Source organism: Salarias fasciatus, chromosome 16 (genome assembly GCF_902148845.1).
Source record: "Salarias fasciatus chromosome 16, fSalaFa1.1, whole genome shotgun sequence".
NCBI lineage: Eukaryota > Metazoa > Chordata > Actinopteri > Blenniiformes > Blenniidae > Salarias > Salarias fasciatus.
In genome coordinates, this window is record NC_043760.1 from 25,114,035 (window position 1) to 25,247,528 (window position 133,494).

The window sequence follows — 133,494 nt, forward strand, 5'->3', positions numbered from 1 at the left end:
TGTCAGCGGACTCAATATGAGCCAACTCTTTTTGTGGAATTGCAAATTGTCCTGCTTTAAAAGCCTCATATTGGGAATTAGAGTTGTGTTTGTTAGAGCTGGAAAATCATTGTATCCTGTTTTTATTTACATTTTTCACCAACCTTTTGAGAATTGAGGTTGCGGAGCTATCGTCTGGCGGCTATAGAGTGTTTTCCAGGACATTACTTCTTCAATGGCTCCGGCCCTCCCGGCACTTCTCTGAGTCTGGGTGGAGCTGATGGAGCTGAACGGAGGCGAGCTGTTCTGGACGGTCATGGAGGCGAAATGTCAAACCGCTTTTATGTACAGATTTTTGAAAACGTTTCTTAAAAATGGATCCTGTTTGCCATGTGAGACAGTTACATGTTGATTTGAGAGGAAATGTCAGTGTTGATGGACTCTTTCCTCTGGAGTGACTTACAGTTTCAAACCCACCTCCTTGAATTTGGCTCATCCTGAAGTGAAGCTTCACTCCTGAAGTGAGACTTCATGAAGTGTCCTGATCTTTGCCGGTTTGGGTCAGAAGAGGTTCATTGTGTTTGTGTTTACACAGAAAACGCCACCAGAAAAACCATTATCTCAGATCCCCTCTTCCCAAAGCAAACATCCTCCTCCGCAGGCGAGCAAAGTGAAGAGATCAGGCGGCGGCGCTCCATCCAGCTGGGTAATAGCTGCATATAATCCCCCCCTGATTAGTGTTAATCCCCTTAATGCTCCTTCCTGAGAATAAACACATGTTGACCCGACTGACCCACTTCTAATTAATAAAGTTAGGAGGTTTGTTGTGCCATCGCCTTTTGTTAAGTGGACTTTTTTTTCTTATAATGAGAGATGATAACATACAGCAGCAGCTTCTGGGACGGCGGGCTGCTGTCGGCTTGTCACGATACGACGCGGCCCCAGGCGACGACTTGAGGAGCTTTCCGTCTTGTGTTCTTCTCCCCCTGTGAAGTCTTTGAGGGGGTCGGTAGCCGGGGCAGAGTTCACAGGTCAGCTGTACCCGGGAGGACGGACGGCGGCGCGAGGCTCGGGGACAAGGAGCGGGGTCAGGGGTGGAGTTCAGAGGGAATCCACTCGCAGGATGTTGAAACAGACACTGTCGGGGGAGAGCGGGGCTTCCTCCGCCGGGCCTGCAGCCACTGGAGCAAGAGGCCGACACGCTGCAAACGCTGCCTCCAAGCACCGGCTCGCACGTGTTAATGAGAATGATCTGTTATGCTTAAAGAAGACACGATGACAGGATGAATCTGACGTGCAAACGAGACGCGTCGGCACATCTGCATCTTCGCTGCGAATAAGCCTGTGTGACCTGAATAGAGCAGGAAATCAAGTGCAGTTAAACCTAAATACACACCTGCAGCTCACTCCAGCTCAAACATGTTTGTTTTCCAAGGAAAACCAGCTTTTTGATCGTGACAAATCATCATCCGTACGGCCAACCCGTCTGCGTTTCCTCTCCTGGGCTGGACTGAACCCGTACATCCTTCTCAGCTCAAACAAGAAATGTGTGTTTGTTTACACATATGAATTAAAAAAATAAAATTAAAAACCCCCATCAGAGGTCATTTCTGCTGACAAATAAACACTGGGATATATTTTCTCTGAATTTCTGGTAAATCGGTTGGATGTGCTGAGAAACCTCTGAAATGAGGCATGCGCTGAGGAGCGAGCATGAAATCGATTTCTTTGTAAAAGAGCGGCTTATATTCGCAATCACTGGACTTGGGAGGAAGAAAACGCTTTTCAGAGCGTCTGAAAACACAAAGCGGCAGCCGACACTTCACATGCATTAGCGCCGGGATAAAAGGATTATTTACTTATTTATTTAGCTTGTATGAAGATGTTGATCCAAATACCGTTTAAAAAAAACAAAAAAGAACCTGGCACAAAGCTCGGTAAACCCGTGTTTACATACTGAATGTGCTCCGTGTGTGTGTGTGTGTGTGTGTGTGTGTGTGTGTGTGTGTGTGTGTGTGTGTGTGTGTGTGCTCCAAGGCTAAGAGCTCATTTCCACCCCTGATGATCACAGACACCATTGATTGTGACGCTGACGAGCGGCCTGGTTCTGCCCGTGGCGTTCGCCGGGGTCTGGACATGTTTAGAGCTCCAACTTTCATGTTTTTTTCATGGCGGTATGAAGCCGAACGCCGACGCTGAGGGCAGCTGGCTCTCATTAAGAAAACATGATGTCAAGCAGAGAGGGCTGGCTGGTGAGAGTAAACTGCTCCGCCGCCGCCGCCGCCGCCGCCGCCGCTCTCTGGTCATCGGTGTCGTTCAGTAAATGGCAGCCACACTGGGAGTCGTTTCACCGGCTGGACTTCATGTGAAAGTTTTACAAAAAGAAGAAATATATTGATGAAAATGGTGTGAGAAGTGATAAAGGCACATCAGAAATATAAAACTTGGCAACAGTTCATGGTTGCTTTGGTGAAAGTTGTGAATTTACTTCATCAATTACTAATTAAATGAAGTTTTAAGGCTTTTTAAACAAGCAAAGCTTTGATTTTGTTGTCTTTTATTGAGAATATATCATTGATAATTGATCAAAAATGGAACGTTTGATCTGTCTTCAATAAACTGAAATGATCTTTGAAGTTCATTCAAAGCTACTTCATCGATATGAATATAAAATTCAGTTGTTACCAAAATAATATCTTTCCAGACCGAGCACACACACTGAGAAATGCTCTGAATACCTATTACTTTTTAACACAGTCAGCTTCAACAAATGTGGGGTTTTCAATGAAATAATAAATAATGCAACAAATGAAAATTTCGTCTTGCGAAGACAACAGCTCGTCAGACTAGTTTTTATTCTGTGGGCGGATCGTTTTGGATTCAGTGGAGCTGCTCACCAGGTCTCAGGCGCCGGAGCATTTCATTTAAATGTCTGCTGAATGGTGACTGGAATACAATGAAGCCTGGACATTTACGCATATTTTTTGGAGGATCTGGACATTACCAGTTTTTCAGAGAAGGAAGAGTCAGGTCACAGAGACAGCAGCTCTGCAGCTCTACAACCATCTCACTGTGTCTCAGTTTTCACTGCATGCTGATTACAACAAAAACCCCATAAATGTCACAGTTTAATGGACCACGTCATTTAAATTCTTCAAACCTGAGCGTTAGTAAAATAAGCAGAGCAGCATATTTAATGAGACTGTAGTAAAGTTTTAGTATTAAGTTCATAAACACTGAATATTTTATTCTTTATGAATCAGTAATAAATGGCTTTACAGTGAAATTCAGAGAGTTGGGGCAGTAAACGCTCCTTCAGCGTAACATCAGCTCTGTCTAAAGGAAACTTTCACTGTAACTCGAATTGACTTTTATCTTTGTTCCAATGAACTCATATCAATGATTCACTTTGATCCAGAGACTCTACTGTAAGAACCGTTAAACAATTTATTGATTTAAAGAAAATGAAGTTTTTAATAAACCTTTATTTCTGTACAATCTCTCCATTAATGTCAATCATAAAAGACAGAATAAAACAGTTTGCTCCAACTTGTGAACTCTTTATCATCTTAACCTTATTAACAAAGCGTAAAGCGGCTTCCAAACACTTTCCGTGGCCTCAGCGATGTCTGACGGTTTCCGGAGCCTTTGGATGTTGGAAGCACGGCCTCGTTTGTCTCAGACCGTGAGGACAGCGGCGAGCAGCTCTGGAGTATTTCACCGTCTCAACACTGGAGGCCCTCGCCGGCGACTGGCCACCCCAAGGTGGGCACGAAGACACGCCGCATGCCTGAAAGGTCAGGGCGGACGGGGCCTCGACCTGCGCTGCGAGGCCGGAGATTATAAACTGGAGCCGCGACATCCTGGCCATAAATCCCCTGTCTAAATGCGCCGTTGCAAGTCGGCTTTTTCAAGCCTGTTTTGCAACATAAACAGTTCCGTTTGCGTTGAGGCGCTGAGTGGAGCTGAGATTTAGGCGAGCGGAGGGAGTGCTGTGATTCAGTGTCGGGACGGGTTACGCTGCGCCCGTGCAGCCTGTAACACGTTTAAGACACTCCGGAGGAGCAGGGCAGCAGATGGCGGACGCGTTAGGAAGGTTTCACAGCGCAGCCTAACAAGGGACGCTCTCTGTTTTTCCAGGCTTTGAAGCCGAGCGGCTGTTAACCGCGTCCCACCTCTGGGATCAATGACATTATCAGCTACTTATCTGATACTTTGTTTTGGGGACAATCTGCTTTTCATCGAACGTGACAGATCACTGGAACATATTCCTCCGCTCTGTTTTACTCTTATTCTTTTATATCAGCACTCACAGAAATACAGGTGTTGACTTTATTCAAGTGAAATAAAGAGTAAATACCTTAAAATGAAGGACTGATGGTGACAAAAGTCCATTCATCCTCTATATGGCTTTATCCCACTTACAGTTGGCTCAATTAAAGACAGATATAATGTACAGTACACCCTACAGAAAAAAACACGCTGGAGTTTGCATGTTCTCTCTGTACGTACGAGAGCTTCCTCTGGTTACTCCAGGTTCATTATATCTTATATCTAGTATCTTGAAAATGATTTCTTCTGTACTTGACTACATTACACAGCCTGGACTTTTTTTTGCTTTTACTTTAATGACTTGAATCTGTCTTTATACTCAAGGCTTTTTTTCTTCTTCTTTTTCTCGTTACAGAAGTATCTGCTCTTCAAATCAAGTGAAGAATGTGAGCACGGACACAGCAGGGCACGAAAACAGCCGGCGAGTTTGACACATGAACTGCAGAGTGGCTGATTTAAAAGATCTTCAAACCATCAAATGTACGGAAGAAAACAAACCCTTTTTTTTTTTTTCCTTCTCCCTGTTCTAAAATAATTTACGGCCTCATACTTTTTGCACCGCGTTTACTATGACGTCCTGCTGGCACGTCTGTGAACATATGATCATCTCACTGTACTCGATTCATCTCCGGGCTCATTTCTCCACGAACATGCGGCCCTTTAAAGCGAAGCTCCGAAGACAATGAAATATTGTGCAGATCTGATTGGAAACAGCCTTCATAACGCGGGACCGGCCATCCCTCAGACTTATGTCATTCCGCTTTTTTTAAAATAGAGCGTTTGAAACATCACGGTAATTTGATTAAAATGGATTGACAGCACGGTGAGTTACTGTCGGCGCGCCGGTGGGAGACGAGTGTTTCTGATTTCTCCCGAGGAGGATCCTTCACCTCCCCAGCAGTGCTTTTAATATGAGGGCAGCGCCTTTCATCTGCTCCTCCGAGCGAGGAGGCGCTTAATGCGTCGCAGACTCTCTCCAGCTCAGACTATCTCCCACCATCATCTCTTTAGAGGCTTTCTGCTTTGCGTCGCAATTAATCTTAAATAAAAGCGAGTGGATCAGACATTATGTGGGAAAATAGGCCAGCTATTTAGTGTGTAGCGTGATACCTTTTCAAAATAAGTGTTCATCATCGGTTTATTTGTATGTTTTTAAACCATGAATATGTCTCCCGCCCCTGTTTATTTTGCTGTCCAACTGTAAAGCGAATAAACTTCAGCAAAGACGTGTTCGCTTTCAAAAACCTGATGCTGTTTTCAAGGTTGTGACGGTCTCATCTGTCTCTTAGCGAGACGTTTCTTCAGTCGGTTCACCGCGTGACGCAGAAGTCCTGCTGATAATGGTCCCTCTCCTGCTTGTTTGCCGCCCCTCTCAAGGTTTTTTCTTGTGCTCATCAGACTAAATCAATCATTTGCAGGAGGCTCCGACTCTCTGAAACACCGTTAGCTCAATTAGCTCGACTCGGTCAGGAAACAGGAAGCCATAATATGTAAAGATAATTTTTAAAAAATCAAACATCATACTGAAGCGGTGGCTAAGAAAGTCCCTTCAGCAGTCCTGTGGTCCCCTCCCTCCCCCCGTCTGATCTGTCTTTTATAGACGACCAACACAAACGGCCAAGAATAGCGCTTCGGCTGACGTGTCTGGCTCTCGTTAGCGTTAGCGGTCTGTGTCTCCGCAGGCCGAGCGGGTTGTTGTCGTGGTTAAAGAAGATCGCCGCACCGTCGTGCAATCGCTCACTGACAGAGGTGTCGGGGCTGCTGCAAACGACACACCTCCAATTAACTGATCGGGCGCCAGCGTGAGTCACGGCGTTCTGATGGCGCCGGCCTGATAGAAACCTCTTTGAACAGGTGTCCAGCGCTGCTGTTTGTCTGCCTCATTACTCTTTTCTCATCATTTTCTTTTCTTTTCTTTTTCTTTTCAGTGCTGTTTGTGTATCTGATTTCATTTCGGTCCACCCCTCCACACACACACACACACACACACACACACACACACACACACACACATACACCACGCACCCACACACTCCACTTTCTCTTGGTCTTTTCAAATAAAAAAGAAATACTGTTGGCCTCTGGCATTTATCATGGATGAAATGTGTTCAGAGAGTGAAAGTGCCTTTGAATTTGGTCCTATTGAACATGCTTTATGAGAAAATATTGAATTGAGATAAAATTTCAAACTGGGTACATTTTTTCTTTGGTGGGGGTGGAGGCGGGTGGAGGCGGGCGGGGGCGGGCGGGGGCTGGTTGTATTTCTTTAACGAAAATACTCTTTTGTATTCTGATCTCCTTTCAACAGCATAAAACTTTGTTCCAAGTGCAGAGTGTGTCAGCGAATAAATATCCAGCGACTCCTCTCTCTTGAAGCTCGGCCGACCATTGAGAAGCTGCTTCTAATTGACCGATCATCCACATGGTTGGAATATACTCGGGCGTTGTATCGGGGCAGAATTTCCTCCAATCATGAGCCGCCGTCGGTCCGACATCTCAGATCTGAGGCCACTAATTGAATAGATAGAGTTTTGATTGATGTTTAGAGGAAGTCCCTTTCCTATTTAAATATTCATGGGTCTGTAGCCTGCAGGGCCGAGGGAGGAATCCAAAGCAAACCTGTGCACAACAATAGCGGCTCAGAGTTCGTTCCTGTCTGCTTCTCATTACAGTAAATACACTCCGCGAGCTGCCATCCACATTCCTGCTCCGTAGGCTCCGCTCGCCCGCCGAAAACAAGCCTAAATGCTTGGAATGAAAATACAAATTTAGCAAATCCTGCCCTTATTTTGATACATAAATATCAGCGGGGACGTGCACGGCATCGGAGTTCTGAAGGACTCCGGCGTCACCGTCATGCTACATTGTTTGAAACATGGCGAAAGTGTTGTGTTTGGCGCACCGTCCACCCCTCCTAATGCACTCTTGGTTTTGGATTCCCAGTAAGTCGCTCACAACATGCCTCTTCTACAACACAAATTACCGTGGACTTCCCAGTCCGCGGTGCCAAAAATATCCCCCGACCATAAAACACATCGAAGAAAGTTCTCACTATCATAACACCGGAGGAATGTCGGCTTGTTTTAGCACTTATAATAGCATTTGATCCCATCCACCACTTTTCAGACGGCTAGATGCGAGTTACAGATGTAGGCCGATAGGATGACGGGATAAATTAAAGTGAAGTATGATCTGAAAAGAGATCATATGCTGCAGATGAATCATTAATGAAGAGCAGAGGTGGGAATCCACACGAACCGAGGCCAAAACTGGCCCGGGGAGGGGAGGAAAAGATGATTTAACCTACAATTTATTTGATTGTGTTCTAATTTTCCCACTCTTGGACACATTGTTTTAGAAAGATTAGCAGGTATAATAAACACTCCTGAAAGTGATAAAAATGAAGGCTGTCTTTATTATTTAGACTGCTAAGTGGCGACGAGCTTAATAATAACTCAGTTATTGTATTTATTTCTTCACTTTGCTTTCATTGGCTCGGTTAATTATTCTCTGTGAAGACTTCTTCATTTCTACTGTCAACATTAATACTCGGTGGGACTCGTCCTCTCGGTTACCTCCTCCTCTTCCACATCCGGCTCTTCACTGGACTTCATAGGCGATTAAAAAATATGACATTCATTTCTGCTTTTTCAGCAGAAAACAAGCTAAAATATCCTCAAAGTGAAATTGTAATAAGTATAGCCTAGGTTTAAGTTTTATTTCCTTTTATTGGTGTCATAAAGAGTACCAAGTCGATCACAGTGAGACATTAACACCAGATTTGAAGGCTGTTTCTCATACATTTTGTGAAAAGTACATTAAATGTGAACATTTTCAAAGTTCTTCTTCCTTAAACTTCAACAAAGGCAAAAGTTTGGAGTTTTTGGTACAACTAATATCAAACTGGGCTGTGATACTATGAATAAATTTGATAAATTACTGCTTTATAGCTCTTACAAACGGCCATTTTTGAGCAGTAAACATTCCCATCGAGTTTTTCTCACAGAAACTCGTCGTGACCTGAGGAGCAAAGGCTCCTCATCGCGTCACAAACAGGGTCCAGCGGCGCTTTGTGTGGTTTAATCACTGGAATGACCCAGGACTCCGGCTGTCAGCTTGGAAAAACAGTGAGTCACATCATCGCAACACGATGAAAAGAATAATAAAAAAAAAAAGTAAAATCTTGCTGAAAATTAATCTATCTAACTTTTACGCCAACGAATAGCTACAGACAGGATCTGGTAAAGGGTGAGAGGAGTCCTCTCTGGGAGAACAAAAGGCTGCAGAAGTCTCTTCTATCTGGAATATCTCCTTTCCCCTGACAAACTCTTCTTTTCTTTTTTGTTTGAGGACTTTAATTAAGCAAGTGTGAGACAGTTTGTTTGAGGAGTATTGGGAAGCAGCAGAATAACAAAAGCTCGATACTCAAACGTTGTGCTGCTGAATTAACAGCTCAGATTTCTGTCGTGTCGACTCAGTTTATTTGATGGGAGTTGTAGGTGCTAAGATATTGTATTTTTAACTAATATTGTGACAACAGGCCAAAAGCACGATCATGGGAAATAAAGACGCCAAAAAAACTACAGCTTGTGTGAATTCGTTCATTTACCTAAAGAAATTAAAAAATCAAAGTAATTCCCCCAAAAACTATTTACACAATATTTCCCTTCCTGTACTTCATATCGCATTCGTTCGCGGAGGCCCGGCGAAACACGCCAGTTGATTCCCAGCTGCACCTTTGAAGTCAGAGAAAGAAGTGGTATAACATAATATCCCCGAGGTCCCATTTAGGAGCTGGGAAAACAAACATTTGCCAAGCTCAATCTTGCGTGACTGATTCCGCACACAAAGGTCTGGCAAAAGCAGTAGGTAGAGTTTCTACCGTGCAATTAAAACGATGGATATTCGGGAGATGAGTTGGTGTTTCAGGGGAGAGTAATGCCTTCATTATTCACTCTCGTCGACTTCACACAACACAAATCTAGACGCACACACACCGTAGAGACGCAACGGTACCAAGACTGGGACACTTCAGAGCAGATGTACTCATTTGATGGATTCTTGTTTGCTACCTTGCTCCACTGTTAATTTTCTTTCGTTGTTGTACTTCTTAAAAAGTAGAATCACAAGAAGGTGACAGTTCATCTTCTGTACCCAGACAGGAGCCAATCCTGAATGATATGAGGTGAAGGTCAACGTCTCAGCTGGACAGGTCACCAGGTCACCGTCCATTACAGGGCAAACGCCTACAGACTGCTTAACATTCTTCAACAGTCAATAACAGACCTTCCAAGCACATTTCTTCATAAAGGAAAACAACTCGTGAAAAAGTGATAGAAAACAGAGTTAAGTTCAACACTATTATAATCACTTTTTCTAATTTGAGAGCTGCGAATTCCAGCATGGAGTCCCAGTAATGTGAGTATTCATAATTCATTACTCCCAGGCCCGGTCTCTGAACTGAGTGAGGATGCAGGAGAACTTTGAGAACACACACAAAGGCAGAGAAAAGCCTGGAGCTCAGGATCAAACCTCCATCTCTGAGCTGTGACGCAAGACAGGAAAACACTGCAGCACCGCGCCATCCCTTCTTCTTCTTCTCCTTCTTCTTGATGAAGAATTTTGAGAGAATCCCCCCAACAGAGACCACATACTAACTTAATACCGTTTGTATATACAGCTGCTAAAGTATCCAAAAAAATACAACTTTTTTAGGAGTTTGGTCAAGAGGATTTTTAGTTTCTACGAATAAAAAAAAAAAGAAAGAAATGACTCATCAAAGTGAATCTTTGATTTTCTAATGACAAAGTTGCATCTTGGCATCGCTTCAGAGATCCCGTCCAAGAGAGAGGAAAATAAAAATCTTTCTTATGACAACACATTTTTTTCATTTGTTTCCAAAGCCCACACTTCAGCTGCTCATTATATTCCTCCTAAATGTCCTGATTTATTACATCTTCCAATTTCACAATCCGGGGACAAATTGGTCTCCTCAAAAATGTACGAACATGGCTGTGAAGCCTCGTATTAGATGGAAATGCATTCCCGATGTTGCAGCGTTGAGCGGGCGTGAGCGGGATGGTGTCACTGCGGATTAGAGGAGATGCCATGCTTTACGACCTGCAACACTGTTACTAATTTGCGGACACTCGATACGGTGCATTTCATTAGCGGGCGACACAAACACTGAAAGCCACAGTGTTGTTTCTCTCGGCACGGGCCCGGAGCGCGGGCTCCAACAGCAGGGACAAATGCGAGGCGGAACAGGCCGACATGGCGAAACACTCAGAAGCATGAACTGGCGAGTCTTCAATCTCCACATCTTGAGAAATAATCACTCCCTTCTGGTTATGTTTATGAGGGCAGGGGGGCCCGGTGCTATGACGCCTGTACAATATAGTGAGTAAGAAGCAGCTGAAACGAGCCTTGGACTCTGCGGAAAGGGCATGCCTGGAGTGACACTGTGCTTTCGTCATTGGACGACATGTTTTATGGGTTGAATCCTTCACGGAGACCAGTGGGGAAAAAGAAAAAGGCATTTCAGCATGCGACGAAAGTACTGTAACTGATTTAAATACTGAAGTTTCTGTGACTGTTGCTGACTATTTTGGCGAGAATGAAGAGCACTTTTTGCCTTTTCCCTGAAATGAAATGTAGCATTAGCTTTTAGCAGGTGATCCTGCATCATCTTACATTTCTTTATCTTTTCTGTCATCTGACATGTTTTTTTTTTTTTTTTTTTAAATCTCAGCTGTTTTGTTGCCGCTTTCCTGAGGTCATTATTGTGTTCCTTTCCCGAGCCGGTGTTGTGTGGAGTTCTGCATGGCTGCTCACAAATTCTCTCACTGCCACAGGAGAGCTTTCAGCTGACTGATTAACTCAGACAGACCAGAATAATGTGTGAGCGCCACCATTTGACTTCCAGCTCACCGCCGTAACTTCAGCTGAACTCCAGGACTGAATCAATCATACTGCTAACACACACGAACGTGTCACGGTGCTGATAAAAACAGTAACTGTGGCGTGGAGGTTTAGGGAAGTACCAGCAGTCCCTGAACACCGACTGTGTCAGGAAGTCCGTCCGGCTCGTGATCTCCTCTGACGACGACCCAACTGAGCAGCTGAAGGCAAACAACAACAACAAAAACAACCAGTAAAATAACTCCACTTCCAAAAGAAGTATCTGAAGTGTTGTGTCTCGTCCATCACTGGTGACAGTTTAGAAACATAATGCACGGTTTCACTTCACAGTTATGTGGCTTTCATGTTTTCTCCACATGAGACTCGGGACAGAAATCAAAATGTTTTGCGAAGTCAGGCCATATGTGAACTTTTAACAACAGACCAGCTTCGTGTTTTTACAGGCTGTACGGGGATTTGCTGCTCGGCAGAGTTCAGGTAAGTCCAACAAAAGAAAGAAGAACACGGAGACCTATTTTTTTTTTTTTTTTCTTTCTGTGACTACAGCAGATTTCCCTGAAAAGCTCTTCTTGATTGGAATGAATGGAGCGGCGGTCTGGGCCAAGGCGTCTGGACCTCAAACAGCATGCAGTCACCTCTCCAAAGACCGCTGAACACATGTTTCTGTGAGAAACCAGGGGTGTGTTTGCAGCCTTATTAATCTGCAGAGTGCTATATTTGAGAAATTATTAAAAATGTGTCAAGACTGAATTTTAAAGCATTGAGACAATGCTTCACTCAGCTCCCCATTATATTATTAGTCGTCATTTGGTATTTTTAGTTGTTCACTAAAAACTTTTGCCATTTTCTGTCCATTTATTTTCCTTCTGTTCATTCCCATGTGTTTTTGTTCACTGCCATCATACATCCTGCCAGAGAGGCACTTAAATCACACCTCAGATAGTTTTTTAAAATGTTTTATATACACAGTTTTACATATTCACCTTATTTTACCTTTATAAAAGGCCCTCTTGTCTCATGAGGTGTCATTTTATTTTATTTGTGGAATTGTTTTGCTCCTGCAGTGCAATAACCTTTCCAGTGTTTAATCAGAGTCAGTTGGGATTGGTTCTGCATCCACAAGTTGATAAATGGTTAAAGAAAATGAATGAATGAATGAATGAATGAATGAATTTATTTGTTTCAAACATGCAAACCATAATTCAAAATTGAAAAGTCATCTAAATAGCGACTTTGTAAAGCAGACAAAATGGTTGAACAACAGGGTTGTCTTTGTTGGTTTTTCCATCCCAACTGTTTGGTTACTGCTCCTTTCTGTTGTCATTCCTTCATTTCCCTCTGGAGCAGGTGTTCTGCTGAGACCTGGAGACCTTGAATATTGTGCTTCGTCTTTTTGGAGCACTTGAAGTTGCTCCACCCCGTTTTACTTTTTATACCTCTATAAATCCAAATAAAGCCTAATTCAGCTCTAAAATGACCATGTAAACGCCTGAAACCTTATTCAGAATTAAGTTTAAAGCTGAACAGACCAGAGGGTTTATTCTCCTTTGGAAGTGGAATTATGTGCTAATTGGGTGCAACTTCATTCTGGTCATTCTGCGCATGCTCCGTCGTGATGACGCAATATTCCAAGATGGCGGCCCGCAGTCGATGTTTCGACTCGTATGGAGACGAGGGTTAGGGTCATTTAAGGGCAGTCTTAGAAGAATTTGATATAATGAGTGGATTGACGGGCGCTTAACAACACGGACATTTTCAAAGCTGTAGCGCCAAAGTTAATCGAGAAAGACAGACGAGAAAAACACTGTTTACTTCCTGGAGACGTCAGTACGTCACGGCCGCCTCCTGTCCAATCAGAACGTTTTGTAGACCCCGGCGTGAGAAAAGATTAAGCCTTCAATTTTCCCATGTAAATACGATGCCCATGAATATAATTCTGAATTACTTCATCGAGAATAAACCAATTCCAAATTAAGAACACCATGTCACCAAATTCACTATCACTAAAGAAGCAACTAAACTTCCCCAACTGTGGATAATACAACCCTTTGAATGGGGGCAGCAGGGGAACCCGACCAATTTCCCCTGGGGGGGGCGGCGGGTTGGATCCGCCACCTCCTCTGGCTTCACTCAAGTGAGAGACTGCACGACAACTGCGAGGAATGCTGGGAATAAAAACACAATCTACTGCCTTTAGGTTGGCACGGCGTGGGGGGAAGATCCTCAAAGCAAAACATGTTGTGAGTCAAGAACAATAGTTCAAAACACTCTTGTGAATATGAGGTTTGTCATGTGAGCAGCGGACTGTTTACAGCTCGCCACAGGATTAGGACGGGGTGGATTTATCATGCCCCGGCGAAGGTTCAAATAATTCCTCATCAAATCCAGGGATATATAGATATATATTTTGTCCACCCTTTCCAGAGCGGCGCTCTCGGGCTGATGGATATGGTGAGAGCACATGACATGCAGCGGATTTTCTCTTCCCTTTTATGATGGCCGTGGCATTGTTCCTGCCTAAGCTTGCCGAGTCTCCGAGGACGCGGAGGGGAAGCCAGGCATGTGTTTATTTGTCAGAAGCCCATTTGTAATGGATCCATATTTCAAAACAAAAGCAAACCATCAAAGTGTTTATCGTAATCGCTACAACCCAGTCAGGACAAGCATTTATGAATTTTGTTACAACTAGGAAATGAACTTCAAAACATGAAAGAACAAAAGCAACTCCAGGATTTAGTGACACTTGATCCTCCAGACTTTGAATTAGCATCCGTTTAGCGGATAGTCGGTTCGTATAAAAACAAGCTGGCCGGCTCCGCCCGTGCTCACACTGTTTTGTGGGATTTTAAACCACTTTACATGATATTATATTTACTTTTTCATTTGTTTTTTCTTCAAGTGAGATTTGCATTTGGAGGAGGAGAACTCCTCAGAGAATCAGATCAGAGGAGTTGCGTCAACCTCGCTGGAGATGGAGAGGGGCTTTATGTGTCTCTGCAAGCTTGTTAAAAAGCAAAGGAGAATGTCAAGGAAGGGAATACGTGGATATACTATTCCCTGCAGAACACACCAGACGTAAAGAGATGAATGTGCTTCCTCATTTATTCTTTTTCCTAAGTAGGCTTTGGAAATCATTATCTGTTCTTAAAATGAAGAAGTCCACTAATAAAATGTGCCTAAATGCAATAAGATTTTCCTGGATTCCAGCTCGGAAGTGAAATAAAAGTGTCTGTTGTTGCAGGTTATTGTGTTTTTGCTCGAAGGAGGCTTTGCTGTTTTTGTCCTATTTTCAACTAAATGCTAAGATCATAATTTATTTCCTGCAAATGAGCTTTATGTAATAAATCCACAGCCTTTTGCAACAGATCTTCCAAACGAGCCGAAGCAGAAACAAATCAGAAACAGATCGCCTTCTGATTAGAAACCGAAGCAGGAGGCCACACTCGTCTCCTGTAATGGAATCCAGGTTATGACCCCCTTTTCTTTTTGTGTGTGTTTGGATTCACCTTTGTTTGCGTGCTACATCTGCAGCGGTTCCCGTGCTGACATCCACCGGGCCTGTGATGAATGTGAAGAGCCTCTGAGGTTCCTCCGTCCACAGGAAGCCGAGTCGGACCTGATTCGAGTCGGTCCATCCAGCTTCTGCACCGAACAGCCGAGCGTGACGTGACATCCGGACCCCAAACCCCGGCCGCCGTGTCGAAACCACAGGACCACTTCCTCTGATCAGCTTCCTCATTCATCAATCGGATTCCTTCGGTGTTCTAAAGTCCTTTCCTTTGATATGAAACCAACACAGTTCATCACCTTCTCCACTTCCCATCGCTCAAGGCAGCTCAAACCAGAAAAATGACACTGATTGTAATTGTTTGACATGTGAAGGTGTTTCTATGAGTTACTTCTGACGTGACTTTAATCTGAATCTGAAGGTGTGATCACAAGCAGGCCGAGAATCGGTGACGTCGCGCGCGAATATCTCTGGAAGTCATTTATCCCCCCGTGTCTGGTCCGCGCCGCGACGTGTGGATGGGAAACGAGAGACAACGTTTAGCGGCTGCAGCCGAGAGCAGATCTTTCACTCTATCCCTCCTCGGGCTCGGATAAGAGCTTTAACCTTGAGGGCAAGGCAGTGCTGAACATATGCGAGTAATTTGTATAGAATAAATAACAGGATGATCTTATGACAGTCGGAGCAGCCGCTCTGGGCTTTATTATGGCTTGGAAGAGACAGCTCTCCGGAGACCGCAGTGCCAACCTTCAAGCTGTCACTGAGGAGATCTGGAGAGGCCTGCACCAGCTTTCCAACCTCATTATAACTTGAGAGCTTAGTGAGTAAAGTTTTAGATGAGTTAAAACAGGTTAGACTATGTAAAACACATTACACCGGTTAATGCAAGCTGCGCAGCAAAGTCACCAAAGAGGACATGTTTGCTGCTATGAACTGTGGAAAAAATGTGATCCAGAAGTCAAAAGTGTGAAAATATTCTCACAGTTAAAGATGATTTTAAATTCACACACCATTACATGTGAGAGGAGGGAAGGTATTTGGGAAATGTCTAATAGCGTGAGAGTAACGGATCAGTGGTAATAAAAAGAAAAAAAAACCAGCTTCATGCCTTTATTTTGTGTCATCCAGTTGTTCCACTTGGATATTTGAGCCAAACAAAAATCTCCTGGAAAAGATGAGCCTTAACAGCCGATCGATCACGTTTGTCACCGTGTCAGATCACCTTGCCCGAGCAGGTACAGATTATGGATCGGCTCATTTCCTGGATGTGAGGCGGGGAACAGATGGATTGCACATTAAAAGTCTTCAGACCTGCCAGTGGCCGTTTATGAAAGCTGAAAAAGTGGGACGGAGGCGACATTCTTTGAGGAGAGAGAAAGATTTAAAATGACATGATTTCCCAGAGGCGTCGGTAACCAAATCATACTTGGAGAGAGAAGTTCCAGTGAAATACAGCCATCTTGAGTCTGAAAGATTTGTCCTGTGCGAGAAGTCAGTGAAATAAAAACTCATCAGGTCGCACTGATGAATAGAAAAATTACATATTTGGCAATTTGCAACATGCATCATAATAAATAAATGCATGTGTGTTCATGAATAAATGTTGAGTTTAGCTCGCATGCTGAATACTGATGGAGTCCTGATTCTGGCTCGGCTGTTGGAAGAAAAACTCTGCCCGGTGCTTTACAGAGACAAATAACAACCTTAGTCACCAAGCGCATTTACATGAGATCGATGAGAGCACAACATTCTACCAGACATCTGTTCAGCCCCGCTAATCTCAGACGGTTGGAACCGGCCTCGCTGCGAGAACCAAATAAAGCCGTGAACTGTTGCTAACACTCCACAGTGACTCGCAGCGGACTGTCATCCAAGAATACCACATAAAACCAAATCAGTCTAATAAAGCTCTGCCGTCCCCGCGGCTTTGAGCCGGGCCTTCGGAGCTTATAAAGGGGATACTGGACTCCTTTAAGAGATTTGTGGCCTGCGGGGTTACGGTAACAGCTAATTGTTTCACTTGTGTTCTGAAGAAAACCCGAAGTGAGCTCATGAATTAAGCACGCAACTTACGCAGCGAGCCACGTCGCCTCGTTCTCCTCGTGCGGCGTGCGGCTCGTGATTTATGGCTGGACAGTGGCCTGCAGAGGTGTTGGATTCAATGAGAATGCAGGGAAGGACATCTGGAAAGCTGATTAGCTCCAAATCACGGCCCGGGCCACTTTGATAGGGGGTTTGCTTGATGAGAGGTTGGAACCGACGAGGAATCGGACGGACGGCGTGTCTTTCCCATCACACAGACATGTGTGAAGTGACGCTGCTCATATTTGAAGTAGCTCGATATTAATGGTCCCACTTAAAGCGCCAGGTGAGCTAACAAGAGCCTTAAATGAGCCTCTTCCATGTGTCCCTAATGTCTCCCAGATGTGGAAGCGCTTCGGCCCCGCTGGCGTCCTTGGCTGGAAGCGAGAGCCACCCCCTAATCTGAAAAATGAAAAGGCCTTGATAGGATAAAGCATCGACTCCAAAGCTGCGTGACAGAGCCGGTGTTACACAAGTCATTCTAGTCAAGGATAATTGGGTAAGAAAGAGCATCGGCGGGGAGTGTCTGAACCAGGTACCCCTGCCTCCACTCGTCCCGGCGCCGTAATAAGAGCACGGGGAGGTGTGCTGAAATACAACCCTGTCACTATTCATCCTCACCCCCTTGACGCAACAATGACTAGCATGCAGTCTGCTTTTCATTTAAGGGAATTACCTTTGGGAGGCCGGCAGACGTCTCCCGAGCCGCTCCGTGTGTGTTCCTCTCATCCCCGCAGAGCTGTCTCATTAACACGGCCTCGGTTTAGCGTAGCCCCGTCTCTGTCCCGCTGAATCCTGCATGGAAGCTGAAAATAATGACTCACGCACATTATGGAGTCCCCCCGTACAACGTCCCCAGTTAAAACGCCGCCGCCGCCGCCGCCGAGGTGGCTGCAGTTTAGAGCGCCGGGCTCTCTAACGAGTTGACTGTGATGTTGAGGCCACTTAAGACCGAGAGCAGGAGGGAGGACTGGGTGTTATGTGAAGTGAAAAGAGTAGCGCTAACTCGGTCTAATTTATGACTTTCATGAGAGATGTTGTTACAGAGTGTGTGGCTCACCTAATGAGCTTTCTGACATGCTACATAACTTCTTATTGCCCTTCTTTCTGAGTCATGACCTGTTGTCTTACTTCGGTTCGGAGCGGAGCAGCTATTATTCTTTTCCTCTATTAAACATGCTTTTACAGCCATTGAAAGGACCTAATTATTCAATCATCACGAGGGTGGCTACTTCCTTCTGAGCACTTATGAGTTCAGGCGTCTTCCCACCGGGGTGTGGCTCATATCATTTACATTTCATTAAGGCGTGCTGCGAGACATCATTGATTTTTCTGCTGGAGCCAGAGTTTCCATGATGCAAGCTCATGGGTGGGGGGAGCGGTAGACGTGTCGCCCATCAGGAGCTGTCAGGAGCTGTCAGTGGACGGGATCCAGACCCTCGGCCAAGAGAGGCCGGGCCAGCCAGCTGTCACCTCGCTGACACCGGCTGAGACCATCCATCTGGCGGGGAGAGGCCCACCATGGGTGGAGGGAAACACGCCAGATCCCAGGCTACACGTACAACGGAGGCAGGAATGCGCGTGCGCACGGAGACGTGCACGCAGACGCAGGAGTGCCCTGACAGTGACGTGCGGTTCATCCCCTCCTATATTGCAATGCATGCAGCTCTGAACCTGCACGGCGCGGCGCGGCGTGCCAGAGCTATTCTGGAGCAATCGCCGGCGCGATCTGCGGCGCTGTCCGCATGAATCACCCCCTTGCAGACAGATCCAGGAAACACAAGTGACACGCCGCCATCAAGCTCGACACACACAAATAAACAATTATAACATTTGGCTGCGATGCTTGTTTTAGCGTGTAGTGACATTCTGTCTCCCCGAGTGAGCTTTAACAGCAGGGCTGCTTTTTTCCCCTCTAATCTATTTATATTGAATGAGGAGCCGATACTTTGACGTGCCACAGAGTGCGTATATCTGTCCTTGTTAGGGTTTTGCTGGAATTTTTTTATTGCTGTGATATTCATGCAAAGTAAAACAACACTGCTGCACATCGGCCTGCGCATGGAACACATCTACCCTGGCACGTTGGGATTGGAGGGGTCACTGGAGCTGCCAGACATATGGGGAGCATTTGGAGATATTCAGACTCCACGCCGACCACAACAGAGACACGCAGTGTCGGACATCTTGCTTTAGTAACATCTCATTTTTACAAAAATCCTAAAGAGCCGCAATTGTCCCCGAAATCCTTTTTTTTTTTTGCTAAAATGAGCATATTATTCATTTAGAGCTTTCAGTATTATTTCACAGAAGACTGAAATTCATTATGACTCCATGTTCTTATTATGACTGAGAGGCATATCATTGACGATTGCCCTTATAATGAGAGTCTTTCTGCAGGCAACTGTTGTTTGAGTTGGACTTTATTCAGCCCGTCTTGTATGGGGGACCCACAAACAAAAGCAATCGACTAAAAACTAAAACTGAATGTCAGGAACTTTTATGTCAATTCATAAATTTGTGCGTGCTTGGTTATTTTCTAAAAGTCTTTCAGATGTTCAGGTTGTCATGCATAATGGAGACTTCACACAGAATCACCCTATTGAGGGCCTTTCCATGCAGAGTTTCCATGTTCTCCCTGAGCATGTTTGGGTTTTATTGTTCAAAAAATAGCCATATGAGGTGAATTAGTAACTCAAAACAAAGGTGTGAATGTGAGCCCAGAGCGTCTCCTACCTTCGGCCCTTACTGGCTCCAGCGCCTGGCTTCCTTCAGTTAGATAAAGAAGATGATCTATAGAAGATCGATGGACTGGGGGGTTCTCATGCTTCACTTCTGCTCAGTCCCAGAGTGTCTTATTTCCGGGGCCTGTGCGTGCATGCAGGTATTTCAGGTTTCTACCCACAGACTAAAAACATGTTGTCGTGACTGTGACCATATTTGTTTGAGTGTTGGAGAATTCTGTTGTTCTGCCTTCATGAGACGGTGACTTAAACAGATTGATGCACCTGAGGATCGGCCATGGTGGCTTTATAAACCGGTGCTAACACTGAAGCACTGCAATGAGAATTTTTGGTCCAGGCTAATCATTAATACACCACCCTCCACTAGAGTACTTGTAATGCTAACAAAGATACATGGAATAACATAAAGATTGGGAATAAGAATACATATTCACATCTTTATATCATCTTCAAAACATAGTGTAGTGTGAAATCTACAAGGGCTATGTGAATCATGTTAGTATTAAAGGGAAGCCAGTTCATGAGAGATAACCACAAATATGTCATTATATAAATATCGGTTACAGTGTGTGAATAAATTAATCTGGATCATCATTTTTACCCACAAGTTATAAAATATGAGCATAAAGCAGTGTTACGTGGGTCATTTTGAGTCATTTGGTGAATATGCTATATGACCTTTGTCAGACTGTAACACTCCCGTTATGTTATTTATAAATCACTGCGGTTATCAGTTGTATCAAGATATACAACTGTTAATGTTTTTGACTCTGTTTTGGAATTTCACTCATTTTTCTTTCACATACTGTTTATCAGATTGGGTGTAACGGTGTAACCTATCGATTCTCACATGACACTTTCTGATGAAACAGTGTGTGTTTTAAAGTTTGCTCAAGCATAAAAAGAAACATGCTTATATTTCTTTACTAATATTTTAGTCGAAACATAAAATTTTTTCAACTCTGACTTGTGGTAAGTTTACAAATGTTTATGAACCACTTTATGTTTAACACTGTTTCAGTGCTTCTTACTGTGTATTTATTATACTGTACATAAATAACTTGACCCTTGCAAAGGGAGCTGGAGGGGATATGGTCTGACCAAAACATATGCTGAAGGTCTGCCAGCTCCTCTATTCGTTTGAGCCTCCATTATTTTTCTCTCTATATTCATTTGCATTTATATAAACAAATGACAGGAGGCCAAAAGGGGGAGAAAGACTGATCCTGGTCGGCGATCGGGCCGACCCGGGGTCGACCACGAGGAACAAACCATTCTGACCGCAAAACCAAAACGATTTTCAGCCCAATGAACCAAAAACAAAACTAACTTGAGAAATGTGGAGACAGACTCACCTGTTTTCTTCCCCTTCGGCCAGTCGCTCAACAGTTTCTTTCCTTATTTGGGGTGAAAGTAAGGATGAACCGAAACCTTTTTTTAACTTTTCTTGGAAGTTAATTGTAAATATTCTCAATAATTTTTATACATAAAAATATATGTTTACTGCTGGTTTTTTAAGACCTGATCTGCTCGAGATTTTATGAGAACAACTTGCCTCTCAGGTACGGTGAACAACTGTGAGCAAGGACGTCTGGAAAAGTAACTCGGATGAACTGTGATGTGCTTCAGCAACTCCTTCACCTCATGGAAAATATAAAGAACCAATAAATCAGAGAGTGTTTACAGCGTTAAGTTCCTGCCTTCACTCTGAATGCATAAACTTTTTTCCTGCATTGCTCTCAAAGCAGCAGTTATGTTTAAAGTCTTTATCTTCAAATTTAATATCTGTTGTGAACATTCAGTGCATCCACAGAGGACTCCGTGACTGTGGCACAAAGCCGACTACCACCTTTATTGTTTGAAGGAATAACATTAACAACGCACCAGCAGATTGGCAACAAGAGCCTAAAGCGCGTTATTTCATCCCACCGTTAACAGAAGTTAAGCATCAGTGTCAGGTAAAGGTGAAACATCATTTTAATAAAAACACAAGCGCCGTGCCCGTACATTTAGATGTTATTCTGGAGGATTCATCACAAATTCTGATCACATTTAGGAGATGAGAGGCAGCGGGGCGCTGTGGGAAACGCGTCTGAAAACACAGGGCTGAACTGAAAGACAAAGCAGAGGACGAGAGCAGGAGGCCGAGATCAATGACGGCGTGATCTGGTGCCACGGCCGAGCTGCTCCCCTCCGGTGGTCTCACCGGCGACCAGCTCCGAGCCCGAGACGGTGAATTTAGCTCGGCTTGGCTTTAATCTTCCCATCAGGCAACACGGAGCAGGCGGTGTGTGCTGCCAGTGTTTTCCATTTCACCACAAGAGGATTGTGTCAGGTTTTTTTTTTTTTTTTTTGTTGCAGGAGTGCAGAGACGTCAGAGTGGCGCATTGACAGGCAGCTTGTTTGAATAAAGGAGTGACAAAACCTCGGAGCTGCGCAACTTTTCCCAGAAACACATGAGCATGACAACAGAAAACACAAACAATGTGATTCCCTCCGCTGGGTCTCTGGAACAGCCTGTCCGTGGTGCTGAAAGCAGATTTTTTGCAGTTGTTAAGTGTGCGTATTGTCCTTCATGTGTGAGGTAATTAGAGAGGAGACTGTCTTTAACAAACGGCATCCTGTGCATGAAAGAAGTGTGTCAAACTGAAATGACGATGAGTGACGCTCATTACAGAGAATATAGTATGTAAATCAAACGTCTCATCTGTCAGTTTTCATATAAAGCAACGCAGTGCTCTGCAAAAGTTTGAATTATTCACAAGCCGTTGTTTGTTTGCATGCTATGCATCACAATTTAGCACATGAGAGAAAGATAAATGCATAAAGAAATCTTTAAAAAATAGAATTTTCAATAGAAAAACTAAGTCCAACAGATAAAGTCATTAGAATGGTCAGGGAAGATGAATATCTGTGCACGAATCAATCAAGCTGGGATGTTATTATGCTGCTAGAGTGAAGCTCTGCTTTCTAATGACTGACTGAAGAGACTGTTTCGCTGGACTCTGCTGAGGCTTAGCTGTGCACACATATTGTTTAGATAAAGCACACAAATCAGGAACGGCTCCGAGTCCCCATCTCCAAGAAGAAAGCTGCCTGCAAACCAAAATGCTCGAGGGAACCCATAAAGAAAACACGTAAACACTCCAAGGTTCTCCCTAACCATGAAGAAGAAAATATTTACCCGTTGACTTCTATTGATGTTTCCAGGAGGAATTATTCCCAAGATGTTTGACGAAGACAATTGTTCGAGCGCAAATATGTGACCCTACCAAGAGAGACTGGGAGACTCCCTAATTGGCTTTAAGCCGCCTTGATGTGAAGGAATCCGCCATCGGACTCACGCAAACATGGCCGCCACCGACTGGATACAAACACTGCTGTTCAGACACATCCGATCAGCAGACGACATCCTCAAATTAAACTCCTTGTTAGTGCAGCGGTGACAGCGTTATAACCCAATAAATTTCTATGATCTAATCAGGTTTTTTTGAAATCCCAAGAATTACGAGTCAGATTTACAGCTGTTCCGGTTTTAGCTACTTACATCATCTGTGGTTCACGGAGGACAGTCGAACAGACTTCCAAACATCTACCTTGCGCTCACTTTATCTCTCCCATTTGTAGCACTTACAGGTATATAAGCAGCGTATTAATGAGTGTTTCCACCGTATTGCTTACTGCCCCGGGGGCAATAATGTTTTCACATCGGGCTCGCTTGAATTTTACATGATGACCAAATGTTAGCAGAAGAATAAAAGCACAGAGGTTGAGTTGAATCCAAGTACAGCCATAAACATCAGCACCCAGGAGGGGAGCCTTGTTTAGGAAAGTAGAACAATTACAATAACCAGCAATGCTCTGCTATTAATCCATGTGAGCTGAAAACAGGGTCCAGAACCAAATCCGGCCTGAACAGAGGTCTTTTTATAGAGATAAGTAAAAATAAAAAAACGAGGGGGGTGGAGGGGGGGAATATTATTTCGTTATAATGTTTCAGCTGTGCTTAACAATTTAGCCGCACATCATTACGGCGGCGCCCGGGTTACGCTGTCACAGTGAAGCATGGCCCAGAAAGAGCCAGGAACTTTTTATTGAGCTGGTATTAATTGATTTGTCCTGACCTACCTAGACCCGGCCTCCCCGGGCTCGGCTTCCTCGGTGGAGCGGAGCCAAGACTCTGTCCTAACTCTGCATAAAAATAAATGAGAAGCTATGGGGCAAGTCTCTAAAGCCAGAGGATATTGTTCGATTTCACGTCAGCCCTCCAGGAGGCAATTTAAACAACCCAGCATGCTAATCAACCTGGTATAAAAGGGAGTTCTGGAGGGCGGCCCATTCCTCTTCTCCCCCCTCCTCCTGTTGCGGCGCAGCCAAAAGGACGTAAACAATACGGAGGGAAAGTGCAACTGGGCCTGCATCTGAGAGAATATTACACCCCAGCGTGGTGGGACTGCAAGACATGGCGAAGAGAAGCGGCGGATCTCATCTCACAGGCATGCTTTGGCCTGTTCAGCCGCTACATCTGGCATGTCGCTGTCACGATTTTCAAAATACTGAAAAAAAACCAACTAAAAAATCTCTTCTGCTGCAACAAACATCCCAAAGAAACGAGGTGTGACTCTCTTCGCGTGTGATTGACAGCAGACCCAAATGAAGACTCTGACACACCTCTGGCTTCGGCTGTTCGGCCACAGAAATCTGATAGCGCTCGCTCGCGGCCCGTGCACGCTCGTGCACTGAGCCGGCGGGTCAGCTGGTAGCAGATCACAGACGCCTCGGTGACTCGGAGGTTAAACTAATCATGAATGGCTTCTCTCGCACGGCCTGACCAGCGCCCCCGAAGAAATCCACACCAGCAGTGTGTGAACCTGCCTCTGGTGCCGTCGAACGGCTTCACGGCTTAGTTGGCTTGATTGCGACTCCCTCTCTCTCTCTCTCTCTCGCTCTCGTAGCGCCGGTTTGCTGCAGTTAACCTCTCGGCTCTGCATCCCATAAAGAAAAGTGACTGATTGGGTCGAAGTTGTATTTCTGTTAGACTTCAGTTGATGTTGCATTTGCACGCCCCCTCATCACCAGCGTGCGCTGAACTCAAGGCACCGCCACGTCTGAACAGCCTTGCTCAGCAATATAATCTTGTCAGCCGAACCTTTCAATGCTGTACTTTTATGCTGTTTGTTAAAGCTCTGCTTTTATTAAAAAAAAAGAAAAAAAAAAAAGAAAAAAAGTGAAAGTCCTTCAACCATCCTAGTGCTAAACTCTCTAAAAGAAATGATTTTTCACATTACAGCTGGAAAAAAAGCAGGCCACTTGTGGAAGGTAAAGTCTGATAAACACTGCCCCCTACTGGCAATTAATCACCATTACAGTTTCTGTTTTCAATAAACTGATTTATTTAATTCCAACATGAGCAAAAGCTTTTTTTTTTCTTTAATAAAAAGAATCCCCACGATTGAGCATCAGGCTTTGATAAACTGTTATAGTATCAAAAAGTGAAAAAAAGAAGAAGTCAGAACCATCTAAAAAAAACAAAAACACAAGGTCAACAAATTGCACTTGCTTGGTTTTTCTTTACAGATCAGTGCAAATGAATCTAAAACAAACTAAACAATATTCAGTTAGTTCAATAATAATTGTCTATATTAAAATGTTTTGGTTACAAATGCCGGCATATGAAATGACATATTTGATTCAAACAAGAAATGAAGTTAGTAAAACAGCTTTTTTCTAAACATTTATATCAACAACAGCTAAATCACATATGAAGCAACATAAAATGCTCTGATTTCATTTTATTTTTGTTTTAAATTCAGAGGAATCAATGCTCTATCATTTTTATATTAATCTAAATAACAAAACTAGATGGATAAATCTTTCATTTTTGAGATACATTAATAATGCAAACTTGTTACAGGCTCACGGAACGTTAGTAGTTATCTATACTGCAGTGCATTTTCCATAGCTTAAGGTTAAAAAGAAAAACTTTAAATTTAAAGATTTTCATCATCAATTACACAGTGTCGTATCAGTAATACGAAATATATATTAGCTAATAAAACACATTAAAAGAAGAATGAAAAGAGTAAAAATTAAACCGAAAATACAGAAGGCTCTCCTCTGTTCTCTGGAAGAAAACCCTGTGAGGCTGAGGAGGTTTCTTTTCTCCTTTGTCCTTTTGAAGCTTTAATGTCTGTCCCTCCTTCAGGACTGCAGTGCACTTCAGTTTTTACTTTTTACCAGCTGTGGCTGGAAGTGACGCTTTGGTAATCTTGTCCTTTGTTTCTGATCTGAGGCTCCATGTTAGACATCAGGGCATTGTGGGAGATGTCAGTGTCTCGGTTCTCTTGATTTGATCTCATGGGACTCTCCGACTCTGGACTCTTTGGTGCTTTTTTTGATTTTCAAACCTTCACACCTTGTCTTTCACACTCATTCACTTGGTTTCTCCCTCATGCTGATTGAATTGTTGTCCTTCTGCTGGATCTTCAGCTGTGTGTTGAGGAGTGTGTGACTCTTTAGTTGAATCGGGTGACTCCATTGTTTTGTCTGTGTATAAGTCAGATGTTTCTGCGTTCTAATCTGAGTTTGCACTATCCTCATGTTCACTGGCATCAACGTCTCTGTTGATTTTGTCTTTCATCTTCATCTCCTCCAGTCTCTTCAGAGTTAATCTTGGACTGACTGTTACTCCTGGAACTGACTTTGTCTTGTTCGTCAGCTTCATCAGTAGAGGAACCAGCTGATTTTAAAGAGTCGTGGCTTCCTTGTCTTGAGCTTCGTTGACTCCCAGGCAGCTGATTTTCTTCTTGATCGTCTTCAGTGCTTTTTTTTCTCTTCTTGTTTGCTGTTCTCTGGGTCGGGTTCATCTTCTATCTGTCCTGAAGTTTGCGTCTCTGTTGGAGATTCTCCGACTCCATCAGCAGCCAGACTCATCTCTGAGTCTTTGGTGTCTCCAGGTGTTGGATTTACAGGGACCTGGTCCTCTTGTTGACCAGCAGGTTCCTCTTTTGTGTCACTTGCCTCGCTGTCGCTGGTTGACTGACTGTTAGACACAGTGTTGTCCTTTTCTGCCTGATTAGCAGCTGCTGCATCTGGAACATTGGGGAACTGAAACATATGAGGGATTTCAGGTTTTGACCCTTGGAGAACCTCCGTCTGATGTTTTCCTTCCTCCAAGCTCGACTCTCCAGCAGTGCTTCGTGGAAGTTCTGCACTGACTTGATCCAAGTTGTTGTCTTCCTTGTGTTTATTGATGCCATCCTCATCAGGTGTGTTTGAAGGGTCTGTTGGTGGTGGAGACGGCGGTTTAGGAGTACGAGGTGGTTTAGCAGGAGGTGAACTGATATCTTTATCTGAAACAGTGGTGGGAAAAATAGAAGCATATTAGCATAAACATTGCTTATTACTATAAGCTTCTTATAACTGGTTAGCAGAAATAACTCTTCATGACGGTCCACGCTACTCTGAGCTTCACTGTTCCCCCGTTCCCTTACCCATAATGTCACAAGTTTTCACAATTCACGGTCTTATTCCAAAATGGATCATTTTACGTCCTCAAAACTGTGTATGCTATTAGACTAATAGACTATTTAGATTAAAAGTGCACTTTTTTGTCTTTCTCTGTTTTTGAGAATGGTTGCTAATTTAGTGAGAAAAATAACAGTGAATAACAAACTCTGAAGGTAAATGATGACCTTGAGACGAGGAAAAGGGACACAGAGCATCACTAAAGTCTTCACAGTTCACAGCCTTATTCCAAAATGGATAATGTTATGTCATAAAACTTCTGCATGCAAAATCTCACAATGACAACGTGGATAAATTTTCTCAAAATAGTGACAAATTCATAAAAAAATAAAAACCTAAGAACTCCTTTGTCTTCATGACTGCTTCGTGCTCTGGCTGCACTGTCAGCAGAGGGACCTTATAGAGACGCTGTGAGTCTTTCCAAATCAAGTCCAACCAGCTGAATTCTCCACAGCTGGACTCCAGTGAAGCTGGAGAAACTTCTCAAGGATCACAGGATGTCTCCTTCAAACACAGAGGATGAGGCAGAATCCCCTCTGGACCGCTTCAGACCACAATCCAGAGTTGATATGGATGAAAGTCCATTACTCTGTACAGTGTAAATATCAGAGTCAGCGGCTCCACCACTGGACTGTTTCCACTGTGTTTCCTCATCATTCAGAAAAAGAGAGCAGCTCTGCTCAACAGTGTGGACAGACTGATGTGTCTCAGCAGCTGGATGACTGGAAAGGAGGAATATTGATCTGTGTCTCAGCAGACTGGAATGTTGTTGAAGGTTCAAGTATTAACATCTCAGTGGAATACGGTGATTTTTATGATATAAGATGCCTTGGTGTTGCACTTTTGTTTCTCTCCAGATAATTAAATAATTTAATTATTGTTTTTGGTCTTAAAAGACAAATAGGCTGGCCTTTTTCTGAGCAAAATCCACATTTGTGAGTTCTTTTCCACGTTAAACTGTCTCCAATTAAAATACATGCCCCACTTTAATTTAAAGATTCAGAATAAACCGTTTCTGTGCACTGAATTGGTGTTTTTTTAATATGTTGATTACAAGTTCATAAATTATATATTTAATCACAAATAGATCAGATATGTGAGTAATAAGTTCATTTTTAATTGATTGACAAACACACACACACACACACACACACACACACACACACACACACGCAAACAGATTTAACTTCATTATCTAGTGATGTCAATTGTTTTATTATTTCATGTAAGGAAAAAAAAAATTAATTATTACCGATTCTACTTTGAATTTGTTTTGTGATTTTCTTCACACTTCCTGTAAGAAATGACACAACAGCAAAAAAAGACACTTTACACAGTGTAACAAAAATTATGATTAATATTTTGTCACACCCTGAGCCCCTGCGGCCATGTGGGGGCGCTCGGGTCTTGTATTGTGTTTGTCTGCTCCTCATGTTCTCCTGCCCGCCTCCTGACCGCCCTAATGTGCCACACCTGTGTTTCCCCTACTTAAGCCCTGCTGTTCTCAATTGTCCTTGTCGGTTGGTTGTGGGTCTGTCTGCATGTTCCTGTTCCCCTGCCTGCACCCTGCACTCTACCCTGCCCTGCCATCCCGTGTCCATGAAATAAAGGAGTTTCTGTTCAACCTGGCTGCCTGCGCCTGGGTCCTTCCACCTGCATCCGTGACAAATTTAGTGAATCTACACTTTTTCAACTGCTGTTTGCAGTGAAATAATATTACATTCTGTTTAAAAAGGCATTAAAAGAGTGATAAATTATAAATATTTTCATAGAATGTACAGTAAACTGAGAAAACGATTCAGCAGACTTTACCAGGAGACGGAATAGTGTCATTTCCACCGTTTAAAGGGAGTTCTTCAAAGTCACTTCTTTCTCCTTCTGAAACACAAATCATCATCGATATCAGAAAGGAAAGATCTCACCTTAAAAATTCACAGAAATCATATTACTGTCCAATGTGTTGCGATAGTCAACTTATCTCCGAGGTTTAATAACTGTGAGAGATATTTAATAGTTATGTGTTAATTTATAAATTAGGAATACACCAAGTGTTTAAAGCCTTTGTAAATGTGTGAACTGCTTATAAAACTGGTTTGATGTGAAACTTCAGCTTTTTTAGGATTCCTATTTCTCAGATCAGTCAATGCATCATCATCTTCTGTTACTTAAAACCTACCCTTGGAGCTGAAGATGAACTTTCACAACCTCTGAAAAAAACATTGTGAAGTCACAGTCTTTGTCATCATTCCAAATCTAAATCTGCCAATAACAAGCTTTAACGATGACCATTGGACAGTTTTCGTCATTTCCTCAAAATATTGAACTGAGAACCTGTTTCTCTGACTCTTGTGGAGTGAACCCATTGTTCTTATGTGTGTGCCATGTGTTTACACCCTGACCTCTTAATAGTCACATCACTGCAGTCATGGTTACCAATTGAAGTTTGTTTCTCACGATGTTTGAAGCCATGTATTAATGATTATATTTCAGTCATGGCTCTCCTGATAGCCTGTCAGTTGTTGATGGTCTGTCCTTCATAATAAAGAACCCTTTTTCAGAATTAACTCATTTAAGTTTGTGTTCAGGAATATTCATTGAAATTTAAACAAAGGTCCGTTTCCAACTTGCAACTGCAGCCATCAGAAAGCATCTTGAAACGACGGAGCGTGAGAGTGAGGATCAGTAAAGAGAGTCATCTGATGAAGATCAGGTCTTCTCCAGGTGAGCTTGATGGTTATCTCGCTGGAGCCACAGACGCCATGGAGCTGCTGCTCTCCCTCTCAGACATTAAGAAGCTCTCTCTCAAGCTGAACACTCCTCTGAACCAGGTTTTAGCTGTGCTGGTCTCGCCCTCACAGCCAAACGGAGCTGGATAGTCTGTTAACTGAGAAACCAGCTCCTGCTGAAACTGAACAAAAGGTTCAAAATATGCCCGTTCATGTCAGCGCATTGGGAGAAGTTGAAACTGTTCTGTGCTGATTCAAAAACGTTTGAAATTCTTTTAACAAACTGAAATCCTGCTTCACATCTACTTTTGGTTATAATACAAAATGTCTCAGTGTAACTTTTTCTAAACATTGTTTGTTTGAGAAATGTTCTTTGAATGTAGATATTTTATCAGGGGAATTGAATCAAATATCTGCTATTAGAGACACAATAAAACATCCATTGGTTAAAAAGTAATTAAAAGTACTTTGTCCTCTTCAGTATTTTTCTAACAGCAGTTCTTCTGCCTTATAATTGAGAACAATTTACTCTTTCCACCTCTGTCTTTGACTGACTGATACACAGTATTGTCCTTTTCTGCCTGATCAACAGCTGCTGTATCTGCAACAGTTGGGGAGTGAGTAAGCTCATGAGAGAGTGAGTTTTCATGTTTTCACCCTTTGGGAACGGCACTCTGCTGAGAGGTGTTTTCTTGATGATCTGCAACCTCTGATTCCTGGACTGAGGAAGTGTGTCTGTCTGACTGTTGTCTCTGAACTGTGTGCTGCTTTTTCTTTCTGTTTGTGTTCAGGACTCGGGGAGGCTGTGTGCTTCATAATACCATTTGAGTGGTTTTTGTCCTCCAAGCTTGACTCTCCAGCAGGGTTTTGTGGAGGTTCTGTACTGACTTGATCCAAGTTGTTGTCTTCCCAGTGTTTATCGATGCCGTCCTCATCAGGTGTGTCAGGTGCCGATGGAAACGGAGGTTTGGGACTACAAGGTGGTTTACCAGGAGGAAAATTGATGTCTGTGTCTGAAACAGTGGTGGGAATAATATAAGCATATCAGCATAAACATTGCTTATAACTAGAAGCATCTTATAACTAGTTTGCAGAAATAACTCTTCACGACGGTCTTTGCTACTCTGAGCTTCACTGTTTCCCCGTTCTTTTGCCCATAATAAAGTTTTCACAGTTCAGTCTTATTCCAAAATGGGTTATTTTACGTCCTCAAAACTGTGCATACAAAACCCCATAATGACAACATGAAAGACATTTTCTCAAAATATTGACACATTTCTAAAAAATAAAAACCTAAGAACTCCTTTGTCTTCATGACTGCTTTGTGCTCTGGCTGCACTGTCAGCAGAGGGACCTTATAGAGACACAGGTTTTCTGTGCACTGAATTGGTGTTTTTTAATATGTTGATTACAAGTTCATAAATTATATATTTAATAACAAATAGATCAGATATGCGAGTAATTAGTTTCCTGGAAGGAAAAACGGTTTTGACCATCGACGAAGCCGGTCACAGTGAAGACTGTGTGTGAGTTAAAGCTTCTTATAGCAACAAATGGACATGTGTTATAAACTGTAAGCGATCATCTCGGACTCACTTCATCCAAACTGTACAGGCTGTCAGACATTCAAATCCAGCAGAAGCAACTCATGGCCTTCAAGCATAAGCTGAACCTCTGCAGGTCAAATTTCCCAGCAGCATCTCACCTTTCAAATGTTGGATGGTTCAAATCCCACATGTCTGAGTGTTTTTCGATGTGACACTATTTACAATTAAAATGCATGCACTACTTAAGTTAAAAGATAGAATAAATCATTTTGTACGATAAATTGGAGATTTTGTGTGTTGATTACATGTTCACAAATTATGCAATTAATCACGATTAATTATGATCAGATTTGTGTAAAGATGATTTATCTTTATTATCTTTTGATGTGGATTGTTTCATGCAATAAAAATAGTATTATTACTTTTATTCCTTTCCAAAGTTTCTACTATTTTCTTTACATTAACTGTAAAAAGTGACACAACAGAGCAAGAAACTTTAAACATAATTACAAAAATCACAAATATTTTTTTGTGAATCTAATGTATGTTTTTTCAAATGCTGTTTGTTGTGAAATCACATCACATTCTGTTAAAAAAAGCATTAAAAGAGAGATAAATCATAAAGAATTCTTTCACAGAACACAGTACACCGAGAAAAAAGATTCAGCAGACTTGACCACTTGTGACGTTCTTACCTGGCTCTGTGTCGTCATCCTCTTGAGCACAGTCTGGTGATTGCGGAGGAGACTGAGAGGTGGAAACTCCACCAATGAAAGTTTCTTGTTCAACATCACTTCTGTTTTCTTCTGAAACACAAATCATCATCGATCATCGGTACCAGAAAGGAGAGATCTCAACTTAAAAAAGTCACAGAAAGTGTTTTATTGTCCAAAGTGTTTGGATAGTCAATTGATTTATCTCAGAAGTTTATTGAAAGACCTTCACCGTCTGCAATAGTAAGGGTTATATGTTAATTGTTAAGTTAGGAAAACACCAATTCCTTCACTAAGGAAGTGTGTCTGTCTGTCTACTGTCTCTGAACTGTGAGCTGCTTTTTCTTTCTGTTGTGTTCAGGACTCGGGGAGGCTGTGTGCTTCATAATACCGTCTGACTGGTTTTTCTCCTCCAAGCTTGGCTCTCCAGCAGGGTTTTGTGGAAGTTCTCCACTGACTTGATCCAAGTTGTTTTCTTTGTTCTGTTTATCGATGCCACCCTCTTGAGATGTGATGGAAAAGTTCAATTTCAATGGAGACAAAGCTTTAGCAAGACCAGGAGGTTTAGCAGGAGTGGAATTCTCATGCTTATCTGAAAGTAGGAAAAACATATGTATATTAGCAAAAAAACTGCTTGTAACTGTCAACCAGTATATAGACGCTGTGAGTCTTTCCAAATCAAGTCCAACCGACTGAATTCTCCACAGCTGGACTCCAGTGAAGCTGGAGAAACTCCTTAAGGATGATCAGTGGAAACTGGAGCCACCTGAGCTCAAAGCTGTGAAAACTTTTGTGTTTCTTCATTGCTGTTGCTTATCTTAATACATTTGGGGGAAAAAAACAAACAAACTTAATTTTGTTATTAGCCTATGTGTGTAAAATTTTGAGGAAAAAAGAATCAGATCCATTCTGAATTAAGGCTGTGTCATAAGAAAATGTAGAAAAAGACGAACACTGTGGATAGTTTTCAGATGCACTGCAGTCTGAGGAAAACAAGCAGAATCTACGAGCCTTTAGGATAAAAGATACACAATATTGGATTTTATAATGTTACAGACAGATTAGATTAGAAAGTCAGATAAAAAGACAGACACACACATACTGTACATATATGTCACACACTGAGGATTTACCTTTATCTGGTAATGTCTAAAAAATAAATTATTATTACCTATCTTCTGTTCAAAGATTTGTATCCTTTTCCTCACATCAACTGCAAGAAGAGACAAAACAGAAAAAAGAAGCTTCACACAGTGCAACAAAAATGATTATATTTAGTGAATATATGTTTTTTTTTTCAAAAGCTGGTTGTCATGAAATTATATCACAGTCAGTGGAAAAAAAAAACCATTACAAAACAGAAAAATCAAAAATAATATCTTCACAGAATACTCAGTACACTGAGAAAAAAGATTCAGACTTTACCACTTGCAAAGTTCTTACCTGGCTCTATGTCGTCGTTCTCTTCAGTAAAGCTTGCTGATTGCGGAGGAGACTGAGAGGTGCGCCGTGTATTCAGTAAAGTTTCTTGCTCACCGTCACTTTTCTTTGGTTCTGAAATGCAAATCATCACAAGCATTAAAAGAGAGATAAATCACAAATAACATTTTCACAGAATACACAGCACACTGAGAAAAACAATTCAGCAGACTTCACCAGGAGACTGAAAGGTGTCATTTCCAACCATTTAAAGGGATTTATTCACTGTCACTTCTTTTTTCTTCTGAAACACAAATCATTATCTATCATCGGAACCAGACAGCAGAGATGTCAACTTAAAAAGTAACAGAAATTGTTTTATTGTCCAAAGTGTTGGGATAGTCAACTGACGCCGGGAACGCACTGGACGCGGAAGCGTAGCGGAGGCGCCGCACGCATCTCCGCGCCGGCGCTTGGCTGTTTGCACTGGAGGCGTATCTGCTGCCTGCGCTCTCCGGGCTGGTCACACATCGACTGCACTCGGCTGGATCCGTCTGCTCTCGGTTTTCACGTTTGTTTCCTCTGTCTCGCTCTATCAGGATGGATGTGTGTGTTTTGGTGACCTGTGGAGAGACTTTTTCTCCTCCTGTCCTCTTTTTTTCTGCATCACGTGAATGTCTGTCACTGTGTGTGTGTGTGTGTGTGTGTGTGTGTTTGTTTGATTGGGTGCGTACGTGCGTATGTCTGTTTGTGTGTCCATCTCTCTTGTGATTAGACCCAAGTGACAAATTATAGACGGACGAGCGACACCGTCCGTAACTAATCGTCATTTATTTTATTCTATTTTGAAAATTGACCGGATTCTCTTGCCTTTTCTGTTTCCGACTTCCTGTCTGGTCCGATCTGCTTGATCCAGCTTGACATATGGCGCTCCCCGCGCTCGCGTGAAAATTAGAACGAAGCGGAGCGGGCGCGCTTCAGAGCGCGAGCCGTGGCGCGTGTGGCGCTCCCTTGCGCGTTGTGTGCGTCCGGTCAGATAGGCTAACATGGGAGGCGATCAGAAGCGCCGTGCGCGGCGCTACCGGGCGCGGCGCTTCCACGTCCAGTGCGTTCGGGCCGTGACTCATCTCATCTGTTTATTGACAGACCTTCACCTTCAATAATTGTCTGAGATATTTTATAGTTATGTGTTAATTTATAACTTCAGACAACACCAAGTATTCAAACCCTTTGTAAATGTGGGAACTGTTTCTGAAACAAGTTAGATGTGGCTGTCTGTCACAAAATCAGAAATGCTTTTAAGTTTGTTTTTATTTCCAGTTCTGAAATCACTCCATACATTGTCATCCTATCCAATTAAAAGCATCTTTGTAGCTGAATATGAACTTTAGACAACCTGTGAACATAATAATTGTTGTCAAAGCACAGTTTGGTCATCATGGCGAAACTAAATCACTAAATAACAATAAACTTTGACTATATCTATCGGTCAGTTGTCTTCAGTTCCTGGACAATATTATCCTCAAATCTGCTTCTCTGAGCGACATGTTTTACCTGGTTGACGTTGTCTTCGTTTCCAGAATAGCCGCAAAACCAGCAGAAGGACAGCAATGACAGCAATGACAGCAATGACAGAGCCGACAATGATCCCAGTTAAATTTGTCTCTGCACAGAAACACAAAAATCAAAGTCAGACACATCTCCATGCATTAAACCAACATTGGAGAAAAACTGTTTGAAAGAGAGACATTTATTTCATTATAATTACTGATTATACAGCAGAGATAAACTTCCCATTTCTTTTCATACACCACATTAAAAAAGATTTTTAATCCAGCTGTCAGTCTCACCGTGTGTCACTGTGACTAATCTCTGTAAAAATCTCTGCAAACTGCTGTCTGGAAATATATTTACTGGAATGATAAAACTCTACATCCTATATTATAAGGAGTGGTTTTCAGAGTGAAGTCTTACCAGAGTAGCAGTTCCTTGCAGAGAAAGTCGTCGTCTCTCTGGACATTGGGTTGCTCACAGTACAGTTGTACTCTTCCTCATCATTCTCATCCCCCAGAGGGATTGTTAAATTTGGGCCGGGCTGCATGCTGCCACGCCAGCTCCATTCAAACTTCATTAAGGACTCAGAACGGCTGGATTCTGCAGAGCATTTCAGTGAGGCCCGGTTTCCAGATTCATCAGAGCTGGTGTCTTCTATCTCACAGGATATGGAAGGTTTGGATACTTTACCTGTACAGGTGCAAGATTATAGTGAGAAAAAAAAAGAACAAAAAATATGGTTAATGCACTTCACTGAGTTTAACTTGTTTTCCGAGACACGTTTCGCTGCATTCACACACAAATATAACAGCCGCCATGCAAAGGAGCTTAAGCTTTAAGACATATGAACAAGTCCAACAATACACTTCACCACCAAGCCAAAAGCACTTTAAATGTTATAACAAGCAGCAACATTTACACATAAATGCTACAAGTTGTGTTTAAATTGTGTGGGTGGAGGAAACTAGTAAATCAGCATGAAACAGAACTTTTAAAAGACATTCAAATTCTCCATCCAATGAAAATAAAAACAGAAATTCAATAAAATATATTATATTACTCAATACAGTTTGCAAAAGATTCACTATTTCTAAATCTTGTTGTTTCTAATTTAGAAATATGTGCTGGTATTTTTTTTAATTTCAGATCACTTTATTTCAGCTACATTCATGCTGCAGGTTTCATTGCCGTGTAAGTGTTTCAGTAATAAATCCTGGTTTCATCTAATAGAGGAAACACCCGATCCTGAAAACAAAGATCAATATATTTCGTTAGATCTGGAGTTCTTATCAAATATCCACTGTAGTTCCTCATTGTAAAACAATAAATCACAAACAGCTGTAAATCCTACTGAGAAGTCTTATTCTTCTTTGCTGCATGTAGATTATTGTTATCAGCCTATAAATGAGGGAATGGACATTTGTGAAGTTTGCTTTAGAGACATATACGAGTAACTTTAAAGTGTATAGTTAAAAAACACGGAAATAAGAAAAGAGGAAAAACACTTACCAACGACCTCCAGTTTGAAAGGGAAAAATTTGAATTCTTTGTTCACGAACACCTCCAGGTCATAGTCTCCACTGTCTTCATATCTGAGGTCGGTGATCTCCAGCTCTGCAGTGTGCCAGTCCAGTGTGATCCTATCTTTAAATGGTGGGTATACCTCCTGCTCGTTTCCATTAAACTCCACCACTTTGTCCCTGTTGTGTTTCCACAGGATGTTATTTGCACCAGTTGCCTTGATTTCTGGATTCAGAATGACCGCCTGACCCAGGAGGGCATATTTCACATTCTCTGCAGCAGCTGAACACAGGAAGCACAGAAAAAAACAAAACAAAACAAAAAAAACAAAAAAACAAATATCAAGATCAGATTTGGTCATGTCTTCAGTCCAGACCTCAGCAACAGGATTCCACTTTGGTAGAGATACTTGTGCCTTCTGATATAATCCAAATAAATCTGGTCAGTGTTTTAACAGAGCAAATACAAAACATTTAAAGGCCTTATCAGGGATGATCAATGTGTAGCAATATGGTTTTGATTTTATGTTTTATCATCATAAAAGATAATTCAAAGGTCATTTGTCATCCAGTCACTGCAACAGGGAACTCCTTTTTATTGAGCACAATGAAATATTAACTCATGTGTCACAGGCCCGAACCTGCTTTTTATAAATTGGGATGAAGCTGGCAAGATATTCAGAGATTCGGACTTCCGGCATCAATAACTCAAGAGATATAAGTTACAAAAACATAAACGATACCTCATTTAAATCGCTGTACGCTTGACTATGTACTACAAGGCCAGTTTTGTCAAAAGTTGCTGCCTTTCATGCTGCAGAAATAACATTGGTGTCAATATGAAGCTGGCTGTGTGAAGAACGTGCAGGGACCGTCTGCAAATAGCAAAACCGCTCCAACAGCAAAAGGAGACACTGACCAAATATTCAATAACTTAACTCCTGTGTGCTGTACTGTCACTAAAATCACTGGAACCATCATTTGTCTCCTGCTAGCCATACTACAGCAGTTTGTTTGAGATAAAAAAAAAAAAAATCATTATGTGAATGATTTACTATTATTTAATTAGCAATAACATTCAAGTCAACTTCAAGTCAAGTCAAGTCAAGTCAGCTTTATTTATAGAGCACATTTACAGATGGCTTTGCTGCACCAAAGTGCTTCACACAGTGCACTCAATAAAAATAGACATAAAAAGTGCAAAAAAGGCTCCAGTGATTTTGGTGACACTACAGTACATGAGAGTGAAGTTCCTGAATTTTAATATCAATAAAATATTATTAAAAAAATGAAAAATCCTGAAAATTCAATATTTTTAAATTTAATATCAAACCAAGAGTTGTAGTATGACCAGGATGAGCCAGTTGATGGCTCCAGTGATTTTTGTGACACTACAGTGCATGAACGTGAAGTTACTGAATTTGATATTAATAAAATATTTTTTTTTTTAAATCCTTAAAATTCAATTTTTTATTTAATATCAAACTAAGAGTTTTAGTATGACCAGGAGAAGTCAAACGAAGGCTCCAGTGACTTTGCTGACACTACACTGAGCGTGCAGTCACTGACAAAGAAATCTGGTCTCATTAACAAACACATCTTGGACAAACAGACAGACATTCTCTGCCTCACAGAGACTTGGCCACTGCCTGAGGAACACTCATCTCTCAATGAGGCTTGTCCACCAGGGTATAAATACCTAAATAAGGCCCGCACAACCGGCCGTGGTGGGGGCCTTGCTGTTTTCTCTTGCAGCAAAATGGTATTGTCCCCTGTCTGTCCCAAGTGCTAGCTCCTTTGAAAGCCTAGTATTCAAATGTACTCATCCCTTTTCTGTAATAGTAGTCCTCATTTACTGCCCCCCTAACCACAACCAACATTTATGAGCTTCTAATCTCACTTTGCACACCATACTCTAACATTCTTGTTGTCAGTGATCTTAACATCCACATGGACTCCAGCACTTGCCGACTAGCAGCTGATTTTAAACAGGTTTTGGACTGTCTCAATCTTCAACAGCTCGTAACAAGTCCCACTCGCAGGAGGGGGCACACATTAGACCTTGTCATCACCGACTCCCTCCCACTCACAGACCTCGAGGTTTATGACATTGGTGTTTCAGATCACTCAGCTATCACTTTCAGAGTCCCCAAAACATCATCTCTCACTAAACCCAGGCAGCAGGTCACCTTCAGAAACATAACAAACATTGATTCCACTTCCTTCTGTTCTCATCTGCAACAGCTTTCCCCCTCTTCACTTTCAATTGTCAGTAACTTAATGAACTTCTACAATTCATCTCTCACCTCTATCCTGGACATTCATGCCCCGCTAAAAACAAAGACAGAAACCTTTTCCCACTCTGCTCCATGGTTCACATGAGTTGAGACTGATGAAGAGATCCGGCCGTGTCCTGGAGCGTGCCTACAGAAAATCTGGCCTGACGGTGCATAAGTTGGCTTACCAGGAACATCGCAGATCATATGCAGAAGCCCTCTCCAAGGCCAGGTCAGATCACTACTCCGCCCTCATCAACAATAGCCCAAGTAATTCCAAACAAATCTTTTCCACAATCAGCCATATTCTCAAGCCGCAAATCACTCCCTATTACAAGCACACAGATACAAACTGCAACCGACTTCTTCACCACAAAAATTGACGACATCCGCTTATCTCTCTCACCTTCAAACAGCACCTCCGTTGACATTCCTTCCACACCAATCACACAACAGTTATCACACTTCACGCCCTCAGCAGGAGGTCGAGGAAATCATCTGCAAATCCAAACCCTCCACCTGCCCCCTAGACCCTCACCCATCCCCTCTGCTCAAAGTTCACAATCAATCCATTAGTCATCTCATAACAAAAATCATCAACCACACATTGGCAAAAGGAATTTTCCCACCCACACTCAAAACTGCCGTTATAAAACCTGTTCTCAAAAAGCCCACACTAGACCCTCAGCCCCTGTCAAATTACAGACCTCATCTCAAACCTTCCATTTATTTCCAAACTCCTAGAAAAAGTTGTTTCCTCCTAGCTACATCATCATTCAAAAACAATAATCTCTATGAAAAATTTCAATCCGGTTTCCGCCCCTCCCACAGTACAGAGACTGCACTCGAGTTACAAACGACCTGATGATGGCCTCTGATTCTGGTTCCACTTCCCTCCTTATCCTCCTCCACCTCTCTGCTGCGTTTGATACAGTTAACCACAACATCCTCCTTCACCGCCTCCAGCATTACATCGGTCTCACTGGTCCTGCCCTTCACTGGTTTCACTACTACCTCACCGACAGGACGGAGTACGTGGCTCTGGGGGAGGCAAAATCCTGGCCTCACACTGTCACTTGTGGGGTCCCCCAGGGCTCCGTACTCGGTCCTTCCCTCTTAACCATATACATGCTTCCCCTTGGTCGTATCGTCAGCAAGCATGGAATTAACTTCCATTGCTAAGCTGACGTCACACAACTCTATATCATAATTTCATCCAACAGCTCTCCTGCCCCCTCTGTCTCCACCCTCAGCTCCTGCCTGGAGGATATAGGGGCGTGGATGAGTCAAAACTTCCTGCAGCTTAATGGCTCAAAAAAGGAAGCCATTCAAACCTGTACTCCTCATCAACTCCGCTCCTCTCCTCTCACCTCTGTCTCATTCTTTGGTCACACCATTCCCCTCTCTCCCTCTGTCACAAACCTTGGGGTCAAGTTTGACCCCCACCTCCATTTGCAAAACCTCCTTCTTCCACCTCCGTAACATTTCCAGACTACGTTCCTCCCTCTCCCTCCCTGCTGCAGAGAAGCTTGTCCACGCCTTTGTTTCCTCCAGGGTAGACTATTGTGAAACACTCCTTGTCGGGATCTCTGGCAGGAGCTTGCAAAAGCTCCAGTATGTACAGAACAGCGCTGCTAGAGTCCTGATGAGGGTGCGGAAACATGAGCACATCACTCCCATCCTTCACACTTTGCACTGGCTTCCCATTCAGGCCCGTATAGAGTACAAGATTCTCCTGCACACCCATCACTGTCTGCACGGTGCGGCCCCCACATACCTCCCTGAACTGCTTACACCACACACCTCCGCCAGGACCCAGTCAGGCCAACTGCACCGTCTGGTCCAGCCCAGGACACGGCTCAAAACTATGTGTGACAGGGTCTTTGAAGCTGCAGCTCCCCGTCTGTGGAACGCTCTCCCAGACCACCTTAGGGCCCCACAGACGGTGGAAGCTTTTAAAAAAGGACTCAAGACCTTCTTTTTTAGAAAGGCATACCAACCCTAATGTTGCTTTCACTGTATGCTGTACTGTAATGTATTATTGCTGATTTTAACCCTGTGCCCATTGTAGCACTTTGCGATTTGATTTCAAATATAAAGTGCACTATAAATAAAACTTATTAATTATTATTATTATTATTATTATTATTATTATCCTCATCATCATCACGACAGTACACAAGACTGAAGTTATTGTTGTTGCTAATAAAATAGCAGTAAACCATTCACATTATGATTTTTTTTTTCTCATTTGATCTCAAACTAACTGCTGTAGCATGACCAGCAGGAGACAAATGATGTTCCAGTGATTTTGGTGACAGTACAGTACACAGGAGTTAAGTTATTGAATATTTGGCTCGTGTCTCTTTTCGCTGTTGGAGCGGTTTTGCTATTTGCAGACGGTCTCTGCGCGTTCTTCACACAGCGGGCTTCATATTGACACCAATGTTATCTATATGCAGCATTAAAGGCAGCGACTTTTGATAAAACTGGTCTTGTAGTGCATAGTCAAGCGTACAGCGATTTGAATGAGGTATCGTTTATGTTTTTGTAACTTATATCTCTTGAGTTACTGATGCCGGAAGTCCGAATCTGTGAATATCTTGCCAACTAATCTGTGAATATCTAGCCGACTTTACCCAACTCAACTAGTTTCATAGAACAACAATAATCCACGAACAAACTCACCTAAATGAAGCAAAGAGACGAAAACAGCCAGGAAATGTCCGCGAACCATTTTCCCAGAAGCAGGTGAATCTCCACAGTCTCTCCAGAGAAAGATAAATTCCGACTTACTTTCACTTTCTGCCACTTTAAACGACAAATAACTCGAACTGCGATCACTAGCTGCCGTCTGAACAAGTCCGGACTGGCAGCAAAACACTTCTGACAGCAGCTAATGCTGCACAATGGAGCTAAAAAAAAAAGGAAAAATGAAAGAAAGAAAGAAACGAGAAGCTGCCAGACCTCCCCATGCACTCACGTCCTTTCAGTTTGAACAGGTGAGACACCTGGGCTTCCGGTCTGTGCACCGCTGGACTTTCAAAATAAGATCAAGAACTGCTTGGAGGTAGTGGACTCAATCTGGAAACAGAGAACAACCTTTATTTGTCAACTGGGGACGCTACAGTAAGAGCTCGACTCCAGCCGCAGTAAACTCACCCAAGCTGGAGGTCCAGCGAGTATGGGTGGCCGTTTGTGCCATACATCGCCTGGTACAAAACGCCGTTAAGAACGGCGGTTTTAACACCGAGCGCCGCCCGGCGCTTTTATTTTGAAACGCCTTCCGGCGTCTCAAACGCCGAACGCCACCAGGCGCTTTAAAACTGAGTGAGGAACTTTTTTCCATATATGTTTTATTGTCCACTTGACGTTTGATATATTAAATGTATTAAAATATATTTTTTCCTTTCTAATCAATTTTTCAAAACTGAAATGTTTTAAAATAAATAAGAGATTCTCTCTTTAAGGTCTGTGTTTGTCTGTTACAACATTACATTCTCAGTACAATTCAATTTTTTCAAATAATATCTGAACGCATGATTAGAAGAAGTATTTGAATATTCATTTGGCAGTAAGTGTCAGGGATGCTGAACTACTTAAACACAAATCTTCACACTGGTTATGTGGCTCCCGCTTAATTTATTATGACATAATTTGTTTTATTTTGTTACTGCTTATATTTTTAATAATAAATCACACAAAATAAAACAACAGTTTAACTGGTACAAAGGCAAAGATAATTATTTAACTTATAAACATGTTATTTCTGGCTGCATAGGGACATTTTATCTCAATGATGCAGTCATTGGACACCATAACATCTGGGGAGCCACCAAGCAGGTTGCTGTCAGAGAGGAACACTGCTTTTCCTGGATCGTCACACCAGTGGGCTTCATGTATTCCTCTCAATTCCGAAGTCACAAGCCTGGGTCAAAAAGATAATTTATTGCACAATTTGTAGGTATTATTACAATCTGTTATTACAAAACAGAGGGAGAGAAGGAAAGAAATATAGGTTCAACCCTTCAAGATTTCTTTGTTTACACAAGACCCTTTTGTGGGTTTTTTTTTTCTATCACAAGGGCGGGATTTATTTATTGTATTTACGAGAGTTAAAACATTTTCGATGAAGGAACTTGATTCTACATACATTTTGAAAATGTGGTCTAACTGTTTCAAAGGTAAAAAAATCCCTGTGGGAACATTTACAATCCTTTTGTCCTGTTCTGACTATTCGCAAACTTTAGCTGCTCTGAAAACATGTCAGATAAGTAATTTTTTGAACATTTTCCACCCCCTAAGTCTCCTCATTAAGCTCACCCCTGATCAAAAGTATTTTTTTAATTATTTTTAAACATTTCAGTTTTGAAAAATTGATTAGAAAGGAAGAAATATATTTTAATACATTTAATATATCAAACGTCATGTGGACAATAAAACATAGTATATGGAAAAGAGTTCCTCACTCAGTTTTGAATCGCCTGGCGGCGCTCAGCGTCAAAAGCGCCGTTCTTAACGGCGTTTTGTACCAGGCGATGTATGGCACAAACGGCCACCCATAAGCGAGAACCGGACGGCTACCATGTTGCTGAACAATGCGGTCTCAAGGTTCAACGGCTATACCCGCAACATCCAGCAGATGGCAGAAGGACCACAGTTAAAAGCTCAAGATGGACAATTTACAAGCTGCATCAGTCTCATGGAGATAAACGAACAGATCACAAGTTTACAACAAGAAATTCAAGACTTAAGGTGCTGTAGGCAGGATTTTGCTAGTCAATGCTAATTTTTCTGTTTTCTTTGGATTAAATGTTAGAGTATCCATTGATAATCCTTTAGGAGTGTAGCATAATTGCACTACCGCGAGGGCGCAGTGTTTCCATCTGTCTCTGTTCTGAGCTGAAAAGGAATCTCGACAGCTCCAGGTATCTTTGACCAATCAGAAGAGCCCATGAGGCTCTAACCGTGATTGGTCGAGGGGCGTTCGTCGCACGTTCTTGTGGGAGTGGCTTAACTTGCGTAAGGGCGTGATGTCAGAGAAAACAGGACAGGATTGGCTGTGCTGGGTTTCAAATTGCCATCTTGGATGGGTCAAATCGCCATCTTGCTTAGATAACCCTAAGCAAGATGGCGGAGATGCAGAATCCTGCCTACAGCACCTTTAAAGTTAGGGTAGACGATGTTGTCCAAAAGGACTTTTTGTCATACTAAGTGAAATGCTCCTTGTATTCAGAGATGAGAAGCCAAATAGCACCTCCAAATGACATCAGGAGAAGAGTTGATGCATGTGATGCTGTGACTCATGAAATTGTGAAAATAATTCTGGAGAGAGTAAGTCGTGTTGAGGACTTCGATGCAGGACGTGAAAGAATTCATTTACGAGGACTTTTGGAGCACGACTACGCCCGATCTATATATGGCTCAAATGCAACATCAAATCGCACCGTGGAGTCTTAACTTCACAACTCACAACTAGACGAGCGGATGCAGCGGCAGAACTTGCAGCGAAAGAGGCTGAATATGCGATCACAATAGAACAGCAAACGCAACAAGAAAAGATAAGGGCTCTAGAAGAGGAGCACAGAAAACAAATCGCAGCTCAAACATCAGAGTTGGAACGCCTGAAAGCACAGAAGGAAATGAAGCTGGAGCCAGGTTCGAATTATTTAACAGAGAGTTATCACAGGCTGGTGATGTACAGTCAATGAAAGGTGAACAGGTGAGCTTATACACCACACCTCAGCAGCCCACACCAGCACACACATTCGATCCTGTGCAAACAGCTACCTCCAGTGTCACTCAGCTTGCACAAGCAAGATAGCATTCGAATGAACAGACTCCCAACACCAGAGCCAACAGTGTTTAATGGTGAGCCATTAAACTTTATTGAATGGAAATCTACATTTGTGGCATTGATCAATCGAAAGGACATCTCAGCTGCGGATAAACTGTACTATTTGAAAAAATATGTAACAGGTCCAGCTCGCAAATGCCTCGAAGGGACTTTCTTTAGAAATGATGAAGAGGCTTATAACGATGCGTGGGACAAACTAAATCAAAGGTACGGCCAGCCATTTGTGATACAGATGGCGTTTAGAGAAACGCTCTCAAACTGGCCTAAGGTACAGCCCAGAGATGCTGAAGGACTACGGGCTTTTGCAGATTTTGTTAATGCATGTGTGCTCGCTATGCCACATGTAAAGGGATTGCAAATACTGGACAACAGCGAAGAAAATCAAAAGCTGTTGCACAAACTACCGGACTGGATAAATGTGAGATGGAACAGGCAGGTAACAAAGACTTTAATGGAGGGTGGTGAATTTCCCAGCTTCAGTGATTTTGCCTCCTTCCTCGCTGAAGTTGCCTGCAACCCAGTTACCTCCATCCACGCACTCCGCTCCACTGAAACAAACAGTGACAAAAGGTACACAAGAGAATTCAAAAGAAACAAGTGTAAATGAAACCATAAATGCATTTATGTCTGGTCATTAGTTCCCCTGTTGACCACTAGGTGGACCTAGCGCTGAATGGGAAACAGGAAGTAAAGAGACATGAGAGAAACACGAGTGACACAGACACAGAAGATAGAGAGAAAAGAGCAAAAGAGAAGTTTATTTTATTTAACTCTTCAACTGGTCAAGGGCGCACACGGTAAAGTTTCTCTGTTTGTAACTTTTGTTCAGTGATTAGAGTGATTTGTGGTGTGAATTTGCATAAGAATAGTCCGTTTGCGTTTGATTTTTATATATGAATCAGTTAATCTGTGATATGTTCATTCACACATGCGCCACTGTAAAGACTGTTTTAGGAAGTATGTTTTTTATGTTACATGAAAAGCTTGAACTGATTTGATTCTGTTACTAATGTGCGTTTCCAACTTGAGATGTTAGATTGAAATGTCACATAGGAATATTGTTTTGAATGAAGTGTATTTGATTGACTACAGAGACTGTAGAGAGACTCGGCGTGCCACACTGCTTCATCGCCTCTCGTCCGTGGACTTCAAGACTCAGCGTGCTGCACCGCTTCATCGCCTCTCGTCCGTGGACTTCAAGACTCAGCGTGCTACACTGCTTCATCGCCTCTCGTCCGTGGACTTCAAGACTCAGCGTGCTGCACTGCTTCATCGCCTCTCATCCGTGGACTTCAAGACTCAGCGTGCTACACCGCTTCATCGCCTCTCGTCCGTGGACTTCAAGACTCAGCGTGCTGCACTGCTTCATCGCCTGCAGTGAACTTCAGCTTCTAAAGTGAAGTTTACTGCCTCAAGGTCAGATCTTACAGTATTAAAAAAAAAAAAAAAAAAGTTGCTTTCTCAGAAATTGATGGATGGTCTCATGATAAGTTAAAGTGACCCACGTTTAAGTGTTTCATAAAGATTTAAAAGTCACTGTGTGTACAACATACTTACCTAAGGTTTTGAAATGTGCATTTTTGAAGTGTTGTCATAGAGTGTACACTTTTGCACAGTTGATGTTTATTTATGTGTTGTTTCATTTCTAAAAAAGTGGTAATTAAAAAAAAAAATGTCATTGTCAAAGTAACTTACAAGAAGAATCACAAGTGTTAAAAGAGTCAGACATTGAGCTTAGGCCTCATGAGGAAGGTGCAGCTGCACCTGAGGCAAGAAAATCCTCACGTGAGAAACATCTGACACTAAAGATGCTAGAGTTGACCGAGCAGCAAATAGCTCATAAAGAAAAGAAGTTTTACTCAGCATATGAGAAATGGAAGGCACATGTTAAAAATGTTCGTGTAAGTCTAAAAAAGGAGTGCTCTGAGCATGACCTGTGTGAAATGATGGAGTCTCTACAAAAGCTTGAGGCTGTAGCCAAAGTAGAATACAGCAATCTACGTGAAAAAACAACTCCATCTCAGGAAGTGAAACAAAAGATTGATGCATGCTCAGCGGTGACAGGAGATTTAACACAGTTAATGAGAGTACGTCTCTCTGAAGCAGGTGAGGACTTTGATGCAGATGCTGAAAGGCCAAGGCTGCATTTGCTTCTTGATAAAGATTATGCTAAGTCCATATATGGTTCAGCAGCTTCCAAATTTTCTGTTGCCAGCATTTCCAAGCCAGCTTCAGAGTCAGCAGGCCTAGCAGCCATGAGAACAGAGATAGCTGCTCAGTTAGCAGCAAAAAAGGTTGAATTCGAAAAAGAAAATTCAATCAATGCACAGCGTCAAGAGTTAAAACGACTTGAACAACAAAGGGATCTTGAGGTAATGGAAGCCAAGCTTAAAGTGTACACAGATGAAGAGTCAAAGGAAAATAGTAAAAGAGGCTCTGCATGCAACAGTGTGACGGGTCTGTGTCCTGCAGGATCCTGCAAAGGAAGTCAAGAAGCTCCAAAAAGTGAAACATCCGTACTGCAAGCTCTGAATGATTCAGTTGTACTCACCCAACTCCCACTTCCAGAACCTGGTGTATTCTCCGGCGATCCACTAAAGTTCATACAGTGGAGCAATAGCTTCAAAGCTCTCATCGATCGACGCTGCCTCAATCCTGCCGACAAGCTGTTCTACCTACAAAAGTATGTTGCTGGAGAGGCAAGGTCACTTCTGGAAGGTAACTTCTATAGAACAGATGAAGAGGCCTATCAGCAGGCATGGGAGAAGTTGAATGCCAGATATGGTCACTCCTTCGTTGTACAGCGAGCATACAGAGAGAAGCTTAATGGATGGCCCAAGATTGGTTCAAAGGAGTACGTGAAGCTCAGAGAATACAGTGACTTCCTACAAGCATGTGACAGTGCTATGCCTCATGTCAAAGGTCTGCAGGTGCTCAATGACTGCGAAGAAAATCACAAAATGTTAGTGAAACTCCCTGATTGGGTAACTTCAAGATGGAGTCGCTATGTTACTGAGCAGCTAGATCAGGCCAAAGACTACCCCAGCTTTAAGGAGTTTACTTCCTTCATCTCAAAGGAAGCACGTATAGCGTGCAACCCAGTCTCTTCATTGTATGCCCTGAAGCCCACTGAAGAAAAGCTAGTACGAGAACCAAAACGTCCAAAGGCAAACACCTTCGCCACCAGTGTGTACACTTCAGAGATTCCAAGTACCACAGTCAAACCAGACACGAACTATGAAACCAGGCTTAAAGATTCCACCAAGCCCAAGAATGAGAATGCAAGCTCACAGAGCTCAAGTCCAGTGAAATGTATGTATTGTGAAGGAGGTCATTCCATACATAAATGCCAAAAGCTGATGGCAATCACAGTAGAAGAAAAGCAAAAGTTTGTCAGAGACAACATTCTCTGCTTTGCATGCCTGAGAAAAAGTCATAACTCTAAGAACTGTCAAAAGAAAGCCACGTGTAGCAAATGTAAAAAGAGTCATCCCACTCCATTACACGAAGATCGTCCAACAGTTGAGAAGCCATCTTCACAAGCAGCTCAGAACAGTGATGGAAACACTTCCGCACTCTCATGCAGTGTGAGTGGAGGTGAGGATGGCAGCACGTCAATGATAGTCCCAGTCTGGATCTCATCATCTACCACCACTGGACCAGAGATCTTAGCTTACGCTTTACTCGACACTCAAAGCAGCAAAACATTTGTCGATCAAGAGGTGTGCGAAAGACTGCAGGCAGCAGGAGAGCCAGTGAAACTCAAACTCTCCACCATGATGGGAAAGGACTCAACCATACAAAGTCAGAGAGTCAGTGGACTTAAGGTTCGAGGCTTTTCATCAGAGATCACCATCGACCTACCTCCCACCTATTCCAGGAACTTCATTCCTCTTGAACGAGCACATATTCCCACGCATGAAACTGCGAACAAGTGGAGTCACCTTGCAGCCATAGCCCATGAAATACATCCACTGAAGGATTGTGGGGTTGGATTACTGATCGGCTATGACTGCTCCAGAGCACTAGCACCACGTCAAGTCATAACAGGGGCTGACAGCGAACCATATGCCATAAAGACTGACCTGGGCTGGAGTATTGTGGGGAGTGCGCAACAGAGTATGAACTCCAAGGACATGACAGGGCTGTGCAATCGCATATAGGTCAGAGAGCTGCCTCCTGTGACACCAGCTGCTGTGATTAAAGCACTGGAGTCTGACTTTGCAGATACCAGCCGAGGAGAAAAGTGCATATCTCAGGAAGACATCCAGTTTCTCCAGATCCTGAAAGGAAAAATCCAGCAGAATGAACACAATCACCTTGAGATGCCTCTGCCCTTTAAAGCACGTCCATCCCTTCCTGACAACAAGAAACTCGCCTTAGTCTGATTGAGGCACCTGAAAAAGAAATTTGACAGAGATCCAAAATTCAAGTCTGATTATATGAACTTCATGGAAGGTGTCTTCAAGGATGGTGATGCGGAGGAGGCTAACCATGAACCAGAGAGAGGCCGCGTGTGGTATATCCCACATCAAGGGGTTTATCACCCCAGGAAGCCGGATAAAATCAGAGTGGTTTTCGATTGCTCCGCAAAATTTGAAGGCACTGCCTTGAATGACCATCTTCTAACCGGACCTGATCTTATCAATGGACTGAATGGAGTACTGTGCCGATTTCGCAAGCATCCGATTGCTGTGATGTGCGACGTCGAGAAGATGTTTCACAGATTTCACGTCAAAGAGGTAGACCGAGACTTTCTGTGGTTCTTGTGGTGGGAAGGTGGAAACACGGATTCTGAGCCCAAAGAGTATCGCATGAAGGTCCATCTCTTTGGAGCAGCCTCATCTCCGGGGTGCGCCAACTACGGCATGAAATACCTCGCTACCCAAAATGAGAAGGAATTCCCTTTGGCAGCTGACTTCATCAAAAAGAACTTTTATGTTGATGATGGCATCACAAGCATCAAGTCTGTGGACACAGCCATCAAGCTGGTGGAAGAAGCTCAAGCTGTGTGTGCCAAAGGGCAGCTACGTCTCCACAAATTCATCTCCAACGAACGAATGGTTCTTGAGTCAATCTGTGAGAGTGAAAGAGCTAAAGAAGTGAGGGACGTAGATCTAAGCCACGATGATCTCCCAGTCCAAACAGTACTTGCAGTGCGATGGAATGTAGAGAGGGACGTCTTCTCCTTCAAAGTCTCACTGGATGAGAAACCAATGACACGCCGGGGTATTCTCTCCACCGTAGCCTCCGTGTATGACCCACTGGGGTTCCTGGCTCCATTTCTCCTGACAGGAAAGCAAGTGCTTCAGGAGATATGTCAGAAAGGTGTCGGCTGGGATGAATTACTTCCCGATGAGTTGAAGCCAAGGTGGGAGAGCTGGGTCAGTGACCTTAAGAACCTGGAAAAGATACAAATTCCAAGATGTTACTCTCCTGCAAACTTTGGAAAGATCCTGAGAACTGAGCTGCATCACTTCTCAGATGCCAGCAGTCAAGGTTACGGTCAGTGCACATACATAAGATTTGTCAGCGAGAACAAAGTACACTGCACCTTGGTAATGGGCAAGGCAAGGGTTGCCCCCACAAAAGTTGTCACGATACCGAGGCTCGAGTTAACTGCTGCCGTGATCTCCGCTGCTGTGAGCAGCATGCTGAAGGAGGAGTTAGAGCTCAAGGTTGACAAAGAGTACTTCTGGACTGACTCGCAAGTAGTCCTGGGTTATGTCAGCAATGAGGCTCGGCGTTTCCACATCTTCGTAGCAAACAGGGTCCAGAGAATCCGTGAAACAACAAACCCCCAACAGTGGCATTATGTCGACACAAATGAAAACCCTGCTGATTACGCCTCCAGAGGCCTCAACGTTTCCGAGCTGATCAACTCCAGCTGGTTCCAAGGACCCAAGTTCCTTTGGGAACGAGAGCTCGACATCAAGCAGGGCACATCAGAGCTGCTGGTGGGAGACCCCGAAATCAAGGTAGCACAGGTGCTGAATACACTGACCAAAGAACAGGACAGTTTTCTGGAGCGATGGTCACGATTCTCAAAATGGACTACTGTGGTGAATGTTGTTGCACGCATTCATCGGCTGGTTGAGAGAGCTGCAAAGACACAACCTTTAAACGTCGAAGAAAGAAGGAAAGCCTCGCTTAAACTCATCAAGCTTGTGCAGCAGAATTATTTCAGAGAAGAACTGCTCATCCTGAGCCAGGAATCTGGAAAGCTCTCATGCAATCACTCACTCTACCAGCTTGACCCAGAGCTTCATGATGGCATACTGAGAGTAGGAGGACGTTTGAGGAAAGCATCCCTGTCCTTTGATGTGAGACATCCAATAATCCTACCAAGCAATGGTCATGTGACACGACTCATCATTGGCTACTGCCACGAGAAGACCCAACACCAAGGGAGAGGGCAAACCCTCAATGAAATCAGAGCCAATGGTTACTGGATTGTTGGAGGAAGTAAAGCTGTCGCCAGTCACATAAAACAGTGTGTTACCTGCAGAAAAGCTCGAAGGCCCACAGAACAGCAAAGAATGGCAGCTCTCCCCACAGATCGCATCGAGCCTGCACCGCCATTCTCATTTTGCGGTATGGATTGTTTTGGTCCCTTCTACACAAAGCAGGGCCGCAAGGAACAAAAGCGATATGGTCTGCTCTTCACGTGTCTCTGCTCCAGAGCAGTCCACATAGAGATACTTGAAGACCTCACGACAGATGCATTCATTAATGCCTTAAGATGTTTCATAGCCATTCGAGGAGCTGTGAGGCAAATACGGTCAGATCATGGATCCAACTTTGTTGGAGCAAAGAACGAACTGAAAAGAGCCCTGAAAGAACTGAACGAAGAAAGAGTGACAGCATTCCTGGTGGAACGTCAGTGTGATTTCTCAATGAACACCCCAGATGCAAGTCACGTTGGAGGTGTCTGGGAGAGGCAGATACGCACAGTGAGGAGTGTGTTGAGTTCAGTCCTTGCACAGAACACTGGAACACTGGAAGACTCGACGATGCCTCCCTCAGGACATTCTTTTATGAGGCAATGTCCATAGTAAACAGCCGTCCTCTCACTGTGGAAAGTATCAACAATCCCACAAGTCTGGAACCACTGACACCAAATCATCTGCTAAAATGAAATCCTCTGTTCCGCTACCTCCACCAGGCAGATTCGTCAAGGAGGACGTATACGCCAGAAAAAGATGGAGGCGGGTACAATATCTTTCAGAACAATTTTGGTGCAGATGGAGAAAAGAGTATCTTGCTGCAATTACTCTACGGCAGAAATGGCATGAGCCAAAAAGGAATGTGCAAGTTGACGACATCGTCATTGTCCAAGAAGATGCCCCTCGCAATGAGTGGAAGCTTGCAAGGGTTTTGAATGTATGCAAGGATGATGATGGACTTGTCCGCAAAGCTACTATACAGATAGGCGAGCGTAAGCTAGGCAAAAGAGGTGAACGCCTCAGCAAGCTATCTGTTGTTGAACGTCCGATCCAGAAATTGGTTGTTTTAGTAGAAAACAGTAGGACTCCTTGTGTCTCAGAATGAATGCCTTGTAACGTATGGAGATAATTTTGTGTCTTTATTATTCAATCAATCAAAAAAGGTTTTGCAAACAAAAAAGAGAGTTGAGACCAAAAAACATAAAGTTGCAATCAAAAAATAAAAGTTCAATCAAATAAAATGAATCTGAGAACAAAATTATTTAAGTGGCAACCCCACCAATTTTTTTGACATCAAAACAGAAAAAAGCTTTGGTTTTGAATTAAAAAGTTTTGGTTGCAAATTAAAAAGTTTTGGTTGCAAATTAAAAAGTTTTGGTTACAAATCCAAAAGTTTTGGTTACGAATCCAAAAGTTTTGCTTGCGAATCTGACTGAACCCAATGGGCGGGGCCAACACTGGTGGAAGAGAGAAGAGCTCCTATTGGTCGCTTTGACCTCGCTCCTCCACCGCCTGTCTCCGCGCTGTTGCTGCTGCTTCCGCATTCGGTAAAGGCCAGTAGACATTACAGGATTATTGGCAGTTATCCATGCCCGAACCATGGGCCGAATTTTGTCCTGGTTTTCTCCTCCTGAATGATGCCAAAGGTCTGATTGTCAGGAGTATGTAAATGAGTTCGGGTCCGATCTTCCTGTAGTGTGCGGTGTGTTCTGAGAGGTTTTTTTTTTTTTTTTTTTTTCCAGTCGGAGCCGCTCGGGAGGCGTTGGAAGCCGAGATCGTAGATAATGAACATGTTTAATATTTCCGATCGCAAATCCTGTGGTGTGTGGTGCCCTGCTCGACGATCAGCTCAGAGCCGACCTGTCCACACCCTCAGAATAAAGCTCCCTGATCGGCCGAACAGTTCCGTTTTACCGAGGTGTTGGGAAAAAAAAATCCCCTCTCAGCTGTCAGAGCTGGAGACATGAATATATGTCTTTGAATTATATTCACGATATGACAGTGAAACAGAAAAGCTCAGTAGTGCAGAAAACGAGAGGTTATTCCTCAATAACTGTATCGCTCCTGGATGAACTGTATTTCATTCAGACCCAAACCTAGATCTGGTTCACTCATCTGCATCTCGCCAGTCCTGCAATAATCCCAATGTTTCAGTTCATCTCCATTATTAACCATCACGAAAGAATTGCAAAAACAACTTTCTGAGGACTTGGACGTATAATGAAACTTTTTCCTAATCAATGCATTTTAATTCTGGTCTAAACCATTCAATCTGGGGACAAAAAATGATTTAAGCTATTTGGTGATTTTTTTAAAAAAGTAGCTTGTTCGTCACAGATTGCGATAACTTATTTCTATACTGTTTCTCTCTGGAGTGGAACGAATAAAAATGAAATAAACACACATGAATGAGCTAAATTATTATCAAATACGGGGTAAATGATAAGAAAATGATGTCAAATGACGTATGTTCCCCTCGTCCCCCTGTACCATTTAAACTCTCTGACAGTAAACACTCCGTGCTGCATGCACGGGGGGGGTGGGGGTGGGGGGGGTGGGGGGGGTGGGGGGGGTGGGGGGGGGTTTGCTCTGACAGAACGGAGCCAATATGAATGAATGACGTGAGGGAATAAGCTCTTCGCTTATTATTAATAGTGGAGATGAATGTAAACACAGGACTGAAAGGAAAACGCTCAAAATCAAGTTTGACTCCGCGAGAATTTGAAGAGCTTGGAGCCGATTCTCTAATGAAGAATCTTCTAGTGTGTTCCACAGGACACCACACGCTAGAAGATCAGGAGAGGAAGATCTGGTGCGATCTGTCCTCTGTTGTCTTCTAGTGTGTGGTCTCTGAATCGGGGAAGATTGAAAAAAGCCTGTAATATCTACTGGCCTTTACCGAATGCGGAAGCAGCAGCAACAGCGCGGAGACAGGCGGTGGAGGAGCGAGGTCAAAGCGACCAATAGGAGCTCTTCTCTCTTCCACCAGTGTTGGCCCCGCCCATTGGGTTCAGTCAGATTCGCAAGCAAAACTTTTGGATTCGTAACCAAAACTTTTGGATTCGTAACCAAAACTTTTGAATTTGCAACCAAAACTTTTTAATTCAAAACCAAAACTTTTGAGCTTGCAAGCAAAACTTCACAATTCAAAACCAAAGCTTTTTTCTGTTTTGATGTCAAAAAAAAATTGGTGGGGTTGCCACTTAAATAATTTTGTTCTCAGATTCATTTTATTTGATTGAACTTTTATTTTTTGATTGCAACTTTATGTTTTTTGGTCTCAACCCTCTTTTTTGTTTGCAAAACCTTTTTTGATTGATTGAATAATAAAGACACAAAATTATCTCCATAGTAACGCACCATTGAAATTACCATTGATTTATTTAGCTTGGAGTATGTCATGCTCAATATTTGAACATTTTGCACATAAATCAAAGGGTAATTGGTGGGAGTGTAAATGAAACCATAAATGCATTTATGTCTGGTCATTAGTTCCCCTGTTGACCACTAGGTGGACCTAGCGCTGAATGGGAAACAGGAAGTAAAGAGACATGAGAGAAACACGAGTGACACAGACACAGAAGATAGAGAGAAAAGAGCAAAAGAGAAGTTTATTTTAACTCTTCAACTGGTCAAGGGCGCACACGGTAAAGTTTCTCTGTAACTTTTGTTCAGTGATTAGAGTGATTTGTGGTGTGAATTTGCATAAGAATAGTCCGTTTGCGTTTGATTTTTGTATATGAATCAGTTAATCTGTGATATGTTCATTCACACATGCGCCACTGTAAAGACTGTTTTAGGAAGTATGTTTTTTATGTTACATGAAAAGCTTGAACTGATTTGATTCTGTTACTAATGTGTGTTTCCAACTTGAGATGTTAGATTGAAATGTCACATAGGAATATTGTTTTGAATGAAGTGTATTTGATTGACTACAGAGACTGATTTATGTCATGAAAATATATTAATTGAGATTTTTATCTCTTCATTTTAGTTTTCACGGTGTTAAATGAAGATGTTCATCAGCGTTCACAAGAATAAATTATTTGTTTCTGTCATGGCCAGCCCCCCGGCCTCTTCGTAGGGAGGCCGTTTGTTTGTTTTTCAGGTGGGCGGCACTGGAGCAGGTTTTCGGAGGCGTGGTCCCAGCTCATCAGCCAGATGAGGGTCAGCTGCTCTCGTCCCTATTTAAGTGGCGTCCTTGGCTGGAATCGGCGCTGGATCTTAACCTCTGCTACAGTGTGTTAGACGTGCCTGCTTCGACCTGCTCTCGTGATCTGTGTATTCACCTTTTTTTCCCCTCTGCTCGCAGTCTGGGGATCCGCTCCGCCTGCCGCTCTTGCCGCCTGCCTGCTCCTAGTTCCTCCGGACTCGGAACCAACCTTGGACTGAAAATTGCCGAGAGTCATCCCGTACCCTGCTTGGCCCGGCTCAGCTTCTGGGCTCACCTTTTGTTCAAATAAATCCTTTTTGTACCCGCCATCTGTTCTCCCGTGTCGTCTGCGCCTGAGCCTCCGACCCCACCCGTAACAGTAAGATCCAGCCAAGATGAGCTCAGCAGACGGCAACCCCGGGAGAGACCAGGTACCTTCGGCTCCGCAGTCTGTGGCGAAGAAGCTGGCCGAACACGACAAAGTACTGGGAACAATGTTTGGCCAGGTCTCCCGTTTGTCCGAGCAGGTTGCTGGGATCGCCGAACACCTGGCTGCCTCATCAGCGGTCTCCGCGGTGGCTCCTCCCCCCGCCCCGGTCCCGGCTCCAGCTCCGCAGATGATGGCTCCATTCCGGGAGCCGAATGCGCCCACACCGGAGCGGTACGCTGGAGACCTTGGTTCCTGCCAGGCCTTCCTCACGCAGGTTTCTCTCGTGTTTGAGCTGCAGCCGCTATCTTATCCCTCCGACCGGTCTCGCATCGCTTACCTAATCGGGCTCCTCTCCGGCCCGGCAAGGGCGTGGGGAACGGCATTGTGGGAGAATCAGTCGCCGGCTTGTCGGACTTATCAAGCCTTCACGGAGGAGATGAAGAGGAATTTTGACCACCCGGTGAAGGGCAGAGACGCGGGGGACAGGCTCATGATTATCCGCCAAGGAAGCCGCAGTGTGGCCGAGTACGCCATCGAGTTCCGGACTCTAGCCGCGGGGAGTGGATGGAACAGCAGCGCTCTCCAGTGCGCGTTCTTACGGGGCCTGCAGGATGACTTGCAGGACGAACTGGCCACCCGAGAGCGACCTCCCGATTTGGACAGCTTGATTTTTTTGTGCACCAGCTTGGACAACCGCATCAGAACGCCGTTGGGTGCGAGCGAGCCGCGTCCGGCTTCCGTAGTTTCTGCGCCGAATCAGCCAGCGGGAACGGGGGCGACGGTCTCGGCTTCGGAGCCAGAGCCCATGCAGATCGGCCGGATCCAGCTCTCCTCGCAGGAGAAGAGGAGGCAGCGCCGGGCCACGAACGCCTGTCTCTACTGCGGCGGCTCTGGACATTATGTCGCCGAGTGCCCCAAGCGGCCGCTAAAAGATCAGGCTCCCCTGTAGATGCGGGGCTGCGGGTGAGCCGAACTTCCATCAAGACCCCTCAACGATTTCAGGTAACCGGCACTCTCTGTTATCTCACCCAGTCTGTTCCTGTTGCTGCTCTGGTGGATTCAGGTGCAGAGGAAAGTTTCATGGACATCCAGCTAGCTCGCCAGCTGGACATTCCCTGTGTTCCGCTGGAGTCTGAGCTAGCTGTGAGGTCGCTAAATGGGCTCCATCTGGCTCAGGTCAGCCACAAGACCTGTCCGGTGGATTTGGTGCTCTCTGGAAATCATCATGAGACTCTGACCTTCCATCTCATTGACCACTGGCAGCCCCCGCTGGTGCTGGGTTTCCCGTGGCTGCGTAAACACAACCCCCGCATTGACTGGATTAAGGAGGAGATTGATTCCTGGAGCCCATTTTGTTTAAGTAACTGTTTACGTTCTGCACTCACTCCACATGTCTCTCTGCAGTCCTCCCCGCCAGAACCGGTAGATCTGTCAGCAGTCCCTGAGGCGTACCACGACCTGGTCCAAGTGTTCAGTAAGAGCAAGGCCCTCTCTCTGCCACCACACCGACCTTACGACTGTCCCATTGATCTGCTTCCAGGAGCCACATTGCCCCGCAGCCGGCTGTACAATTTGACCCGGCCTGAGCGCGCCGCCATGGAGACCTACATTCAGGAGTCCCTGGCAGCTGGGACCATTCGTCCCTCTTCTTCTCCGGTGGCAGCGGGGTTTTTCTTCGTTGGCAAGAAGGACGGCTCTCTGAGACCCTGCATTGATTTCAGAGGTCTAAATGACATCACCGTAAAGAACCGCTACCCGCTGCCCTTGCTTAGCTCGGCCTTCCTTCCCCTGCACGGCGCCACGGTGTTCACGAAACTGGATCTCCGCAACGCCTATCACCTGGTCCGCATTCGTGAGGGGGATGAGTGGAAGACCGCGTTCAACACTCCGCTGGGCCATTTTGAGTACTTGGTTATGCCATTTGGACTCACTAACGCTCCTGCGGTTTTTCAGAACCTCATGAATGATGTGCTCCGAGACTTCATTGACCGCTTCGTTTTTGTGTACCTTGACGATGTCCTGATCTACTCCCGCAGTACTGAGGAACACATCCAGCATGTCCGTCTGGTCCTGGAGAGACTCCTGAAGAACCACCTGTATGTGAAGGCCGAGAAGTGTGAGTTCCATCAGTCCACTGTGTCCTTCTTGGGTTTCATCATCTCACAGGGAGAGACTCGCATGGATCCAGCTAAGCTGGCGGCGGTACAGGAGTGGCCTGAGCCGGAGAATCGGAAGCAGCTTCAACGGTTCCTGGGTTTTGCCAACTTCTACCGCCGGTTCATCAGGAACTACAGTAAGGTGGCCGCACCCCTCACTGCTCTCACGTCCACCATTCGTCCGTTTGTTTGGTCCCCAGAGGCCGCGAAGGCCTTCCAGGAACTCAAGGTTCGATTCACTACAGCTCCCATACTAATTCAGCCTGATCCCAGTCTCCAGTTTGTGGTGGAGGTAGATGCCTCGGAGACCGGTGTGGGAGCCATTCTGTCCCAACGCCCTACCTCGGACAACAAGCTGCACCCCTGTGCCTTTTTTTCTCGCCGCCTCTCACCAGCAGAACGCAATTATGACATCGGCAACCGAGAGCTTCTGGCGGTCAAGCTGGCGTTGGAGGAGTGGAGGCACTGGCTGGAGGGAGCTGAGCAGCCATTCATAGTGTGGACTGATCACAAGAACCTTGAGTATGTGCGCTCTGCTAAACGTCTGAACTCCCGTCAGGCCCGTTGGACTCTGTTTTTTGGGCGTTTCAACTTCACCTTGACCTACCGCCCGGGGTCGCGTAACATCAAGCCAGATGCTCTGTCACGCCAGTTTGCCACCGAGGACTCCCCATCAGAACCGGGTTCCATCCTTCCCCAGTCCTGCACTGTCGGATCTCTCACATGGGAGGTGGAATCCCTAGTGCAACAGGCTCAACTGCACGAGCCAGGTCCAGGTAACGGCCCCGCTAACTGCCTGTTTGTGCCCAGCTCTGTCCGCTCTCAGGTCCTGCAGTGGGGACACTCTTCCCAGCTTTTCTGCCACCCTGGAGTCACCCGCACGTTGGGAGTTCTACGACAGAGGTTTTGGTGGCCATCGATGGACAAGGACACGCGGGAGTTTGTGGCGGCCTGCGTTGTCTGCGCCCAGAATAAGACATCCACTCGGCCCTGTTCTGGCCTCCTTCAACCCTTGCCAGTGCCCAGTCGGCCGTGGTCCCATATTGCACTGGACTTCGTCACTGGCCTGCCTCTCTCCAACGGTAAAACCACAATCCTCTCTATTGTGGACAGGTTTTCCAAGGCTGCCCACTTTGTCGCCCTCTGTAAGCTGCCATCGGCCAAGGAGACAGCAGACCTGCTCGTCACTGAAGTGTTCCGCGTTCATGGCATCCCTGTGGATATCGTGTCCGACCGGGGACCACAGTTCACATCGGAGGTTTGGAGGGCATTTTGTTCGGCGCTGGGAGCCAAGGTGAGCCTGTCTTCTGGTTTCCATCCCCAGTCTAATGGTCAGACGGAGCGCCTAAATCAGGAGATGGAGGCCCTGCTCCGGTGTGTTACTGCGGAGGATCCTGCGGCCTGGAGCACTCACCTGCCGTGGGTGGAATACGCACATAACTCGCTGGTTAGCTCCTCCTCGGGCTTGTCCCCGTTTCAGTGCTCCCTGGGGTACCAGCCCCCTCTGTTCCCATCCCAGGAACAGGAGTTGGCGGTTCCTTCCGTTCAAGCTGCAATGAGGAGATGTGAACGGGTCTGGAAGAGGGCGCGGACCGCCCTGCTCAGGTCTTCCCGCAGAATGGAGCAGCAGGCCAACCGCAAGCGGACTGCCGCTCCCACCTATTCCCCTGGACAGAAGGTCTGGTTGAGGGCCAAGGACCTGCCCCTTCGGGTTGAATCCCGGAAGCTGGCCCCTCGCTTTGTGGGACCATTCGAAGTGGAGAGGATCATCAATCCCTGCGCGGTGCGTCTCAAGCTTCCCTCGTCCATGCGCATCCACCCCACTTTCCACGTCTCTCAGATCAAGCCTGTGGCCGAGAGTAACCTGGTCCCCCCTGTCCGTGCCCCGCCTCCGCCCAGGATGTTGGATGGCGGCCTGGTTTATACGGTGCGGCGGCTTCTGGATGTGCGCCGCCGGGGTCGAGGGGTTCAGTACCTGGTGGACTGGGAGGGTTACGGCCCTGAGTAGCGTTCCTGGGTCCCCCGGGGCCGCATTATGGACCCCAGTCTCGTCCGGGAGTTTCATCGCCGCCATCCTGGGCGATTGGTGCGTGTGCCTGGAGGCACACGTAGGAGGGGGGGTACTGTCATGGCCAGCCCCCCGGCCTCCTCGTAGGGAGGCCGTTTGTTTGTTTTTCAGGTGGGCGGCACTGGAGCGGGTTTTCGGAGGCGTGGTTCCAGCTCATCAGCCAGATGAGGGTCAGCTGCTCTCGTCCCTATTTAAGTGGCGTCCTTGGCTGGAATCGGCGCTGGATCTTAACCTCTGCTACAGTGTGTTAGACGTGCCTGCTTCGACCTGCTCTCGTGATCTGTGTATTCACCTTTTTTTCCCCTCTGCTCGCAGTCTGGGGATCCGCTCCGCCTGCCGCTCTTGCCGCCTGCCTGCTCCTAGTTCCTCCGGACTCGGAACCAACCTTGGACTGAAAATTGCCGAGAATCATCCCGTACCCTGCTTGGCCCGGCTCACCTTTTGTTCAAATAAATCCTTTTTGTACCCGCCATCTGTTCTCCCGTGTCGTCTGCGCCTGAGCCTCCGACCCCACCCGTAACAGTTTCATCAGTAAGAAGCGTGGACTCTTATAATTGACCAGGAAGTAGTTACAACAAGGCAAGTGTATTCAACACAAACACAACTGAACAAAGTGACAAAAGGGCAGTAACAAAAACATCTAATGGGTTTTCGTGCACATTATGTCAAGGCACCCATCAGCTCCACAAGTGTCCAGACCTAATAAAAATGACTCTGGAAAACAGAAATATGTAAAGGACAAAAAACTTTGTTACGATTGTTTGAAACAAGGACACCGTGCTAAGGACTGCAAGCGCCGCCTCACCTGTGAAACCTGCACAAAGAGACACCGAAGCTGTCTTCATGATGACAACTACAGTAACAGTCAACAGAAAGAAACAAGAGTGAGTACAGACAACGCAACTCAAGGTAACTCACCAGAATCAGCCTCAGTCTTGTCACTCAATGTCGCCAGATCTGAACAGACAGTCAGTACCTCAATGATAGTTCCAGTGTGGCTGTCAACCACTGCTAATCCACACAAAGAAACACTGGTCTATGCATTATTAGACACTCAGAGTGACACAGTATTCATTGATCAGGATGTAGCACATGAACTGAAGGCAGACGTTCATCCAGTCAAGTTGAAACTGATGACTATGATGAGTAATAATACAGTTGTAAGTAGTGGAAAGGTGTCTGACCTCTTAGTCAGGGGTTATAACTCAGCTGCAGTCTTAAAGCTCCCCACGGCATACACTAAGGACTACATACCTGCAAAGAGAGAACACATACCAACATGTGAAATGGCAAAACAGTGGAGTCACTTGCTACGTATTATGAATGAGATCCCTCCACTCCTTGACTGTGAAGTAAGTCTCCTTATAGGTTATACTTGTCCGAGAGCTCTTGCACCCAAACAAGTAATCTTAGGCAAAGAAAATGAGCCCTATGCCATTCACACAGACTTAGGATGGAGCATAGTAGGCAAATCAGTACCTTGTATTGAAATGGACATGACAAGCAGTCTCTGTCACCGAGTCACCATAAAAGAAATCTCTCCTTCCACTCCAGCCAGGGCCGGTCTGTCCTACAGGCGAAACAATTCCCTGCCTGGGGCGCCACGTACTGGGGGGGGGGGGGGGGGGGGGGGGGTTAGGCGCCGTGACAGTACAAGGGCCGCCCCGACGGTCCGTCCCGCTCTGCGCCGCTCTGACGGTTCAAGTGAGCAGCGCACTTCTCGGCATCGCTTGGAATTAATGGGACAATACAGGCGCCCCCTGTACAGCCATGGCACCCCCACGGCGCTCCCCACACTGTGCCCTAGACGGCCGCCTAGTTCACCTATGCCTGCAACCCGCCCTGCTTTGATGCAAGCCGGGTAGTAGTGGGCATAGGCGGATCTGGGGGGTGGCTACTTGGGCTCAAGCCCCGGATGTTTTGTCAAGAGCCCCAGATCGCGGATCCGAGCTGGTCTAAGTATAATGTGCAGAACTGGAATTCACCAGAGAGTGGCAGCATGCGCTGGAGAGCAGCCAGCAGTCTGCCGCCTGTCCAGAAGAAGAAGCGTTCACGTCTATGCGCGCTAGTTGCTGTTCCTTGATTCTACTGCTAACCAGAGGCGACTCATATTGGATATCTGAAGCTTTTTAAAAAAGTGGACGTCGCCACTGTTGTGTTCATGTTTGATAAACACTCAGGAGGCTCGACGTTTTCCAAGGAGAACATTTTAATGCCGCTCATGTCTGTTGTGAGTGACACAGAGATTCTTCTTCTACTAGTGCAGTTTTAACAGAGCATTAGAAACAGCAGCGACGCCTGGTGGTGAACAATATATAACAACTACTGATCATAACAGCCCCCAGCCGCAGCAGCAGCAGCAGAAGCTGCTACACAGACTGATGGTCCTGATTTGTGAAACTCTGTCTGATTTTGCTGGCTGGCTATCAGTATTATCAGCTAATACCAACAACAACACAACCGCACTGAAAATGAAAGACAGCAAGATCAGTGTTGCATTCCAGGATCAGACTAAAAACCCTTTATGAAATATTAATGAAAAGTATTACTAACAAAATGATTAAAGTGTTCATTGTGCAGGAAAGTGCTCCGTCAGTGCTTTGCCATTAAGTTTTTGGATTATTTTACTGTACTACGGCAGATGTTTAAGCTTGTCCTAATTTTAGCTAATATGTATACTTTTGAGTGGTTCAATCAACAGTTAATAGTGATGTATTTTTCAGCTAATCCAAGGGAGTTTAAAACAGTTCATTTATTTAAAGAAGAGGGAGAATTTTCTAATCTCATCAAGAAACATTTCAAACATTTAAACTCAATATATCAGTATGTTTCATAGGTTTTATTTCTAAATGTTTTTATTTATTTTAGTTCATGTGTGAGTGAAGAGGAAAAGACAGGGGACGACCCACATTTAACATTTTAAAAAGAGGCATGACAAGACATGAGAACTGCTCTGAAATATTGTATTTAAAGAGTAACAGAAGACAGAAGAGAGGAAGGAGTGAAAGAGTAAGTGAGGGGGAAAATGAACAGGAAATCATAAAAAATGTGCAGAGAAAGCAAGAAAGAAGAGACTGGAGGATTGAAGACAGGACTTGAGTACAGGATTGAAGAACAGATCAGTAAATGACAGCAGAGGTGCCAGCCAGGATCACAGGTAGCCTGCAGTAAGGAAATATTTTATTTCTTTAGTTTATGATCAGTCTGAATAACCTTTATATTTTATATTTTTTTTCTTTCTGTTGGCATGAGGCATAAAACAATGTTCTTCAAGGCTTCTGGTGGTGAGACATTTGCGTCATTAAAGGGTCTGATTTTTAAGTGTTCTCCGTGCCTTTCTCAGCTTTGAATCGGTGGTAAGTTGATGTTTTAAAAAAAAAATAAAATGAAGATAGTTTAGTATGCGTGGCACAAAAAATGCCGGAAAAAATAAATCGGCATCTGCACCCTCAGGGCTAAGCCCCTGATTTCCTAGATCCACCCCTGACAAGATGTGTCCTCTTTCGGACAGCAGGTCTGACTGGATCTTTAAAGGGGCTGTATCATGCAAAATTCACTTTTTGTATGTTTTAACCTTGTTATATGGCTATGTACTCACCAAAAACACCCCCAAAGGATTTTTTTCCTTTGTGCCTGTGCGTTTGAGCTTTCCTCCTGTCCGTGCTGCTCAGAGAGGCAGCCCCTCCCGCACCCGTGAAAACGCTCTGTTTTCCCACGTTCACATCACACGGAGAAGATGGCTCCCCTGAGCCCCCCTCCCACAGGCCCTCAGCAATCAGCTTTGCCGCTTTTTTCTAACTCTGATTACGGAGATAAACTTTAACCATCGTCTGAAAGCAACAGTCAAGCAAGAGCAAGAGTCTGAAGGGTCTGCACTTGGTGAGTTTCTAACAGGAAAGGATGTTTTCGCGTGTATTTCCGTGTAGAGAAGCTAGTGCTAAAGAGCTAAAGCTAGCTAGCATATTTGTTTTGAAGCGCTGAATGGTTGAAGTAGCTGTCAGTCAAAGTCCACAGGGGGAGAGGCGGGATTTTCAGTGAAGGAGCGTTTTCTCTTCCGGGTTTCAGAATTGGCCCCAGAAAATCTTTTATTTCACACAAAATTACTTTTCCCTAGCGCCAAAAATAAACTATTACCATGTTAATGCCATTTCTAGGGTTTGGACTAGCTAAAAAAGCATGATACAGCCCCTTTAAGGTAACTCCCTCTGTAACTTTAAATTTAAGATGAAGAAATAAAATAAACAGATTTAGCATGAAGTGATTATCCCATTTCTACTGCCCTCCTCCTCTGACCGGAGTTTATAAGTGAAGTTGGCTCGCAGCTGCTGAGGCTTGCTGGCAGCTGCAAACAAGCTTCACCGCTAACGTAACTTCATTCACAAAGAAACCGCATTTTCAGTAGCATCGCTTAAAAACTAATAAACTCACTTACTTGCCTTTATGAAAATGGCGAGAGCAAACAAGCATGTTGTCAGATATGGAGTCGAAAGTGACGCTCTTTCATGTCACTGCTGCGAACCACGCCATCCGACGCCTCTTCCTCAGTCTGCTCTCCGTAACTTCTTTTCCACTTAGGAAACTGGAAAACACGCAGATTGTCGTCTGTCCTGCTCCCATTCCATCCACATGACCGATTGTGGTCGCCTTTCACGTAACAGGATCTTCCCGTTTTGAAGAAATACTGCCGCACTCAGAAAACGTGAATCGGAAAGTAGCTAGCAAGCGAGACCTGAATGCAACAGCGTGACGATAGCTGCAAATAGAAACTGACTTCCCCGCACACACAAGCAGCTACCTTCCAGCTTCTAGCTTCTTCTGGAGAGATTTGTCATTGGTGTGGACACCTGTCACTCAAACATGCCCGACCAATGGAGAAGCATCCGCCCACTGCGGGACGTTTGTGTCAAAATGATTCAATCAAAAAACATGCTTCAAAAAAGAAGCTTCAAAAAAGAGGTTTCAAAAAAGAAGCTTCAAAACTGTTTTCACTTCAATCGGAAAAAAGGTTTTTGAATGTCAAAACAAAGTCGAAAGACTCCGAACATTTTTTTTTTGCTTTGATTGAAAGATTGAAAACATTTTTTTTATTGAAGTTATATCTTTGATTGAATAATAAAGAAACAAATGTCCTACCCATAATATGGCTCAAATCCAAAAATAGGACTTTAATCAAAAAATGTATTTTCAACCAAAAAAAAAAAAAAAAAATTAAATCAAAGAAAAAACGTGTTTATATGCAGTTTTTTTGTTGTATCAAATTTTTGGGGGGTTTGAACAAGTTTTTTCTTTGATTGAAAAGGTTTTTTTTTGATTGAAGTGAAGATTTTTCTGATTGAAAACATGTTTGGATTGGAGCAACTTTTTTTTTGATTGAAAAATAAAGACACAAATTTACCTCCATACTGTCTGAACAAGTCCGGGCTGGCAGCAAAACACTTATGAGAGCAACTAATGCTGCATAGTGGAGCTAAAAAAAAGAAAAGAAAGAAAGAAAGAAAGAAAGAAAAAGAAAGAAAGAGAAGAGAAGCTGCCAGACCTCCCCACGCAGTCACGTCCTTGCAGTCTGAACAGGTGAGACACCTGAGCTTCCGGTCTGTGCACTGCTGGACTTTCAAAATAAGATCAAGAACTGCTTGGAGGTCGTGGACACAATCTGGAAACGTAAAGTTAGAGAACAGCCTGCCCAACACTTTCACAGGAGTACAATGTTATCATTTATTTGTTCAAATCATTTATAATTTTGCTTTCTCAGTTAATGCATAGACTCTCAAAAATTACCTCCAACTTCAGGTGTATTTCTGTAACACCATTCAGACACAAAGCAATTAAAGATGTAAAGGAAATACGTTGAAAAAAAGTGATTCAGAAAGTCATGTCACCTTTATTTATGTGGCACATTTAAAACAACCAACTCTGACCAAAGTGCTTTTCAATGTAGCGATAAAGGCAAAAGACAGAAATAAATATTTAAAAAAAGTCATAAGGCATGAATTAAAACTTAATTTAGAGGTATTGAAATCTGGTATTGAAATCTTTTAGAAAGTCTGAGTAACTCATATTTTAAAGCAACTCGAAGGAATTTTTCAACCTTAAAACATTTTAATTAGGGCTGTCAAATTATTAAAAATTTTAATCAGATTAATCACAGTTTACAAATTAATTAATCATGATTAATCACAAATTATCACAATTTCCAACTATGTCTGAAATATAGCCTTTTTTCCTGTATTGCATTAACAAAAAAAACAACAGGACATGATTATATTTATTTAACACGTGATGTGTTTTATATTTAAGGCTCCAAATAAAATATTCAAAAAACTAAAATATGCACACCATAACATATTGTCTGTGTGTGTGCAGTGCTCCCTGTCTAAAGTTGGCTTTTAGCAGGAGTTACATTTTCAGGTCTGTAACAAATGTAGTACCACAAGAAAAGTAAAACTAAGAGATACCACACTTTTTTCTTGCACAATTAAACAGGGCATTCTTAGCCAGTGTTCCTTTTTGTGTGGAAAACAGAAAACTGCTTCAACATTTTTTTAATCAAACAAGTAGAATCCATGGAGCCAGCCGGCTTATCTCCCTCCATGTTGCTTTCTTCTTCTGTTTTGATAAATGAATTGACGCCAGGCGTCCTTTGCCTCCTGTCTGCTGCCCGTTCATGCTTCACATGTCCGCGTCGATGTGCGATGAGCTTTGTCAAAATAACATTCTAAATTTGATACATGGGGACTTTTTATAACAAGATGGTGACTTACTTTAAGAAGTTGGTCCAGCTTGAAATCGGAAACTGTGTCAAATTAAATATGTATGTATATTTTCAACAAAGCCTGTCAAATTCAAATTGAAAAAAACTTCATTTGTCCCCAAGGGAAATTCAAAGGCCAGACCTGAAACCAACCGCCCCTCATTCATTGTCTGAGCTGAATCAGGGACTGCAATTTTGCTGTATATTGAGTTTTCCCATCAGTTTGCCCAAATCTGTTTTGTTAAATTAAATGAGTAAGACAAAAAAAACAAAAGTTTTCATAAAAATATTTTAGGGCTGAGATTAAGTAAGATGGCCACACGGTAGTGCAGTGGTTAGTGCTCATGCCTCACAGCAAGAAGGTCCTGGGTTCAAATACTGGCTGGGGCTCAGGCCTTTCTGTGTGGAGTTTGCATGTTCTCTCTGGGTACTCCGGCTTCCTCCCATGGTCCAAAAACATGCATGTCAGGTTAATTGGTCACCTTAAATTGCCCCCAAGGTATGAATGTGTGTGTGAATGGTTGTATGTCAGCCCTGTGACAGACTGGCGACCTGTCCAGGGTGACCCCGCCTTCACCCACAGCAGCTGGGATTGGCTCCAGCCACCTGTGATCCCGAAAGGGAATGAGTAAGTTTTTCAAACCATGGTTTAAGGTGAGGTAGCCTCACCTCTTTCATATGTTGCTTCACCTTAATTTTACATAAACTACTTCACTGAAATTAAGTTACTTCACCTTAATTTGACATGGACCAGTTTATTAAAATTATGTTACTTCACCCTAATTAACTGTTTAACTGTTTGCAGGTTGAAGTAATGTGGCCGAGGGGGTTACAAATAAGTTAACTTAAAGTTGTTTCGACAACGCCACCTAGTGGAGGGACTAGGACCCGTTAAACCAAGGCTCTGACCCAGGGGTGAGCAGTGCAATAACAACAAGCTTAAAATTGCAGTGTAATTTATTACAAAAAAAAAGATAACGTTTACAGATAAAGTTCAATTAAAAATAGGGTTAGTCCTCCAAAAGAATTAAAAATAAACAAAAACACAGCTGTCGTCAATCCCTGAGGGGCCTGCTCCAGGTCCTCTAATCGTTGCGCTGGTTAAACTTCGTGTGGACCTCCGCCGGGATGTCGGTTTGAGCCCACCCTGGATCGTCGGCCAGTGACTCCTACTCCCGCTTCCCCTGGACGGTCCGGTCGCACCAGCAGCGACCCCCTGCAGGCAGACGCAACACGGCCAGAAAGAGCCCACGGCTGTCGATCCCCCACAGCCGAGGCTGCACCGCCCCGGTAGCACCCCCCCTCTCAACAGCGGCTACTCACAGGCAAGGCAGGGATCAGACCCTGCCGCTGTTGGAGCTGCGTGCTGGGTGCTGGCGGCCTCCGGCGGGTCGTGTTGTCGGCCCTCTTGGTGTTGTCCCACTCACTGCCTCGCTCCTCCTGTGCAGCGTGGACTGGCCTCCGTCCCCTCTGCTGTGCCCTCGCTGCTCCACACCTGCCCTGCTTAAATGTTGGGATCTCTCCCTCCCACGCTGCAGCCCTGATTAGTCCGATTGGCTTCAGGTGTGCTCATGTTCGCCTCTGAAGACTGCAGGTAGTGGGGATGGCCTCACTTAAAAAAAATGTCCACAGCAACCAATAAAATCACAGCAAAAACGTGCAAATAAAACAAACATAAAACACACTAAAAGAGGTCCATAGTCCCACACCCCCCCAGACTTTGATGGTTCCAGTCTCTGAACCAACATCTTAGTCTCTATAACGAGCAGGGCATTGTCCTTGGGTGGTCCGAGTGGATCGACGGGGTTCCTGTTCCAGTTCAGGTTCAGCGTCTTCGAGTTCAGGTTCAGCAGCTTCGAGTTCAGGTTCGGCATTCTCTACAGGATAATATAACACCAAGGGCTGTCCTAAGGTCTCTGGCCCAGCATTTGAGTGTTCATTGGGCTGTTCAATGGCTGGAGCAATGCAAGGTTTAAGAGCATTTCTATGTAAGGTTCTCTCCTTTCCCCCATTCTCTGGTCTGACACGATAGACTAAACCAGAGTCCCCAACTAGACCGATTATCACATGGGGTTTCGACTCCCACCAGCTGTGGAGCTTACCATGGTCTTGTCTGTTTCTGTCACGCACCCACACACGTTCCCCAGGTAATAGGGCGGTTGCTTTGGCTTTCCGGTCATAGTAATCTTTTTCGTGTTTAGCGGCATCAGCCATCTTCTTGCGAGCTAAATCATAAGCGTGTGACAGCTTCTGATGATGTCCAGCAACCCACCCCTCCAAGTCATACCGCAGGTGCTGATCCACAACCCCCAGATTCATATCAACAGGCAGTCTAAGGTGTCGACCAAACATTAGGTATGATGGAGCAAACCCAGTGGCACTATGAACAACATTGTTATAGGCGTGTAACAACTCTGGGAGGTACTCAGGCCACCGGCTCTGTTTCTCTAGCTCCAGGCTTCGAAGCATATTTAGCAGGGTTTGGTTCATTCTCTCAACACGGCCATTTCCCGCTGGATGGTACGGCGTGGTTCGACTCTTAGAAATGCCATACATGCTACACAACTGTTTCATGAGCTCTGACTCAAAGTTGGGCCCTTGATCTGAGTGGAACCGAGCTGGGCAGCCAAAAGGCTGAATAATACGAGTCCAAATGGCACGAACGGTAGTTTTAGCAGTCTGATCACGAGTAGCTACAGCCCAGGAATAGCGCGTGAACATGTCTGTCATGACCAAGATGTTCTGATAAGAATCATTAGGGCGACGCAATGACAAATAATCAAGGGCTACCACCTCGAGGGGATATGATACCTCTATAGGTTTTAGTGGGGCCCTGGGCTCAGTTCTGTCTTTTTGTAGGGTGCAAACGATGCACTCTGCTTGAAAGCCCTGTACCTCCTTTTCCATGCTTGGCCAGAAGAAATGGCGCCTTATGTGAGTGAGAGTCCTCTCTGTGCCCGCATGAGCAGCTGCCTCGTGGCACTTCTTCCACACGTCCCGACAGCTGGAATCTGGGCACACAATTTGGAAACGGGTTTCACACGTATGGGGATCAACCATTTTTCGACACAGAACCCCTTTGTACAAGCACAGTCTTTTCCTTTGCTGTAAGAGCCTCTTCACTCGATCTGCGAATCCATCCCTCTCATCCTTGTTTGGCACAATTCCTTTCTGCACGTACCTCCTCACACATTGAATGTCCGGATCTACCTCTTGCAGAGCCCTCCAGTCCTCTCCGGGCTCCATAGCGGTGGAGTCTCCTTGGTCAAGGGCAGTTGCAGATGTAACCACGGCGGCAACATTGGTGGCGGCTCGTTTCTGGGCAGGGGTTGTAGGAAACCTGGACAGAGCGTCTGCATTCACATTCTCTCGTCCTGCCCTGTATTTCACATCAAAATCAAAGGAGGCCATCTGGGCGACCCACCTCTGTTCGACAGCCCCAAGTTTAGCAGTCTGTAAATGAGCTACGGGATTATTGTCTGTGAACACTGTAAATTTGGCCCCTGTTAGATAATCTTTAAATTTTTCAGTGATAGCCCATTTAAGCGCCAATAACTCCAGTTTGAACGAACTATAGTTCGAATCATTCCTTTCAGCAGGGTGTAAACTGCGGCTTGCATATGCAATCACACGCTCCTTGCCATTTTGGGTCTGAGCTAACACAGCACCAAGCCCACTATAGCTCGCGTCAGTGTACAAACTGAAGGGCTTGGTGTAGTCTGCGTAGGCTAGAACGGGGGCCTGTGTTAAAACCTCCTTCAGCTGATCAAATGCGGTTTGACATTCAGGCGTCCAATCAATGCTCTTTGTACAAGACCGTTTGTCGTTCTTGGGGATGCCAGTGAGTAAGTTGTTCAATGGGCGAGCGATCTTTGCAAACCCCTTAACAAAGCGTCTGTAGTAACCGGCTAAACCCAAAAATGCCCTCACCTCCCTCACAGATGTTGGGATGGGCCACTCTGTCACAGCCGTTATCTTGTCTGGGTCAGGCATCACACCAGCCTGGTTTACTACATGTCCTAAAAACTTTACCTCTCGCTGGAGGAGTTTGCACTTGTCTGGCCTCAGCTTCAACCCGTGCCTCCAGAGCCTCTCAAAGACCTCCTCCAAATTCTGTAAGTGAGTGTCAAAATCAGGTGAGTACACAATAATATCATCTAGGTACACTAGAAGGGACTCTGTAATTTGGCCGCTCTGTAATTTGGCCGCTGAGACACTGCTGCATTAACCTCTGAAATGTCGCAGGGGCATTGCAGAGGCCGAACGGCATGCGCTGGAATTCGTACAGGCCTAGGGGCGTGGTGAAGGCAGTCTTTTCCCTATCCTTAGAGTCCACTTCTACCTGCCAATACCCAGAGGAGAGATCCAAAGTTGAAAACCATTCAGCTTGGGAGAGGGACGTCAAAGTCTCTTCGATCCTCGGAAGAGGAAAAGCGTCTTTGTGGGTAACAGAGTTCAATCTTCTGTAATCAACACAGAATCTCCAGCTCCCATCCTTTTTCTTGACCATGACGATGGGGGCAGACCAGGGGCTAGAACTTGCTGTGATGACCCCCCGATCTAGCATGTCCGCTAGTAGTGACCTCATTTCCTTGTACATGAGTGGCGGCAATGGTCTAAATCGCTCCCTAATTGGGACAGCATCACCAGTTGGGATGGTGTGCGTGACGGCATCCGTCCTACCAAAGTCCTCCTCATGTTTGGAAAACACTTTCTCCCACTTTTGTATTAGCGCGGTCAACCTACCAGCTTGCTCTGTAGTCAAGTCAGATCCATCAACCAACTCTTGGACATCAAACGCATCCTCACGTTCATCGGTTGCCTCTATCAGCCCAACCTCTACTTCACCGTCGCTGTTGGGGGTCAGGTCAACGTCACGCGCACCACGGACATCAACGTCGTCTACTTGGTACAAGCGGCCAATACGTTGGTATCGTCCTAGAGTAATGGGAAAGTTATTCAGATTTCTCACACGGATAAGGGTCCTTCCATTCTTGACGACAGTGAGTGTGCGAGCCACAGAAACAGCATTTGGTTCTTCAAGGGCCTTAACCAGGCCACAGTAGTCCTTCCCAGCTGGTCCAGCTCGAGCCCGTCCCCAGACGACAACCTCGCTTCGAGCAGGGATCTTGAATCCTCGTCGCTGAGCCGGCCACACGTATCCTTTGAACCCATCCTCTGTGCTGACAGCAGTTCTCCGACAGAGGGCGAAGGCTTCCCTCCATGCCTGCTGGGACCTTGGGCTTTCACAAGTAAAAGACAGGGGCTTCTCGGGGTTGTTAAAAACTGCATCCCAACACGGGTTGATCACATTCATACCAATTATAAATGAGTTGGAGGAGCACTCTTCACTGACAACAAAAACTCCTTTTTGACTTATTTCCACACCCTCTATGTTAAAGTCCATTAGTGCGTAGCCTATGCAGGGGATCTTAAGGCCATTGGCCGCTTTGAGCTTGATGTATGACGGCACATTGTTTACTGCATGATCTGGAAAATGTTTGAAAAATAAACTCTGCCGAATAAGACTAACTTGTGAACCAGTGTCTAAAAGTCCCTCCATTTTAACTCCACTTACATACACGTCCACATAGGGGCAGTTTCCCACCAAGGCTGTAGCGGCCCTCTGATCTTCCCCCCCAGACCCCACTGCATGGGCCTCAACAGTAGGGTGGCCTAGTTTAAAGCCGGCTGAGTAACAGGGGGTGTCCTACAAAACCTGGCAATATGACCAGACTGGTTACAATTTCTACAGATGGGCCTGCCTCCTTCATCCCATCTGTTAAGCGGACGTCCCCTCTGATAACTCGTCTCCAGGTCGGGCTCGGGGGCGCTGCTGCGGCGCACAGGTATGTGTGGAGGGCTGGCCGGTCTCAACTCCTGAATGAGCTCACGTGCAACCTCCTTTATTTGGCCCTTGAACTCCTCAACAATTTCCCTTTTTAACTCCTGCTTCCATGTCTCCCCGTGCTGTTGAGGTCTAGGGTGGTTCGGCTCTCTTACAGCAGCACATGTTGCTTCAGGCCACCTTGGGGGCATTTCTTCTTCCAGGAGAAGGGCTTCCTGGAGCAGTGCATTGAAGGTAGTTTGGGGTGCTAGACGTACCTCTCTTTTTAGTGCTCGGAGCAAGGTGCCATCCTCAAGGCCAAGCATGAACTGGTCCCTCAAGTGAACGTCAGTAGGCGCTTCACCCTCACCCTGTTGCTGGAGCTTACGATAAAGTTCCTTCAAGCGCAGGGCGTAAGCTTGAACGGACTGGCCCGGCTTCTGTACACAACCAAAAAATTGGGAACGTAAAACAGATATTGGAACCTCCTTTACATATAGTCCATCTAGAACTGTAAAGATTTTTGTAGCTCGATCACGCTCATCATCAGCCAGCACATTAATCTGTCGCTTTGGCAGCCCAGACAAACCACCGATCAAAATCCTAACTTTTTGGGGTTCGGTTAAATGATTTGTTTCTAACAGACCTTGCATTTGCTCCTTCCATTCCAAATACTTCAAACCGCCATCTTCACCTTCAAACTTAGGCACCCATGGGGCCCCCGGATAAATTGGCATCATCATTGCGAATTAAAAGAAATAAATAATTAAAAAAATAAATCAAACCAGTAAAAACAGTTTTTTTAAAATTGCTTAAGAAAAAAAAAAATAAAAGCTGGTTAAAACACTGCTCACAAACCTGTGATCCTGCCGACAACGCCAGAAAATCTGTGGCCGAGGGGGTTACAAATAAGTTAACTTAAAGTTGTTTCGACAACGCCACCTAGTGGAGGGACTAGGACCCGTTAAACCAAGGCTCTGACCCAGGGGTGAGCAGTGCAATAACAACAAGCTTAAAATTGCAGTGTAATTTATTACAAAAAAAAGATAACGTTTACAGATAAAGTTCAATTAAAAATAGGGTTAGTCCTCCAAAAGAATTAAAAATAAACAAAAACACAGCTGTCGTCAATCCCTGAGGGGCCTGCTCCAGGTCCTCTAATCGTTGCGCTGGTTAAACTTCGTGTGGACCTCCGCCGGGACGTCGGTTTGAGCCCACCCTGGATCGTCGGCCAGTGACTCCTACTCCCGCTTCCCCTGGACGGTCCGGTCGCACCAGCAGCGACCCCCTGCAGGCAGACGCAACACGGCCAGAAAGAGCCCACGGCTGTCGATCCCCCACAGCCGAGGCTGCACCGCCCCGGTAGCACCCCCCCTCTCAACAGCGGCTACTCACAGGCAAGGCAGGGATCAGACCCTGCCGCTGTTGGAGCTGCGTGCTGGGTGCTGGCGGCCTCCGGCGGGTCGTGTTGTCGGCCCTCTTGGTGTTGTCCCACTCACTGCCTCGCTCCTCCTGTGCAGCGTGGACTGGCCTCCGTCCCCTCTGCTGTGCCCTCGCTGCTCCACACCTGCCCTGCTTAAATGTTGGGATCTCTCCCTCCCACGCTGCAGCCCTGATTAGTCCGATTGGCTTCAGGTGTGCTCATGTTCGCCTCTGAAGACTGCAGGTAGTGGGGATGGCCTCACTTAAAAAAAATGTCCACAGCAACCAATAAAATCACAGCAAAAACGTGCAAATAAAACAAACATAAAACACACTAAAAGAGGTCCATAGTCCCACAGTAAATTATGTTGGTTGTCCTTAAATAACTGAGTTTCGACCATTAAAAGTCTTGTTGGATTTATTGAAAGGTTTTAGTTGGAATTTCTTAAAAAGGTTGATGCAAATTGTTACCTTAATTGAATTAAGCTGAGCTGTTACTTTATTTCTTAGCGTGTACTCTGAGCTTCACTGTTCCCCCGTTCCCTTACCCATAATGTCACAAACTTATAAGAGGAATATTTAGATTAAAGGTGCATATTTAGACATATTTTTTCCTTTGAAACTCTGAAGGTTTGGGAGAAAGTGCTGTGGTCCAAACTGAACTTGAGCTATTTGACATTAACTTGACCCGACGTGTTTGGAGGATGAAAAAATACGAGTATGATCCCAAGAACACCAGACTCACCATATCATGCTGTTTCAAATGAATGTGATCAGATATCCAAACCTTAAAATTAAATCAAACTTTTCCATACGACATTGCAAACTGAAAAAAAAAAAAAAAATTCTTGGAACACTATCATCTGTTGTCACAAAAAAGTGATCAACCCCAAAACATGAATAATCTCCTGAGCAGTGCTCTGGTCTCTGACACTTTGTGACAATATCATCGTCCAAAGACAAAGGATTTCTTTCTCAGTGAACATGAACATAAATTCCTCAAGTTTCTTCTGGGTCAAAATGCTCCTGAGTCTGTTTTTAATGAATTTTACTGTTTAGAAACTTTTCTCCCAGGCTACTGGTGTGATGGACAGTGGTAACAGTAACCTATAGGCCAGTCCAGTCACATGGGAGACATCAGTGAGCAGATTATAGTGAGAGAGAATGAGGGGAACACAAATGACACAACTATCATCCTATTACATCTTCAATAGAGGAATTTGTGTATTTACTCTCTTACTGGGAACTCTCTTACTTTAATTAATTAAAAAACATATCACTGCTCACTCCTGCGGTTCGAGTACAGAAAGTAGTTATATTGGAAACAATGCTGGCTTGTTCTCACACTGTTCTGACAGCTCAGCTGTTCCTTCCTACTGACAGGATCAACCCCTCCATCACCACTGGCTCCTGCTCTGCTTCTGACACTAAATCACATAATGCTCCAAATTCTCAGCACAAATCTCCCCTTTTTATAGAGTCTTCTAATCAGTTTGGTCAGTTCCATTAATGTAGAGCTGAACATCAAGTATCTCCAGGCCATGTTTTACGTGGAGCAGGTCTGCACCGTACTCTTCATCAGTAATATATTACTTGAAAGTCAACGGTTGCACAACACTGGCCTGTGCAAGTGATATTTTACTTTCCCAAAACTGATCTTCATCATATTCAAAACAATAATATGATCGATCCTGTGATCAGTCCTACCTGCCCCATCTGAACCACCACAGGAAGCTGGATTCTGTTCCTGATGGTGTAAAAAAACAAGATTTTCCAGTTATGTAGCATCTCATCACACTATTTTCTATCATTAACATAATGTTTTAAAATACATTCTGGTTACAAATGTCATGAAAAAACATGATATCACTGCGCAGTGACCCATACATAACACACATCTGTGATAATATATTCCTAGAAGGCTCAGCACTGCTGAATATTAAAGGGATACTTCAACATTTTGGCAAATTGGCCCATTTAGCGCAATTCCTTCGTCATTTCGAACAGAATACTTACTTTTTTGTGAGGGCGAGCTGTTGTTTATTCAGAGGCGAGTCAGGGAAGGTTTTCGGGACGGACACAATGGAAGTGAATGGTATTTTTGTTCCCCCTCATCAAACTCATCAAATACACAATCCAACAACCCCAAAACACTTTGGTGGACACGTTATAATCTGCACATTCTCTCATGTCCTGAGTTTCTGTGCTCCATCCACTTTGCCATTGTTCCATAACCTTGGACCATATCAGTGATTTCCCCTCATTTATTGACAGAGATAAATTTACATCAATGTTATTCCTAAAAAGAGCGCTCTTTGCCACCCTATCTGCGGATTCATTTCCGATGAGGCCCATATGACCTGGAACCCACATGAATGTCACAATCATCCCTCGCTGGACAAGAAAAGTATATAACTGTAGAGCTTTAAACAAAAAAATCTTGCCTTGCAGATTAAAAAGAACTCAGGCTTTTTAAGACTGACACAGAGTCTGAACATATTAAAAACGCAGTGTGTCTGACTTTGCTAGCCCATTTTAAAGCTTTCAAAATAGCGAATAACTCTACTGTATATACGGACAAATAGTCTGTAGCTCTGAAACCCTCTGAATACTTAAACTCTGGAACAACTACAGCGAGACTAGATCTCTGCTTTTCAGGGTCTTTGGATCCATCAGTAAAGATTTGCACACAGTCGGAATACATTATCTCAACCCTTGAAGAAAAAGCAGTCAATAAATCTGCTTTCCCCTTGTCTTTAAGCTTTAAGTGTAATAAATAGAGATCCACCAAAGGAGATTTTATTGCCCATGGCGGCATTTCTGGTATTGTTACAGTAGGACAAAAACTTGTAAGACTAATACCCAAATTCCGTGCATATTCTGTACTATAAGCCCCAAATCTGTTAACTTGTCGCGCATCCTCCCAACATGGCTGAAGTACAGATTTTGTTGGATGTTGCTCACTGTGACCCTTTAAATTTATCCAATAATTAGCCACAAGTTGCATTCTTCTCAGGTCAAGGGGCAATTCTTTGGCCAAAACCAGGAGAGCTGGAATAGGGGTAGACTTAACAGCGCCGTAACACAGCCTCAATGCCAAGGCCTGTACTCGATTCAGTCTTTCAAGCTGGGTTCTAGAAGCGGAAACAAAAACCACACAACCATAATCAAGCACTGAACGAATCATTGCTGTATACACCGTTTTCAAGTTTCAAAAACTTAATTTCGAGGTACTGAAAGAACCAAAAACTATTATCTTTTAGAAAGCCTGAGTAAATCATATTTGAAGGTCTGATTGCAAAGACACAGGTCAGTCAGAAATCCTCAAGTGATCAGGAAGTTTATTCCACAGTTGAAGAGTGAGGAACTAAAAGCTGCTTCACCTTCCTTCTGATTCTGGGAACTCTGAGTAAAGTCTTCCTGAGGCCCTCAGAGGTCTGGAGGTTTCATAGTATTTCAGAACAGAGGTCATTCAAGGGATTCAAGTGTTTCTGAATCTTATTCGGTCACAAAGCAACTTGAGTTTTTTTGATAGCAAATTTCAGCAACAAGGTAATGCAAAGTATTTCAGAGGGACAAACATGAATAGCAACAAATGCAGAAAAATACTCATTGTCAGCAGTTTAAAAAACAACACACAATGGCTAAAACTTAAAAAAAAAAACATAAAAAAGAATAAAAATAGCCTCAGTGTAAGATGCAGTGCAGAGCATATAATCAGTGATTGCTCAATTGAAAGTTAGCAGCAAACAGACACATCTTCAGTTTTGTTTTAATGGGGTTCGATACATTCAGTAGAATTCTAGAAGCTTATCCCAAAGATTTGATGATTAAAAAAATTAATAAAAATGAAAATGCTTCTTCTGCACGTTTGGATCTGAATCTGAGAACAGAAAGAAGGTTCAGGCACTTGCTTGGTTTGTCTTTACAGATCAGTGCAAATGAATCTAAAACACACTCAATGATTTCCATATTCAGTTAGTTCAATTCAATTAGTTCATATTTGATTCAAAGAAGAAATGCAGTCAGTAAAACAGCTTTTTTCTAATCATTCACATCAACAACAACAGCTAAACCACATATGAATTAACATAAAATGTTCTCATTTCATTTCAGTTTTGTTTTAAATTCAGAGCAGTCAATGTTCTGTCCTTTTTATATTAATCTAAATAACAAAACTACCTGGATAAATCTTTCACTTTTGAGATACATTAAAAATTCAACCTTGTTCTCGGCTCACAGTAACTTATCAATACCGAAGTGCATTTTCCATGGCTTAAAAGTGCATAAAGGAGTTTGCAAGTTTTATGCGAAACAGCGCCCCCTGCAGGCCTTGGGTGTAATGCAGCTTAGTGAAAAACTCGTGCCTGTGGCTTGCGTGCATGGAAGAGAGGGACTTCTTCCTCACTCTTTTAGTAGCGCTCGAGTAAAATGTAAGTTTCTTTTACCTGGTGGAGTCTGTGCTGGAGCTGTGGCAGTGCTAGAAGCTGGTCTTTTCTCACTTTCTGGAAGATCCTGCTCAGTTGTTGCTCACTAAACATCTGGCGGAGTAATGGCGGACAAAACATAACCTAAGCAGCTAGAGCGCGCATTGCGTCATTCCTTTCAAATTCCCCCCCAAAAAATTCTGGTGCCGGACCGGCACTGCAACTTTCAATTGACAATTTAGCGCCGTTAGAGGTACTTGTAATGAATATGTCAGGGCACATTGTACACATCATTTTTAAAGTTGAAAAACTCCTTAATGCACCTTTAAGGTAAAAAAAACGCTTTAAAAAATATAAACATTCTCATCATCAATCATGCAGTATTGTGTCAGTAAAAGCAAAGACAAATTAGCTAATAAGACACATTAGAAAAGAATGAAAAGAGTAAAAGTTAAATGGTGAAAAGACAGGAGGATCTCCTCTGTTCTCTGGAAGAAAACCCTGTGAGGCTGAGGAGAGCACAGAAGATGGATGATATCTCGAAAATGCTTACTAAGATTTACCTATCATGTATAATAACTTTGTTTTGCTGAGACACTGATATGAGTGTTTCTGAAGATATAAATCACATTAAAAAGGGAAACGCAGCAGTGAACCTCCCTCCTCTCTTCAGGCCACTGAGACACAGGTGATTATGTTATCAGAGGCTCTTTATATCAACTTCAGCTATTTACTGCAGTCTCTGAGCAAATATTGGACTCCCTTTAGCTCCCTCTCTTCAACTGTCTTCTTCTTTGTGTTCATCTGTCTTGTGAGGGACTCCATGCACAAGTCTTGGTGTGTTTTTTCCTTCTTTGTCCTTTTGAAGCTTTAATGTGTGTCTTTCCTCCTTCGGGTCTGCATTACCTGCAGTGGCTGTAAGTGACACTTTGGTAATCTTGTCTATACCCATGTTCACTGGCATCAACGTCTCTTTGTTGATTTTGTCTTTCATCTTCATTTCCTCCAGCCTCTTCAGAGTTAATCTCAAACTGACCGCTGCGACTGGAACTGACTGTCTTGTTTGTCAGCTTCATCAGTCGTGGAACTAGCTGATATGAAAGAGTCATGGCTTCCTTGTGTTGAGCTTGTTGGACTCCCAAGCTACTGATTGCGACAGAGTGTCAGAGTGTTCAGCTGCGTCGGACGGGGGGGTGGGGCGTCGGACCGCGGGGCCACATGTTCGCGACCGACATGTGTCATCGGACCGGAAGGGGGCGACACCGTGCGGGCTTCCGCTAATGCCGGCATAGATGACCTGGATAAAGCATACATCATGGAGGGGCGGACCACAGGACGCACGGCGGGGTCCAGTGCATCCCCCTGGTAACGCCCCTGGTTTGAAGGGTTCGGTGCAGGTGGAGACGGTGGTTTGGGAGTATGAGGTGGTTCACCAAGAGGAGAATTGATCTCTTTTTCTGAAACAGTGGTGGGAAAAATATAAACATATTAGCATAAACATTGCTTATAACTATAAGCTTCTTACAACTGGTTAGCAGAAATAACTCTTCATGACGGTCTGTGCTACTCTGAGCTTCACTGTTCCCCCGTTACCTTGCCCATAATGTCACAAACTTGTAACAGGACGATTTAGATTAAAGGTGCATATACAGGATATATACACTTTTTTGTTTGTTTTTAAAAATGGTCAGTAATTTAGTGAGAAAAACACCAGGGAATAACAAACTCTGAAGGTAAATGAAGACCTTGAGATGAGGAGAAGGGACACAGAGCATCTCTAAAGTCTTCACTGATCACAGCCTTATTCCAAAATGGATCATTTTACTTCCTCAAAATTCTGCATGCAAAACCCCATAATGACAACATGAAAGACGCTTTCTGAAAATATTGACACATTTCTAACATATCACTGCTCACTCCTACGGTTCCAGTATAGAAAGTGGTATTATTGGAAACAATGCTGGCTTGTTCTCACACTGTTCTGACAGCTCAGCTGTTCCTTCCTACTGACAGGATCAACCCCTCCATCACCACTGGCTCCTGCTCGGCTTCTGACACTAAATCACACAATGCTCCAAATTCTCAGCACAAATCTCCCCTTTTTATAGAGCCTTCTAATCAGTTTGGTCAGTTCCATTAATGTAGAGCTGAACATCAAGTATCTCCAGGCCATGTTTCACATGGAGCAGGTCTGCACCGTACTCTTCATCAGTAATATATTACTTGAAAGTCAATAGTTGCTCAACACTGGCCGGTGCAAGTGATATTTTACTTTCCCAAAACTGATCTTCATTATATTCAAAACAATAATATGATCGATCCTGTGATCAGTCCTACCTGCCCCCTCTGGACCGCTGCTTGAAGCTGGACCTTGTTCCTGAGGGCCTAAAAGCAAGGTTTTACAGAAAAAATAGCATCTCATCACACTATCATTTATCGGTAGTGCACACTTTTAGCAGGACACAGTCAGCCTGAGTGAGCCTGTCAGCCTGAGCTCAGGGCAATAATACCCTGTCTTCATAGCTACTCATCTGTTTCATGGCAGAAATATAGCAAAAGCCACATGTTTTAAAAAAAAATAACAGCCAATTGTGAAACTGCTGGACTCCTAACTGGTGAGTTGTCTGTATTTTCAGAACTTGAAGCCAAACATGAACATTATTCAACTTTGAATGTCTTTGTTCCCATTGACAAATCTCATTACATGAACACATTTTAATGCACAGCAGCAGAATTTTTACACATTTGAAAACCTTAATACAGACAGACAACTTTTAAAGATTGGCAAATTCTTTTACACATTGACAACTCTCAGACTGGACAGACAGATTGAGATATGGACAGACAACTCTAAATATGCGCTGCCAAATAGTTTTGCAACAACAATGCCCCCATAAAAAAAGCACTACAAGAGCGGTAAATCATAAATAATGCTTTCACAGAATACTCAGTACACTGAGAGCAAAAGATTCAGCAGAATTTACCTTTTTTGTGGTTCTTACCTGACTCTGTGCTGTTTTCTGTTTCAGTCAAGCTTGCCGATTGCGGGGGAGACTGAGAGGGGGACGATCCACCAATTGAAGATGTTGACTCCATGTCACTTTCGTTTTCTCCTGAAACACAAATCACCATTTATCATCGGCACAAGAAAAGAGAGATCTCCGCTGAAAAAAGTCACAGAACTTGTTTTATTGTCCAAATTGTTTGTACAGTCAATTGATTTATCTCATAAGGTGATTCGACAGACCTTCTAATTGTCTGAGATATCAATAGTTATGTGTTCATTTATAAGTTGGGAAAACACCAGAATTTCCCAGTTTGGGATTAATAAAGGAAAGCTTTACTCTACTCTAACTCCAAGTGTTCAAACCCTTTGTAAATGTGTGAATTCCTTCTAAAACTGGTTTGATGTGAAAGTTCAGCAGTTTTAGGATTCCAATTTCTCTAATCAATCCATATTTTATCATCTTCTGTTACTTAAAACACACCTTTGGAGCTGAAGATGAACTTTTCACAACCTCTGAACATAATAATTGTTGTCAAAGCTGTCTTCAACAACTCAGTCAGAGTTTGGGCTTCCATTGATCTACTGCTGCCCGTGTGGCACACAGCTGTGCACAATCAACCAATGACCAATGTTCCTGATAATAACTCATCATCTGCATAAAGCACAGCTGCTCCAGGAATCAGTTTCCTGCATTCCAACTTCTGTAGCAGCTAGGGCAACACCAAAGAGCTGTCAAAACATGTCAGACTGTGGATCTGCACATGGATGGAATGGGATACAGAACCATCAGCTAACGGCTTGGTAAAAAGGGGACTATTGGCAACATCAGTCAAAAGTGGAAGACAGAAAATGTCCATCGACTGTCCTCGGTAGGGAGCTCCATGCAAGATGTCGCCTCATGGAGTGAGGAGGACTATGAGAAAAGAGAGAAAGCAGCCTGAAACTAAACGGCAGGAGCTTGATCAAGATCTGGAGGCAATCAGGACCTCCGTCACCAAGAAACCAGTTGGTGACACACTGAGCTGAAATGGAATGAAATCCTGCAGAGTCTGTGAGGTTCACATGAAAGATTCGTGAACAGGTCCGCCATCAGGTTGACACTTAGGGCTCTAACTTGGTAGACTCCGCCGAATCCGCCCGCTGTCAGCAGAGCGCAAAGTGCGCCGTCAGCGGATAAAGTCAACGGGGCGTGTCCAGAAAATTGTCCTAATTTCGTGAACCAGGCGCAGTCACGCCTCCATCCCGCCCACCTGCGCAGGTGGCGCAAGAGAGAGGAGAGAAAGTGGGTTTAACCCAGCTGAGCGCAATTTGACCAATCAAATGAACACCTCTCCTTTTTTTCAAATGCACTGCAGTGAAGGACACTGCTATATTAACATGATGAAATACATTTTATTTCCTGGCCTCAATACTAAACCATAGTGAAGCAACAATGTATATGACTGTATTTTGAAATAAATAATCTCTTGTAGAGCTTGGGGAGCCAGACAAATGAAATAAAAATGCAGAAACCCTGCATTTAGCGGCTACATACAGACTTTGTAGGGAAAGGGAAAATCTGTTTTTATTTGTGTGCATCATAACTCTTAAAGATACATTTGGGAAAGCACAAAGAATTACAGGTGTCTGCGCGCCTATCACTCAGCGCAGCTGCACAGCGGAGCTGGGTGAGTCTACTTAGGACTGCTGGTTCAGTTGTCATCAGATCGATGTCCTCTGAAATGATTCCCTATAATTCCTATCACACACATGGCATTCCGGCCATCCCAGACGAAGGATAATCATTTATGAGAGAATGGTGGCGACATCTGCTATCTGCTCCGTCCTCCGCTCTGCTTCACGTGTTGCCAGCATTCTTACCCCCCTCCAAAGGCCGCTATGGTCAGCCAGACTGTCATACATATGCAGTGTTTTTGCGCAGGAGCACACCAACAGGTTGCTTTTCTGTAATCTAATGCATTAGAAATTAAGGTAAAGAAACAAAATATTAAATCAAGTGGATCAGCAAAACGTCTGCCTCATATCTGCTTTATTAATGCCTCAAATCAGGTTTTAAAATGTATTGAACTTTTTACAGTGCGCATTTGCGCAGCGTACCTCTCACTCACACTCCGCGCACTCGTTTCCCTGATACACACGCACACACACACCAACACACACAAAATAGTTGTATTATTAACCGTCAATAATAATCAGGAACATATTAAAATTAGTAAAATAAGTCTCCCCAGCTGCGCCCCAGGACGGACACCTTCCCACACCGACCCGTCCTCACCCTGCTCATTTTATTCTGGGACTGCAGGCTCAACAGGACAAAGGTATTTATTCAGAAAATATGTTCGTTCTAAAATTAATTTTTGGAAACGAAAAATACATGGTTTGCTGTACTTTAATGGAGGATATAATATTTTACCTGAATCTGTAATTGGCACCTCTGGAGACGCTGCAGTGCCCCTGCTGTCAATACCGTGTTCACTGTTGTGCTCAGATTTATTACATTAGTTTAAAAAATAATAATAATAATAATAATTTTACACCATTTTATGTTATTATTATTATTACTGACAGTAGCCTACAGTAATTCTCTACCTGGAGGTGACGCGTGAGCGCTTCATGCGCCACTGCAGGTTCTACGCTGGACTGTACAGCAGCTGGAGGTCGGTCGGGTATTTTTGGGGCAGCAGCATTATATTTGTTTCGCTGTTTGGCACGTGCCTGTTCTGACTCTGATTCAGAACATTCCTCCTCTTCACTCCAGTCAAGATCGCTGATGTCCGACACGTCTCCGCCATCCGATTCCCCCTCACTGACCTCCTGTATCATTGCTAAAGCTTCTTCTACCTTATATCTCTTATTTATGCTTGTTTTTACTATCTTTCTTTTGGGATTTGCTTGATATTTTTGGCCATCTGTCTGATTGTCTGCTGTCAGAGCTAGCCCCCTGTTCAGATGCGAGCATGAACCAAAACAAATCAATCACAGAATAAAAAAAAAGCCCCGTGAAGTGCATCTTTTTAATCAGTCTAATAATAATAATAATAATAATAATAATAATAATAAATAAATAAATAAATAATACGTCTCACAGACCGCTGTTGGCCTTTGGAGGTATAAATGCTTTGTAATATTATTTGTGTCATTGTTAGGACCTTATTTGCTTCAGAAAAACATACAAGACACATATTTAGGAAAAGTCAAAGAATAAGAGGACAGGGGAATTATTTTTAACAGATTTATATGAATTCTAAAAACCCAAATGGTCTGTCAGATCGTCTTGGATGTTCTAGTGCTAAAGAAGATAATAAAAACAATTATGTGGTTCATGAGTGATTTTGTGTATCTTTCATGACACTGACAAGCTGAAACCCTGCCTCTGAGGTTTTCTCAGACAAATTATCATCAGATCCTCCTCCCCAGCCTGCTCACACCTTCTGCACGAAACTCTCACTGCGCCCAGCTGATTCTGTCGAGCCCTCCCCCTGGTGCGCCGCCACGCCCATCTCGGCGCAAGTGCAGCAGACCGATCAGAAACCCTCTTCTGCGCCTGTCGAAAATAGGAATGCGCTGCCTCCGCCGCTGATCATCGCTAAGTTGCACCGTCAAATTAGAGCCTCCAATCTCTAAATAACTCAGAGAAGGTCTGGGAGAAAGTGCTGTGATCTAAACCAAATTTGACTGATTTGACATTAAAGCTAGGGTTGGCGATCTTGGAAAGCTAGCGTTAGCACGTAGCATCTCCCCAAGGCTCCGCCAAGCTAGCTCCGCCCAGCTTCCACCCCATTGGAGGAGCTCCCGTTGGGAGCGGAGGCGTTCGCGGCGCGCGCGGCGCTTCCGCGTTCCTGGCGTAACCTGTCCTCAGCGCTTCGTTTCTTCGTTTTTCTTTATTTGCACTACACCAAGTAATGGCGCACTCAACGGTAAGTAAACCCCCAAACATTCGTCTCCGCTATTCTGCAACGATGCTCCGTCCTTCTATGCGCGCTCTGAACCAGGGTCAGTGCACGTGTACATGTTCGCGCAGGGGGCAGGTCGAATGGCGAAGGGATTTGATTGGTTTAAAAAAAGGTGTCCCGTCAAGACGATTGGTTGCTGTTTTTCCCGTTTTACTCCTGCTGTAGAGAGTGGATATTTTCCAAACTACTTTAAAAACACACTATGAATATTTTCCCATCGGGTCATAAAGATCATTTTAACCAGTATTTAGAAAAATGTATCTCATTCAAATCGCCAACCCTAGCTTTAACTTGACCCGCTGTGTTTGGAGGATGAATAAATACCAGTATGATCCCAAGAACACCAGACTCACAGTCGAGCATGGAGGTGGAAACATCATGTTTTGGGGCTGTTTTTCTGCAAATGGTTCAGGGCAACTTCACCACATTGAGGGGTCAATGAACGAAACCAAGTCTGGGATGAAAAGCTGGACTCAGGAACAGGGCTGGAGTGGCTCTAATTTCCAGCCCTGGAGTTTCATACCTCAGACCGGCCCTCTTTAGATCCATACTTATTGAACTCACGTCATTATATTCTTACATGTGAAACTTACAATAACAATGTTCTGTAAAGCCTTGTCATGCAGTGTATTTTTCTAAAACATTTCAAATTTATTGCAAGTGAGGGTTGCTTCACAATGGAAATTTATTTCAACACAAGTGCACCAACATATTATGATACACATCCTTTTTGTAATAATTTCAGAATCGATATTTCAAATGAATGTGATCAAATATCCAAACCTTAAAAATGAAATAAAACCATTAAACACAAAATTGAAATTTGGTGAAAAAAAGTACTCTCTTATAACACTATCATCTGTTTTTCACAGAAGAATGATCAACCCTAAAACATCAATAACCTCCTGAGCAGTGTTCTGGTCTCTGACACTTTGTTTGTGACAATATCATCGTCCAAAGACAAAGGATTTCTTTCTCAGTGAACATGAACATAAATTCCTCAAGTTTCTTCTGGGTCAAAATGCTCCTGAGTCTGTTTTTAATGAATTTTACTGTTTAGAAACTTTTCTCCCAGGATACTGGTGTGATGGACAGTGGTAACAGTAACCTGGAGGCCAGTCCAGTCACATGGGAGACATCAGTGAGCAGATTATAGTGAGAGAGAATGAGGGGAACACAAATGACACAACTATCATCCTGTTCCATCTTCAATAGAGGACTTTGTGTATTTACTCTCTTACTTTAATTAATTGTAAACATATCACTGCTCACTCCTACGGTTCCAGTATAGAAAGTGGTATTATTGGAAATAATGCTGGCTTGTTCTGACACTGTTCTGACAGCTCAGCTGTTCCTTCCTACTGACAGGATCAACCCCTCCATCACCACTGGCTCCTGCTCTGCTTCTGACACTAAATCACATAATGCTCCAAATTCTCAGCACAAATCTCCCCTTTTCATAGAGCCTTCTAATCAGTTTGGTCAGTTCCATTAATGTAGAGCTGAACCATCAAGTATCTCCAGGCCATGTTTCACATGGAGCAGGTCTGCACCGTACTCTTCATCAGTAATATATTACTTGAAAGTCAATGGTTGCACAACACTGGCCTGTGCAAGTGATATTTTACTTTCCCAACACTGATCTTCATTATAGTCAAAACAATAACATGATCGATCCTGTGATCAGTCCTACCTGCCCCCTCTGGACCACTGCTTGATGCTGCACCTCCTTTCCCAGGGCCTAAAAAACAAGGTTTTCCAGTTATGTAGCATCTCATCACACTTTTGTTTATCATTTACATAATGTTTTAAAATATATTCTGGTTATAAATATGTCTTGAAAAAACATGATATCACTGCACAGCGACCCATACGTAACCCACACCTGTGATAATATATTGCTAGAAGGCTCAGCTTCACCTCACGATTTATACAAACTGCAGAATATTAATATGGACTCCCTGAGTGTGGTCAGGATTCCTTCCTGCACCAAAATGTCATGTTTGCTCAAAGATTCTGACCATAGCGCCACCTGATGGCTGCAGAAGGTGTGCACCATAAGCATGACGCAGTCAGCCTGAGTGAGCCTGTCAGCCTGAGCTCAGGGCAACTGAACCTCTCTTTACAGACACTTGTCTGTTTCATGGTAGAAGTGTAGCAAAAGACACGTGTTAAAAAAACAGCCAATAGTGAAACTGCTGGACTCCTAACTAGTGAATTTTCTGTATTTTCAGAACTTGAAGCTGAATATGAACATTTTTCAACCTGAATATCTTGGTGCGCATTGATAACTTTTATTACATGAACAAATTTAAATGCAGAGCAGCAGAATTTTTACACATTTGAAAGCCGAAATACAGACAGCTTTTGAAGATTGTGGTTCCCATTAACAAATTCTTTTACAAATTGACAACTCTCACTTTCTCTCTCACAGGTTGAGATGCAGACAGACAACTCTAAACACACTCTGATAAATAGTTTTGCAACAATAATATCCCCATATAATAAGCATTACGAGAGAGGTAAACCATAAACAACACTGTCACAGAATACTCAGTACACCGAGAAAAACATTCAGCAGAGTTTACCACTTGTAATGTTCTTACCTGGCTCTGTGCTGGCATTACTTTTGTGCTCAGGGTCACTTGTCTTTCCTCCTGAAACACAAATCATCATCTGTCATCGGAACCAGAAAGGAGAGATCTCAGCTTAAAAAAGTCACAGAAAGTGTTTTATTGTCCAAAGTGTTTGGATAGCCAATTTATTTATCTCAGAAGTTTATTGACAGACCTTCACCTTCAATAATTGTCTGAGAAATTTAGTTGTTACGTGTTTATATGTGATTATAGTTATGTGATTATATTTCAGTCATGGCTCATCTAATAGCTCACCTTTGGAGCTGAAGATGAACTTTTCACAACCTCTGAACATAACGTTGTCAAATCACAGTCTTTGTCATCATTCCAAATGTAAATCTGCCAATAACAAACTTTATCGGTCAGTTTTCTTAATTTCCTCAAAATATTGAACTGAGATCCTGTTTCTCTGAGTCTTGTGGAGTGAACTCATTGTTGTCATGTGTGTGCCATGTGTTTACACCCTGACCTCTTAATAGTCACATCACTGCAGTCCTGGTTACTAAATGAAGTTTGTTTCTCACGATGTTTGAAGCCATGTATTAACGATGATATTTCAGTCATGGCTCTCCTGATAGCCTGTCAGTTATTGATGCTCTGTCCTTCATAATAAAGAATCCTTTTTCAGAATTAACTCATTTAAGTTTGTGTTCAGGAAGAAGCTCTCTCAAGCTGAACACTCCTCTGAACCAGGTTTTAGCTGTGCTGGTCTCGCCCTCACAGCCAAACGGAGCTGGATAGTCTGTTAACTGAGAAACCAGCTCCTGCTGAAACTGAACAAAAGCTTCAGAATATGTCTGTTGTTCTCAGCGTATTGGGAGAAGTTGAAGCTGTTCTATGCAGATTCAAAAATGTTTGAAATTCTTTTAACAAAATAAAATCCTGTTTTACATCTACATTTGGTTATAATACAAATTGTCTCAGTGTAACTTTTTCTAAATTGTGTTTGTCTGAGAAATGTTCTTTGAATGTAGATATTTTATCAGGGGAATTGAATCAAATATCTGCTATTGAAGACAATAAAACATCCACTGGTTAAAAAGTAATTTAGAGTACTTTGTCCTCTTAAGTATTTTTCTAACAGCAGTTCTTCTACCTTATAATTGAGAACAATTTACTCTTTCCACCTCTGTCTTTGACTGACTGATACACAGTATTGTCCTTTTCTGCCTGATCAACAGCTGCTGTGTCTGTAACATTTAGAGAGTGAGTAAGCTCATGAGGGAGTGAGTTTTCATGTTTTCACCCTTTGGGAACGGCGCTCTGCTGAGAGGTGTTTTCTTGACGATCTGCAACCTCTGATTCCCGTTTACTGAGGAAGTGTGTCTGTCTGACTGTTGGCTCTGAACTGTGTGCTGCTTTTTCTTTCTGTTTGTGTTCAGGACTCAGGGAGGCTGTGTGCTTCATAATACCGTCTGACTGGATTTTCTCCTCCAAGCTTGACTCTCCAGCAGTGTTTTGAGAAGGTTCTCCACTGTCTGGAGGAGGAGAATCGATCACTTTATCTGAAACAGCGGTGGGAAAAAAGGAATCATATGAGCTTAAACATTGCTTCTAACTGGAAGCTTCTTATAACTGGTTAGCAGAAATAACTCTTTTCGTGCCGGTCTGCGTTCTGACCTGAGTTTGCACTATCAACATGTTCACTGGCATCAACGTCTCTTTGTTCATCTTGTCTTTCACCTTCATCTCCTCCAGTCTCTTTGGAGTTATTCTCAGACTGACTGCTGCACCTGGAACTGACTTTGTCTTGTTTGTCAGTTTCATCAGTAGAGATACCAGCTGATTTTAAAGAGTCATGGCTTCCTTGTCTTGAGCTTCGTTGACTCTCAGGCTGCCGATTTTCTTCTTGATCGTCTTTAGTATTTTTTTTCTCTTCTTGTTTGCTGTTCTCTGGGTCGGGTTCATTTTCTATCTGTCCTGAAGTTTGCGTCTCTGTTGAAGAGTCTCCGACTCCATCAGCAGCCAGACTCATCTCTGAGTCTTTGGCGTCTCCAGGTGTTGGATTTACAGGGACCTGGTCCTCTTGTTGACCAGCAGGTTTCTCTTTTGTGTCACTTGCCTCGTTGTCGCTGGTTGACTGACTGTTAGACACAGTGTTGTCCTTTTCTGCCTGATTAGCAGCTGCTGTATCTGCACCATTTGGGATATCAATACCTATATGAGGGACTTCAGGTTTTGACCCTTGGAGAACGTCCGTCTGCTGTTTTCCTTCCTCCAAGCTCGACTCTCCAGCGGTGTCTTGTGGAAGTTTTCCAGTGATTTGATCCGAGTTGTTGTCTTCCTTGTGTTTATCAATGCCACCCTCATCAGCTATGTTTGAAGAGTCCGGTGCAGGTGGAGACGGTGGTGTGGGAGTATGAGGTGGTTTACCAGGAGGAGAATTGATGCCTTTATCTGAAACAGTGGTGGGAAAAATAGAAGCATATTAGCATAAACATTGCTTATCACTCTAAGCTTCTTATAACTGGTTAGCAGAAATAACTCTTCATGACGGTCTGTGCTACTCTGAGCTTCACTCTTCCCGCTCTTCCCCCGTTCCCTTACACCTAATGTCACAAACTTAACAGGACTATTTAGATTAAAGGTGCATATTTAGACATATTTTTTCGGTAACACTTTATTTGAAGCCCCCCTGTATAACACATTATAAGTACATTTATAAAGCATTATAATGCCATTATAACACGTGTAGCTGTAGTTATAAACATTCATAGATGATCACAATGCCAGAACCTAACTCTAACCCTAATCCTATGCTGTATAGTGAGTTGTAAAGCATTGTGATCATGTAGGAGTGTTTATAACAACTTTTCATGTGTTCTACCGGGTGCTTAAATTGAAGTGTTACCATTTTTTCTTTTGTTGTTTTTGAGAATGGTTAGTAATTTAATGATAAAAATATCAGTGAATAACAAACTCTGAAGGTAAATGAAGACCTTGAGATGAGGAGAAGGGACACAGAGCATCTCTGAAGTCTTCACTGTTCACAACCTTATTCTTAAATGGATCATTTTACATCTTCAAAATTCTGCATACAAAACCCCATAATGACAACATGAAAGACATTTTCTCAAAATATTGAGAAATGTATAAAAAATAAAAACCTAAGAACTCCTTTGTCTTCATGACTGCTTCGTGCTCTGGCTGCACTGTCAGCAGAGGGACCTTATCGAGACGCTGTGAGTCTTTCCAAATCAAGTTCAACCAGCTGAATTCTCCACAGCTGGACTCCAGTGAAGCTGGAGAAACTTCTCAAGGATCACAGGATGTCTCCTTCAGACACAGAGGATGAGGCAGAATCCCCTCTGGACCGCTTCAGACCAGAATCCAGAGTTGATATGGATGAAAGTCCATTACTCTGTACAGTGTAAATATCAGAGTCAGCGGCTCCACCACTGGACTGTTTCCACTGTGTTTCCTCATCATTCAGAAAAAGAGAGCAGCTCTGCTCAACAGTGTGGACAGACTGATGTGTCTCAGCAGCTGGATGAATGGAAAGGAGGAATATTGATCTGTGTCTCAACAGACTGGAATGTTGTTGAAGGTTCAAATATTAACATCTCAGAGGAATACGGTGATTTTTCTGATATAAGATGAATGCCTTGCTGTTGCACTTTTGTTTCTCTCCAGATCATTAAGTAATTTAATTATTGTTTTTGGTCATAACAGACAGATAGGCTGGCCTTTCTCTGAGCAAATTCCACACTTGAGAGTTATTTTCCATGTTTAACTGTCTACAATTAAAACTCATGCTCCACTTTAGTTTGAAGATTCAGAATAAACAATTTCTGTGCATTGAATTGGTGTTTAGTTATGTTGATTACAAGTTCACAAAGTACAGATTTAATCACAAATAGATCAGATATGTGAGTAATGTGACACACACACACACACACACACACACACACACACACACACACACACACACACACACACACACACACACACACACACACACACACACACACACACACACACACACACACACACACACACACACACACACACACACACACGTTGAAACATTGCAGATTTAACTTAATTATCTGGTGATATCAACTGTTTTATTACTTCATGGAAGGAAAAAACTTGGGCTCAAAAAATTGGGCTTAAATAGACCGGCCTTCCCTGCAGCATCACATCGTTCAAACATTGGATGGTTCAAATCCCACATCTCTCAGTGTTTTTCAATATGACACTATAAACAATTAAAATGCATGCACTACTTAAGTTAAAAGACAGAATAAATCATTTTGTGCAGTAAATTGGAAATTCTGTGCGTTGATTACATGTTCATAAATTATACAATTAATCACGATTAATTATGGTCAGATTTGTGGACAGACGATTTATCTGTATCTTGTGATGTCGACTGTTTCATGCAAAAAAAATGTATTACTATCTTTTGTCCTTTCAAAATTTTCTACTGTTTTCTTCACATTATCTGTAAAAAGTGACACAACAAAAAAAGTTTTGTACACAGAATGATAAAAAATATAAATTATATTTAGTGAGAGAGACAGATAGGATATTATATGTCAAACGAAAGATTTATGGCCCCCAATAAACCCCTCCCCTTGCCATTTGTCCACCATTTGTCCAGCGTATGTCCACTGCGCATTTGTCCCCCCCCCCCCCCCCCCCCCCCCCCCCCCACTTCCTTCCGTCTGAGGTCTTTTGAAGTTTTTACGACGGGTTAGGTGTTGACACATCTGAAGGGATGAGAAGGAGCCAGACAGTCGGTTAGAGGGGGTGAATTTATATTGTACCCGGAGATGGCGGAGAAACGTGTCATGAAGAGGTCAAGCCGAGTCATCCTGGTAGTTTCGGTGGGGTAGAGCGGCTTCATAAAGCGGTTCAAGATGAGACGGGAAAGAAAGTCAGGGTGGAAGATGTGAAAGACTTTTTATCATCTCAAGACACCTATACTCTGCATAAACCGGCTAGGGTACATTTTCCAAGGAACAGAGTTTTTGTTACAAGACCTCTCAAACAGTTTCAGGCAGACCTTTGTGATAGGAAGACGGGCTCACCTTTGAGCGTGGTTGAAAGATTTAACCGAACGTTAAAGACCAGAATGTGGAGATATTTCACTGCTAAGAACACTAGACGGTGCGTGGAAGTCCTACCAGACTTAGTAAAAAGCTATAACAACACTCACCACAGCAGTATAAAAATGCGCCCGGCTGATGTGAGTAAGGGCCTTCAAGTGTTTCACAATTTGTACGGTACGCCTACACCACGAGACAAGAGAAAAAAATAAATAAAGACAGGATTTAAGGTCGGCGATGTTGTCAGAATATCCAAGTTGCGAGGGGTCTTCGATAAAAAAAAATACGAACAGAGATTCACGAACAAAGTATTTACGGTGTCAGAATGCATTCCGCGTACTCCGCGTGTATACGATTATGACGGCGAAGCGATCGAAGGTTCATTCTATGAGCCGGAGCTGCAGAAAGGGAAAAAAGACTCATTAACATTTTTCAATCATACAATTTTCAAACAGGCTGTTAGATATTACATTTTACTACAAACAGGTATGTCCGGGTGTCTGTAGCACTTTAGATGGTTATATGACCTTTTTAAAGCTCTCCAGAGGTGAACCTAAAAATTATGATCTAAAAAAGAAACTCAGGTTTCATCTTAACATGTAAAGCAAATAATCAAAAGTGTTACTATTTGTGACCTGAAGATAACCAAATCTGCTCCTAACTTGAAATTTTAAGTTACTGCTCTCAAAACTCTGAAACATGTCGTGTCCTTTGTGATAAGCATCGTGAAATTCTCTGATATTTCCCAGTTAACGTGATCACTGGAAAACCTTCACATCCACCCAAGTTCTAATATATAGATCTGAAAATACAACTCAAAAGGAGGTAAGGTTTTTAAAAAAGTGTATAAAATACAAGAAAAGGTATAAATGAATAGTAAAATCATTCAAAGACAGAGTCTCATTCTAAATATTCAAAATAAAGCCACACAAACTTAATCAGGAAGCGTAGACACGCGCTTGAATAAAAACAGAATAACTGGTTGATAATTTTCACAAACTCAAATTCAATTTTCTGTATAAGAGACAATAATGATGTTGTCGATGTACGCCAAACAAAACCGAGTCAGCAGGTCATGTCAGCTTTGAAAGCTGCTGTCTCACAGCTGCAGCGGAGACGGTTGGACTGTCCGAAAAAATAAAACAAACAACGTTAATCTTGTAAAGCGATATTGTTGGTCACAGAAGGTGAAACTAAACAAATCCTATGTATTCCTGTGTACAGCAGAATACAAATACACAACTGTGTACCATTTCACTCTGGCTGCTACTGATACTAAGATAGCATTAACATCTGGTACAACCGGAGTTAAAGGAATGACGCTGAAATTTATTTATTTTTCCTGTGCAAATCTGTACTTCTTTGTTCCTGGTTTCAAAATGGGGTTTATTGGTGTGGTGTTTGGAGACAGACATGACACTCCTCGTCAGCATTGTTTGAACCACTGGTCTGATCCCCAGTTCTTTTTCCTTTGATAAGAGATACTGTTTAACACAAACAGGATATTTCGCATAGTTAATTGTTGCTTGATAAGGTTCCACAGCCAGCAATCCTACATGATTTTCTTCCCCTTTCTAACAAATCCACAGAAACACTACCAAAGAACAAAATATGACAACCCCTTGTAAGGGCAGCATTTCTATCAGAACAAAGAAAGAACAAAATAAAGTGCTTAGTTTAAGAAACAAACACAACCATCAGCTTTACATACCTTTTTCCTGTAGCAATTTCTTTTCTGATCAGTCTCAACCAGCTGCACAAGAAACAGAATTTCAACTCAATTTACATTTTCTCACTCTTTTTGCTACTCTGACAGACAGTAATGCGCACAGCTTTACACACTCCGTGCTGCAGTTTGCACCGCTGTTTTACATGATTTGCAAATACAGATTTTCTTCCCCTTTCTAACAAATCCACAGAAACATTACAAAAGAACAAAATATGACAACCCCTTGTAAGAGCAGGATTATATAAGAACAAAGAAAGAACAAAATAAAGTGCTTAGTTTAAGAAACAAATACAACCATCAGCTTTACATACCTTCTCCTGTAGCAATTTCTTTTCTGAACAGTCTCAACCAGCTGCACAAGAAACAGAATTTCAACTCAATATACATTTTTCTACTCTGACAGACAGTAATCACTCCATACTGCAGTTTGCTCCGCTGTTTTAGGTGGTGAAAAAGATTAGTTGTGCGTCAACTCTTGCCTGTATCTTGTTTAAAGCACTCCCTACATATAACGTGACTCTGTTGCCCGTCTGATACTTTAAAACTGAACCATCTCTGAATTACTGAGCCACTGTTTTTCTGTTTTACTGAATGGGGTTTTTATTGGGGTGTTGTTTGGAGACACACAATGACTCCCTGTTTCAGCAGTGATTCAACCACTGGTCTGACCCCATTTCTTTTTCCTCTGATCAGGGATACTGTTTTAACAAACAGGATATTCTGCATAGTTAATTGTTGCTTGATAAGGTTCCATATCCAGCAGTCCTACATGATCTGCGTGCTGCGTCCATAATTTAGATGGAACAGACGCTCAAACTGACAGAGGTTGTAACAACACATCCAGCTGAATGAACTTCTGCTTTCATTGTATTTTGCAGGATTTTAATGAACAAAAATGCAAAGTGTCCTCGTCATACGACCAAACAATAACATTTTAGTTGCTATCTTTATCATCTGGTTGTCTATAGAGAAACTGGTAACAAATGTCAAGCATTTTAGTCCCAGTGATCACTTGTAACTGCACTTTGAAGTTTTTACGATGGGTTAGGTGTTGAGGAGATGAGTAGGAGCAAGACAGACGGATAGAGGGGGTGAATTTATATTGTACTCACAGATGGCAGAAAAGCGTGCCATGAAGAAAGTTAGGGTGGAAGATGTGAAAGATTTTTTTATCATCTCAAGACACCTATACTCTGCATAAACCAACTAGGGTACATTTTCCAAGGAACAGAGTTTTTGTTACAAGACCTCTCAAACAGTTTCAGGCAGACCTTTGCGATAGGAAGACGGGCTCACCTTTCCTCCTCTCCTCTCTTTCATCCTCTGGTTGTCTATGAAGAAACTGGTAAGAAATGTCAAGCATTAGTCGCTGACCCAATGATCATCTGTAACTGCACAGATGAATGGTTCAATGTCTCCGTGCACATCTTTTAATAATAACATCAGTCCCTCTGGAGAGAGACAAACAGTATTTGTGGACTCTGTCCGAGAATGGTTTATCTACTGGTCTGCTTGACAGGATGCTAATGTTCCCTCTATTGTGAACAGTCAAGTCACCACATCAACATTTAGAAAAACAGAGGCTGCTTTCTGCCAAACAGTGAAATATTGTCCTACCATCTGATGTATGTTTGGAATGTTTTACTGTTACTCACTCTGGAGCACAAATTCTATATAATCTTAATTTTGATAGCATATCTTTTTCCTAAAAATGAAAACATTTCTAAATCACAAACACATGTTGAAATTTCCAGCCATCTCTCTCGACCGATAACAGTTTTGACAGCGGTTCTCTTGGTGGGACACCAGAAATGCTGACAGTTTGAACAGTGTCATTACTTCATGGACAGTATATCTCCTGCTGACGAATACAAGAGAGAAATGCATCTACATTTCCGAGAAACTTTTTTGGTTTCCCTTTAATGTTTAAACAAGTCTTTGGTATTTTCTACCGGTGTATCTGAAACTTGTGCCTGAATAACCATCATTATTATTATTATTTGATCACCGTCAGTGTCCCAGTTCTGTCGGCCTCTTCATTGTGTAGAAGTTTTTCTCCACAGAAAGGAAACTGCTCTCTGTTCTGGTGTAATGTTTGTCTTTGGTACTTGTTGAGTTTTGGCCTTGATTCAACACTTGTGGCACTCCGGAGGGTCTAGCTACTTTAGCTTCATCTCTTTTTTTTTCCTCTGCTCACAGTCTCTGGTAATGGCATGCATCATTGAGGTTTCTTCCCCCTAGCCAGTGTTTGATCATTAGTATTATTATAATAACCTTGGCCCCTAAATCGTCGTTGATTTGGTCTCATCCTGTCTCGTCCTCATCCTCTGAAGCCTGGTAGTGTTGATACAAACGGTCTATACTCTCCCAGAGTTGTGTACAGCATGAATCTTAGCTTTTTCTTTTTTTTTTTTTTGCAAACAATCCAGTTGCATCTAATTCTCTAGTCCTTTTCCGTAATCCCACAGGACTCATTGAAAACACGTCTGGGGTTGCTAATTCTTTAAAGTATCAGCATCCTGTGTTCCCAGTCCATTAACGATCATTGACACAAAGAAGGGTTCAGCTTTATGCGACACTTTTAATTTGACCATTTCTTTCCAACATTGAAGAAATCTTTCTGCATATTCAGACACCTGTTCATCAGTCCGTTTCTTACAGTGAAGTACCCGTGTTATCACATCTGCTAAAGTAAGAAGCTTTTCCTTAACTTTGTCATGTATCGTTCACCATAAAGTCCACTCATTAGAGAACAGGAATTCCAGAGCAGTTTTTCAGCATGATCTATTTGCACAGGGGGGTTACTGACTCCATCGTAAGAATAAAGATGGGTTCACTAAGGAGCAGGAAATGGCTGTAGTACAGGCCTGCAAGAATGCCCCGGAATACAACTGGCCCCCAAAAACAGCAAAACGGGTCGATACTCAGATGCTTTAAAGAACATTCTGTGAGAAGACACGGAACGAGGGAATCTAATCTAACTTATTTCTTTCATCCGTTTGTCAACTTCTCTGATTGACCTGACCAGACTAAATACACATTGGGAAAAAACTCTGTGGAAAACCACAAAAGCGTCAATTGACGCAAACAAATGGCTTCAGCACCTCTGCATGGTGAGGCTGTAAGGCCTTATTTGTACTCACTTCCAGAATCAGCACCTGTAGCGAGCTTCAAACACTCACAGCCAGACCGAGCGTCTCTACAGGCCTGATGTGCTTCTCACCTCCAGAGAATCATCGTCAGCGTCCAAGTTCCTTCAACTTCCTTAAATCAGACACAAAATACGCGTCTCTCTGCTTTTCTTCACCTAGACAGGACGCCACACTGTCAAATGACTTCCTCAGATCAGAACACACACACACACACACACACACACACACACACCCTTAGGGTTGGGTCGTAAACGGTTCGGCAGATGAGGGCAGGTCGATGAAGGGGGGTAGAATGCTTTTTTCAACCACCGTTTTGTCAGTCATGTTTTTTTCAGAAACACTGAAAGAAAACCAGATTCTTTTTTTTTGTTGTTTTATTTAAAAAAAAAAAAAAAAAAAAAACACGCACGCACAAAGCAATTTTTTCTACCAAGTAGGAGGGAAGAAGGATTACTATTGCAACAACACATCATCAGTAGGGTAAAACTAACTTGTCTCATGACGGACATGAAACTGAAAAGGAACACACAATTTAAAGTTTCCTTAAAATTAAGAATGGTATGCCCAGCTACAAAGAAATGATGACATGCAAAACTAAAAATAAGATTAGATGGAAAAAACAATACTGAACACATCAGGACAGCTCCAGGCCTGCCTCAGTTCTCATTCCAGCATTCTTTCACAATTCCAAGCTCACCAATTTTCACAACATCCAGCCCGATCAGATTGTCGTACACATCTGCAAAAGTTTCCACAAACTTTTCTTTGGATCTCATCTCTCTCAGCAACGTCTCTGCCACAGTTTTGACTCGCACATCGTCGATTTTAATGTTGCGCATGAATAACAAACATTGAATAGCAGGAATGAAACGGTCGGTACACAGTTTTTCCATCAGACGGCAAAAGTGAGTTTGATAGAAATATTCGTCCACCTGCTGTAAACAAGGATGCTGTTTCTCATTCGGATGTCTGATCTGACATCCGTAGCAAAGCTCTTCCCGGTACTTGTGAGTCACAATGTCCAGCAGATGGATGACCGCTGTTTTGACGGTTTTGATGATGGCCGAGGGCATCCAGCCGTCCAGCTCATCCTCGGATTCCTCAACCTCTGGAGTGTCAGGAGGCGAAGATGCTGGTTCCGGCTCCACAAAATCCTCGGGGATTTGGGATTCATCCACTTGAAGGTCTCCGCCGTCAGCGCTCACCTCACTGCTTCGATCCTTATCATCTCCCAGGGACCCTGGATCCGGGTCGCAGGTCTCGGGAATGGTGTACAGCGATCGAGAGGGACCCGGCTGAGAGTCAGGGTCCGGGGAGATCAAATTCGACGATTCATCCGCAAACATGTTGATCGGGTACTCCACCAACGGAGTTCTGCTCCACAGCGGATCGATGAGGACGCGAGAGCTGGTTCTACGGATACTCCTGATGTTCTCCATATCTTCTTGATGTGGAATGATCGATCGCAGTCTTTATAATGTGTACGGGTGGCAGGAAGGTCCGTGGGGCGGGGTTAAGCAGAAAAACTGGTAGGATCGTGGACGTGGTGAACTAAAAGCTGGAGGATTGAATGGAGGCCGAAGGAAACAGGTTTTTTTTAACCGCTAGAAGATCTTTCCAGTAGCAGCAGCTGCGAAAAAGTGAGCCGATTTTATCGTCCGGTCCTCCAAACCTTTCCTTCCATGCGACCAGCGGGACATTTAGCAATGTATGGAATACGCCGCAGCGGGTGTTAAAGGTCTCCAAAAAAAACTCCTCCGAGCCTTTTTTCCCTTCGTAGCAACAAATGCAGGCGCGAAAGCACACAGTGCCTGAAACACCCGCTCTGGACTGCCACGCAATGCTGTAAAGCACTTTTTTTTTCCAAGAAGGAGACCCTGTTTGTGCATCACCCTCCACGGACTCACGCTTCACAGGCCGACCTGGTGTCAGCGTTGAATCGACGGGCCTCGCGCCACCTTCATCAGGGTTTGCCCGAAAATGTCGAACAATCATGTGATACAGTACACCCCAGTCGTTGGAGTTCAGCATCGCTATAGAAGGTACAGCTCCCTGCTTTTCACCCTCACCTCGCTGATAGAGGCAAAGCTCCCCCGTCGTATATTTGAACACGTAGCCCCATGCACCACGCCGTCCATAAGGTTTCAGCGGCCATTCTTCCTTCAACGATTCCGATGGACGGAGCTGGGTCCGAAGCAGGTGCATCACATGCTTCTTGGGCGCATTCGGGATGATCGGCGTCTCTTCGTACACCATGATCGGTGTGTCCCGGATGATCGGTATGTGAATTCTTTCCTGAGCCATTTTTCTTTTTCTTCCGAACTCTGTATTTTTTAATTGGAGTGATCCAACACGGGCTTGATGTATTTAACGACGCGTATAAATAGAGCCCCTTCTATAGGGAGCCCCTTCTATAGGGAGGGCGAGGGGAGGGCCCACAGGACTTCAGCGTTTTTATTTTTTTCTCCTTTCCCCCACCTCCACTGAGTCAGCATGGGGGGAGGGTGTGTGTGTGTGTGTGTGTGTGTTCTGATCTGAGGAAGTCATTTGACAGTGTGGCGTCCTGTCTAGGTGAAGAAAAGCAGAGAGACGCGTATTTTGTGTCTGATTTAAGGAAGTTGAAGGAACTTGGACGCTGACGATGATTCTCTGGAGGTGAGAAGCACATCAGGCCTGTAGAGACGCTCGGTCTGGCTGTGAGTGTTTGAAGCTCGCTACAGGTGCTGATTCTGGAAGTGAGTACAAATAAGGCCTTACAGCCTCACCATGCAGAGGTGCTGAAGCCATTTGTTTGCGTCAATTGACGCTTTTGTGGTTTTCCACAGAGTTTTTTCCCAATGTGTATTTAGTCTGGTCAGGTCAATCAGAGAAGTTGACAAACGGATGAAAGAAATAAGTTAGATTAGATTCCCTCGTTCCGTGTCTTCTCACAGAATGCTCTTTAAAGCATCTGAGTATCGACCCGTTTTGCTGTTTTTGGGGGCCAGTTGTATTCCGGGGCATTCTTGCAGGCCTGTACTACAGCCATTTCCTGCTCCTTAGTGAACCCATCTTTATTCTTACGATGGAGTCAGTAACCCCCCTGTGCAAATAGATCATGCTGAAAAACTGCTCTGGAATTCCTGTTCTCTAATGAGTGGACTTTATGGTGAACGATACATGACAAAGTTAAGGAAAAGCTTCTTACTTTAGCAGATGTGATAACACGGGTACTTCACTGTAAGAAACGGACTGATGAACAGGTGTCTGAATATGCAGAAAGATTTCTTCAATGTTGGAAAGAAATGGTCAAATTAAAAGTGTCGCATAAAGCTGAACCCTTCTTTGTGTCAATGATCGTTAATGGACTGGGAACACAGGATGCTGATACTTTAAAGAATTAGCAACCCCAGACGTGTTTTCAATGAGTCCTGTGGGATTACGGAAAAGGACTAGAGAATTAGATGCAACTGGATTGTTTGCAAAAAAAAAAAAAAAGAAAAAGCTAAGATTCATGCTGTACACAACTCTGGGAGAGTATAGACCGTTTGTATCAACACTACCAGGCTTCAGAGGATGAGGACGAGACAGGATGAGACCAAATCAACGACGATTTAGGGGCCGAGGTTATTATAATAATACTAATGATCAAACACTGGCTAGGGGGAAGAAACCTCAATGATGCATGCCATTATCAGAGACTGTGAGCAGAGGAAAAAAAAAGAGATGAAGCTAAAGTAGCTAGACCCTCCGGAGTGCCACAAGTGTTGAATCAAGGCCAAAACTCAACAAGTACCAAAGACAAACATTACACCAGAACAGAGAGCAGTTTCCTTTCTGTGGAGAAAAACTTCTACACAATGAAGAGGCCGACAGAACTGGGACACTGACGGTGATCAAATAATAATAATAATGATGGTTATTCAGGCACAAGTTTCAGATACACCGGTAGAAAATACCAAAGACTTGTTTAAACATTAAAGGGAAACCAAAAAAGTTTCTCGGAAATGTAGATGCATTTCTCTCTTGTATTCGTCAGCAGGAGATATACTGTCCATGAAGTAATGACACTGTTCAAACTGTCAGCATTTCTGGTGTCCCACCAAGAGAACCGCTGTCAAAACTGTTATCGGTCGAGAGAGATGGCTGGAAATTTCAACATGTGTTTGTGATTTAGAAATGTTTTCATTTTTAGGAAAAAGATATGCTATCAAAATTAAGATTATATAGAATTTGTGCTCCAGAGTGAGTAACAGTAAAACATTCCAAACATACATCAGATGGTAGGACAATATTTCACTGTTTGGCAGAAAGCAGCCTCTGTTTTTCTAAATGTTGATGTGGTGACTTGACTGTTCACAATAGAGGGAACATTAGCATCCTGTCAAGCAGACCAGTAGATAAACCATTCTCGGACAGAGTCCACAAATACTGTTTGTCTCTCTCCAGAGGGACTGATGTTATTATTAAAAGATGTGCACGGAGACATTGAACCATTCATCTGTGCAGTTACAGATGATCATTGGGTCAGCGACTAATGCTTGACATTTCTTACCAGTTTCTTCATAGACAACCAGAGGATGAAAGAGAGGAGAGGAGGAAAGGTGAGCCCGTCTTCCTATCGCAAAGGTCTGCCTGAAACTGTTTGAGAGGTCTTGTAACAAAAACTCTGTTCCTTGGAAAATGTACCCTAGTTGGTTTATGCAGAGTATAGGTGTCTTGAGATGATAAAAAAATCTTTCACATCTTCCACCCTAACTTTCTTCATGGCACGCTTTTCTGCCATCTGTGAGTACAATATAAATTCACCCCCTCTATCCGTCTGTCTTGCTCCTACTCATCTCCTCAACACCTAACCCATCGTAAAAACTTCAAAGTGCAGTTACAAGTGATCACTGGGACTAAAATGCTTGACATTTGTTACCAGTTTCTCTATAGACAACCAGATGATAAAGATAGCAACTAAAATGTTATTGTTTGGTCGTATGACGAGGACACTTTGCATTTTTGTTCATTAAAATCCTGCAAAATACAATGAAAGCAGAAGTTCATTCAGCTGGATGTGTTGTTACAACCTCTGTCAGTTTGAGCGTCTGTTCCATCTAAATTATGGACGCAGCACGCAGATCATGTAGGACTGCTGGATATGGAACCTTATCAAGCAACAATTAACTATGCAGAATATCCTGTTTGTTAAAACAGTATCCCTGATCAGAGGAAAAAGAAATGGGGTCAGACCAGTGGTTGAATCACTGCTGAAACAGGGAGTCATTGTGTGTCTCCAAACAACACCCCAATAAAAACCCCATTCAGTAAAACAGAAAAACAGTGGCTCAGTAATTCAGAGATGGTTCAGTTTTAAAGTATCAGACGGGCAACAGAGTCACGTTATATGTAGGGAGTGCTTTAAACAAGATACAGGCAAGAGTTGACGCACAACTAATCTTTTTCACCACCTAAAACAGCGGAGCAAACTGCAGTATGGAGTGATTACTGTCTGTCAGAGTAGAAAAATGTATATTGAGTTGAAATTCTGTTTCTTGTGCAGCTGGTTGAGACTGTTCAGAAAAGAAATTGCTACAGGAGAAGGTATGTAAAGCTGATGGTTGTATTTGTTTCTTAAACTAAGCACTTTATTTTGTTCTTTCTTTGTTCTTATATAATCCTGCTCTTACAAGGGGTTGTCATATTTTGTTCTTTTGTAATGTTTCTGTGGATTTGTTAGAAAGGGGAAGAAAATCTGTATTTGCAAATCATGTAAAACAGTGGTGCAAACTGCAGCACGGAGTGTGTAAAGCTGTGCGCATTACTGTCTGTCAGAGTAGCAAAAAGAGTGAGAAAATGTAAATTGAGTTGAAATTCTGTTTCTTGTGCAGCTGGTTGAGACTGATCAGAAAAGAAATTGCTACAGGAAAAAGGTATGTAAAGCTGATGGTTGTGTTTGTTTCTTAAACTAAGCACTTTATTTTGTTCTTTCTTTGTTCTGATAGAAATGCTGCCCTTACAAGGGGTTGTCATATTTTGTTCTTTGGTAGTGTTTCTGTGGATTTGTTAGAAAGGGGAAGAAAATCATGTAGGATTGCTGGCTGTGGAACCTTATCAAGCAACAATTAACTATGCGAAATATCCTGTTTGTGTTAAACAGTATCTCTTATCAAAGGAAAAAGAACTGGGGATCAGACCAGTGGTTCAAACAATGCTGACGAGGAGTGTCATGTCTGTCTCCAAACACCACACCAATAAACCCCATTTTGAAACCAGGAACAAAGAAGTACAGATTTGCACAGGAAAAATAAATAAATTTCAGCGTCATTCCTTTAACTCCGGTTGTACCAGATGTTAATGCTATCTTAGTATCAGTAGCAGCCAGAGTGAAATGGTACACAGTTGTGTATTTGTATTCTGCTGTACACAGGAATACATAGGATTTGTTTAGTTTCACCTTCTGTGACCAACAATATCGCTTTACAAGATTAACGTTGTTTGTTTTATTTTTTCGGACAGTCCAACCGTCTCCGCTGCAGCTGTGAGACAGCAGCTTTCAAAGCTGACATGACCTGCTGACTCGGTTTTGTTTGGCGTACATCGACAACATCATTATTGTCTCTTATACAGAAAATTGAATTTGAGTTTGTGAAAATTATCAACCAGTTATTCTGTTTTTATTCAAGCGCGTGTCTACGCTTCCTGATTAAGTTTGTGTGGCTTTATTTTGAATATTTAGAATGAGACTCTGTCTTTGAATGATTTTACTATTCATTTATACCTTTTCTTGTATTTTATACACTTTTTTAAAAACCTTACCTCCTTTTGAGTTGTATTTTCAGATCTATATATTAGAACTTGGGTGGATGTGAAGGTTTTCCAGTGATCACGTTAACTGGGAAATATCAGAGAATTTCACGATGCTTATCACAAAGGACACGACATGTTTCAGAGTTTTGAGAGCAGTAACTTAAAATTTCAAGTTAGGAGCAGATTTGGTTATCTTCAGGTCACAAATAGTAACACTTTTGATTATTTGCTTTACATGTTAAGATGAAACCTGAGTTTCTTTTTTAGATCATAATTTTTAGGTTCACCTCTGGAGAGCTTTAAAAAGGTCATATAACCATCTAAAGTGCTACAGACACCCGGACATATCTGTTTGTAGTAAAATGTAATATCTAACAGCCTGTTTGAAAATTGTATGATTGAAAAATGTTAATGAGTCTTTTTTCCCTTTCTGCAGCTCCGGCTCATAGAATGAACCTTCGATCGCTTCGCCGTCATAATCGTATACACGCGGAGTACGCGGAATGCATTCTGACACCGTAAATACTTTGTTCGTGAATCTCTGTTCGTATTTTTTTTTATCGAAGACCCCTCGCAACTTGGATATTCTGACAACATCGCCGACCTTAAATCCTGTCTTTATTTATTTTTTTCTCTTGTCTCGTGGTGTAGGCGTACCGTACAAATTGTGAAACACTTGAAGGCCCTTACTCACATCAGCCGGGCGCATTTTTATACTGCTGTGGTGAGTGTTGTTATAGCTTTTTACTAAGTCTGGTAGGACTTCCACGCACCGTCTAGTGTTCTTAGCAGTGAAATATCTCCACATTCTGGTCTTTAACGTTCGGTTAAATCTTTCAACCACGCTCAAAGGTGAGCCCGTCTTCCTATCACAAAGGTCTGCCTGAAACTGTTTGAGAGGTCTTGTAACAAAAACTCTGTTCCTTGGAAAATGTACCCTAGCCGGTTTATGCAGAGTATAGGTGTCTTGAGATGATAAAAAGTCTTTCACATCTTCCACCCTGACTTTCTTTCCCGTCTCATCTTGAACCGCTTTATGAAGCCGCTCTACCCCACCGAAACTACCAGGATGACTCGGCTTGACCTCTTCATGACACGTTTCTCCGCCATCTCCGGGTACAATATAAATTCACCCCCTCTAACCGACTGTCTGGCTCCTTCTCATCCCTTCAGATGTGTCAACACCTAACCCGTCGTAAAAACTTCAAAAGACCTCAGACGGAAGGAAGTGGGGGGGACAAATGCGCAGTGGACATACGCTGGACAAATGGTGGACAAATGGCAAGGGGAGGGGTTTATTGGGGGCCATAAATCTTTCGTTTGACATATAATATCCTATCTGTCTCTCTTTAGTGAATCTGCAGTTTGTTTTTCCAAATGCTGTTTGTTATAAAATTATTTCACATTCTGCTAAAAAAAAAAAAAAAGTATTACAAAAGAGATAAATCATGAAGAATTCTTTCACAGAACACAGTGCACTGACAAAAAAGGTTCAGCAGACTTTACCACTTGTGACGTTCTCACCTGGCTCTGTGTCGTCATCCTCTTGAGCACAGTCTGGGGATTGCAGAGGAGACTGAGAGGTGGAAAGTCCACCATTTAAAGTTCTTTGCTCAGGGTCACTTCTGTTTTCCTCTGAAACACAAATCATCATCTATCATCGGTACCAGAAAGGAGAGATCTCAACCTAAAAAAGTCACAGAAAGTGTTTTATTGTCCAAATTGTTTGGAAAGTCAATTGATTTATCTCATCAGTTTATTGACAGACCTTCTAATTGTCTGAGATATTAATAGTTATGTGTTCATTTATAAGTTAGGAAAACACCACAATTTCCCAGTCAGAAATTAATAAAGTGATACTTTTTTTGAACTGCAGCCTCTGATTCCTGGACTGAGGAAGTGTGTCTGTCTGTCTGTTGTCTCTGAACTGTGTGCTGCTTTTTCTTTCTGTTGTGTTCAGGACTCGGGGAGGCTGTGTGCTTAATAATACCGTCTGACTGGTTTTTCTCCTCCAAGCTTGACTCTCCAGCAGGGTTTTGTGGAAGTTCTCCACTGACTTGATCCAAGTTGTTCTCTTTGTTCTGTTTATTGATGCCACCCTCTTGAGATGTGACGGAAAAGTTCAATTTTGATGGAGACAAAACTTTAGCAAGACCAGGAGGTTTAGCAGGAGTGGAATTCTCATGCTCATCTGAAAGTTGGAAAAATATATGTATATCAGCATAAAAACTGCTTGTAACTGTCAACCAGTTTATAGACGCTGTGAGTCTTTCCAAATCAAGTCCAACTGACTGAATTCTCCACAGCTGGACTCCAGTGAAGCTGGAGGAACTTCTCAAGGATGATCAGTGGAAACTGGAGCCACCTGAGCTCAAAGCTGTGAAAACTTTAGTACCTGTGATTTCCTAATTTTTGTTGCTTATCGAATACATTTGGAAAGAAAACTTCTTAATCTTGTCATCACATGTGGAAAATTTTGAGGAAAAAAGAATCAGATCCATTCTGAATTGAGGCTGTGACGTAAGAAAATGTAGAAAAAGACGAACACTGTGGATAGTTTTCAGACTCACTGCAGTCTGAGGAAAACAAGCAGAATCTACGAGCCTTTAGGATAAAAGATACACAATGTTGGATTTTATACTGTTATAGATAGATTAGATTAGATAGACAGAAAAACAGATAGACAGACACACACATACATACTGTACATATGACACACACTGATTTATCTTTATTACCTGGTAATGTCTAAAATTAAATAATTATTACCCATCATCTGTTGAAAATTTTGTGTCGTTTTCTTCACATCAACTGCAAGAAGACACAAAACAGTAAACAGAAGCTTCACACAGTGCAACAAAAATGATTATATTCAGTGAATCTATGATTTTTTTCAAAAGCTGGTTGTCCTGAATTTATATTACAGTCAATGAAAAAAATCATTACAAAAAGAAGTAAATCTTAAATAATATCTTCACAGAATACTCAGTACACTGAGAAAAAAGATTCAGACTTTACCACTTGCAAAGTTCTTACCCGACTCTGTGTCGTCGTTCTCTTCAGCAAAGCCTGCTGGTTGTGGAGGAGACTGAGAGGTGGGCTGTGTATTCATTAAAGGATTTTGTTCAGGGTCACTTCTGTTTTGTTCTGAAACACAAATCATCATCTGTCATCAGTATCAGAAAGGAGAGATCTCAACTTAAACAAGTCACAGAAATTATTTTACTCTCTCAAGTGTTGGGATAGTCAACTGACTCATCTCATCAGTTTATTGACAGACCTTCACCTTTAATAATTGTCTGAAATGTTTATTTTTTTTTTTCCCTTGTCCTGTTCGGCAGCTGGGGCGTGCAATATTGTATGATTGTAGCCTTTTACTATCCTAACAGATTTTAATGTTAGCAGCAGGACGAGACCGAGTCTCCTCCTGCTGCTGCCTTTATTTAAAGCTGGCATCTGGCATGGCTGCCGGACAGGACCGGGATGGAAACGCTCAGAGAGCAGGGACAGAAAGAGAGAAAGATAAAGAGAGGGAGAACGGGGGGGGGGGGGGGGGGGGGGGGGGGGCACAACCTATGTACAAAGTCACAATACAAAACAGTGTTGTCGACACACCACACGCAACCTAGAACAATCCCAAACCCCCAATCTAGACAACACCAAAACAGAGCCGACAACCAACAAACCAACACAGAAAATTACAGAACCATATATACATTTTTTTTTTCTTTTTTTCCGAACCATATTAGTGAACAGACCAGGCCACAAAAATAAAAGGAGGTGTAGGGGAGGAAGGAAATGCAAGGACACCACAAACCGTTTTTTTTTTTTTTTTTTTTTTTGAATATAGCTAGTCGTAACTAGTAGTAAACTCGGGGCGTGCATCAAGAGAGGTCAGCTACAGATCACCATTGTTCTAACCACCACCAGAAGACAAGGTAACCGAGTATGTGAAGAGTGATTAAAGATCAACATGATCATGTGAATATGATGGTGACAGTGATGGTGATAGTGATCATGCATATATGACCTCTGACCTCTGAGAAGGCCAGAAGCAGGCCAGAGAGGCCCCTCAGAGCCCAGACAGCCGGCGGACATCACAGAGCCCGGATCCAAGCCGCCCCCCCAGGCAGACGCCCACGCTCCGGTCCAGAAACGGGGCAGAGGAAAGCCCCGGCCGGGGACCCCGGCAGTCCCGGGGCCTGGGCCCCGCGGAGCCACGACCGGCAGGAGCCGGTCCACCCCGGGCGCCGGACGCCCGGGGCGGGCAGGGCCGAGAGCCCGAGGCCCAAGAGCCCAGGAGCCAACCCCCCACCCAGGCGGGGGGCCATGACCCCCCCGGGAGAACCAGCCCACACGGGCGGCTACCCACCCCAGGCCAGTACACCCCCCAGCGCTCCGGCCATGCACCCTGAAATGTTTAAAAGTTACATGTTAATTTATAAGTTCAGAAAACACCAAGTGTTCAAACCCTTTGTGGGAACTGTTTCTGAAACAAGTTTGATGTGGCTGTCTGTCACAAAATCAGAAATGCTTTTGAGTTTGTTATCATTAACACCTCTGAAATCAATCCATACATTGTCATCCTCTCCCATTTAAAACATCTTTGTAGCTGAATATGAACTTTTGACAACCTATGAACATAATAATTGTTGTCAAAGCACAGTTTGGTCATCATGGCGAAATGAAATCACTAAATAACAAATTCTGACTATATCTATCGGTCAGTTGTCTTCAGTTCCTGGACAATATTATCTTTAAACCTGCTTCTCTGAGCGACATGTTTTACCTGGTTTACGTCGTCTTCGTTTCAGGAATAGCAGCAAAACCACCAGAAGGACAGCAATGACAGCAATGACACACCCGACAATGATCCCAGTTAAATTCGTCTCTGCACAGAAACACAAAAATCAAAGTCATACACATCTCCATGCATTAAACCAACATTGGAGAAAAACTGTTTGAAAAAGAGACATTAATTTCATTAAAATTACTGATTATACAGCAGAGATGAACTTTCAATTTCCTTTTATACACCACATTCAAAAAGATTTTTAATCCAGCTGTCAGTGTCACCGTGTGTTGCTGTAACTAATCTCTGCAAAATATCTCTGCAAATTGCTGTCTGGAAATATACTTTCTGGAATGATAAAACTACATAAGGAGTGAGAATAAGGAGTGGTTTTCAGAGTGAAGTCTTACCAGAGTAGCAGCTCCTTGCAGAGAAAGTCGTCTTCTCTCTGGACATCGGGTTGCTCACAGTACAACTGTACTCTTCCTCATCATTCTCATCCCCCAGAGGGATTGTTAAATTTGGGCCGGGCTGCATGCTGCCACGCCAGCTCCATTCAAACTTCATTAAGGACTCAGAACGGCTGGATTCTGCAGAGCATTTCAGTGAGGCCCGGTTTCCAGATTCATCAGAGCTGGTGTCTTCTATCTCACAGGATATGGAAGGTTTGGATACTTTACCTATACAGGTGCAAGATTATATTAAGAAGAAAAACAAGAACAAAAAAGATGGTAAATGCACTTCACAGAGTTTTTCCTGTTTTCTGAGACACTTTTCACTGCATTCACTCACAAATATAACAGCCGCCATGCAAAGGAGCTTAAGCTTTAAGACTTATGAACAAGTCCAACAATCCACTTCACCACCAAGCCAAAAGCACTTTAAATGTTATAACAAGCAGCAACATTTACACATAAATGCTACAAGTTGTGCTTAAATTGTGTGGGTGGAGGAAACTAGTAAATCAGCAGGAAACAGATCTTTTAAAAGACATTAAAATTCTCCATTCAATGAAAATAAAAAAGAAATTCAATTAAATAGATTATATTATTCAATGCTGTTTGCAAAAGATTCAATATTTCTGAATCTTGTTTCTAATTTAGAAATATATATTCTTTTTACATTTCAGGCCACTTTATTTTCGCAACATTCACACTACAAGTTTCATTGCCATGTTAGTGTTTCGGTAATAAATGCTCTACTGTTTCATCTGACAGGGCGGACACCCAGTTCTGAAAACAAAGATTAAGCTATTCAATTAGATCTGGAGTTCTAGTCAAACATCCACTGTATACCTCACTGTAAAACAATAAATCACAACAGCTGTAAATCCCACTGAGAAGTCAGCTGTCTTATTCTTCTTTACTGTTTGTAGATTATTGTTGGCATCTACACCTGGATAAAATTGTTGGTACTCTTTGAAAGAAAAATTCACAGTGGTCAGACTTGAATCTGACGAAAGTAATAATAATAAAAAATCTCCATCCAATGAAAATAAATAAGAAATTCAATGAAATACATTATATTATTGAATGTAGTTTGCAGAAGATTCTACATTTTTATTTTTTGTATTTGTATTTATTTGTTCATTTCAGGCAATTAGTCCACAATAATGCACAAGTAAAGGAAACAAATTCACAAGAGCAACAAACAATGTAACAAGTAACCAAATAACAGAAGATTTCATTATGCCTGAAAGGGAGTGGGCAGAAGAAAACTTATTTAATCCCACCCCCAATTATCCTTATTATAATCTGAAAAAAAATCTCATTTCCATAGTTGCATACACACTCTTAGAGATTAATTACCGTATTGGTCCGAATATAAGACAATGTTTTTTCCAGAAATTGCATCCTCAAAAGTGGGGTCGTGTTATAATCGCGGATTTACGGTAGATGGTCAATACCCATCTGCGCCGCTAGATAGAGCCAAAGTATCACTGAGCAGAGAGCGAGTGGAGCGATGAAATGAGATCAGATGATCTGATGAAAAATGGCGGATCATCTGGAACAAAGGGGCTCGAACGCTGGACAACTGAGCAAACAACAGAGGAGAAGTTATGATACCAACTTTAAACTGATGGTGATCAACGCAGCAGAGTCATCAAACTACTGCCAAGCCGCCAGGAGATCTGGTGGAGCAGAGCCTCGTTCTTATTGGAGAGCACAGAAAAAAAACGTCTACAGATGCTAACACTATGAGAAAAGCTTTCCGTGGTCCTGAGAGCGATGCTTCAGAGAGACTGATAGAAGGGTGAGTGAAGACGTCTCTGAAAAAAACAGAAAGACGGAATGTCCACCACCAGAGCCTGATTCAGCTGAAGGCACTGGGAAGTTATCTACATCATTTATGCAGTTTGGACCCCTTGAGGCTCCTTATTTGTTGCTTATTGTTTCTTATTTTGAGAAAGAGAATAGATTTATTCAATACTGTAGTAATATTGTTTCATTTTATATCTCGTGAAATGTTATCTCAGTTGTGAGTTTTTGAGTTTATAATAATTGTATAACAAAAAGTTGTTTTATGAGTGACCTTACTGTCTTCAGCATATTTTTTTTGTTTTCACAAAATGATCTTTGAAAAATAGGGGTCGTGTTATAATCGGAGTCGTCTTATATTCGGGCCAATACGGTATTCATTGATTTGAATCTACATAACCAAAACTTTGAAACAAGGTAGCGTTACCATTGGTAACAGATAACATATATATATATATACTTGAATACAGTACACACTTGTATACCAACAATGGTAATGAACATTATACCAGGAATGGTAAAAAAAGAGCTTAAACACTCAGTAATGCTGATGTGAATTCAAGACCCACATTCTATATACTGTGACCAAACTGTACGTTTATATTGGAGTTTAAATCAATGAACATTTTGGCATTGCTTGTGTTGAGTGTCCAGGTTGTTCCACAACTTAACCCCACATACAGATACACAAAAATGTTTACGGGTAGATTTTGTTTCTGGTATTTTAAAATTTCCATACCCTCCTTAAATTATGGACTGTCTCTTTTAATTTGAAAAAATGTTGTATATTATTTGGCAATGTTTTTTTAAATGCTTTGTACAGAATAATTGATGTGTTATATTTCACAAGATCATTGAATTTTAATAACTTAGACTGAATAAAAAGATTATGAATATGTTCTGGAAATCTAGCCTTGTGTATGATCCGTACAGCTCGTTTCTGCATTATGACGAGGGGATATATTGTGCACTGGTAAGTATTCCCCCACACCTCCACACAATATGTGAGGTATGGGAGTACCAGAGTACAATACAGAGTATGGAGGGCATGTGCATCAAGGCATTGTTTTACTTTGTTTATAATATAGAGGCTTTTGGATATTTTTGTTTTTATGTTTGATATGTGCTTTCCAAGACAATTTATTATCAATTATGATACCTAAAAATGTATTCTCACAAACATTTTCAATTTCAGTACCTTCAATATCTATTTGCAGAAATGACTTTGTTGTAAAATAACCAAACATCATTGCTTTAGTTTTACTTATATTTAGTGACAGTTTATTTATATCCATCCAGTTTTTTATTTTATTGAGTTCCATGTTCACAGTTTGTACAAGATCGTTATAATCATTACTACGATAGAATATGTTTGTGCCATCTGCAAAAACAATGGGTTTTAGGGATTGAGATACATTACAAATATCATTGATATACACATTAAATAGTTTTGGCCCTAACACGGACCCCTCACTCTCAAAAGAAATGTCTAGACTCAACAAAAAAAATCAACGCACCAGTTTGCATTAGTCTTTTTAAGTTATGGCAACCTCAGAAATTACATTGAATCAACAAACTATATTACTTTGAGTGAATTCATTTTTTGTCATCAGTCAAAGATCATTTTAGTACCGCTTACTTAATAAATGCAAGATTTTTAAATTGATAACTCAAATAAATTGGCTGCCCACTTTTAAGTTGTTGAAAGTTGTTAAGCCCAGTTTCTGTTGAACTTTAATGTTGTGAGTATTTGGGAATACGATGCTGTCATGGGCACTGTGGACTGATTCTGCACAGGCAGAATGCTCAGTACTTCTCATTCCAGGTTTGACACAAAAAGTAACTAAACTATTTAGATTAACTGAACAAGAACACAACCAAACACAGCCACCAATAACACTATTAACATCAGAACATCGAAATAAATTATGAAATCAATGTTTAAATCTTGAATATCTCATCCCAAACTCCCATGATGCATTGCGGCACTACCATCATCATTGTTAAATTCTTCAAAGAGCCTGTTTCCTTTACGCTGTGACCAACACTCACCAAGTCGATGTGGTGTCCTTACCTTACAAAAAATGAATTTTAATCACAACGAAATGTTGCCTGTATCAAGGTTTTCATCCTGCTAACCCACTGTCCAACTTGTCCAGGCATGTTGTGTGGCGAGAGGGAACTTAAAATTGTGAAGTCAACGTTGACAAAATCAAATTATCCAGCCAAGTTTGTTAAGTTATAACATAACGACTTGAATTTTGTTTTAAACCTATCAACAATGAATTTTGAGTTCAAACTGCAAGCAAAATTAATTTGATGTAATGTATGTTTATCAAAATCAACTAATTACAATTTTTTACTTGGATCCATGTATTAAATCAAGTGGTGTTAAAAGCTCCTCTGAGTTACTTTTTAGAGTGGTGGGGGACACCACAAACAATGCCAAATTGCTCGGATATATGCTTCTCCATTTTTACAAACTGTACCTTTCCTGTCAAATAGCTTTTAATCCCGTCCCCAGCGACACCTCTAATCCAATATTTTTCCAGTTTATTTACTAAGATGAAGTGATTGATTGTGTCAAATGCTTTTTTGAGATCAATGAAAACACCAACTGCAATTTTTTTCTGATCCAGTGCATGAGGAATTTCTTCAGTGGCTTCAGTTAGTGCCATTGAGGTCGTTCGCTTGGCTCAAAAACAATACTGACCATCATTTATTATGTTATGTTTCTCCAGGAACTCATCAAGTCGAGAGTCAAAGAGTTTTTCAAGAATTTTTGAAAATTGTGGCAATAGTGAAATCGGTCTATAATTTGTGAAACAGTGTTTGTTCCCATTTTTGAGACCGGAATTACTTTTGCGATTTTCATTTTGTTTGGGAAACGGCCAGACTGAAATGATAAATTACAAATATATGTGAACGGTTTTGCAATATTAAAAATTACGTTTTTAAGAACATGTCAGTATTGTGACAGTCGGTGGAGAACTTATTTTTACATTTCAGTACTGTATTTATAACCTCCTGCTCATCTGTTGCCGAGAGAAACAGTGACATTGGGTTGTTCTTAATAAGGTTTAGTTCATTCGTTCCATGATTTGAAATTGAGGCAGCCAACTCAGGGCCGATATTTACAAAAAAATTATTAAAGCCGTTTACAATATTAATCATGTTGTGATTTCCACCATTTTTGTCAATGAAGCAATCCGGATATGTTGACTTAGAGGAACCACTTTTGATTAAACTATTAAGAACATTCCTAGTTTTTTTTATATTGCTTTTGCTTTTGTTTAATTTTCTTCTGTAGCTGTTTGCTTGTTCTTATGACACCTGTTAGTTTGTTTCTGTACAACTTATATTTTTGTTCCGCTTCTTTGGTTTTGTTTCCGCTTCTTTACAAACAACAAGATTTCTAAATCTTGTTGTTTGTCATGTAGAATTTTTTTTTTTTTTTTATTTTAGACCACTTCATTTTAGTTACATTCACACTACAAGTTTCATAGCCGTGTAAGTGTTTCAGTAATAAATCCTGGTTTCATCTAATAGAGGAAATACCCTATCCTGATTATGAATGAAGATTAATATGTTTCATTAGATCTGGAGTTCTTACTAAATATCCACTGTAGTACCTCACTGTTAGGGATGTGCCAATTTACGATATAATCGCGATTTACGATATTGGACAGCCGAGATTATCATATCACGTCATTTACAAGATATCGTCTGTTTCATCTGGAGACGAGCCTGTTACCGAAACAGCTATTGATCTAACCCAAGGTCTCAAAGCCTCTGCAGCAAAATGTACTACAAACCACCACAAAAGTCCCACATCCATAGAAAACCCCTAAAGTAAGTAATTTTATGCCAGGATTATTAAAACGAGGCATTAATGCGTTCGGCCCGACGGACACTGTACCGCCCCCCTCAGCGCACCTCCCCACACAAAACGCAACAGAACCAGAGATCCGTCTGCTCCACCCCAACATATTGGGCCTCGTGTGAAACTAGAAAAACCTGCTCTTTAAAGGGACTTAAGGCAACTTTACAAAATTTACCTCAGTGCTGCCGCGATAGGCGCTGCGGGTAACTGCAGCCACCAGCCAAGGCGGCACGGGAGCGCGCACAAACATTTTACAGAATGTCCGGCTTCACAGCGCTGCACCAGGGATGCTCATGCTGTTTACTCCGTCGCGGATTACTGCAAGACCACAGCGCATATTATGTGATTTTTGTAAGCATCCATTTTCACTCCCAAATGCAGCTGAAGTTCCCTCCATGAATAAAACGCATATCCAGTATTTAATCGGGTGCCAGCCCGGCTTCGGTCATATTTTTATTTATTTATTTTTTTTGACTCACGAGATAACGCTGATAATAGGGCCGAGTTAAACGATTATTTTTGTAATCGATAAATCTAGGAAATAGTTCTTCGATGCATTGATTAATCTAACGATTCATTTTTAAATCCGTCGCGGAGCTCCTCTCCGCCTCCGTGTTTATGCGGCGGGTCTCCGCCCGGGAGCAGAGATCCGGAGCTCTCCCGTCAGCCTCCGTGGGGCAGCTCCACTCGGCCCGTGGAAGCCGCGGCCTGCTTCACGCGCCTCCGTGGAGCAAGCCGCGGCGCGGCAGCTCCGGATCTCTGCTCCCGGGCAGAGACGCGCTCTGTGCCGGCCGCGGAGCGCGCGGGGACCCGCCGCATAACCACGGAGGCGCGTGAAGCAGGCCGCGGCTGCTGGAGCTCTCCCGTCGCCGCAGTGGAGCAGCTCCGCACCGTTTACCCAATCGGCCCCAACTCGGCCCCTGGAAGTCAGACACCCAGGCGCCGTGACAGTCGAGGCTGACTCAAAGTGACGTGTGGAGGAGTGGTGTGGGTCTCCTCTCTGCTCTGACTGCAGCAGGGAGCGCTGCATGACACTGGCCGCCTGTGAGTGCTTTGGGACGGGGGAGAGGCTCACGCAGTACCGCTGCTTGCTGAGAACAGTGGAGACGTCCTGTCACGTCTCCAGAGCACCAGAAAAAGCCGCTAAATTTGTCGCTAGTTACTTTTGACAAAAAAAGTCGAAAAGAGGCTTTGGAAAGTCGCCAGATTTAGCGAGAAAGTCACCAAGTTGGCTACACTGCCCGCCCCTGATCCCAGCAGTGTTTGAGTCCGTGTCCACGGCGGCCATGTTCTTCCTGTTCGGCAACGCGCATACAGCGTCAATTTACGTCACATCCCCACGACTGCGCGGGAAATTCGGACCCCGAACAGCACGTCATGCGCCTGAATGTTATTGTCGCCATCTTGTGGGCTTGTCGTTAATCTTGGGAGTTTAAATAAAGTTTGTTGACATTCGTTCGTGTCTGGTGAGCTTTCATACGATATGATACACGTGACTGAGGCATCATCCAGCTGGGAGACATCTTTTAGCGTAACCGTACGCGCGCCGCCGCCATCTTGGTTCTGAAAGACGCAGCAGTGCGCACTGCAGAGCGAGACACACGCAAATGGCAATCAGTGATTGTTTCTGTGATATTTGGCAATTTTTTATTCTGAAACGTACACATTTATCTTCATTGTGTGTTTCTACAGCTTATTGCACATTGTCTTTGTTTTTTTTCTTGATGTGTTCACATGTTGCAAAGGGGATTTTTTGTTTTGTTTTCCCTGTCATATAATTGGCTATTTTTGTATTGATTTTATTATAAATATATTTCAGTTGGAAACTAAATGCTATGGCTCAGTCATTTATTAAAAAAAGTATTTTATACTGTGCACAATATTGTGCAAAATTATAAGTTTCTGCACAAAAACAGTGCAGAAATGTATGATATAGTGGCTAAATATCAGAGCCAAAGGCTGCATTGCATACAGATTCCTGTAGTGAAAATTAAAAGTATTTTAAAGTCAGATTCCTTTCAAATAAGTTATAAACCTACTTATTATAGTTTGGTATAGGCTGGTCTCCAAATGGCCAAATGAAGGGTTCTCCTGGTTCTATCCAAACTAAACACTATAAAATCTGTGTGCTTTATGCTGATCTCATAAAAACCTGGCCCAGTTGTAGTCCAGGAGTTGCTGAATGTAGTCAGTGGCAGCTTTATGGCTGCTTCATTGTTATCATGGTGTTTTTCAATATGGAATCTGGAAAAAAAAATAGGCGAGGGTAAAAGTTTCTTTTTTTCCCTCTACTTTATCAAAATGTGCTCTGGCATGTTAAAATGCACAGTGTTGTTGACAGATGTTGATGGATTTCACAGTGTTTTTGAGCATTTTCAATAATATTAAAAGCAACGTGCCAAATATCGTGATAATATCGTGAATCGTGATATTTTGGGCCACCAATATCGTGATATCAAATTTTCATATCGGCACATGCCTACTCACTGTAAAACAATAAATCATAACAGCTGTAAATCCTACTGAGAAGTCTTATTCTTCTATGTGCATCTATCAGCCTATAAATGAGGGAATAGGCATTTGTGATGTTTGCTTTAGAAACACATACAGTTACTGTACTTACAAGTATATAGTTAAAAAAATGAAATAAAAAAAACAGGAAAAACACTTACCAATGACCTTCAGTTTGAAAGGGAAAGATGTGAATTCTTTCTTCACAAACACCCCCAGTTCATAGTCTCCACTGTCTTCGTATCTGAGGTCGGTGATCTCCAGCGCTGCAGTGTGCCAGTCCAGTGTGATCCTACCTTTAAACGGTGGGTACTCAAGCTGCTCGTTTCTATTAAACTCCACCACTTTGTCCCTGTTGTGTTTCCACAGGAAGTTATTTGCACCAGATGCGTTGATTTGTGGATTCAGACTGACCGTCTGACCCAGGAGGGCATATTTCACATTCTCTGCAGCAACTGAACACAGAAAGAACAGAAAAAAACAAATAGCAGGATCAGATTTGTTCATGTCTTCAGTCCAGACCTCAGCAACAGGATTCCACTTTGGCAGAGATACTTGTGCCTTCTGACATAATCCAAATAAATCTGGTCAGTGTTTTAACAGAGCAAATACAAAACATTTAATGGCCTTATCAGGGATGATCAGTGTGCAGCAATGTGGTTTTTGATTAACGTTTTATCATCATAAAAGATAGTTCAAAGGTCATTTGTCATCCAGTCACTGCAACTCAATGAAATATTAACTAATGTTTAACAGGCCTGAACCTGCTTTTCATAGAACAACAATAATCCCAGAACAAACTCACCTAAATGAAGTAAAGAGACGAAAACAGCCAGGAAATGTCCGTGAACCATTTTCCCAGAAGCAGGTGAATCTCCACAGTCTCTTCAGGGGAAGATAAATTTCGACTTACTTTCACTTTCTGTCGCTTTAAACAACAAATAACTTGATCTGCGATCATGAGCTGCCGTCTGAACAAGTCCGGACTGGCAGCAAAACCCTTCTGACAGCAGCTAATGCTGCATAGTGGAATAAAAAGAATGAAAGAAAGAAAGAAACGAGAAGCTGCCAGACCTCCCCACGCAGTCACGTCCTTTCAGTCTGAACAGGTGAGACACCTGAGCTTACGGTCTGGCACAGCTAGACTTTCAAAATAAGATCAAGAACTGCTTGGAAGTCTTGGACACAATCTGGAAACATAAAGTTAGAGCACAGGCTCGCGGCTCTTAAAGGAGGAATGGAAGTAACATAAAACCCAGATGTTAAAGGGTAACAGAGGTGTTTAATAAATAAAAAGGATTACGTTACAAACTAAGGGACACCGCAAGTCAAAATCAACACAAAATGAAGCAACACAAGACTGCTCCAAAAGGCGATCCTTAACTAATGACCAAACAACACAAAACCACAAACTATCATCCTATAACGCAGTTCAAACACTCAGATCAATTGATCACTCCAGCCGAGCCAGATGAGTGAGGAGCAACAGTCACTATAGACACAGCTGCTCCCAGAATCATCATCTTCTTCTTCTTCTTTGTTGTTGAAGGGTGGATGGCACCATTTCAACAGGCGCATTACCGCCTCCTATCGCTATAGAGTGGAATCAAAGAACAATCTAAATTCTATTTATTAACCCCGTTGAAACAAGGTATGAGATCAATGCATTCCAACTATATACCACACTATTCAGGGAAAACTGATGAATTCCGTCTCTACTTAATTCCTCTTTAAAAATGAACCTTTCACTGTCGTAATGAGAGCAATCAAACAAAACATGCAAAACAGTTTCTGGAGAATTATTACATTTCTCACAGTACCCAGTCATGTGCTTTCCGATTAGATGCAGAGAACTATTTAAATAGGTGTGACCCAACATTATTCGATTGACTACTGTTTGCTCTTTTCTTGTTTTCCCTATGCTCGGAGCTGATTTTAACACACCGTTGATAATAGTGAACAGAAGTCTTCCCTGAGTTTCTGTGCTCCATCTACTTTGCCATTGTTCCATAACCTTGGCCCATATCAGTGATTTCCCCTCATTCTTAGACAGAGATAAATTTACATCAATGCTATTCCTTAAAAGAGCGCCCTTTGCCACCCTATCTGCTGATTCATTTCCGATGAGGCCCATATGACCTGGAACCCACATGAATGTCACAGTCATCCCTCGCTGGACAAGAAAAGTATATAACTGTAGAGCTTTAAACAAAAAAATCTTGCCTTGCAGATTTATAAGAACTCAGACTTTTTAAGACTGACACAGAGTCTGAACATATTAAAAACGCAGTTTGTCAGGCTTTGCTAGCCCATTTTAAAGCTTTCAGAATAGCGAATAACTCTACTGTATATACGGAAAAATAGTCTGTAGCTCTGAAACCCTCTGAATATTTAAACTCTGGAACAACTACAGCAAGACTAGATCACTGCTTATCAGGGTCTTTGGATCCATCAGTAAAGATTTGCACACAGTCGGAATACATTATCTCAACCCTTGAAGAAAAAGCAGTCAATAAATCTGCTTTCCCCTTGTCTTTAAGCTTTAAATGTAATAAATAGAGATCCACCAAAGGAGATTTTATTGCACATGGCGGCATTTATGGTATTGTTACAGTAGGACAAAAACTTGTCAGACTAATACCCAAATTCCGTGCATATTCTGTACTATAAGCCCCAAATCTGTTAACTTGTCGCGCATCCTCCCAACATGGCTGAAGTACAGATTTTGTTGGATGTTGCTCACTGTGACCCTTTAAATTTATCCAATAATTAGCCACAAGCTACATTCTTTTCAGGTCAAGGGGCAATTCTTTGGCCAAAACTAAGAGAGCTGGAATAGAGGTAGATTTAACAGCGCCGTAACTCAGCCTCAATGCCAAGGCCTGCACTCGATCCAGTCTTTCAAGCTGGGTTCTAGAAGCGGAAACAAAAACCACACAACCATAATCAAGCACTGAACGAATCACTGCTGTGTACACCGTTTTCAAGGATGACTGACCAGCTCCCCACTTGACTCCACATCGACACCTCATAATATTAATGACCTTTTGGCACTTAGTCACAATTCTGCTAATATGGTCACTCCAGGTCAATTTTGAGTCAAACATCACACCCAAAAACTTGAACACATTTACTTTTTCTAGATTTCTTCCATATAATTGAAGAGTAGCATCAGGTATCCTTCTTTTATTTGTGAACACCATTTTGTTTGTCTTCTCAACAGAAAACTTGAAACCCCAGCTATAGCCCCACTGCTCTACTTCAAAAATGGCTTCCTGCATCCTTTGGTTAAAGGTGCATTAAGGAGTTTGCACATTTTATGTGAAACAGCGCCCCCTGCAGGGCTTGGGCGTAATGCAGCTTAGTGAAAAACTTGTGCCTGTGGCTCGCGTGCACGGAAGAGGGGAACTCCTTCCTCGCTCTTTTAGTAGCGTTTAGTAGTGTCTCAAAACAGTTTGATAATGTATTACCCACTGTTACTTGAATGGGATGGATTTCCATATCATCTACCTCATCCAACAGGTGTGCATGACGTAAATGTTTGGTCTCTTTGCCTTTTACTCTCATCAGACAGATTTCCAGTCCCATGGACTTTCAAACGATTTGACCAACATTTCTGCCTTTTCCACATCTGTAACTGCCCAAATTCCATCCACCTCAAGCGCTGGGTACCCCCATTCTCTCCTATTTCACCCCCCATTCTTTTAATCCTGCCCCATACACTACTGACAGGGGTTGTTCTTCCAATTTGCTCACAGAAAGACTGCCACCCAGCTCGCTTTGCTTGTCTAATAGTCCTCCTGACAGTTGCCTGTGCTTTCTGATATGCAATCATATTGTTAAAATGTGTTCTTTTAAGAACTTTAAGTGCTTTATTCCTCACCTTAATAACATTTGTACATTCTGCTGTCCACCATGGCACTGCTGCTCTCTTCATATTACCTTTACTTCTGGGGATTGCAGCCGCTGCAGCTTGAAGGATACTATCACAAAACATCTGATTATTCACATTAGCATCCTGTCCCTGACTGTTCACTTACTTGAGTAGATTTACTCCAGTCTGCTCTTTCGAGAACCCACCTTCCTCCTCCACCTCCACTCATCTTCTCCTTTCCAAGCTGTAATGAAGTCACAACTGGATAGTGATCACTGCCCATAGGAGTGTCTTCCAAGACACGCCAATTACATTTATTTCCTAGGGTATTACAGACTAATGTGAGATCTAACCAAGACTCATTCCCAGTGCGCACATCAAATCTAGTACCATGGCCGTCATTTAAACTGTTACGCCCCCCCCCCCCCCCCCCCCCCCCCCTCATGATGTTACAAGCGGCTAAGCTGGGAGCAGGGGGGGGGGAAACGCAACACTTCTGCGCAGGCCTACTGGGCAGGTGGAAACGAGGCTTCAGGTGGTGCACGGGCAACACAAGGTACAACACAACCAAGGAACTCAGGTGGCCTTTTCCATAGGAAAAGGGGATTTTATGGAACAAACGATAAATCAAGAGTAACAACAGGGTTATAAACAAATGTACACATTCCAACAAAAATGCCAGAATGCAGCCAGCAGGCTTTAAACAAAAAGCTGGCAAAAAGCAAAAATGGGGAGAGCTAACAGAGGGCAGGAGGACGTAGGAGACGGGCCCTGTGGGCGGTGCCACTAAACACAAAACCCTAATCTTCCCCGAAACCTCAACCCTGTGACCCTAACTACCTTAACCAGTGACTGGCCCTAACTAACTAACTAAGCTTGAACCTTACCTGTCTGCTACAGAAGATCGTGGCAGCCGCCCACGCTTACCGAGTGTGTATAGACAGAATTTTTCCTACGTGCAGAAATGTAGACCCCGGGGTGTCTTACCTGGAGCCCTTCTCCAAGGAAGAAGACAATACAAAAAGATGGGGGGAGTCTACAAAAACACACTAGGTGGGGACAGGTAGGTTTTAACAAAAATATGCAATCAAACAATAGTTTGATTAAGGAGGGCAAAAACGAAAAGTCACAAAACTTCAACGTGTCAAAATGCTCTCCAAAAGGTCAAGTGCTCTCTCCCTCAAACACAGACAGACAGACCTAAACAAACTGGGTGCAAAGTAATATATAGGGGCAGGACTGGAGGATGATTGGTTGCTCAGCTGATGGGATGATTGGAGACAGGTGTCCTGGATGATTGCTGGGGACAGGTGAGGTCATGTGTAAAAAAGGCCCCCTTGTGGCGGCAATGAAGTGGATCTGGACTATCTCCCTCCCAACTCGCTTCATCTGGACTCTCATCCAATCCGAAGACAGTAAGCCCACAGCGCGTCAGTCCATCGGAGCGTGCGCACGAAGCAGCAGGCTGTAAGAACCTCGGGACTCCTATGTGGCAGCTGTCCGTACCTATTGGTGTGCGTCCTTTCAAGTAAGAGCTTGTTTCGCCTTTATATTGGCTGTTGCTGATGTTAGATGGTGTTTTGTTTGCTGTTCTGTACTGTTGAAGTTACCTCTGTCACGGAACTGTGCTTAAACATGTACATCCGCCATTTAAGGGCTGTTTAGTACTTTATATCATGTCTAATGCTATAATAGCACCCCTTCGGCTCTTTGTAGAGGTGTTATGTTCGTAATATATGCTTAATTGGTGCTAGGCCGCAACCCTGCGCGCACACTTGAGGTCACGTGACTCTGAGCCTGGCGTGCAGCGCGCATCTTGATGCTATTATTCGTGTGACCAGCAGATGGCAGCGTCGGATAAGAAATAACTTTACTTTCTCCAACCTGTTGATGCAGTTTGTTTAGACACTCAGGACAGGCTATAATTAGGATTTCAATACAGTTTGAGCTATGTATATTCACAAAGATCATTTATTATGACTTAAGGAATATATTGCTTTACTGTAGGTTATACTGTGAATATAATTGCTGTTTGTTTGCACTGTGGCCTTATTGCATTTGTGTTTGTGGTTTTCTGTGTGTCACCTGAACCACACCTGTACCTTTGTTTATCCATCTGATCTATGCAGCTGCTGCATAATAAATATTCAACCACAGAACATGTCAGTCTGACTCTGACCGATCAGCCTACTGTGAGCTCTAAACCAGCAATCCAACAACATGCCATCTTGGAAGCCAGTTCCTGCCTCACATCATGGGTGAAGAGCTGAAAAAACAGGAAAAACGCCAAGACTGGACACCTGGGGGAGACAAACAGGATCGAACCCAAGACACACAAAGGCAGCAGCCTTAACATAAACACACCAAACTTCCCTCCTCTAGAAGATCTTCCACCACCTGCCCATTTGCATCCACATTTATTTATTTATTTATTTATTTAGAGATTAGATCCCCATTAGTTGTCACCTAGGTGACAACTAGTCTTCCTGGGGTCCATAACAAAAGCAAACATCACATATCAAAGTACACAAGATTAAAACACAGAAATAGTGAACAGAATACACAAGATAAAATAATCATAAGAAGCAGTGCAGAAACCCGTTATTAATATAGAAAAGGGTGAAAAGAATATATATTCACAAATGATATAGAGTGAAACAAGACCCTAATACAATTAAAACATAACCAACATTAAAAATACACCAACAATTAAATCAAGATTTAAAAATTTCCGCGATCACAGATTTAAACCTTTTTATGTTGTTCTCTTTCCTTACTGCTGCAGGTAAATTATTCCACCGATTAGCTGCCCTGTACATCACTGTACTCTGCATAGCACCTGTCCGAGCCTTAGGGAGAGAAATGTAATCCTCTGTATGACACCTGGTGAAATGGTTATGGCATTGATGAACGTACATGATTCTCTCAAAAAGAGGTCTAGGTTTCATTTTTATCTGTATATTCTGAAGGAAAATGACGAGATTCTTCTGTAACCTCCGCTCTACAGGTAGCCATGAGAGACAGCGATGCATATATCCAATGTGTGTTCGGAGTGGGCAACGAAGAACCAGCCGTGCAGCTTTATTCTGTAGTACTTGTAGCTTTTCAATATCTTTTTTAGTGGTTCCCGACCATAAGACTGAGCAGTAATCTAAATGAGATAAAACTAATGACTGGGTGACATATTTGACAGATGAGTCTGTCATGAAGTAGGCGCATCGTGTGATAGCCGAAAGAGCTCTTCCCATTTTTGTCGCAATTTTATTAACATGACTAGTCCAGCTCAAATTTTCATCTATGGTTAAGCCCAAGAGATCAACCTTATGCACCTGCTCCAGGTGTATATTATTTAAGGTGAGGGACAAAAGATTACTATTCATTGATTGCCTTCTATAATTTAGAGTCATGCACTTTGTTTTACTTATATTTAATGCTAACTTGTTAGATACCACCCATTCAAATACCTGGTCTAGCTCACTTTGAAGCGTATTATTTAGGATCCGCATGTTCTCCGACCCGTAATATATAGTAGAATCATCAGCATACATGGCAACACAGGATTTCTTTAAGATAAAAGGAAGATCATTTGTAAATATCGAGAAACACAGAGGACCAAGACAGCTGCCCTGTGGTACTCCACATTCTAGCCCCAGTACAGAAGAAAAGCTACCATTGAAGTATACTGACTGAGATCGATTAGATAAATAACTCTTAAACCACTTAAGAGAGCAACCAGAAAAACCATATGCGGATAGTTTGTCCAACAACAAGTTGTGATCGATCATATCAAAGGCTGCACTAAAATCTAAGAAGACCGCCCCAACATAATTTCTTGCATCAAGTTTACACAGCCAGTCATCAGTCATATGAACAAGTGCAGTGGAAGTAGAGTGACAGTCTTTAAAAGCATGCTGAGAATCAGAGGCAAGATTAAAATTCATAAAATATTGTGAAATCTGTGCAAATATAAGCTTTTCCATAATCTTACTCAGAACAGGCAATATACTAATGGGTCTGCTGTTAGTGCCATTGAGAGCAAGCTTATTATCTTTTCGTAGAGGGATGACTTTAGCCAGTTTCCAAGTATTAGGGAAGAGACATTCTTTTAAACTCAGATTAAATATATGACAAACCGGCTTGGCAATATATTCTGCCATTATTGAAATAATTTTTCCATCTAAATAATCCAGCCCAAATTGTTTGCTATTTTTGACAGTTTTCAACAGTATTTCCACCTCATCCTGATCTATAGGATCAAAAGAAAATGTACAATTTTTGCCTTTCATGATTACATTTTTGATTACTTCAACAGATATGCCACCACATAGATTACTGGATGTGTTTAGGTTCTGAGTCCGTATTTGCTTTACTTTATTAATAAAATAATGATTAAAATAATTTGCAATCTCAGTTGGTTTAGTTATATACTTTCCTTCCGTTTCAATAATAGCAGAGTCAACATTTTTGGGTCTACCCAGTAAGTTGTTAAGAACATTCCAAAGTTGCTTGCCATCATGTTTTGCATTATTAATTTTGGTAATATAATATGCCTTTTTCAATTGTTTGTTCATTTTAGCTACAGAGTTTCTGATTTTGCGATATTTATTCCATATGCTAGGATCATTACTTTCAACAGCCGCACGTTTTAACTCATCCCTATGGGCCATGCAGGTTTTTAAATCTTTATTTAGCCATGGTGCCGGTGTCTTTTTAATATTTATTTTCCTAAGAGGTGCATGTTTATCAGCAACTTCCTGGATCAAATCATTAAAAATTTCAAGTGCAGCATTAGTATTATTTTCAGAGTATATAGCCTGCCAATTTAGTTCCTTTATATCTGAAATGAAATTTTCTGGAATCCAAGATTTATATGACCTTTGTAACAAAACCCGGGGGCCACTCTTTGGTACCTTAACTTTCCTACAAAAGGCAATAATGTTGTGATCACTGAAACCAATCGGGAGGGAAGCGAAATCGGTACAAAGTTCACCAACATTAGTATAGATATGATCAATGCATGAATTGGATTTCTCACCGGAAGATCGAGTAAAAATTCTGGTTGGCACATTGACAATTTGAGACAGGTTACAGGTTATCAGGGTGGTCATTAATCTGTCTTTCAGAGCAGATGGAGTAAACCAGTCAATGTTGAAATCACCAAGCAAATATATTTCACCTGGTTTGTCAGTAACATCCACAAGCTCTTGACATATATCATCGGTATACTGAACAACAGCACTCGGAGGTCGATAACAACAGCCAATCAGCATAGGTTTATGATAAGGAAGTTGAACCTGTAACCACAGTATTTCAAGAGAAGAAGGCATCAAATCGTGTCGAAGTTTAGCAGCGATGTTATTTTGGACATAGATGGCAACACCACCTCCTCTTCTATTTCTATCTTTCCTAAAGATGCTATACCCAGATATATCTATTTCAGAATCATCAATTGTACCATCCAAATGTGTCTCAGATAGTGCAATAATATTAAAATGCTGTAAATAGATCAATCTGGTCAACTCAGAAACCTTAGAAGTTAAACTACAAATGTTTAAATGAGCGATTAATAAACCTTTTTTAGGTAAAACCATGAGGTCTTAAAAAATAATAATAATAATAAGCAATACAATGATAAGCAATAATTAACACATTAACCCCACCCCATAAAGTGCTGTGTGCATTAAAATCCCCTCACCACTCAGTGTCACACCTGCTTTGTCCTTGTATTTGCCTTAACTTATTAACTCCAATCTTTGACATGGATTATAAAAATTAATGATGACCAGCTCCTCATTCCTGATCCACATCTCAACTGTTAAAAACTCAAGCTCCCCATCCTTCTCTACAACTCTATAAGGTAACCCATTTTTAACAAGTGTCGCACACCCACCACCATTCCCATCTTCCCTATCCTGTCTTGTAATGGAATACCCATGCACCATAAAGTCCAGAGGAGGTTTCAGAAAAGTTTCCTGTATACAAATAACATCGGGCTTCTCTGTCAAGCCATCCAAAAAATGCTTAAATTCCTGTCCATTAGCAATAAGTGACCGTGCATTCTACTGTACGATTAAAAACATAAGAATTAAGTCTCATCATGATGCATGTAGCCCTAATGCATGGAGCTCATCCATGACATCCTCTCATCTGTAATCAGTCAGCCCAAGATGGTGCATAGGTGCCTTAACGATTATCTTACACTTAGTAGTCTTGGAATCCACGCCAGCCGTGCCATTAATAACATGAACAGTAAAAGTGACCAACTTCTTCTTTTCTACTGTAAGCTACTCCTTTGATACTGCATTCATTCTCACAGCCTGTGTCACAGGGCTCGGCTGTCTTTCTCCTCTCACTTGCTTTACAGCTTCAACATAAGTTAGCTTCTTTTCCACTCTTCTCTCTGAATTTCACTTTCTTGTTTGAGCACCTGACACCCCCTGTGAGCAGCACTATGAGCTTCTCCACAATTGCATCAGTTAAGTTGGACTCCGGCTTCACATTTGCCATATTCATGCTCTCCACTGCAGCGCGCACATCTCTGTTTCTGGGTACATGACGCTGCAACATGCCCAAACTTTTGACATTTAAAGCACCTTACCGGTCGAGACACAAATTCCCTCACTGTGTAGCTCATAACTCCAAGCATAACTCTCCCTGGCAATGAATCACCTTGAAACTCAAGCACCACAGTTTCTGTGTCCTGTTGGACCCCATCCACCCACGATTTTATGCGGTAAGCATCCAGAACTCTTCCACCTTTCACATTTTCCTTTATATCTTCAATTCCAATATCCATAGGTACCCGTGCAATAACACCTTTTCGTCCCCTGGTTTTATTTCCTCCAACTCTGTTTGCACTCACAACCTTGACTCCACAAACACCTTTCAGCTTTAAAGCCTTACCTACCTGCTCAAGATCTGTGCACCCCACCAACAGATTTCCATCCTGCAATACTTTGGCAAATTCAATACGACCGATCACCTCATTTAAACATTTAGTTAACTTCAAAGGATTGATTTTACTCACTCCTCCAGTCCTCTCACCAAACCGCATGACACATTTAATACATTCCCTCTCTTGGCGATCAACATCCTCAGACCTACTTCCCTTCCTCTTCTTCTTGACAGTCTGCCACTGCCCCCCTGAACCCCTCCACTCCGCGTCACAATCATTTTCCATTCCCCAGTCAAGAAGAAGTAGATTGCTCTCTGATCCACTCACGGAGCAACTGGAGCTCCTTAGATCTAAACTGCCTCCAGCGGAGGATGCTGCCATCAATCACTTGTTCACCATATTTGGTTTAGAACCACGTCTTCTCCGTTCACTTCCCCGCTCCCAGAATCTTCCTCCCGTCAGGCTTTTCAAGGGGAGGCTCCTCCCACTTGTGAGGCTGCCGTGCCCTCCCCGATGGTCAGGTGCTTCAACCACTAATCACCTCCCTGGACAACCTGGAGGAGAGACAGAGAGAGCGACCCCAGCCACACGTGCACGCCCGCGCACACACACCACATTAAACAATCAGGCAGCAACCTTAACAACAATGTGTCATTTATTTGTTCAAATCATTTATAATTTTTCTGTCTCAATTAATTCATAGACTCTCAAACATTACCCTGAACTTCAGGTAATAATAATAATAATAATAATAATAATAATAATAGATTTTATTTATAATGCACTTTACATTTGACTTCAAATTCCAAAGTGCTACAGAAAAAATAACAAGATACATCATTTAAAAATATAAAGGTAAAAATTATTGTTTAGCAGTAAGATTTTCTAAAAACTTGAGTTTTCAGTCCTTTCATCAAAGCTTCACCGTCTGTGGGGCCCTGATGGTCTGGAAGAGCGTTCCACAGACGGGGAGCAGCGGCCTCTCAAGCTCGGTCCCTCATGGTCTTGAGCCGAGTCCTGGGGGGAGCAGACAGTGCTGCTGGCCTGACCGGGTCCTGGTGGAGGTGTACGGTGTGAGCAGGTCTGTGAGATAAGTGGGGGCGTCACCGTGGAGACAGTGAAGGGTGTGCAGGAGGATGTTGTATTCAATACAGAGGTGAACGGGGAGCCAGTGGAGGGTGTGGAGGATGGAGGTGATGTGCTCGTGTTTCCTCACCCTCATCAGGACCCTGGCAGCGCCGTTCTGAACATACTGGAGCTTTTGGAGGCTCCTGCCAGGGATCCTGATGAGGAGTGCGTTACAGTAGTCCAACCTGGAGGAGACAAAGACGTGGACAAGCTTCTCTGCAGCAGGGAGGGAAAGTGAAGAACGGAGTTCAGAGATGTTACGGAGGTGGAAGAAGGAAGTTTTGCGGATGTGGTTGACATGATTGTCAAAAGAGAGATGGGGGTCAAATTTGACCCCAAGGTTTGTTACGGAGGGAGAGAGGGGAATGCGATGACAGAACAGAGAAATGGAGGTGATGGGAGAAGAGTGAAGCTGATGAGGGGTACCGGTTTGAATGGCTTCTGTTTTTGAGTCATTCAGCTGCAGGAAGTTTTCACTCATCCAGGCCCCTATCAGAGTGATGAAGAAAGTCAGAAGTCACCTTTATGTATGAGGCATGTGTAAAACAACTCACACTGACCAAAGTGCTCTTCAAAGTAGGAATAAAGGCTTTCTTTTAGAAAGCCTGAGTAAATACTATTTTAAGGTCTGATTGTAAAGAAACAGGTCAGTCAGAAATCCTCAAGTGATCAGGAAGTTTATTCCACAGTTGCAGAGTGAGGAACTAAAAGCTGCTTCACCTTCCTTCTGATTCTGGGATCTCTGAGTAAAGTCTTCCTGAGGCCCTCAGAGGTCTGGAGGTTTCATAGTATTTCAGAATAGAGGTCATTCAAGGGATTCAAGTGTTTCTGAATCTTATTCGGTCACAAAGCAACTTTAGTTTTTTTGATAGCAAATTTAAGCAACAAGGTAATTAAAGTATTTCAGAGGGACAAACATGAATAGCAACAAATGCAGAAAAAAATGTTGCTGCATGTTTGGATCTGAATCTGAGAACAGAAAGAAGGTTCAGGCACTAGCTTGGTTTGTCTTTACAGATCAGTGCAAATGAATCTAAAACACACTCAATGATTTCCATATTCAGTTAGTTCAATTCAATTAGTTCATATTTGATTCAAACAAGAAATGCAGTAAAACAGCTTTTTTCAAATCATTCATATCAACAACAACAGATAAATCACACATGAATTAACATAAAATGCTCTCCTTTCATTTCAGTTTTGTTTTAAATTCAGAGCAGTCAATGCTCTGTCCTTTTTATATTAATCTAAATAACAAAACTACCTGGATAATTCTTTCATTTTTGAGATACATTAAAAATTCAACCTTGTTCTAGGCTCACAGTAACTTATCTATAACGTAGTGCATTTTCCATAGCTTAAGGTAAAAAAAACTATAAATATAAACATTCTCATCGTCAATCACACAGTATTGTGTCAGTAAAAGCAAAGATAAATTAGCTATTAAGACGCATTAGAAAAGAATGAAAAGAGTAAAAGTTAAATGGTGAAAAGACAGAAGGATCTCCTGTTCTCTGGAAGAAAACCCTGTGAGGCTGAGGAAGGCACAGAAGATCTATGATATCTCTATAATGCTTATTAAGATTTACCTATCATGTATAATAACTTCTTTTTGCTGAGACACTGATATGAGTGTTTCTAAAGATATATATCACATTAAAAAAAGAAACGCAGCAGTGAACCACCCTCCTCTCTTCAGGCCACTGAGACACAGGTGATTATGTTATCAGAGGCTCTTTATATCAACTTCAGCTATTTACTGCAGTCACTGAGCAAATATTGGACTCCCTTTGGCTCCCTCTCTTCAACTGTCTTCTTCTTTGTGTTCGTCTGTCTCCGAACTCCACTCGTCTGTCTGTGTTCCTGTCGGATGTTTTCTCTTTTCATTTTGTCAGTTTGTAAGGGACTCCATTCACAAGTCTTGGTTTCTTTTCTCCTTCTTTGTCCTTTTGAAGCTTTCGTTGTGTGTCTTTCCTCCTTCAGGACTGCAGTGCACTTCAATTTTTACATTTTACCAGCTGTGGCTGGAAGTGACACTTTGGTAATCTTGTCCTTTTCTTCTGATCTGGGGCTTCATGTGAGACATCAGGGCATTGTGGGAGGTGTCAGTGTCTCGGTTCTCTTGATTTGATCTCATGGGACTCTCTGACTCTGGACTCTTTAGTGCTTTCTTTTGATTTTCAAACCTCTGCACCTTGTCTTTCACACTCATCCACTTGTTTCTCCCTCATGCTGATTCACTTATTCTCCTTCTGCTGGTTCTTCAGCTGTGTGTTGAGGAGTGTGTGACTTAGTTGAATCAGGAGACTCCATTGTTTTGTCTGTGCCTGAGTCAGATGTTTCAGCGTTCTGATCTGAGTTTGCACTATCCTCATGTTCACAGGCATCAACTTCTCTCTGTTGATTTTGTCTTTCACCTTCATCTCCTCCAGTCTCTTCGGAGTTATTCTTGGACTGACTGTTACTCCTGGAACTGACTTTGTCTTGTTCGTCAGCTTCATCAGTCGAGGAACGAGTGCTCTCAGGCTGCTGACTGTGACGGAGCATCGGACCGTTCAGCTGCGTCGGACTCGGGGGGGCTGACATGTATCATTGGACCAGAAGTGGGCGGCACCGTGAGGGCTTCCGCTAATCGCGGCACAGATGAACTGGATAAAGCATACATCACGGAGGGGCGGACCACAGGACGCACGGCGGGGTCCAGTAGATCCCCCTGGTAACGCCACTGGTTTGGATGGTCTGGTGCAGGTGGAGATGGTGGTTTGGGAGTATGAGGTGGTTCACCAGGAGGAGAATTGATGTCTTTATCTGAAACGGTGGTGGGAAAAATAAAAGCATATTAGCATAAACATTATAACTCTAAGCTTCTTATAACTGGTTAGCAGAAATAACTCTTCATGACGGTCTGTGCTACTCTGAGCTTCACTGTTCCCCCGTTACCTTACCCATTATGTCACAAACTTGTAACAGGACTATTTAGATTAAAGGTGCATATGCAGGATAGATACTTTTTTCTGTTTGTTTTTAAAAATTGTTCGTAATTTAGTGAGAAAAATACCAGTGAATAACAAACTCTGAAGGCAAATGAAGATTTTGAGACGAGGAGAAGGGACACACAGAGCATCTCTAAAGTCTTCACTGTGCACAACCTTATTAAAAAAATGGATCATTTTACTTCCTCAAAATTCTACATGCAAAACCCCATAATGACAACATGAAAGACGTTTTCTCAAAATAATGACACATTTCTAACATATCACTGCTCACTCCTACGGTTCCAGTATTTGAAGTGGTATTATTGGAAACAATTCTAGCTTGTTCTCACACTGTTCTGACAGCTCAGCTGTTCCTTCCTACTGACAGGATCAACCCCTCCATCACCACTGGCTCCTGCTCTGCTTCTGACTCTAAATCACATCATGCTACAAATTCTCAGCACAAATCTCCCCTTTTTATAGAGCCT

The 133,494-nt window shown here is 42.8% G+C and overlaps 4 protein-coding genes across 6 annotated transcripts; 1 reads left to right on the forward strand and 3 right to left on the reverse strand.

The window, feature by feature from the left end:
• Positions 1 to 24,947: 24,947 nt before the first annotated feature.
• On the reverse strand, positions 24,948 to 41,745 carry LOC115403167 (myb-like protein V). 3 transcript variants are annotated; one of them, XM_030111982.1, is made up of 12 exons: positions 41,537 to 41,745; positions 36,562 to 36,855; positions 35,473 to 35,742; positions 35,053 to 35,163; positions 33,523 to 33,633; positions 33,251 to 33,292; positions 32,471 to 32,671; positions 32,062 to 32,169; positions 30,641 to 30,832; positions 28,906 to 28,971; positions 28,346 to 28,387; positions 24,948 to 26,918 (listed from the first exon to the last, which is right to left on the reverse strand). In XM_030111982.1, the coding sequence occupies exons 1-12, from the start codon at positions 41,583 to 41,585 to the stop codon at positions 26,383 to 26,385; spliced, it is 2,022 nt and encodes a 673-aa protein (XP_029967842.1). In that variant the 5' UTR covers positions 41,586 to 41,745; the 3' UTR covers positions 24,948 to 26,382. The 3 variants fall into 3 exon arrangements, with proteins under 3 accessions (XP_029967842.1, XP_029967841.1, XP_029967843.1); XM_030111981.1 differs by having other exon boundaries at positions 32,062 to 32,172; XM_030111983.1 differs by lacking the exon at positions 28,346 to 28,387 and having other exon boundaries at positions 32,062 to 32,172.
• A 7,657-nt stretch (positions 41,746 to 49,402) lies between these two features.
• Positions 49,403 to 55,511, forward strand: LOC115402704 (uncharacterized). The gene is made up of 2 exons (XM_030111229.1): positions 49,403 to 50,683; positions 55,464 to 55,511. The coding sequence occupies exons 1-2, from the start codon at positions 49,403 to 49,405 to the stop codon at positions 55,509 to 55,511; spliced, it is 1,329 nt and encodes a 442-aa protein (XP_029967089.1).
• Positions 55,512 to 67,878: 12,367 nt separating this feature from the next.
• On the reverse strand, positions 67,879 to 107,924 carry LOC115402705 (uncharacterized). Its single transcript, XM_030111230.1, is given in 19 exon segments — positions 67,879 to 67,925; positions 68,053 to 68,249; positions 68,456 to 68,586; positions 69,605 to 69,720; positions 69,901 to 70,882; positions 70,884 to 71,995; positions 72,907 to 72,976; positions 73,755 to 73,824; positions 79,698 to 79,842; positions 80,723 to 80,770; positions 81,388 to 81,498; positions 87,039 to 87,086; positions 87,952 to 88,002; positions 89,394 to 89,486; positions 89,602 to 90,378; positions 106,197 to 106,325; positions 106,681 to 106,881; positions 107,460 to 107,501; positions 107,727 to 107,924. Coding segments are annotated over 19 exon segments (4,500 nt in total). The 5' UTR covers positions 107,857 to 107,924.
• A 1,501-nt stretch (positions 107,925 to 109,425) lies between these two features.
• On the reverse strand, positions 109,426 to 119,199 carry LOC115403611 (CD48 antigen-like). Its single transcript, XM_030112574.1, has 4 exons — positions 118,940 to 119,199; positions 118,296 to 118,589; positions 109,893 to 110,162; positions 109,426 to 109,581 (listed from the first exon to the last, which is right to left on the reverse strand). Exons 1-4 carry the CDS (start codon positions 118,986 to 118,988, stop codon positions 109,448 to 109,450), a joined length of 747 nt encoding a protein of 248 aa, XP_029968434.1. The 5' UTR covers positions 118,989 to 119,199; the 3' UTR covers positions 109,426 to 109,447.
• Between the last annotated feature and the right edge of the window lie 14,295 nt (positions 119,200 to 133,494).

Bases quoted from the DNA above. Each gene is read 5' to 3' on its own strand.
- LOC115403167 (XM_030111981.1), bottom strand. From the start codon at position 41,585: ATGGTTCGCGGACATTTCCTGGCTGTTTTCGTCTCTTTGCTTCATTTA. The intron at 35,164-35,472 runs GTAAGACTTCAC...GTTTCTGTGCAG, and splicing joins TGCAAGGAACTGCTACTCTG to AGACAAATTTAACTGGGATC. The intron at 26,919-28,345 runs GTAATAATTAAT...CCACTGTTTCAG, and splicing joins ACAAATTCAAAGTAGAATCG to ATAAAGATATCAGTTCACCT.
- LOC115402704 (XM_030111229.1), top strand. From the start codon at position 49,403: ATGTGCGACGTCGAGAAGATGTTTCACAGATTTCACGTCAAAGAGGTA. The intron at 50,684-55,463 runs GTAGCACAGGTG...CTCTGCTCGCAG, and splicing joins TGGGAGACCCCGAAATCAAG to TCTGGGGATCCGCTCCGCCT.
- LOC115403611 (XM_030112574.1), bottom strand. From the start codon at position 118,988: ATGGTTCACGGACATTTCCTGGCTGTTTTCGTCTCTTTACTTCATTTA. The intron at 118,590-118,939 runs GTGAGTTTGTTC...TTCTGTGTTCAG, and splicing joins CGTCTCTTTACTTCATTTAG to TTGCTGCAGAGAATGTGAAA. The intron at 110,163-118,295 runs GTAAGTGTTTTT...GCACCTGTATAG, and splicing joins TTTCAAACTGAAGGTCATTG to GTAAAGTATCCAAACCTTCC.